Genomic DNA, 144,179 nt, shown 5'->3' on the forward strand with positions numbered 1-144,179 from the left:
CTTTTTTCTACCTCATTGCACTGTCCACCATTCTGTATATTGTTCTTCTTGAAAACAAATGGGTAAGTAACGATTTCTAACAACATATTTTTCCTGGTGGAATTACATTTCTATTGGAAAATCTGAAGGAAATTCATTGCAGTACTTCCCTCTAGCTGCTGCACAATTGTGTAGAACAGTTGCTGACTACATCTATGGATCCTGATGTACCATATTTGCTGCTGCATGTTGGCATTTGATAGCTGACTGTGATTGTTGTTTCTAGTTGCTTCTTCCTCTTACAGTCTAAGCAAGATTTGAACTATTGCGATTGTAAAATCTAATTTGAGTCTTCATAGTTTGTTTGTGGCAAGTGACCTATTTAGTGCTTGTGATTGTTGGACACATTGTTGAAGATGGAGACTTCCAAGGGCACTAAGTGAATCAAAACATGGTTCAAGATTCTATGTTACTAATAGATTTGATAACAGTCTATTATCAGTCCTAGTGATAGTAAGTCAGCTTTGTGTATTAAATGAGTGTAGGAGGAATCAAATGGCAGAATTCAGACTTGGCACTTCTACCATAGCCTTAGGCCACTGGAGCAGTAGTCTAAGCTGAGACTAAATTCAAGATTTCTTCACGTGTAATAAGCTGAGAATTTGCTGTTGGTGATATTAACAGAGGAACATTTTTATAATTAGTTGATTAATTTAGTTGAGGCCTAAAGTTATTCTTGTTATTTTAAATGGGTTAACAACCTTGCTAAAATTGCAGTGAAATCTCATACCAATGAATTAAGTGTTAACAGTATTATTAATTTTTAGACTCTAGTGCCCATTAGTGAAATTCTCTGGTGTATGTATTTAGAATACATAGGTTATGTATTCAGATACATCTCATACACTGCTGCGAAAATCGAATTTGGGGTAGGGGCTTTTTCATTTGACCGACCCCTTATTTAGGGATTTTTTTGCAAGATGACATCTAATCGCCTCTAGACGGAGGGGACTAATTTGCCACTATATAGGAGAAGCAAAATATTCCTCTTGTTTATAACATGTATTTTTAAATGTAAATAAATTAAGTTATAAAAACATAATTCACTGTTATAGTGGCATACCCAGGTCTTTATGCTTTTGGAGAAACGGAGTTAACGTTTCAGGTCCATGACCTTTCGAGAAGTCAGTTGACCTGAAGCGTTGACTCTGTTTCTCTCTCCACAGATGCTGTCAGACCTGCTGAGTATTTCCAGCATTTTCTGGTTATTTAGATTTCCAGCATTCGCAATGTTTTGTTTTTGTGTTATTGGGCTTTTGATGGAATTCCTAATGCATTGACTGGGAGGAGAGCCTATAATGATTAATTCAACATTGATTTCGAGAGCCACGGGTCATGGAGCGAATACACCACCTTCCTTGCTCTTCTATCAAGTCCCGCATGTATTTCAACCAGCTTCGCGCTAAATTGAATTTCTATTTGAAATATAAATTACGACTAATTCATTTTTCCCTGTGCTTTCGAAATCTAATTTTACCCCCAGAGCCATGTGAAGCTTATGTTTCAAACACTAATATGTTTGGGAAATTTAAATATTATTGGCTCGACAGAGGTAAGACGCGTTATTGGGGTTGTCCCCACCCCCCAAGGGCTCTTAAAACAGGATGGGTACAGAAGTATAGAACGATTCAGCAGTACATGTAGCGTAAGGTTTTATAGTAGTTTTTTGGTAGATAATTCTCAAATGATACCAATTACTTGGCCCATTCGCAAATGATAGAGGAGTGTCACTTTTACGCTGTAGTAGATACCAGCTGATTCGCTGCCTTCCGCACTCGAAGCTCAAACTGAGTGTTTACTGGTGGATATAAGCGAATAAACGAAGCAGGTATCCCCTCTCCAAAACTCATAAAAGGGTAGAAGCGAAAGCAGATTAAAACCATATGAACTGGGATAAATCCCTGCCGATCAACGGATGTAATCTCCTTTGATTCCACCAGATATATTTCCCAACACGAACATATCCCGGTTTATTTAATTCTCTTTGTCTGCTTATAGCAGCTATTCTGCTCAAGCCCATATCTCAGCGGGCAATCTCGTAAATCGATAGTTCCCAAAGTCTTTTGCCCTGCGAAATTAATCAGCGAACTGAATGTTGTATTTAGCCCCTCGATATAAGGTCTTTTTTTACTGTACAATGCCATGCTTTGATAATATTATTCCATGTTAATGGTTGATTGAGATGTTTGTTCTTGCTCTCATCTGTTTATAATCCGTTTTTGTTACTTTCAATTACTTTTTTTTGCCTGGATTAAAGGCTTAATTCTACATCTTTCTGAAATCATCTTTGGTAAAGCTGTATTTATACAGGCGAATGACCACTACTATTGTCAAGCAGAGAAGCATGGCAAAATGCGGATGTTGCTAAAATATGCATATTAAAATTTCTTTAACAGTACTTTCACAAACAATGAACACGTGTGATTTTCTCTGTATATTTCTATCTATATTATTAGTTAATTTCATTTGAACTAGTAAGTTTTTTAAAATAAATCACCAACGCAAAAACTTTTTTGAATTTTACCAAATGCAAGATGTAACTGAGGTTTAAAATTAATCACGGATCAATCCGTAAATTCTGGAACAGGGTATTCGCTTTCTTATTTTAATATCCAACACTTCGCACAGCACATTTCATTTCGATGCGCTGGATCTTAGGTATTACAATCGCACATCTGTGCCACCTTAAATAGGACTCATTGCGTTTGATGTTTTCACATGATACGTTGCAAAATCACCATCTTTCCTATTTCCATTCTTTAAACATCCCTGCGCTTGCATTTTACATAAAGCAAAGCGAAAGGAGCCGCTCTAATCGCTGTGCAGGTAGCACTGCTCTCAGTGCACCTCCAAACACTTCCAGGGAAGCGTGAGTGACAGGAGTACCTGTGAGGCGCGAGCTGTTCTGGGAGATGTCGTTTTAACATAAGGAGAACTCCAAGTACCGAGGTGCAGTGCGGTGGGGGGGGTGGGGATTGACTCATCTCTTCCCATTGATTGGTTAGTTCAGTTACTTATTTGCATTGTTTTTCAGCCAGTCAGGGAGAGGTGTCTGCTGCTGACGCTTGGGTCTGAGGGGGGAGGTGGAAAAGTGGATGGTACTTTAAATCCCGCCCAGCCTGTGCGGACATTCCGTACGTCACATCCGCTTCGCCTGGCTCGGTTGTCAAGGCAGCGAGTCGGGCGACCGGAAGCGCGGTGCGAGCTCAGCACCGTCCGTCACCCATGGAGACGGCAGCGCTGACCTCGGCGGAGCGGATTTTATTCCAACTCTCATTCACCGCAGAGGGACAAGATGAACTATTCCGAATTAGTTAACGTCTTTAAAGCGGGCGCATAGCGTCTGACCTGTGGGGTAAGTCAATCGCTTGCTGTGTTCATTTTCGGTCCCGAGTAATTTAAATCCTCCGCTTACTTTATTTTTGTTCCAGTCCGTATTTGCAACTAACATTTGCTTAACGTTGGAAAATTGACAGTCATTTTTTTAAAAAAAATGTCGAATTATTTATTGCATCGTATTTGTATTTTTTTTAAGCTGAATGTAGTGACATTTAAAGTTTTCTCCACTTGGGGTATGGGGTGTGTTAGTAAAAATGTTACAACAGACTCCCGTATAGATCCTTAACAAAAGGAGAGCCAACAATTATGTTCAGCCTTGGAAGCAAAGTATAGTTTTATTTGCGACACAGTTAACGCAGTCAATAGTGCAGAACGTGCTTGTAACCGAGCGCTCCGTAGCTGGGACGCCGCTGCTGCTGCTTCTTTTCTCACTCACTCTCTCTCTCACACACACACACACATGCTCAGGGGCCCAGTCGTCAGAGAAAACTTACTCCTTGATTTGAAATTCGTGACCTGAAATTGATTGCAATCGGCAGGTTTCCTTTGATGAAGCTGGCAGTCGTCAGCACCTTTTTTTGTTAACAACCAAATTTTCAGACGATGCCGTGTGAGGTTTAAAGACAGGGCAGCTTGGTTTTTGTACCTCTCGGAAAACAAAGCGAAGATCAGAAGAACCCTGGTTGGCCTTTAGATTAATTGACAGTATATCAGCATACTTTGTAAATAAAATAAGTTGCTTTCCCAAAACCTGTACATCACAAGTAATTCGTTGCAAATATCTACAATTCGATCAGTTAAATGTTGATTATGGTTGATTACGGTTACACTGGCAAAATATTTCCTGAAAGGATTTAATGAACAAGCATAATATTTTAAATCAAAATAATACTACTTAGATTGTTTTCGTTGCATTTGTTTTGTCAATGTAACAATTAAATACATAATCAAAAACAAATTAAAATTTGTACTTGCCATATTGATGAAACACATTTTATCTTTGAAAACGAACCTTTCAAACATGTGTGGTAACCTAATGCCATTTTCAGGATACAATCTTTTAATTATAAATATGAATTGTTATTTTGCCATTGATCCTGAAAATGGGTAGTAACATGTATATATTCACTTGTTAATTTATGGCAGTCCTGAAAACATGTTTGTTTTATCACCATCCTATACAGTGCCTAAATACTAAGGATTTTTGGTATAATGAATGCCTAATTTTAGCATGGCTATCACACAGGTCCCACCTAGTGAGGTTGGTTTTGCAAGATAGAAATAAAACAACAATTAAAATTGGGAGTAATCAATAATGTATCATAATTTATTGACCTATTTTATTCTATGGTGACCCAAGTTTGATTATTGGGCAAATGAATTTCCATATATAATATTTGGCTTAGTATGTATATATAGAATTACTGAACAAAATTAATGTTACTTCTATACATGTTCAAAGTCACAATCTGTGTGAAGCAATATGACTCATTAATTACTATAGAAGTGCAATCAATTCCTTAGGCTGGAAATGACATTGTTATGCAAATGAGCAATGAAATGCTGCACCCAGACAGTGTCTCTTGTCTTGAAATTTCACGAATTTTGAAAGCGTCTTTGACATTCAAATGGATTCAGGAGAAGAAATCACTATTAAAAGTAAGACTAAATGTACTAGACATTTGAGTCATTTTTGTATTGCTGTAACATTTATTTTAGAAAGTTGTATAATGAGAAGTTGTAAAACAAGCAAATATTATTGCAACACTTATCACATGGTTTTCTAATTAGAATTGTAAACTTTACTAGTGTCTATATTTCTTGTGTTTATGCTTGGCGTATGGCAGTGTGCTAGTTATTGTTAAAAACTTCAAATACAAGTCCTAGATTTATGGAAAAGTTTACTGATTATAACTTTCTCTCCCAATTATATTTAAACCTGCATTTGCTTGTGTAAATTGCATCGTTAAATTTATAACTAGAAATTCCGTAACAAAGAAAAACAGTGATCGGGCATCTCTGTGTTGGTAGAAGTAGCTATTAACCTATCACAGGTAGTAGAATGCTTGTCTCACAAAAGAATAGTTGTAGGTTCAAATGATAGTTATGCCTGTCAGTCGCATTTGCCTGCCACTGTTTGAGCTTCATCAGTTCTCAGCTGGGTACGGCAGTCCTGCATATAAAGATTAAATGCTCTATATCAATCTGTAAACTGGTTTCAGGCCTTGCACACCCTGCTCTAGTACCTGAAATGTAGAAGACAATGTCAAGAAACTTGAGGAGAAATAAGTTCAAAATAATTTAACCAAAACTATGTAAAAACATAAAAAATGACTAGCATTTTAAAAAATAAATACTCAGAAATTTGTTATGGACATACTTGTTTGAGTTTTTTTTTATCCTTTCAGCCAAACAAAAAATATTTCTAAGATGCGCTTACAAAAGTTGGTTTTATGTTAGAAGAAGAGGTAAGGCTGCCCCACTGAAACCAATTTTGGCAAGTTTACAGTATCAAAATCTAAGGATTGGCATATGAAATGTTTTACTTTTAAAGATTAGAAGTACCTATATGCAATTTTTTTGACTCCATATTAATCAGATATCCCTGAAATTTAATTTATTTTCTGTTTGTTAGTGCTTGGTTAGTTTATTCTATGTTTAAAAAAATACTCTACATTTGTTACATCACATTACATTTGTGCAGTTTTGAGATGGATCATATTCTTAGAACAGAATAGAAATATCAAAATAGTCTGAATATACCTTGAATCTATTTATTCTTGTACAGCCAAAGTTATGTTGAACTTTTGAACATTGCTACATTGCGCAATACTATAGAAACTTTGTATTTTATGGTATAAACGAAAGATTAAAAACTTGGTTTTAAGTATTAAGTTATAGCCTCGGAATGAATGCCACCACAAAGTTATAGGTGACTTTTGCAATTGTCATTATCAATGTATCTATTAAATATGAATAACAATGACTAAAAGACCTACTGTAATAAAAGTCAAATTACCACAGATTTTTACAATCTGTTCAAAGCACAAAGTACATTTTAAGTCTTTTTTATCCAGTTCTGCTAAATGATAATTCTGTTTTCAGGTTTCTCCATAATCTTGAAATGATAGTTTGTGTATATTATCCTATGCTGTAATGAAAGCATAAACAGCTTGCCAAATTTTGACATTCCCTTTTTGTAAGAAAATAGATCATTACATATAATTTACAGCATATCAAACAAAGCTGAATATCAGACTTGTGGTGTATTTCAGTATTGTACAAGGAAACGGAAGGTAGAAGTGCAATGAATTGTTTCCTACAATTTGTGATAAAATTTGACACAAAGATGTCTCTGCCTTGCTTTGGAACCCATAACTGATTGGTTCTTTAGCATACTCATCTTTTTTGCCTTTTGTAAGCATGTGATCCTTTAGAAAGCCTAATTTGTTATAGGTAAATTCCAGAATGTAGCTAATAAAAATGGTGGCCATCACCCTATAATTTGCGCACCAAGTTGAACAAGGTGAACAAAAATAATTGGGGAACTTGAAGAACAGCTTGGTCAGTTTTAAGAATATCAGAAAAGTTAGGATTGAGAAAAGGGCATTTGATTCATTAAGTCTCACCCCTTTCTATGTTAATCTGTTCATCATGCTTTTTATGATTATACTTTGAATAGCATGAATGTTTTTGCCTCTATTATCTTATTTGGCACATTATTTCAAATATTATCACTCGAGTGAAGAAGTGTTTATTGATACTCCAAATTTTCTCAATTTATTTTTTAATATGTCCTCTTGTCCCACTTTAAACTAACAATTTGGTTTTAATTCCATTTAATGTTGTACATGTTTTTTTGTGGTCTCCTCATTAAATTACATTGTTTTACAGCCTCATGTTTCCTGATAGGTCATTCCTTTTACTCTTGGAATCAATCTTGCTGTTCTTCCTGTACCTTCTCATCACCAGTATAACTTTGAGGGCAGAAATTTATGGTTCCATGCCAGCAGGTTTACAGGTGGATGGCCCATAAAATTCCCTGAGTGGCCACTCCTAACCTGTCCGCAATTTTACATGAGGTGGTTGAGGTCTAGGGCAGCCCACCCTCCCTCACCCCAATTGAGACCCTTAAGGCGCCAAATATTGGCCATCTAAGCCTCAATGTTGAGGCTGGTGGGAAGAGTTCAGCAGCTCACTCTGCTTGGTCCTTGGGGGAGGGGGTGGGGTGGGATGGTGCGGTGGTGGCACTGGCCCCCCATCAACCCTTTCCAATTTGGGTGCCCCATGGCCCCCCAAAATCTGCCCACAGATGCTCCCTCCCTTCTGACCTCTCCATCAAGACCAGCCCCCCACCCCCAGCAAACTCTCATGTCCTCTGCACTGTGACAGCTCCTGCACTTACCTGCTCCTGGCCTCCAGGACTTGGAAACTGGGGATTGCTTTTGTAGTTCAAGTCTTGGCCACTGCTGACACTTGTGCTGCTGGGACCTCAGAGCTGCTGATTGATTGGATTGATCACCCATTCTCTGAAGTTGGACTTCCATCTGAGTCTGGAGCTGAAGCCTTATCCCCAGCCAACTAACACTCCTCGCAGCATTAGCTTTAAATAGCTGTGGGGCTGTTGTCATTGATGGGGATGTGTTCCCCACTGACTGTTCAGGTGAAGACACCTGAACTCAGTACTCTAAATATGGTCAATCGGGAATTATAAAGGGCTCTGTAGATTTGTATTTTGCTGTTCCTGGTTATATTGCATTAACTTATCACCTAGTGCTAATTTAGTTTGATTCCTTGCACATTTGCGATTGTAGAGGACAAAGTGAGTGGGGAAAACTGTGAAAGTAGAGTTTAATGTGGCAAAGGGTGAAGTTTTTCACTTTGGATCTGAGGAAGGCCAAACAAAATATTTTCTTAATGGTGAGAGATTGGGAGCTGTGGAGGAACAAAGAGATTTGTGTGCCCATGTACCTAAATTACTAACACGTTAGTGTGCAGGTATAAAAAATGCTCAACAAGATTAAGGAAATGTTGGGCTTTATCTCAAGAGAATTGGAATACAAAAGTGAGAAGTGATGCTTCAATTGTACAAAGCCTTGGTCAGACCCCTGCTGGATAACTGTGCTTAGATTTGGACATTGAACCACAGGAAATATATATTGACTTTAGAAGGGGTACAGATTTACTGGAATAACACCAGGTCTTAAAGGGTGATCGTTATAAACTGTTGGAGTTCCAATCTTGTAGTACGTGATGTCATCTGAACTATATGGGATTACTGTTGTTTAACTATTGTGAACTGACCATTATTTTGAATTTAAGGAAATAATACAAAATTAACAAATGAGAAAAGTCTCAATGGTCCATTGCAACTCATTCCTAGCTCACCCAACACAGCAGAAATTCCAATTGGAATGTTCCACATTTTGATGCTATTACCTTCCCTGTATATTATTCCAAATATTTATCACCTTTTGTATGGGGGGAAAAAAACTAATATCTGTTGTATTCATTTTCCATTAAATTGTGTGCCTTTTCGCCCTATCTGCGTGAATTTTTTAAAGTAATTTTCAGGGTTCAGTTTATCGGTACCATTTAATGCTTTATATACATTGATTAGCTTCCCTTAACTACCCTCTTTGAGTTATTGGGGGATGGGATCTGCCAAACGTTTCTTCGAAATTTTTTTGTTTTAAAAATTTGTGCATATTAGCTCGAGTAGGATTTTCTTTCTTGCAAGGCTATTTTAGTAACAGGGCATGTCTGGAGTAACTCTATTAGAATTTTAGGAAAAGTATTGGAGTTGCAAAACAATTGGAGACTCTGCTTCAACTTGATGCATTTACTTTACCTGCCATTTTATTATATTGGTTTTAAAAAATTAACAATAAAAAAATTATTTATTGGTTTGAAAGCAGGATTACTGAATTAAATGCATAGTATAACATTGTTTGTTAACTATAATTGGACATTTGGAGCATCAGAGCCATGCTTCTTCAACATTGCAACCATTTACTTGTTGGGAGCAAGCAGATCTCATGAAAACTAATGTACTAAGCCAATTTATTTAGACATTGTATACTCTAGCAATTGGACTAATGCATATTATGTATTACTATATTTGTAATAAATCATTCAATGAAAAGTTGCATGAATATTTAGATTAATGGGTACTTGGGGCTATAAGTGCTTCATTTTAATTGACCATACAACACTTGGGGTGTGTTACTTAATTGTATTAATCAATATTAACAGTATGCGTTTTCTTGCCAGTCTTTTAAGATGTCATGAAACAACCATGTACCCAAAGTAAAAATATATTCACAAATAACAGCAACGTTGTATTATGATGATGCGGTGTGTATTTACATTTATTTAAGTGATTATGATTTATAATAATGTATGTGATCTTGGAATTCAATTCTACCAGGGGTTTATGATTATTGTTTTTAAGAACATGCATAGCTGTTTTTACTATGAATTATAAAGGTAGGAATATTACAAGCTTAATTTTTGCTGCAATATTTTGAAAACCTATTGTTGCAATAAAGTTTAAAAATGAATTACTTTGAAATTTGTAACAGTTATTCAATGTTCAAGTATCCGTCTATTAACTGATGAAGACTTATTTGGCATCTCGATACTTCGGAAAGTTTTTTTAAATTTGTGTTTCACAACATTTATACATGACGTCCTCTTATCAAACTTTTTTTCTTAAGAAAAATGGATATGACGGGAACTATCTGACCATCCATTAAAATGCTAATCTGTCAACTCAGTGATTCAAAAATGCTTTAGAATGCTTTCACTAGCTTTAATAGATTCAAATACTGCTGTGGCATAGTGTGCCATGCATTCCTATTTTAAAAGTAATTTTTAACTTTTTTCAATAGTTTTAAGGGTTTTTTTATTTGCAGTACAAATTATAATGCTAAAAGCCTTGCAACTGTTGAAAAGCTAATGTTCACAAATAAAGACTTTGCTATTTATAAAGTTTTGCGTATTGCTGTGTTTTGTCCCATTGTCGTATTTCTTTTTGATCTTGCACGTTTTTATTTTGTCAATGTTATTCACATTTAGAAATCCAGTGTGACAGTTTTAAATAATTACAATAGCATATGCTTCATGAAGTACGCCAGATTTTAAATATTGTATGCAATTGAGAAGTTTTGCATTGTCGCATTGTTTTCTTTCTCCTTACCACTTCTCCTGCTGTAAAATCCTTTCCAGATGTAACTTAGCCAAGAATTTAATATCATAGAATGCTTCAGTTGCTTGGAATAGTGAGTACCACTTCCACAAATACACTTTAAATTGCTAAATGAGAAAGAAAGAATTTGAATTTATTTAGCATCTTACTCTGGTTCAGGATTTCCCAAAATGCTTACTAGCTCTCAGTTACTTTGGAAGCATGGTCCCTGTTGTCTTGTAGGTAAATACAGCAGTGGGTTAGATGCTGGCATTTCACCTCTGGGCCTCCAGGACCTGGGTTTAAAAACAAAAAAACTGCGGATGCTGGAAATCCAAAACAAAAACAGAATTACCTGGAAAAACTCAGCAGGTCTGGCAGCATCGGCGGAGAAGAAAAGAGTTGACGTTTCGTGTCCTCATGACCCTTCGACAGAACTTGAGTTCGAGTCCAAGAAAGAGTTGAAATATAAGCTGGTTAAACCAGCTTATATTTCAACTCTTTCTTGGACTCGAACTCAAGTTCTGTCGAAGGGTCATGAGGACACGAAACGTCAACTCTTTTCTTCTCCGCCGATGCTGCCAGACCTGCTGAGTTTTTCCAGGTAATTCTGTTTTTGTCCTGGGTTTAAATACAGCTCAGACTGATAGGATGGACGTTTTGGGGTTGAGGAATGATGGGGCATATTGGAGAGAATTTCACTCTGCATCTGGCTGTGCTATTCTTGATCTGCAAGTATTCAATGCTGATAATGAATGCTTTATCATCAGCATTAACATCCCTCATCTTTGAGTTCAAAAGTAAATGAACAATATATATCGCCATAGATCTCTCCAGGTGCCGAATGGGTGCAATGTATCTGAAGTATATTGGATATGTCTAAGCTAAGTCACGCTTGAATTTAATGGCTAAGTCATATTCTCAGGCCTTGCAGTGAGAATTGGCATTTAGAGAAGCTTTTCAAAATAACAAAAATTCTATGATTTGGCATGGCGGGAAATATTTACATTGCTGAAGAGAAAACCATGTTAAACAATTTACAACAAAGTTGCAGGAAAACTTGTAATGTGCTGTTATTTTCAACAGTAATTGCTATTCATAAATTTAATTCACATGTTTTTATGTTTTCATTTAAATATTTAAAAGCTGCAAATATATATTGTGTTGTATGGATGGTAGAAATCAAACACGTTTGGCCAAAGATGCTACATATATCATTACCAGTAATGCAATACAAAAGATGGGACCTGAATTGCGAAAGTTGTGCCATCAATTATATTATGATACTCAGCCAGATAGCTTATTTTAATTTAAGCCAATTCCATGTACTTTAATGCACCTGGAAAGCTAAACTATCCAGGTAAGCATCAATATTGTCTTTGGCACTATTTCTGTCTGCTCCATTCCAATTAAGTTCAGTTATTAAATGTAATTCTCTTTTCAATAATGCTTTATAGATGCACTTTGTAACATATACCTTTTTAAGTGTATTACATCTAACATCTGTCACAGATTTGTTACGTTTCTGTGCAATAATCTCACCTGTGTATTGCTATTGACATTATTTTTGATGAAATTCAAAAGAAAATTATCCTGTTTCATCAGCCGAGTGGCCGTTATTGTAAAAGCAGAATTTATACATGGAATGTAAGATGCCAATTAATAATTGCTGCAGTATATAAAAAACATGAAATCCATGCCTCCAGAACATTTTACAGGCTGAACGCAAGTCTCCTAACGACTTTTTTTAATTAAGCAAAGTACTTTTCTGACTGGATTGACTCATGAGATTAGATTCAGGTTTTTATTAGTTTAAATGAAAGAAAAGTAGCTATTGGAAAAGTGCCATTATGATGTGTTAACTGCTGGAAAACATTTGGACTTTTGGTGAGTCACATGATCATTTACTTTATTGTAAAATTTATAAATGTATAGAATAGTGCAAAAATTTGCAGAATACAATGCTGCTGTTATAATACTATTTTCTGATTGCAGATCATTGCATATAATCCTCAAAGTGTAAGATGCATGTATCTGTTCAGTTTAACAATTTGAATTAGACTGACCAAATTATGATACCTAAGTTGCTTATTAAACGGTTAAACATTTATAGTGTATTTAGATCCCCAAACAGTTTATTTTAATTCCTTAATTAGAAAACTTTTCCAATTCAGGCTCACTGTATTGACACCAACTACTCAGATCAGTTGTAGCATAGACAACTGCAAAGTAAGGCACCCTCTAATCCTAATTATCTCTTCTGGAATAGAATATTTCCATTTTCCACACCAGCCATGTCTGTTTGGGATTGTGGATTTCAGAGACAATTTCTTGCCATGATTCCTTACCCACTGAAAATAAATCCAATATTAGAATCGGAAGAGACATGTTTATCCCGTGGATATGATCCTACATGCTATGGGGAAAAGGACAGCATGCTTATCCTATTCCACTAAACCACCAACATTTTCCCTTGTTTTGTTTTTCAACTATTAGTACAATGTTGTACACTGAATTTATACATGAGCATGGCCTGTTGACCATTAAAATAACCTATTTCAGTAGCCACAACATTGACACTAGCCTTTCAGTAGCTATTTCTGTTCAATGTCCATAAAGTTCCCTCCTTGAGATCTCCAGAATTGCTTTAACTGCTGCTTTCCTCCCACAGAACACCAAGACTGCTATTTCAGTCCCAGAGGCACCCCAGATTGCTCATTTCCTCCCTAATGTAAGCTCCAAGGTGCTACCTCACCAATTGAAATGACTTTCACAATAGCTACAACTGTAACAATAATGGAAGATATCCAAAGTAAAGTCCTGGATTTTATAATCGGTGAGGGGAGGAAGTGATGGTGTTTGCTGCTGGCATTAAAGAAAGTTATTTACAAAGATCTAGTTACCTATGTACTGTAGATTTCATCTTTTCCAACATTTATTTGAATCGGGTGCCAAGCCAAGAGGATCTCCAGGCATCCAGCAACAGTGACGTCATCAAGAAAGGTAAGTGGTCAATCAAGTTGAAATATTCTCGCAGGCAGCAAACCAGGAAGTAAAATGCACTGAGGTTTACACTTTAAATTAAAATTACACAAAGTGAAATAAATGATTGAAACATATGCATGGCATTAAATAAGCTGAAATATCATAAACTTTAAGAACAGTATTTTTTACTTTTTTATATCGTAACAGACAAATTTGCCATTCTACAATCATGAAAGTAATTTTTCAGAACTGTTGAGGTTGTTCAGAAGTAATTATGAAATTAGTGTGTTGTTAGGAGCCCAATCATATCTCACTCAACAAGATGCAGCATTTTCAAGGGTTTTTACAGCAAGATTATGAATGTTAAAGGGCAAGGTTCTTAACAGTTCAGTGATTTCTACGTAACTGCAGTCTGGGGAGACTTCAGCAGCATACTCTAATGGGAAGTGTAAAGCTACTGACAGCAACTTCTGGATTTCCATATTTAACTGCGCATGTGTGGACTTCAGAAGTTGGTGTTAGTTTCAGAGGAGTAATAACAGTGCACACTGACAGTTTCGGCATCATTACTACAGCAAAAACTGGGCCATTGTGGCCCTTTAGCAAATTAGTCAACTCTATTATTGTAAAATGGAATTTTATTTAGCTAGTTTGAAAGAAACTATGAACAAGTCAGATACAATTGACTTTTGTTTCTGTTTCTGAGATTGACTGAAACTCACTATGTTGCTGAGAATATATGGTCAGCATCCCTTGAGACAGTTACATTATTTCAGTTTGCAATGACTTAAATTCTCCCTCCTTTTCCCTCTTTCTCTTTCCGCACACACACATTGCCGGTATCTTCATTACAATTCTACAGTTGTGTACCTTATTACAGTTGTGATCTGAAGGATGTTTACAGTGTTTTTAAATTCTTTACAGGATAATGGTATTTTAACTTAATATTAAATAACTGACAGCATTGTTTATCTGATTAAATACTGGAATGTCACTAATTCTGAGTAATATTAGGGTGGAATAATTATGACTACCTATGAGTTCTTTGGTATTTGTTTTCATCCAGTCAAAACATTTTTACTTTAGATTTTCAGATAGTGTGGAAAACAGGAAGGGAGATTTGGAGGAAATAAAATCCCCAATAGAAAAAAACAACTCTGTTGTGAAACCCCTTAATCCATGTCAGAGCAGACTGTGCGCTATGCAGTATCTATCATAATATTCTGTACCATGCTGTTCACACAACCTTTAGTACTTTAGGTAGCTGGATAATAGTCACCAGTCCAATACATTTGCCCCAAGGCAAAAGACAGAGGCTTTTTCATCATTTTCCTCCTTTGGGTATTGAAACCTGTGACTCTCGGTGAAAGACAGTCATTTGTGTTCTATTCACAATGCACTGGATTATTATACGGTACATAGATACATGCAACCATGTATAGAGCGCTATTGTGAATTCATATATTCATTACTTATCAGATTAAATTGATGTGCCACGCATGCACTACAGATATTTTTTTTATTTTGTGAAGAATAGAATATGAAAATAGTTGTATTCATTGTACCTAGAAAACAGTTAAGTAGAATTCTTACTTTTATAAACCTATGCATATCAAAGGCTTTAAGTTCCTGCAGGAGTTAATTTACAGTGAAATTGCTCATGTGCTTCATGTGAGGCATACATAATTGATTAGCAGGGAAAAAAAACTGTTATGTAGTATTGACAGATAGTTGGCCTCACTTATACAACTGGCAAATGCAGAAACCATTTAAATTAAATGTTTGTTTATATAACATTGATGGTTTTTCTCTGACTCATGGTTTTCTCATTCAATGCTATGAACTGCAGTTGCAGTGACTGTTAAGTGTTTAAATGATGACACCATTATGTGAAGTGATTTTGAAATGAGAGATTTCACTGGAAGATTGCATCTGCTCTTTTCCCTCCCTATATCACACTCCCTGGCTGTGCAGATTATGATTGATTTGTTTGTGACAGATTGCAGGAAACAGTCATTGATTTTTCAATATTTTACCAAAAAATTATTTACAGTTGTAACCATGGGGAGGTATTTCCATGGGCTGTCAGCCCTTGAAAGACTGGGATAATATTCCCTGCTCCCTGACAAGACAAATTACCTGTAATGAGTGCAATAGCTGAAGGGTATACTTTTATTTTAAAATATGTCAATAACCCCAGTGACTAAACGAATATTGATTCAGCATAATGAAGCCTGAGTAATGCGAAAATGAGCTCTTCAAGGAGCCTACTAAAGGGCTCCATTCAGCTCATAGCAGGAGGTTTTCCATTCTTCACTGCTGGGTCACGAAATACTGCTGCTTATGAACAAATCATTAGAAAATTCAGTGCCCTACCTCAATGTGAAGACTGCAAATAGGCCTACTGTAAGTGATAGATAGCCTTGCTCTCCTATGTTTTTACTCCAGCATTTATATTATGTACACATAAAACAGCTTTAATATTAATGCAAAGACTATTTGTTCTCTGAGGTGTTGCCAAAGCCATTTTGCAATCAATGCACACCTTTTAATCATTTACATTTTTGAAATAAAATAATTTCTTATACTCCAGGTCATTTACAAAGATTACTTGTCAGAAGAGGTGAAATGCAAGAAAAGTGATACAATATACAATTTGAATATGTAATTCATCCTTACTTTGAGGAAAAGTACAAAAAGTACACACTTTTAAAATCATTGATACTATTGTTTATCTCATTTTTATGACAATTCAACAGCTTGGTAGTCATCTTTACTGATACTATACCAGCTTTTTATTTCAGATTATTCTTTTAAACTGAATTCAAATTCTGAATCTGCTGTGGTGGGATTTGATCTGATTCTACACATTATTAACCTAGTTCTCTGAATTACTAGTCTAGAAAAAAACCCAATACACTACCATAAATTATATAAAAGTTACATGGCCATTTCTACTGAAGCCCATTGGATAGGCAGAAGGAGCACATGTAAGTTAATGGAAGTTTCATGTGTGTTCTTTTGTGTATTACAACAGGAGTCACTATTTCTATGAAGGTTAAATAAAATTGACCAAATCAAATGAAATAGAACCGTAGTCTAAATATTATGTTCTAAATATTTTTTGGCTGGGCAGTTAACAGCGAGGTTGAGTGTCTTGGGCTACAGGAAGATATAGACAGGATGGTCAAATGGGCTGATAAGTGGCAAATGGAATTTAACCCTGAAAAGTGAGAGGTGATACACTTTGGAAGGAGTAATTTGACAAGGAAATATTCAATGAACGGCATGACACTAGGAAGTCCTGAGGAACAAAGGGACCTTGGTGTGTGCGTGTCCATAGATCTCTGAGGGCAGAGAGGCATGTTAGTCGGGTGGTGAAAAAGGCATATGGGACACTTGCCTTTATCATTTGAGGCATAGATTACAAAAGTAGGAAAGTCATGTTGGAGTTGTATAGAACCTTGGTGAGGCCACAGCTGGAGTACTGTGTGCAGTTCTGGTTGCCACATTATAGGAAGGATGTGATTGCACTGGAGGGGACGCAGAGGAGATCCACCAGGATGTTGCCTGGGATGAAACATTTAAGATATGAAGAGAGATTGGATAGACTTGGGTTGTTTTTGTTGGAGCAGAGAAGATTGAGGGGCAACCTGATCGAGGTGTACAAGATTGAGGGGCATGGACAGGGTGGATAGGGAGCAGCTGTTCCCCTTAGTTGAAGGGTCAGTCACGAGGGGACACAAGTTCAAGGTGAGGGGCAGGAGGTTTAGGGGAGAAAAGAGGAAAATCTTTTTTACCAAGAGAGTGGTGACGGTCTGGAATGCACTGCCTGGGAGGGTGGTGAAGGCGGGTTGCCTCACATCCTTTAAAAAGTACCTGGATGAGCACTTGGCATATCATAACATTCAAAGCTATGGGCCAATTGCTGGTAAATGGGATTAGGTAGATAGATCAGGCATTTCTCATGTGCAGACGTCACGTTCCTCTCTTGGTGCAGACTCGATGGGCCGAAGGGCCTCTTCTGCACAATGTGATTCTCTGTAAATAAGTGACTTGTAAATTAGAAATGTATACACATTTAATTTGCTCACTGTGATCTGAGCCCCAACTGAGCCCTCCTTTTCAGTACCATGTTTCAACAGTACAAACTATAAGGGAGGTAGTGCCCCACCAAATGTATTACTGTCTATTTGCCATGAAGTCCTGACAATAATTTTCATACTTATTGTTTCCTTCAAGTAATAGCCTCCAAATAGTCTGTGTAACAATGCATGGTGGTCAGCACAACCCTGTTACAAATCATTTTAAAACAGTTGATGTAAGCAATGCTTATCGGTCATTCCAATGAGCATTCTAGGTAAAAGGAAGGGGGCATTGTGAGCTGATGATAGAAGCAGCCGATGCTGATGCTAGTAGCAACTTTGATAAGTTTGAGAAAGAATGATATGTGACTTCAGGGAAATTAGATTATGGTTGAAACAGTTGTCAGAGAAAGAGAAACATTGCAAAATTTTACTCATTATTTACTGGCTAATCACCACGGTTGGAAAAGGGGCACGTTACTACGTATTCCTTAGTATATCGAGCAGAAATACAGAAATATTTTAAAAATAGACAAAGATTCTGAGGTACAATATTTTAATGTTGCACATTGGCATCATTTTTTAACACATTCTTTTCCATGTAATTTTAAAAGGACAGTTTTTTAACCGATTGTCAGAATTGTAAATCTTTAAATGCAAATAAATGTGTTCTGCCTGAGCCTGGTAGCCATATCTGGCCTGGCAATGTCAGCTTGTCTTTGAGTCAGAAGGTTATAGGTTTTAGTCCCACTACAACTAACCTAGGTTTATAGTTTGGCGTAACAGGGATGGAGTCCTGCATTGTCAGAATTGTCATATGTCAGTTTAGACATCAAAAGAAGTGCTCTGGGCTTGCTCAGGTAAAAAGTAGATGTAAAAGATCTCATACTGCTAATCAAATAAGAGTAGCAAATTCTCAGTGTCTTGGCCTACATTACACCCTCAATTGTGAACGTCAAAAACAGGCAATGTGGTGATTTATTCTTTTGCTGTTTTTAGTACCATTAGTACTACATGTCTATTCTTGCAGAGCTCTGCTTCCCTCACCAATTAGAAAGTGAACATTGAAGAATCGTCCAATTCAATATTGACAAATTTATCAGGCACTGTCCCTCCCTCCCTTCTCCTTTACCTGCTTTCTACCCTTCCTTCCTCTCTGCATGGCACCCTTCTTTCTTCCCTTCTACTCTTCATTTTTCCCTCCCTCTCATCTTCTTAAGTCCAAGCCGGGGACTTTAGGAGAGATTAAGATCTAATAGTCAAAACTTTCATAGACATGAAAGACAATTCCATTTGCCAAAAAAAACTATTGTGAAATGTGTAATTTTTGGATTTAATATTAGCCATTGGAAATTTCAGTTAAGCATGCAAACATAAAAAGTAAGCACAGATCCTGGTGACTGCGAGACATACGCAACAATAAAGGGTGGCAAAACAGTCAGCTACAAAATGAAAAGAAACTTGCAAGGGATATCAAATTCACACTTTTTTTACAATTTCAGATAAATAGGGGTGATCAGGACCAATTCGGGCATTTAAAACTGATGATATTGTGAAAGAAAATAAGAAAATGGGGGATATGTTGAATATTTACTTTGTGTCAGTGTTTACAGTTGAGAAAGAGGGTAGCATGCTGGAAATCACAAGGAAACTAATATTGAATCAGGGATGTGGGACTCGACAAAGTTAACATAAGCAACTAACAGTAATGAAGAAAATAATGGCACTAAAGAGTGCAAATTCTCAGGACCAGATGGTTTCCATCCCAGAGTTTTAAAGGAAGTAGGTGAGAACATTGCAGATACCCTAACTAAAATCTTCCAAAGTCCTTTCAATTTGTTCCTTTAGATTGGAAAATTGTGCATGTCACTGCTATCTAAAAAGATGAGAGGGGGAAATGAAGAGCATTATAGATCAGTTAGCTTAACATCAAAAAACAACTAGTCAATAATTAAGGGTAGAGTGACTGAGCAGCTTGGAAATCTTCAGCCAACGTGGATTCGTAAAGAGTGGGTCATGTCTAATGATTTTTTTTTTGGAGCTGACTGAAGTAGTGGCCAAGGGAATGTCTATGAATGTTATTTGTATGAATTTCCAGAAGGTATTTGATAAAGTCCCCCGTAAGAGACTGTTAACTAAAGTTGAAGCTCCAGGAATTGAAATGGAAATTATTGCCTTGGTTAGGAAAGAAGCTGAGCAGCAGGAGATAGAGAGCCCAGATAATGGATAAGTAGAGCAGAATTTAATGCTGGCTGAGAGAGTGGGGAAAGAGGTGGAGGGTGGGGGTGGGGGGGTGTTGGGTGGTTGTTGAATAGGGCGGTAAACAAAGTTTCAGATTCCTGATATTGGCAGCAGGTTGGCCTGGCAGCAGGGTGGAAGTGGGACAGCAATGTCAGTGGCACGTGGCAGGAAGCTAATTTAATGGATTTGTATGCAATAATTACTCATTAAACAGGATGTTGTGTTTAAATGCTACCACTGTCATTAAGTGCACGCTAAACATGGACCTTCATTTTTGCAACCGGTAAAGCTGGTGTAGAGCAGGTGATCCTGTCTTTGAGGTTGAAGCTGAGCGAATTGGAGCTGACTGTCATTAATGAAAGAGTTTCCTGGAAGAGAGGAGGGGAGGCTGAGAAGCATTATGGGGCCGGTTTGAGGGTGACTGAGGGAAGATTGGGGGTCACTGAGAGCAAGACGAGGTTGTGATCGAAGAAGACCATGCAGTGGTTGAAGAGACCAGGGTAAGTGCCATTCGTCCACAGGTGCACGGTTTCAGCTGAAGGCCAGGTCACCAGTGGAGTACACATGTTTCCCTGCCTTCTGCCCTCTGCCCTCTGCTCAATTTCTGGAGGCAAAGTGGGTCTCGTCCATCTAGTGTTCCTGGAGCCTCGGGTGAAGGAGGAATGGTGCAGAGGATGTATGGCTTTGGGTCCCGTACAGGCGGCCAGAAGGCCAACGAGGGATGGCACCAGATGCTGGAGCTGGTCAGGGTGGAGGCAGCCAGGCACCAGCAAAACAAGAAGCATTGGTGCATCCAAGAGTCTACTTCACCTGTCTCAACTACGTATAGATGACTGAGGGGCAATGTCAACAATGGCTGAGGATTTTTAGAGAGGCAGTCATTGACCTGTGCTCTCCAAGTTGACCTCGGCCCCTTGGATTGAGAGGGAAATCAGTGCTAGTAATTTTAAAAGTCACTAAGGCATTGAACTTCTACATCAACAGCTCCTTGGAGGGATCCACAGGTCCATGTGTGGCATCTCACAGACAGTCACGCATTACTGCATCAGAGAGATCACCAATGCACTATTTAAAAGGGCCGGCAGGTTTGTGCACTTTGGTATAGACCCAGAGAGCCAGGCCACAAGATAAATGGGGTTAATGCCTTCACAGGTTTCCCACAGGTGCAGAAGGTTACTGACTGCACGCGTGTGGCAATTGGCTCCCTCAGGCCAGCATGCAACCTCCACAAACAGAAAGGGATCCTATTCAATCAGTATGCAACTGGACTACAACCACAGGAGATGTATCCTCTAGGTGTGTATGCATGGTTCCCTGGGAGTGCTAATTATGCTTATGCTTTTCACAACTCCTAGGTGCCATTGCTGTTTGAGGCCCCTGCATGCTTGCAGGGCTGCATTCTGGGTGACGGGGGCTATCCACTCAACACCTGATTGATGACACCAGCCAGAAACCTTCAAACTCCAGCCATGGAGCACTACAATGAATCCCATGGTTCCACAAGGGCTATAATTAAAGAGACCATTGGTCTGTTGAAAATGAGGTTCCCCTGCCTGGGCTACTCGTGGAGCTCTCCAAAATGTGCCTCAGAAGGTCTCAAGGATTATAGTCTCCCGTTGTGCCCTGCGCAGTCTCGCGCAGCAGAGAGGAGAGGACTTGCCAGCCACAGACATAGAGGAGTCACATTCCTCATCAGGTGAGGATGATGGGGAGGATGGGTCAGAGCCGAAGACTTGCATATTGGGGTTTCGACACCAAATGCCAAGGGCCAGGGAGAGGCACACGAGGGAGGCCCATGAATCGCTCATTCTGAACAGGTTTCAGAAAGCATGATGCCTTTGAAAACCAATTGGCTCCAGGCTGTACACGTGCGTGACCCATGCATACCCACTGATATCAAATCACTGATGAATGCAGATAAGCCACTCAGTCCTTACCACCCCAATCACTGAAATGTCAATACTTCCTCTTCACCCGTACATGATTGCCACTTATCATGCAAGTGATTCCCTTGCTAACCAAGTCTCACTGTCAACCACCATATATGAATAAAATGAACAAGACTGGAATCAAACACTAATATATACTGCAATCTAATGTTGGGACACCTGTGCCACCTTTGTGTGACTATAAGCTCTTACGTTTACGCTTATGGTCACTATGACGTGGTGTGACCCCTGTTCTGCGCTGTAAAGATCCTGTGTGCCATCTACAGCTGTGGTAGAAGGAAGCTGCTGAGTACAATGTCCTGTTGCCGGATATGACCTTGGAGGTTATCCTCTGGTTGACCAAGGCCTTGAGGGTCCCAGCATGCTGAGGGGCTCCTGCACGGGTGCAAGGTCACTAGCAGAAGAACTAAGGAATGGCTGCTGACCTGCTGAGTGCTTTGAGAGGAGCCCCCAGAAGAGGCAGCCTAGCGCTCCATCTCTGTGCACAATGACACCATTTTGACTACCGGAGGGGGATTTCAAGTGCCTCACCCTCCTCTTGTCTTGCCATCATACATAGATCCCATGGCCAGAGTGATGGCATACAGGTTTGAGTGCATATCTAGCATCCACTGACGAGCCTGTTGAACCTGATTTTCCATGACAGTCGCCAGCCTCTCCATGGAGAAAGCCAAGTGTTTACCCACCTGAGACATGGCAGAGCTCATGACCTGGATGACTCCTCCATCATCCACACATGTCTGCATAATGTCTCTGGCACCTCCGTCTGATGTTCCCCTGCCTGTCACTGCATCTCCAGCAGATTCCACGTGGCCATCACCAGAGGCCCATCAGCCAGGAGCTCAGCATAGGCCTGTCCTCCAACAATCTTCCAATTTTCAGGTCCCTCGGCTGTCACGGCTACCGTAAACAGCTCAGGCATGTCTATCATGAACTCACTAGAGTGTAACCCCGATTCTAAACGTGATCACACCCCCAACAAAGTTACTGTATCTGTGCTGGTGGTGGGAGCATGTGAAAACTGTGATGGTGTGCCTATTGAATCTTCCATGCCCTCATCCCCAAAGGTGGACTGCAGGGTTACGGGATGATGGTGCAGGATGTCCCCCTGGAATGTGCAGACCTGAGTCGGAGAACACACAGAATTAGGTTCACACTATTCATGATCCCTCTACCCAGCTCTCTTTGTGCACCTCCTTTCTGCCCAGCGATCAATACCAAGCTTGAGGGCTCCTCACACTCTTCTCATTGCACTCCTTAGCCATCGTGATTGCCTGGCTGCTCTGCTCTCTGGCCAATTCTGCTGCCACCTCCTATGCAGGTGTGAGCATCCTTATGTTGGGCACTCCTCTCTCTGTCTTTACCTGCTCTTTGGATTTCTGTGCCATTTCCTGCTGCAAATGGAAGGGGAGAACAGTTGCAACTCAATGAACACCTAGCCTCCTTATCAGCATGTACCCCTCTGACAGATAATGTGGTCTTCCAGGTAACCTATCAACAATTGCACTCTCATGCCACTTGTACTATGATGCAAGTATGAGCCTGCAAATTCTGGCCCACATGCATGCAGGCCTCATGATACATCAGCTGCTGTGCATTACACTACATTCTACTACCTGCATGGAAGGTGGTGGCAAAATGGCAATGCCATTATGACTAGTAATCCCAAGGCCCAGGCTAATGCTCTAGGGACACTGGTTCAAATCCCACCACAACAGCTGGTGGAATTTAATTTCAATTAATAGATCTGGAATTAAAAGCTAGTCCAATGGTGACCATGAAACCATTGTTGTTTGCCCTAAAAAAAAAAACCCCATCTGGTTCAGTAATGCAATTTTAGGGAAAGAAATCTGCTGCCCTTACCTGGTCTGGCCTACATGTGACTGCAGGTGCACAGCAATGTGGTTGGCTCTTAAATGCCCTCTAAGATAGCCTAGCAAGCCACACCGTTGTATCACACTGTTACAAAGTTTAAAAGGAATAATGAAACCGGATGGACCACCCAGCATTGACCTGGGCACCAGAATCAACAACGGCACACCCAGCCTTGTTGACCCTGCAAGCTGGCCTGAGGGCCTGTGCCAAAATTGGGGAACAGGCCTTAACGGCCTGAGAGTTGTGCCACAGACTAGTCAAGCAACAGCTGAACATTGTCAAACACCACCATCAACATCCCTGGGTACACCCTGTCCCACTGACTGTTTGTTTGGGTTTGACCAGGACCATTTAGCTCCTGACTTCATTACTACCTTGGTCCAAACATGAACAAAAGAGCTGAACTCAAGGTGAGTTGCAAGTAACTGCTCTTGACATCAAGGCAGCATTTGACTGAGTGGGGCATCAAGGAGCTCTAGCAAAACTGGAGTCAATGGGAATCATAAGAACATATGAAATATGAACAGGAGTAGGCCATTCGGCCCATCAATCCTGCCCTGCCATTCAATAAGATCATGGCTAATCTGCCCCAGGCCTCAACTCCTCATAGCCCTCAACTCCCTGATATTTCAAAAATCTATCTACCTCCTCTTTAAATACTTTCAGTGATCTGGCTTCCACAACTCTCTGGGGTAGAGAATTCCAGGCATTCACCACCCTCTGAGAGAAGAAATTCCTTCGTATCTCAGTTACAGAGTAAGGGGGCATTATTTAAAACTATGTCCCATAGTTCGAGATTCCCACTAGTGGAAACATTTTCTCAACATCTACCCTGTCAAGCCCCCTCAGAATCTTGTACGTTTCAATAAGATCACCCCTCCTTCTTCTAAACTCTAATGAATAATACCCAGCCTGTTTAGCTGTTCTTGATAAGTCAACCCCTTCATCCCAGGAATCAGCTTAGTGAATCGTTTTGAACTGCCTCCAATGCCAGTATATCCTTTCTTAAGTACGGGGACCAAAACTGTACACAGTACACCAGGTGCGGCCTCACCAACATCCTGTACAATTGTAACAAAACTTCCATATTTTTAAACTCCAACCCCCTAGCAATACAGGTCAAAGATCCATTTTCCTTCTTAATTACTTGCTGCACCTGCATGCTAATTTTCTGTGATTCATGCACAAGAACACCCAGATCCCTCTGGGCTACACTTTGGAGTGTCTATCCATTTAAATAATAGCCTGCCTTTTGATTCTTCCTGCCAAAGTGCGTGGCCTCACACTTTCCTACATTAAACTCTATCTGCCGCGTTTTTGCCCACCCACTCAACCTGTCCATATTCCCTTGCAGATTCCTTATATCCTCATCGCAACATGCCCTCCAACCTATTTTTGTACCTTAAGCAAATTTGGATGCATTACCCTCTGCCCCCTCCTCCATGTCATTAATATAGATAGTAAATAATTGAGGCCTTAGGACTGATCCTTGTGGTACTCCACTAGTTATGTCTTTCCAACCTGAAGAAGACCCATAAATCCCGACTCCCTCTCTCCTGTGTGTTAACCAATCTTCAATCCATGCTAATACATTACTCCCAATACCGTGAGCCCCTATCTTGTGCAATAACCTTTTATGTGGCACCTTATCGAATGCCTTCTGGAAATCCAGATACTCTACATCTACCGGTTCTCATTTATCAACTCTTGCTTGTTATATCCTCAAAGAACTGTAGCAAATTTGTCAGACGTGATTTCCCTTTCACTGAACCATGTTGAGTCTGTTTGATTTGCATTAATCTTTTGTAAATGCCCTGCTATTTCTTCCTTTAATAATGGACTATACCATTTTCTCAACGACGGATGTTAGGCTGGCTGGCTGGCCTATAGTTTCCTGCTTTTTGTCTCCCTCCCTTCTTGCACAGGGGTGTCACATTAGCTGTTTTCCAATCCGCTGGGACCCTCCTGGAAGTCAGTGAGTTCTGGAATGTTTCGACCAGTGCCTCCACTATCTCTGTAGCCACATCCTTTAAAATCCTTGAATGCAGGCCATCAGGTCCTGGCAACTTGTCTGCCTTTAGTTTGACAAATACTTTGTCCCCCATGATAGAGACTGATAGAGCAAAATTCTCCATTGCTTAGAGTCATGCCAAGCACAAAACAAGATGGTTGTGGTTGTTGGAGGTCAATCACCTCAGTCTGCAAACCTTGCTGCAGGAGTTTCTCAGGATTGTGTCCTTGGCCCAACCACCTTCACCTGTTTCATTAATGATCTTCCCTCCTTAATAAAGTCAGAAATGGGGATGTTTGCAGATGATTGCACCATTTGCAATTCCTCTGATACTGAAGCTGTCTGTATCCACATGCAGAAATACCTGGACAATGTTCGGTCTTGAGCTGTTAACTGGCAAGTAACATTCCGCCCACACAAGTGCCAGGCAATGACCATCTCCAATAAGAGAATATCTAACTACCTCATTTTGATATTCAATGGCATTACAATCGTTAAATTCCCCACTATTAACATCCTGAGAGTTGCCATTGATCAGAAACTGACCTGGAACTGCCACATAAATACTGTGGCTACAAGAGCAGGTCAAGGCTGGAAATTCTGCAAGAATAACTCACCTCCTGGCTCCCCAAAGCCTGTCCACCATCTACAAGGCAGAAATCAGGAGTGTGATGGAATACTCTCCACTTGCCTGGGTGAGTGCAGCTCCAACAACTCTCAAGAAGCTTGACACCATCCAGGACAAAGCAGCCTGCTTGATTGGCACCGCATCCACAAACCCTCACTCCCTCCACCAACACACAATGGCAGCAGTGCATACCATCTACAGGACGTACTGCCCAGCAACTCACCAAGGCTCCTTCGACAGCACCTTTTAAATCCGCGACCTCTACCAGCTATAAGGACAAGGGCAGCAGATGCATGGGAAGACCACCACCTGCAAGTTCTCCGCCTGGTCACACCTCATCCTAACGTGGGAATATATCGTCATTGCTTCACTATCACCAGGTCAAAATCCTGGAACTCCCTTCCTAACAGCACTCTGGGCGTTTCTACAGCACATGCACTGCAGCAGTTCAAGAAGGCAGCACACCGCCGCCGTCTCAAGGGCAATTAGGGATGAGCAATAAATGCAGGTCAGCAGAGACTTTTCCCCCTGGTTCCCATTGACTCCAGTTTTGCTGGGGCTCCTTGATGCCACACTCTGTCAAATGCTGCCTTGATATCAAGGGCAGTCACTCTCACCTCACCTTGGGAATTCAGCCGTTTTGTCCATGTTTGAATCAAGGCTGTAATGAGGTCAGGAGCTGAGTGGCCCTGGCGGAACCCAAACTGGGCATCAGTGAGCAGGTTATTGCTAAGCAAGTGCTGCTTGATAGCACTATTTGATGACCCCTTCCATTACTTTACTGATGATTGAGAGTAGACTGATGGGGCGGTAATTGGCTCGGTTGGACTTGTCCTGCTTTTTGTGTACAGGACATACCTGGGCAGTTTTCCACATAGCCGGGTGGATGCTAGTGTTGTAGCTGTACTGGAACAGCTTGGCTAGGGGTGCGGCAATTCCTGCAGCACAAGTCTTCAGTACTATTGCCGGAATATTGTCAGGGCCCATAGCCTTGTTCCTTCAGCCGTTTCATGATATCACATGGGATGAATCGAATTGGCTGAAGACTGGCACCTGTGATGCTGGGGACCTCCAGAGGAGGCCGAGATGGATCATCCGCTTGGCACTTCTGGCTGAAGATTGTTACAAATGCTTCAGCCTTATCTTTTGCACTGCTGTGCTGGGCTTCCCCATCATTGATGATGGGGATATTTGTGGAGCCGCCTCCACCAGTGAGTTGTTTAATTGTCTACCACCATTCACAACTAGATGTGGCAGGACTGCAGAGCTTAGATCTAATCCGTTGATTGTGGGATCGCTTAGCTCTGTCTATCACTTGCTGCTTATGCTGTTTGGCATGCAGTCCTGTGTTATAGCTTCACCAGGTTGACGCCTCATTTTTAGGTATGCCTGATGCTGCTCCTGGCACGCCCTCCTACACTCTTCATTGAACCAGGGTTGATCTCCAGGCTTGATGGGAATGGTAGAGTGGGGGATATGCTGGGCCATGAAGTTACAGATTGTGTTTGAGTACAATTCTGCTGCTGCTGATGGCCCACAGCACCTCATGGATCCCCAGTCTTGAGTTGCTAGATCTGTTCAAAATCTATCCCATTTAGCACAACACAATGGAGGGTATCCTCAATGTGAAGGCAGGACTTTGTCTCGACAATGGCTGTGCAGTGTTCACTCCTACCAATACTGTCATGGACAGATGCATCTGAGGCAGGCAGGCAGGTGAGGATGAGGTCAAGTATGTTTTTCTCTCTTGTTGGTTCCCTCATCACTTGCCACAGACTCAGTCTAGCAGCTATGCCCTTTAGGACTTGGCCAGCTTGGTCAGTAGTGGTGCTACCGAGCCACTCTTGGTGAAGGACATTGAAGTTCCCTGCCCAGAGTACATTCTGCACCCTTGTCAGAGTGCTTCCTCCAAATGATGTTCAACATGGAGGAGCACTGATTCATTAGCTGAGGGAGGCCAGTACATGTTAATTAGCAGGCGGTTTCATTGCCCATGTTTGACCTGATGCCATGAGACTTCATGGGGTCCGGAGTCGATATTGAGGACTCCCAGGGCAACTCCCTCCCGACTGTGTACCACTCTGTGCCACCACCTCTTCTGGGTCTGTCCTGCCGGTGGGATAGGACATACCCAGAGATGGTGATGGTGGTATATGGGATGTTATCTGTAAGCTATGATTCCGTGAGGATGACTATATCAGGCTGTTGCTTGACTAGTCTGTGACAACTCTCCCAATTTTGGCACCAGCCCCAAATGTTAGTAAGGAGGACTTTGCAGGGTTGATGGGGCTGAAAGTGCCGTTGTGATTTCCGGTGCCTAGGTTGATGCCGGCTGGTCCGGCCGGTTTCATTCCTTTTTTGTGATTTTGTAGTGGTTTGTTGCCACTGAGTGGCTTGGTCGACCATTTCAGAGGGCATGTAAGAGTCAACCACATTTCCTGTGGGTCTGGAGTCACATGTAGGCCAGATCAGTTAAGGACGACCGATTTCCTTCCCTAAAGGACATTAGTGAACCAGATGGGATTTTACAACAATTGACAATGGTTTCGTGGTCATCATTAGACTTTTAATTCCAGATTTTTATTGAATTCAAGTTCCACCATTTGCCATGGTAGGATTCGTACCCAAGTCCCCAGAGCGTTATCCTGGGTATCTGGATTACTAGTCCAGCAACAATACCATTACGCCATCGCCTGCCCCAATTAGGCAGGATGGTGACTTACCAGAACACTGCCATCTTCCTGCCTCCCCCCATGGTCGACGTTCCCCCCCCTCCCCCTTGTTGCCCATTGAGGTCCTTAAGGGGCCAATTAATGATTGCTTAAGGGCCTCATCCTGCTGTTGTTGGTATTAACCCAGTGGTGGGTGGGCCTGTTGACATGTAGAGTGCACAATAGATAAAATTGTACAGCCAGCTTGTCACCTCCGGTGTGTGGGTGGGGGCCCTCGATCAAAGGCACTCAGTGCTTGATTAAGGTACTAGACATCAGGAAGAGGGTTGCCCGCCAGGAGCCGCCCCTTGCCCTTGCTGCCAACCTCTCTGCACCCCTGTCCCTGTGATTGCCACTCCACAAATCCCCCCCCCCCACCCCCCCACCCCACCTCCCACCTCCCACCATTACATACCTGTGGCCTGGGCTGCTCAGAGATCCTGCGACTCTGGTGCCTTCACTTCTGGCAACAGCCACAGCCTCCCTAGTGTTGCTGCTGAGCACAAAAGGTCCAAGTCTCTGGCTGGTAGCTCTCAGAAGGTGAGACTCCCCCTGCCTGCCCACAAGGTCTTGATTCCAGGAATCGACCTGTCACTGGCCTCGTCACTACCTGATTGACTTGTGGTTCAGCAGGCCTTCCCGAGAAAAGAGGCAACATGGGTCTCTTGCCGCTCTCCAGCCGGCAGGTGAGACCCCTGACATCACAACACGATTACGTCCATAGCTGCTATTTTAATGTGGGAGTCCAGCACTCTGTAATTGTGCAATCTCAGTATTAGGATACCACAAATTGTTCAAAAATAATTACTGAACACTTTTTTTCATTTTTTTTGTTATGTGTTGTCAGTTGTGGCTCAGTTGGTCTACTCTAGAACTTGAGCACAAAAATGAAGGCGTTTGACTTTGTTGGCCATGAAAGCAGTAATGACTTTCATTGTATAAGAAAACTTATCATTAAAAATATAGCAAATTATCAAAATACTCTTGGTAAGAGCCATAATTTTAGTGGGAGGCCAGCCCCATTCCCAGCATGGGAAGGTGTTACGAAGTGCTGTAACACATTATTGTTTCTACAGTGCTGGGGTACCTGGCTTGGAGGTCCAGAAGAATATGCACAATGTAAAGAAGCTCACAAAGGTAAGGCATGGATGATGATGATAATGTAGAGTGCAGGACATCTGGTTGAAGGAAAACAGTAGTTCTAAAAAATATATGCAAAATTGTTATATCAATGAAGCAAAGTATTAACCAAAATGTTGCAAGTTAAGACAAGTGAAAATAGCAGTGTTGGGTAAGTGATGTTCTCTATCCCGTTACAGGAGGAAGCAGGAAGAAACTTCAAGGTGCAATCCATCATGTCTCAATCACACTGGCCTTGGGTTTAGGTTCAGTTCACACATAAATGCATAACAACCAAAAGGTATTGGATGCTGGATCTGAAATAATTGATATTTGTATGAAGAAACAATGTAGGATTTTCTGATGAGGAAGAGTTTAAAATGCATCAGGATTGTGGAAACTAGAGGAAAAGGCAGTACTCATGATATATCTCAAATAGATATTCTGTGATTTGCTTGACATGATACATGGCCATGTATCTACGCACTAGTTGTGCACAAGCACACATTGCATGTAAAGATAAGTGGATAAAGATAAATAAAGATGAATAAGTGAATTGCATACGCAATCAGTTGTACATTATAAGCGCAACATGACTATATGCATCAACTATCATCACTGCTGCTTGAAGCTGGCACCAGCACAGTTGCAAATATTGTGGTGATTTAGGTGTTAATCAGGGGGTGAAAGTACTGAATACTGAAATTCCAGAAATTGCAGCAAATAGTAGAGGTTGATGAGGAGCCAGCTGATTAAAGGATAAGACTGTAGCTTTCTTTGTGACCCTACTCAGTTTTATTGTGCTGCTTTCAAAGATGTTCAGCACAAGATCCATATTGTGGAGCCGCTTGCTTCCTAGCACATAATAGATATCATGAAAGAATTCAGCACCCAGATATGTGCTTGCTTTTACCACATTAGTAACAAGAGAGAATTGGATAAATAGGTGAATGGAAAAAAAAATACAGGTTTATTGGGGAAGAGCATAGGTGGGAGTGGGATTAATTCGATACCTCTTTCAAAGAGCCAGAACAGGCACTGTGGTCAGAATATCCTCTTCCTGTGCTGTATAGTTCTATAATTCAATGAATATACAGAGCACGGTTGCCTGCAACGAACACATGACAACACAAGTGGCATTTGCAGTAAATTCCACATTTATGCAACTGCGGTATGGATATTTCCTTTGCTGCTACATTCTCACTGTTGCTATAGAGGTTTTGGGACTAATACTCCAATATGAAGTTACTGCTGGCTTCGGCTCATTTAGATATTTAGTAACAAACATGACACCGAGATTCTGCTACCTCAGTAATTCCTCCTGTTCTCTATTTGCACAGATTGGTGGTTAGCTTGAGGAGGTGTCCTTCAGCAATGGCATATGCAGAATAAGATAGGTGCTGCCAACTGGCATTTATGTTAGTCAACATTTTTTATCATCAGACAAGCCTTTACAAGCCTTGCTTTAGCACTGAGTCCACAACAACAGCACCATCAGATGCAAGAGATTAGTCATAAATCAGATAACAGGACTTATGAATCGCTGCAGCAGCGCACTAGATGTGCCTCCACAACCACATGTTGACAGCCAACATAAAGTACTGCAAACATATGAAGGGGCAAATGTGGGGACAAATACATTAGACTCACTCGCACACTGGACAATTTGACAAAATATTTCACCTTTTAATATATCTTGCAATGCTTCTATTGTGTAGAAATTAAAGTATGAATTATTCAAAAGCAAAACATTTACAGCATGCTGCAAAAAACTGAGCAAGGAGTGTAAATAGCAATTTATAATATATTGGAAAGAAAACAATTGAAGAGCTTAGCACCAAGACCCTGGCACAACACACTCCTGTATAAAGTGGCTGATCACTGCTGCATACTATTGCACTCTGCCCAATTTTCCATGGTTGTAGCTCTCTATCCAATTCCATGATAAAGTGTTTTGTCCATGGCAATAGTGTATTGTGTGCCACATGCTATCATTGTAAATATTATTTGGGACATATTGCAAGACATTATTTCTTGACTAATTCCAGTATTTATAATATTAACTTTGCACACTATAAATCTGTTCAATGATTTTCCCTTTTGTTTTGTTGTAGCTTTTCTCTGTTGGAGTATGGAGTACTGCAGTGCAAGCTTCCTATTCCCACTCCCATATCTTTTTATATGGCTTTAGCAGATTGAGTGTCTCATGAATGGAAGTTTTGCATCTTGGGCCAGCTCTAACAATTAACTACTAATCATTCTAAATTGCTCACTGGAGAGGATACTGGCTATGTTCTCCATATGTATTTTGAAGCTTAATAAAGAAACTCATTTTAACCTTAATTACTTCAACCTGTATAAAAGAAGACAGAAATTCAATTTTTTTTGTCAAATGTGGTTGTGCAGAGGTGCCATCCATGGTTCTTTTTCAGAGAGCTCTGTGACAGTTTGTTATCCATGCATTAAAAGCATTATATATTCCTGTGTCCTCCAAACTGTGTGCATTAAGTTACAATATTGTTTTGTGGCCAGTCACATGCAATTTGTATTGTGGCGAAATAGTCACTATCTATTTACTTCTGAAATAGCGTTTGTGATGGGTGCAAGGTGACTGAAAAGGGCAGTTATATTTTGAACTTTGGGGAAGTCAAGTGTTTGGGGGAAAAACAAATAATGAATGCTGCTATGAATTCCTACTGAGGTGTATTTTGTGAGGTGCATGGTGATGCTTCAGTTACCACCTCAATGGAATGGTACACAGTAAAATAGCTGATATTTGAGGTGTTTCCTATGGATGTCTGAAAAGTCCATGTGGCATAAAAGTTGAAGCCAGAAGTGACATTCAGTGTCTGTGCAATACAGTTGATAACTGTTTCATCATGGAATCAAGTCTTGTGCCTTTTAGCGAGCCATCAGTGATGAGCTTGAGCCTCCTCAAGTATTATTCCTCTGTCATGACCAAGTCTTTGGCTCTATGATGATAGATCTGCAAACTGGGGTTCACCTTGCTGTGACACCTGAGCCTTTGATGCACTGTTTTCTTTCAGAGTTCTTTTGCTTCCTCTTTTTGTAATATTGACTGCTCCCTGTTCTTCCTGCTAGGTTTCAACCTTGGTTCTGTGATAACATTCTCACTGCTAAGATAGAAGGTTCTGGGTTTGAGTTCAGTTACAGAGACTGAGCACATAGGGTGGCACTTCAATGCAGAACCAGTGGAGTGCTGCAGTGTCAGAGGTGCAAATTTCCAATGAAATGTTAAACAGGTCTTATCTGTTCCCTCATGTGGACATCCAAGATCCCATAGCACTATTCAAAGAAGCGCAGAGGAACTCAATAGATCTTGTGGCCAACATTTATCCCTCTATTAGCATTATTAAAACAAATTATTGGGTTATTTGCTGTTTGTGGGATGATGCTGTTACAAATTGGTTGCCTTGTTTGGGCACATTAAAATAATTACTGCACTTCAACATACTTCATGGGCCACAAAGCTCCTTCCTTCCAGCCAGGATGCCGTCCTTCCTGCTTTCCTTCCACAGGCCTAAACAAGTTAACTGCCCTTTTTTCCCCTTATCCTCTGACTTACATTTTTACCCATGACTTTTGAGGGCATTAATGCTCAGAATGGCTCTGAATACAAAAAATTCAGCTCTTGGCACTTTCCCAACATTCTGCTGCTTTTTGCTCACTTCCATTTTATTGCCAAGATTCACTTGTAGAAGGGCATCTAGGCCGATGATTTTTCATTGGGTTGACATCAAGTGGCCTAATAATTTTAGACTGAAAAATAAAGTTTTTTGGTTGATATTGTAAATCATAGGTTGGTGACCAACAGACATTCTGACTCCTCGATGATTACTATACTCCCTGTCGATAATGTGTTTCTGAGTCAGAGCTGCCTTGGGTTTAAAATATGGTTCAAGTAAAATTACTACTTTAGCTGTACATGATTCAGTAAATGGTGCTTGTACACTTCCTGCATTATATTACAGTGATATTATAATTCATGTTGCTCTGTTTTTTGGAGTATGATCATATATATTTCCACACAACAAATAATGAAGTACAAAATTATACCATACAGTTATTTGTACATCCCAGTTGACATTGCTGATTATGATGCACAGATCATTACTGTAAATTTGTATGATAACATTTATTTTTAAACAATTTGAATACCTTAAAAGTAAAGGAATATGATTATATTGGTGAATGCACATAATAATAGTTGGTTTTGAATTTTAAAATTGTTGAAGAAATTTCTGTTTGATAACTGCGAAAATATCTGTAACCAATTTGTTTTCAAAACCGTAGGGGGACTGTTTCGTTATTTAATGGAACTATTAAAACTATAAGCAGGTCTCTGTTTTATTTTGCGAGATTGATGGGGTAGGCTGTGGGTGGTTGACTACACAAAATATGCAGCTTCTAATTACAAGCAGTTAACATTTTTAGATCTAAAGCTCTGATGTGTGAATAATTGTGGTACAGCTTATTAAGACCGATGTTGGTGAAATTTTATTAACATAGGGTCCTATAAACACCAAATTTGATAAAATGTGGAATGGGAAATAGGTCATCAATGGATGCTTGGTCCATCTGTGCAGACCGAAATTTCCCTTTTTTTTTGTAATATGTTGGATAGGAGAACATGGTGCACTCAGAAGCAACAAAAAGGAGGATTGATGCATTATATGTTAATACAAAAACAAAATACGGCAGATGCTGGCAATCTGAAATAAAAACATAAAATGCTGGAAATACTTAGCAGGCCTGACAGCATCCCTGAGGAGAGAAACAGTTAATGCTTTAGATCGATGACCTTTCTGATGACCCAGCTTAATTCTGGAGGTGGTAGTGCTGACACCACAGATGTGCCAAGAAAATTTATGATGGAGAAATCTATGCTGCAAGGATCATGAATCAGCCTATGCTATTCTTCCAGTCTAAGAACCTTCCCTTTACCACAGCCATAGAGCCATAGAGGTCTACAGCACAGAAAAAGACCCTTCGGCCCATCGAGTCTGCGCTGGTCAAACAAGTACCTTACTATTCTATTCCATTTTTGAGCACTAGGCCCATAGCCTTGTATGCCATGGCATCACAAGTGCACTTCCAAATACTACTTAAATGTTGAGTGCTTCTGCCTCTACCACCCTTTTCAGACAGTGAGTTCCAGACTCAGACCACCCTCTGGGTGAAAAAATTCTTCCTCATGTCCCCTCTAAACCTCCTGCCCCTTATCTTAAATCTACGCCCCCTGGTTATTGATCCCTCCACCAAGGGGAAAAGTTCCTTCCTGTCTACCCTGTCTATGCCCCTCATAATTTTATACACCTCAGTCATGTCCCCCTTCAATCTCCTCTGCTCCAGGGAAAATAACCCCGTCTATCCAATCTCTCCTCATAACTAAAACTCTCCAGACCAGGCAATATCCTGGTAGATCTCCTCTGCACTCTAGTGCAATCACATCCTTCCTATAATGCAGATTCCAGAACTGCACGCAATACTCTAGCTGTGGCCTAATCAGTGTTTTATACAGTTCCAGCATAACCTCCCTGCTCTTATGTTCTATGCCTCGGCTAATAAAGGCAAGTATCCTATATGCCTTCTTAACCACTTTATCTACCTGTCCCACTACCTTAAGGGGCCGGTGGACATGTACACCAAGGTCCCTCTGATCCTCGGTACTTCGCAGGGTCCTGCCATTCATCGTGTATTCCCATACTTTGTCCTGCCCAAGTGCATCATCTCACACCTTATCTGGATTAAATTCTATTTGCCACTGATGAGCCCATCTGTCCAACCTATCTAGACCCTCCTGTAATCTAAGGCTATGCTCCTCACTACTTACCACCCCACCAATTTTCGTGTCATCCGTGAACTTACTGATCAGCCATCCTACATTCAAGTCTAAATTGTTTATATATACCACAAACAGCAAAGGACTCGACACCGATCCCTGTGGAACCCCACTGGACACAGGTATCCACTCACAAAACCACCCCTCGACTGTCACCCTCTGCTTCCTGCCACTCAGCCAATTCTGGATCCAGTTTGCCAAATTGCCTTGGATTCCATGGGCTCTTACCTTTGTTACTAGTCTCCCATGCAAGACCTTATCAAAAGCCTTGCTGAAGTTCAAGTAGACTACATCAAATGCATTGCCCTTATCTACACACCTGGTCACCTCTTCGAAAAATTCAGTCAAATTGGCAACTGCCACTGGAAACCAGGTCTGATGCCACAGGTATGTGTCAGCCACAGCGCAGTTGATAGCAGTTTCACCTGAGTCAGAAAGTTGTGGGTTGAAGTCCCACTCCTGGACTTGAGCACAAAGATCAAGGCTGACACTCCACTGCAGCACTGAAAGAGTATTGCACTGTCAGAGATGCTGTCTTTTGGATGAGATGTTAACCTCAGGTGGAGGTAAAAAAAAACCTATGGCACAACTTCGAATAAGAGCAGGGAACTTATTTCTGGTGTCCTGGCCAATATCAGGCTCTCAGTCAACATCACAAAAAAAATCTAGATTATCTGATTATTGCAGTGCTGTTCGTGAGAGTTTGTTGTGTGCAATTTGGCTGTCACAGTTCCTATATTACAATAGTAAATACAACTTCAAAAGTACTTAATTGGCTGAAAGGTACTTTGAGACATCTATGAAAGGTGCTATATAAATGCAAATATGTCTTTCTTTTTTGGACGTTAGACAAATCCACAGACAGTTTTCGAAGTTATTGAGTTGAGTTGCCATTTTACAAATTATAATTTTAAAGGGATTTGTTTGGGTTTCTCTAATGGCTCAGTGAGTAAGTGCGCCTTAGTTGTGGTCCAGTTCAATTTCGGGTCTGCATCCAGTTACCTTTCTCAGTTGGAATAAGGCACCCTTCTCACTATGTGCAGGGGAAGGAAGAAAAATTGGCCAGTTTTCTTACACCTGATTGCTATGCAGTGTTCTGTGTAGGAAAGTATGAATGTGTGGATGTCAGGGCAGAATTGAGTTTGGTTTTGCAGCGGTGGCTGATATTTTTTTAGCAATACAGATGAAGAATGTTTATTTGACTGAGGTATAGGAGAATTGCTGTTGCCGTAGCTGCATTCCAACATAAATTGCTATCTTCAATGAAAGGCAGGAGAAAAGGAGCTTATTTTTGATCAGAGGGGAGAGGTGTATCAGGCAGACTGCTGCACCATTTTTTTTTGAAGAAATGCTGTTCATGATGCATGACCAAAATGATGGAGCGCTCTTCAAAACATGCAAAACAGTTTTACATGAAGTGCCTCTTATAAAATATTATGGATAGTCTAGCTGACCTTAACTGTAAAAGAGAATAATACATACAATAGTGCCAAAGCTATATAACCTATGGATTGTGCTGGGTTATAATTGTTTATGTTGTACATTTTAATAAGAAGTGTAGGAGTAAATACTAAAAGCTACTGCAATTACTGAGTGTGCCTGATTCTTAGAATGTAGCAGCATTTTAGAAATCCTGAGAGGAGACATTATGATGCAACAACTACTCAACAGATTGCGCTGTGCATTTCATGTGGCAATCAGAGGTCTCATTGTGATGTCATTCTCATTTAGTGCTGTGCAGTCCAGTCATAGCAGGATGAAGTCACATGACCAAAATATAACCATTTTAATTGATGTCCCAATGATTAAAATAGCTGATGTACGGCAACAAATTAATCATGCAAATTAGCTTTTATTCTGGATGGTACCAAAGCAGAATCCATGTGCGTGCAATAATGCGAATTGTTTCATACATTGCTATTCAATGCGTTGCAAGATATGATTTTAATAGTCTTACTTAACATACCTCTAAGTTAAATATAATAATTTAAAATTATAATTGTGCAGATTTTGTGCAATTATTTGCATATTATATTGATGTGACTATACATAAGACCTGGGGAAAATGCATTTTCATGCACTATATTCAGAGTGCTTTTGAAAGCGGTAGAATTATGAGCACTGTCCATTACTTAGCTAAACAGCATAATCTAATGAAGAAACAAGAAAAATTGAATTAAACTGAATTGTTGCAATGCTGACATATTATTTATTGAGTTAGAGCATTATGTGATTTGGTTAAGTGAAACTTTTACAATTATGTATTCATACCATTAACTAAATGAAACTTAAAACCAGTATGTTGAGGTCATGCTACAGGAGGCAGTGAGACATTTTTACTTCCACAAATGAGGCAGACTCGATAACTTATGACCATAAACAGTTCAGATAAATTATGACCTGTCTCAAGAATGGAAATAAAAATCATAATTCACTGACCTTTGCTGCATATTCTATTTATAACACTCATAATTAAATGTTTTTTCATTAATTTAAGTTTGATTTAGTTTTAATGAGGAGTATTACAAGCACAATGGTGTTTCTGTTTTTACACTAGCCAGTAAGTTATGTGATCTACCCCTCTGCTCTTTCAAGACGTGATTGACCCCTTTATTTCACTAACCAGTTTTAAGATGAATTTTTAACCCCATAGTTCGTTTTGTGGCCAAAAACATATATGCCTTTCTTCAGATATTTTATTAATCACTTGAGGGAGGATTCAAATGCAAACAATGGTGAAAAAAGTGCAGTACCATAAACCACATGGTCATAAGCTGTATGGATATGGCAGGAAAGCAATTGCATAAACCTTCTGTAATTATACATGAGCTGTGGCTAAAAATAAAAGTTTTTAATGATATTGGTCATATAGAATTAGAATTTAAATTTGGTTTAAATATCATGTTCTTCTCCTCCATTTTTTCTTTTCTGCACTATTTCCCTAGCTGAGAAGAGTGACTTGCTTCATGCCTTCTGACCATGTAATTTATATTACATTTGTTAGAAGGTATGCTGGAGCGATGCAAGTTGATTCTCTCTTCCTTTTTTTTGGGATACTTTTTACTTTAAGAATGGCACCCTCGAAATCAGCAATTTCCATCTGATATATTTAAAAAAAAAACTACTAGACTAAAAAGGCACATTTTCAATTTAAACAGATTTTAAAAGATTTTTTAAAACTGTTCGTCCATGAATAGTTGAGTGGTATATATGTAAACGTATCAAGTGCAGCAGGTTGTAGCATTTCCAGCTCTAGAACTGGTCAGCTAAGGAAATATATCAATTGATGAGGGGAATACAATCTAAAACTTTGTGATTAGGAAATTTTCAATTAGAATATTGACATCGAGGGCACAAAGTTACACAGACTCCCCTGCATTCAGCAGACATGAAACGATCTGTTGACTGAGCCTAACTAATTTGATATGTGTAAATAGTACTTTTTTAGTTGTGACATTTTCTGTCTGAGATTGTTTCTTGGTCAAAAGACTCCATTTATAGTCTTCATAGGTTGGAGCAAGAGTTTATTAGTTTGTAAATGGGGCCTTTTTTTCTTTCATAAAGCTATGGCATGTTAATGCTGGGGAATGGGACATTTTTGATTTCAGGCACATAGTTTCAGCATCTTCAATTCAGGTTTACTACATTTGGATACAGAAGAAAGCTCTTCCCCAACAAAATACTTCATCCCAATCTTGTGCATTCCCTATTACACCAATTTGGTATTTTTCTATTTCTCTCACTATCTATTCCGTGGCCTGTTTGAGCAAAATTGCCAATTAGTGCTGAACTAAGGCAGTTTTGTGTTACAAGCCAATAGGAACTAGACTGAGATTTCCCAAAGTCATTTCACATAGAACCCCATAGGCAGCAAAAAGGAAGTTTTCATCCCATTACTTTACCAGCCTATGATTAAGGTTTTTATTTGTTCATGTGCAAGTATTCAAGTTCAGTTTCAAAGACAGTCAGAGACAAGCCTCCATGACGTTCCACTCTATTAAAATCAACACATGGGAAGCAGATGTCCAATAGTGCCCAAAATGGCGCTTCATCATCAAAAATGGTGTCAAGACCTTCCAATCAGCAAATGCAGTGACAGAGACAGAACGGTGAAAGAGACAAAGATAGGGCAGTTGCTCAAGTCAACAGTCTGCCACTACTTCTATTGACTGACAAACAGTGTTCTCACTGTGGGAGAGCCTGCAAGGCTAAGATAGGGCTCATCAGCCATCTGTGAACCCACAGTCAACACTGACATCTCAATTTCACCCACTCATCCTCAAGAAAGAATCACCCCCAATAGATAGATTGAAGTAACTTAAGTTAGACTTGCCTTCCGTCCCTTGAGGGAAAATCATTGAGACAACATGCCTCCAGAAGTTTTATTTTGTTTCAATCACTTAAGAGCCTAAATCTTCTTTAACTCATATATTGCAGGAGACTTCATTGCAACCCTTTACATCTGCTTGGTAGAAAATTGATTGATGTTAAAACTCATGAAAGGGCCCTAGAAGAATAGATAAATTGTTACATCTTAATCTTGTTATTCACAAATTTGTATGATAGAAAGACATGTATTTACATAGCACCCATGATCTCTGCGTGTCCCAAAGCACTTTGGAGCCAATGAAAATATTGCCAAGGACATCAGGGATAACTCCCTTTCTCTTCAAAATTGTGCAGTTTTACATCCACCTTAGAAAAAAGGTTTGGCTCAGTTTAATGTCTTGTCTGAAAGATGGTACTTCGATAGTGTAGCACTCCTTTAGTTCTGCACTTTTTGTGCCCAGGTCTCTGGAGAGGGACTTGAACACATAATTTTGTGCCTCAGAGGCAAGAGTGTGACAAACTGAGCTTTTAAGGCTGTATGATTCTGTATTAAATTTCTTAAATTTAAAATACTCCTAGCTTTCATTCCAGTCTGCTAAGATTTTCCTTTTCCATGCTTTATATTCCTTTTGGTCCATCAGACTGAGTTTTTAATGGATTATGCACAATGGGGTAAACTCTACCCATTCTTCATAATTTTATGAAAAAAACTAGAAAGTTTTTTTTTCTCAGTTCTTTAAATGTACAGCGTATAAAAAGCAAGAATTACTAGCTAATGTTATATATTACAGCATATATTCCAGTTGATTCCATTACTTTGCTTTATACTTGTGTTTAGAAGACTCAGCTTTGTTTTTCCCAAAATATTCATGCTGCCCTTTTATAATAATTTATATTGACCTTTCATTAATTGCTTTAATTGGGAGTCTGCTTGCACATTCCTAATTTTGTAGGAGAAATAGGATTAGCCCAGATTTTGTGGTCAGTGGCGCAGTGATGGCCCTTGCTGCTAACCTTTGAGAAAGCTGCCCACGAATATCTAGTGATCTCTGTGGCATGGTATCTCCTTTTCTGATGCCAATTTGAACCTGATGTCAAGTCTAGGATATCTCTAGCAACAATAATGGCATTAAACGGGATAAGCAGCCAATAAAAAAGATCTTTGTAGACAGCAAACTAGGAACTACATTGCACTGTATTTTGACTTTTAAATTATAATGTGAAAATAAATGATTGGACCATACACTTGGGATTAATGTGGAAGCTGAAATATAATAATCTTAAAAATCAGATTTTTTTATCATAATGAAAAAATATAAAATAGTTTTTCAGGGACAGTGAGGCTGTACAGTAGTGATTATGAATTTAATATGTTGTTAATACACAAGGCTGTACTTTTTTCAAGCATCCAGACCATGTAGCTCTGGGCCTTATTACAGTCCTGATTATCACATGAACACAAATTGTTTTCCAGAGGGAGGTTGGAGTGAATGCCCTTGACATTGTGGCAGCATTTGACCTACCAAGAAACTCCAGTGAAGTTGAAATCAATAGCAGTCAGGGGAAAACTGAGCCTTTGAGTTTGGGAGTTTCGCAGTGTTGATTCCTAAAAGCTCCAAGGCAAAGTGTGTGTTTGGTCCCGTTTTGTCAAATTGCTTATTGTTAGGCCAGTTGGGATTTTTCAATAGCTGTAGTTGTCTTGTACTGAAGAAATTAAATGTTCATTACTATCACAGTGGTTTTGTGTTCTCTTTGCAATGTCACCATTGTATGCAGGTTTGATGCAATGTTTCTCCAGTTGTGTTACCTACTCCCATGTTTGTTGGGTGATGTAAGGCAAAATAGGTGGAATGGAATAATTTTGTAATATGCTTTCTGTTTGATTCTTTTAACTAGCTTGATTCATTTAAGTAGACTTCTCTGAATCATGATCAGTTCCATTTGTAATTGCTTGCTGTTCACGTATCAAAACATCTGTGTTCCAAAAAGGTACTGTGCCTTAATGTATGTCATTAGAGGGAGGGTTAGGTAGGAACATCAAAGGGAAATTGATGTGGTTTTAGTGGGACTTGTCAACATAAATTTATAGGCATATTAAGGAAATCATCAAATGACTGTGAGAATCGTTTACTGGTGGATGGTGCCTAATTCAAATGCTCTCAGATAACAAGTAACCCCCCTCCCCCACTATCTTGACAAAAGTGGAATAATGAAGTATCCGTAGAAAATGTGTTAAACTCACCCATATTTACATAGGTAAGTACGGTTTTAACAAGCAATTCTGACAAACCAGTTGTGGAGCAATGTTGCGTGTAATTACTTTACCAAGGGTTTGCCTTTTAAAGCTTAGCATTAGGTGGCTTGACTTGTACTTCCTTGTCTTTCAGCACTACTGTAGGATTTTACAGACGTGAGAATTTAAGCAACTTCTTGATATTTTGGAAACAGCCAGTTAAGAAAACATGAGCAGCTTTACTCAAGGAAGGACTTGTCAGATTCCTGACTAGTTTTACATTTGAAGAGCCTTAAAAACTATCAGAAACAATGGCATTTTATGCAAACCTAGAAAACCAAGTTAAAATAACACTTTGCTTTGGAAAAAAGTTAAATTCTACTTTTGAAATATTGTTCAGCAATTATTTTTATATGTTTTTGTTTATTTTCTAAAGCATCAACAGATATCCAATGGGGTGGTGAACATAGTTGGGCAAATGTGTTAAATCAGCAGCGTAGAAATTCTAATTAAGGAGTTTATTTCTAAGTTAAAACAGCTATTATAACATTTTTTTTGTCTAGCAAACAGTTTGAAGTGTATGTTTCTCATCCGTCATAGCCTAGAATTCCTGCAGGACGGCATGTCTAAACCTTCTGATCTGTACTTGCAACAATTGTATGCTGTCAGCCAATCAGCCAGCTGTCATTTCCTCACCCAAGAAATTCTTGTTTGGGTAAATGTGTGGGTCCAGTAATTATTCTGTTGAGCAGATTTGCATTTGAAACCTTTCAAATGTTAATGAGAAAAGTAATGTGGAATCTACTAACAAGATCATTTAAAGCAAATGAAGGAACTGTTGTCATGAAGAAAGTCATCTAATTATTTATCCAATTACAGTACTTTTACTAGTTAAAGACAGGTCATTTTTATTTAAAATATTATGACACTTTTAGTTACATTAAGCCCCTCCTTACCAGATGACCTATCTTTCTAATTAGTAATTTTATGGTGAAAGAAAGCTACTTGCTGAAAATAGATCAGAATTGGGACAGCCTAGTAGGGTAATACTTGAATTTTTAGTTGAGAAAATCCTCAAAAACTAAAATCGTTATATCCAAATTTTTAAAAATGCCACTCTGTAGTGTAGGTTTTGCATCTGCTGTTTATTTTAGAGATGGTAATTTGACTAATTTCTATCAAGAAAAAATGGGCAGAATTCTTACAGTACATTATAGTATTGTGGACAGCCAACTACATAAAAACTTCAAAAATTGCACTGTTAATCTAAAGAAAGCCCTTAGTATGGGAAATGGGGATATGTTGCCTAGTACTAAATTACCTCGCCGATCACTCAGAAGTTGTACTTAAAAAGGAAAATTGGTTTTCGAGCAAAACCCTTCCTCAAAGTATCTTATTATTTGTCATTCGTAAGTGTTCTCACTTCCACATGATCTCCTTAAAGCAAGAACATTGCCTTACCTGGTTGCGGGGGAGAAAATGCCACTAATATAAAGCACCACACTAATTTTGAACAATTTTTTCTTAAAAACAAAACTTTTCTACTGGAAAGGAAATATTTCATTTTGTAGAAGATCAAGACAATCCCTTGGTGACTGCTGTGTTAATCCCCTTAACTGAATGGATGGATCCAATGGGTAGTCTCCACCTAGCCTCCCCCATTACAATGCAAGAGATCAACTTGTTTCCTTGGAGAAAACAACTAAAATATAAAATCACATTAAAATTCATAATCTTTGTAACATACTTTTTTTAAAAAAGAGGGCACTCGACTCTTGCACTGGTTAGAAAGTAAAGGCACAATGCAGCTGATATTGATGTAACCAGTGCAAAAGATCACAAAATTTTAAATGCAAATTTTACTTAGCACAACTCTCAAGTTTCCACTAGTTTTTAAAACATTGCGCTTGAAGTAGGCCTGGCCTACGTAACTGGCCACACCCCCAGGATGAGTTAATCACCGCAGGGAGCTTCTCTAATTGTGCTCATTTGCGGGCCTTTTTGGGCACAAGGGCACAACAGATTAATTTAAAACCTCTCAAAATGTAAATATTTTTAAAGTTACTAAGGAGCTGACTACTGTACCCTAATATAACTGAAAAACCATTTTCTATATTTTTAAAAGTCATGTTCAGCCATTTAAAATCAGGTTCCTCACAGGTGGTGGCTTGACACTGATTTAAAATGCTTATTTTTTTGATAAAAACCTATTTTAGCTGTATTGATCAAATTTTACCAAGTAACCTCTTTTTAAAAAATATTGCTTGGTATATTTAATTGTGTTAAAATGCTGCCTAACTGTGCCCGTTCATGACAAATTTTGCCTTTGGTAAGAAATAAGTTCAAGCAGAATCTCTGGGACAGGGGCGGTGGGGTAAAAGAACACTTCAAAATGAATACAGTTTGCACTGAAATCATTGATCATGGCCAAAATGGAAACCATACCCTGCTGTCTGGTGTGGTACAAAATGGTACAGGTAAGTAAGTAACCTTAGTCTGTTCTGAGTTAATTGATCTCAGTTGGTGTAATGGTAGGGCACAGTGATTGGCCTTGGTGTTCCTCGACTGTGGGGAGTAAAATCAGCTAGGATTTGTGTTTCTATCCAGTGAACTCTACTTGAAAGTACACATGTGGATATAACCTGCCGACACTCTGTGTAGACTCATGCTTAGTCCAGAGGGCTGTTGATATTTATAGAATCATGCTGCAGTGGGAGTCAGTGCACTTAGGAGAAGTAGAGGGAGGTTTTTTAAAGATGGCGAAACTGATTCTAATTGGGGAAGAAAAGACAAAATAATGTGTGGCTGACTCTCTGATTAACAGTGAAAAGCTAACAGTTTTAGATTTGCATGCTGTTCAATGTATGTTTTAATTTGCCATTCTGGTGGAGAACTCTCCTGTATTAAAGCATTCTATCTGGCACACTCTTCAAAATTGACAAAATACAATTTTAGTGTGGAAGCTGTTTTGAGTAATGACCAATGCAGAATTTAAGCTGTACACTTTTCACTTTTGCCACCCAATTACTTAATCATCAAGTCACGAATTAGATTGAACTCCATCCTGTTACCAAAGTTTAGCAAACACTTCAGATTACCAAAAAATATGGTGAAAATTTGCAGAGGTTTGGGTGCATATCAAACATAAATGAAATCACAGCCGAGATCTTTCGTTCTCCGGAGGATCCCACCCAGAGGCACCCCGGAAAATGCATTCAAAAGTCCACGTGCAAGGATTGGTTGGGAATTGCCTGAGAAGTTTCAATTTTTGATGGGCAATTATCCAGCACCTGGAACCACCTGAAGCTCCAATTTAAATCTGAGACTTTGGATGATTCCAACTCTCTCTCAGCAGAATAGTTACCCAGGAAAAGTTGGATGATTAAAACCACTTCTAAATCCTGGGTAACTATGGTACTGACCCCCTCAAGCCCCTCTGTCTTTTGGACACATCTTTTGATTACTTTTTCTTAACTGGGTTGCTAAGTAGAGTGCTTTGAAATAGCAGCCCATTCCTTCTCAAGAAATGGCAGCCGAGTTTATTGCTGCTCTTGGATTTTTACTTCCTGTCATGTGGTAAGGATGCAGCACCCTCACAGATCTGAATTTTACTGAGCAGGCGGAAGAACTAATTTTGGGGTGCTATATGGGTTGACAGCACCATGCTGGGCGGCGGAACTTCCTCCATGCATTTAACAGGAAGACCCAATTAAGAGCCTGCAGACAAGGGAGCAAGCCAATTAATGGTAGCAGGCAGGTCTGAGTGCCAGCAGCTTGCATGATGGCACCATTTTTAAAGGCATATGTGTAACAGTCAGGCAGGATGAAGACAAAGGCAAAAGGGATGGGTCTACAGCAACAAAGGCAGTGGAAGAATGACTTCAAAACAAGAAAGGGTTGTTCCATGATCCAGCAATGTCTCCCAGGAGACACTTCTGCAATCACAGAGAAAAGAGTGATTTCCTGTTTCCAACAGATGGACGAGGAGACCAGAAAGCCTGGTGAGAAAAGTGTGGCTGGAGATGGCAGACACTGTACGTAGCTGAATGCTTGTTGCATGAACCAGGATCCAGTGCAGGAATAGATTTCTGGTATGACCTGCTGTGGACTGTAAAAGTGAGTGTCATTTAGAGTTGCAAACTGGAAACAAGCATGCGTTAAAAGATGCTCATGAAATGTGAGACCACATGCATGGGGAAACACAAAGCACCAATGTCCTCATCGAGGCACCCAATTCATTAGCACCTGAACTCCATGGTCTGTGATGGATGAATGCTGCATTGAGGTGGCTGAATGGCCACCACCATGCCATCCCAGTGGCTTTTTTCTTTTACCAATTAATCAGTTTATTTAGTCACAACACGAAAGACAAATAAATTATACAGAGGCACAGGCCCTTACAGAGGAGGGTATAGGCTTGTTGTGGAACAATGATGGTGTCCCTGAATGAAGGTTTAGCATAACTTCCCTGCTTTTACATTCCAATCTTTATTTATGAAGCCCAAGATTCCATATGTTATGCGAACTACTCTCCCGATATATTCTGCCACCTTCAAAGATCTATGCAATTGAATTCCAAGGCCCCTCTGTCCCTGCACGCTCTTCAGAAGCATGCCATTAAGTCCATATTGTTTCTCCCTATCCCTTCTGCCAAAATGCATCACTTCACACTTCTCTGTATTAAATTCCACCTGCCACTTATTTATGACCTGTTGCAGTTGGTTGGTCTCATTCTCAATGGCTAAATTGGTACCCTTGCCTCTGAGTCACAAGGTTCTATGTTCAAGCCCCAATCCAGGTTTGAGCACAGAAATTAAGGCTACCACTCCAATGCAGTACGAAGGTGGTGCTATCTTTCAGGTGAAAATTAAATCGAGGTTCCATCTGCCTGATTGAGTTGATGTAAAAAATCCCATGACATTGTTTTGAAGAAGAGTAGGGGAGTTATACCTGTTGTCCTGGTCAATAGTTATCCCTCAATCAACATCACAAGAACAGATTATCCTCTGGCTGCTGGTCCATTTCCTACATTACAACACTACACTTCAAAATGTAAAGCACTCTGAGAAACCAGAAACGTGCTCTAAATGCAAGCCTTTTTTTTAATGTTTGCTACACCCCTAACTCCCTCGTCTCTCAAATTTGATATCATCAGCAAATGTTGAAACTGTACTTTGTATTCCAATATCCAAAACCAATTTGTATATCAAAAAAGCAGTGGTCCTAGCACTGACCTTTGGGGAACACCATTATCTACCATCTTCCAGTCTGAAAAACAACTATTTACTATGTGTTGCTGTTTTCTGTCCATAAGCCAATTTTTATTATCCAAGCTGACACTAACCCTCCTATTCCATGAGCTTCATTTTTATTATCAGCATTTTATGTGGAACTTTGTCAAAATGCTTTCTCAAAATGCATATGGCCAATATCCACTGCATTCCCTCATAAACCTTCTCTGTTATTTCTTCAAAAAAATAAATTAGATTGGTCAAGCACGACTGCATTTTACAAATCTATGCTATCTGTCCTTTAGGAACTCAAACTTCTCCAAGTGCCTGTTAATATTTTCTTGATCATTTTTTTCTAAAACCTCACCCAGCGCTGATGTTAAACTGACTGACCTGTAGTTGCAAGGAATGTCCTTACACCCCTTCTTGAGCAAGGGTATCACATTTGCCACTCTTCCATCAGCTGGCACCTTCTCCATATCTAGGGACGATTGAAGATATGGCAAGTCCATCTGCAATATCCATCCCCATTTCCTTTGGATGCAAGCCAACTGGGCCAGATGGCTTAATACACTAAGCATAGCCAGCTTTTCCAGTACCTCCGACCTATCAATTTTTACCCCATCCATTACCTCTACCATCTCCTCTTCTACTGATATTTTGTCAGCATCCTCTTTCTTCATAAACACCGATACAAAGTACTTATTAAGAATTCTAGCCTTACTCTGTGCCACTAAGCATACATCACCTTCTTTGCCACTTATAGGCTCCAGCCCCCTCTTACTACCCACTTACTAATTACATGCCGGTAGAAGATTTTTGGGTACCTTTTTATGTTGACTGCCATTCTATTCTCATATCCATTTCTCTACTCAATGTATTTGACCTGGTTCTCGCTTGAAGTATTCACCTGACATGCAGCATACACTTTTTTTTTTGTTCCATCGTATTTTCTAACTCCCTCGTTATCCATTCCTTACCTTTTTCCTCTTGTTTGAATGTACCTGAAACATCTTTTCCTTAAAGATCACTGTTTGCTCCATTACAATTTTTCCTGTCAAACTTTGGTTCTATTTTACCCTGAACTGATTGAAATTATTCCTCTTCCAACTTCGAAGTTCTACTTTAGATTGTCCTGTGACTTTTTCCCATTACTAATCTAAACCTCATGATATCATTATGAGCCTTTCCCGAGTGTTCTCCCAGTTGGTCCCCTTGGCCCAACTCATTCCAAGGTACTAGATCCAGCAATGCTTCCTTCCTAGTTGGGCAAAGAACACAGGCCAAGCAAGTTCTCATGAACACTTTTCAGAAATTCCTCTCCCTCCTTTCCCTTTACTCTACCACATATTGATTGAGGTAATGTTAATCAAAATGCTGTAGTTCTTGTACATCTTTGTGATTTCCCTGCAGATTTGCTTCTCTCTCTCATTATTTGAAGGTCTATAGAATACCCCCAATAGCATGATCATACACTTTTTTGCTTTTCAACTCTAACCAAGTGGAATCTGTTATTGCCCTTCTATGGTTTTCTCTCTATCCAACACTACAATGTCTTCCTTAATCAGTACTGCCGCCCCTTTTTCCTTCCCTATCCTATCTGAATACAGGGGCCCAGATCTTCTGCAGCGTGGCAATCATCATCGGATTGTCACTCTGCTCAAATATTTCCATGCCCCGACACTGCTCTGCATTTCTTGCCAGATCTTCCAACCCCAGCTTTACCAGAAATCTGCGGCGCAGCGCCCTTAAAAGAGCTCCATCGTCAGAGCATCGGAACACGAGACATGCCCCTTTTTTTAAGGCACTAGCTGCTGTATAGTAAGGTTAAAAGCCCAGTATGAATGTTAATAAATGGTGAGTAGATGAATGAGTGAATGGATAGGTGGGTGAGTGAGTAGGTGGGTCGGGGGGTAATCAGGTACAGTGTTCGGGGTGGTCAGTGTGAGTGATTGGGGAGATCAGTTTTGTAGTTACCCAGAAATTCAACTAGGTTTTAATTTGTTTAACATTTCCTGTGTAACTAGTCTGGTAAGTACCGTAGAAAGCTAGTTCAGTGCCAGGGACTTTTGTAAAGAGTCCAGGGGAACAAGGGAATTGCCCGTTGGAAGTTCAAACTTTCCAGGCAATTCCCATAGAGGTCCACTTGTTGGGACTTCCAATGTCCCAACGTCTTGGGTCATATGTCCAGTATCCAACAATCTGGAGACTGGGCCTTTGTATCCTTGAATATTAAGTAACCATTCTTTACATTTTTAAGCCGTGTTTCTATTATTGCCACTCCATCATATACCCAGATGGCTATTTGTGCTTGTAGCTCACCAACCTTATTCGCCACACTTTGTGTGTTTACATACTTGTATTCTAAACCCGACTTTATATTCCTTCTCGTCCTCTTTAGCCTAATATGGCTATCTTCTGGAGTACCATGCTCAAGCAACACATTGATTCTCCCTAACATCCTATTTCTACTCTTGCTACCATGCGGCGTTGGGAACAATTCACTACCTTCAAGGTCCTACTTTTTAAATTTCCTAGCTCCAGAAAATCTGACTGTAGGACCTATAAACCTACCCTCTCTGTTGTTGATATCGACATTGGCTCTTCTGGCTCTCTCTCCATGATGTAGATCACATTGCCCTTTTGGACAAAATATGACAGTGGGATATCCTTGAAAGGAGATAAAATGTTGATAATAAACCATTGAAAAACAACAGTGTACGTGGCAGAGACCACACTGCTGCTCATTTTTTGGTGTCATTTACACTGACTAAATTTAAGACACTAGCATTGCTTTTCACAACTTTGGTGGCACGGCTGGGCTGTTGTTAGGAGCGGTAGTTCTCCCTGTGCCCCATCCGTTTGGACATTTCTTGACATCATGTGCAGTAAATCAAATTGGCTGAAAACTGGCATCTATGTTGGTGGGGATCTCAGGAGGAGGCAAAGATGGATCATCCACTTGACATTTCTGGCTGAAGGTGGTTCAAAACACTTCAACGTTGTCTTTGGCACTGAAGTTCTGGGCCCCTCCATCGTTGAGGCTTGAGATGTTTTTGGAGCTTCCTCAACTACTCGTCGTGACTTTGAATAGAATGCTGGGAGTTGGACGAGTGAGGGAATCTTAATCTCTTTCTAAAAACCTAATTTTGTTTGTATTTAATATTTAGCATCTAATTGAAATTTGCTGTTTAAATTTAAATTTTATCCAGGCTTAAGCAGGGATATACAAGCTCACTATTGAAGAGCAGCTGAAGTTAGTTAATTAAGGAAACTAACTTGAGCTGTTTTTCCTGTATCTGGGGCTGAGTTAACTCTTTAGTTTCAGAGCATATAAATACAGGCCTCTCAGTGCGACTTGGCACTTGAGTGCGACTTTGAACAGAATGCTGGGAGTTGGGTGAAGAGGGGAAGGACGTGCTCCTTTTGCTTTCTCTAACTTTTTCATCCTGTGGGAATTGGCTCAAATTCTATAACAGGGGAAGAAGCTAGCTGTTTGGTTAGTATCTGGTAATTGGGTAAGATCTATTCTATTCCCAAGGCTTAAAATACTATATGACTGTGATAAGACTAATAAAATATATAAAAAAGGAAAATAGTTAATTGAATAAAATAACTAAGTAGTTAATTAAAACATATTAAGGATAGCAGGATAGGTGATGTGTCATGGCTGCAGCATGTGGCAGCTTCTGGTTACCAGTGTGATCCAGGGCCCAGATGTCTGTAGTAAGTGTTTGCTGCTTGAGGATCTTCGACTTGGAGTCATTGAGTTGGAGGCTGAGCTGCAGACCCTGAGATACTTTACGGAGGAGGAAAGTGAGCTGGACACTTTGTACCAGGAGGTGGTCACAACGTTTGAGTTAGGGTTTCTTGATTTGGTCAGTGGTCAGGGAGAGGATGATGTGACTGCAAGCGATGTAGTTAAGGGGACCCAGAAGGCAGCACTGCAGGACCCTCAGCCTTTGCAATTGCCTGACAGGTTTGAGGTTGTTTCAGCTTGTTTGGATGAGAGTGGGATCTGCAGGGTGGACGAGCTGCCTGGCCATTCAAATGGGAGGAGCAAAAAGGAATGTAGTAGGAGACAGTATGGTGAGGGGGATTGACAATGTTCTCTGCAGCAAAGAGCGAGAGTCCAGATCACCAGCCTGGTGCCAAAGTTCGGGACATCTGCTGAGGGCTGGAAAAGAACTTGGAGTGGGTGGAGGAGGAGGGGAGGATCCAGTTGTCGTGATCCATGTCATAGGAAGGACAAGGAAAGAGGTTGTGCATTGTCAGTACGGTGAACTGGGCACCAAATTAAGAAGCAGAACCCCAATGTTAATAATCTCTGGATTATTACCTGAGCCATGTGCAAATTGACATAGAGCAAATAAGTTAAGAGAAATGATTGCATGGCTCAAAGACTCATGTGGTAGAAGTAGGTTCCGGTGCGTGGGCCACCAGTACTGGGGAAGATTGACGCTGTACTGTTGGCTGTACATTGTTTTAGCAGGCCACATAACTAGGGAAGTAGAGAGGATTTAAAACTAAATAGTGGGGGCAAGGGATCAAATTTGGGAAGATGTGGTAAATCAAAGAGCAGAGACAAGGCAAAAGAGAAAGGAACTAATATGGGAAATGATAAATAGACTGTGACAGGAAGAGGTAAAGTAAATCAGCAAATAAGGCTAGAGCTCACAAAAATAATAAAAATACAAAACTAAAGGCTCTGTATCTGAATGCACGTAGCATTTGCAACAAAACAGACAACTAAGCATGAATAGAAATAAATAAGAACAATCTAATAGCTATTACAGAGATGGCTGCAGGATGACATAGACTAGGACTTGAATGTTGAAGGGTGCATGACATTTAGAAGGATAGGAAGCTAGGAAAAGATGGAGGGGTGGCTCTGTTAATTAATGATGGCATTAACACAATAGACAGGGATGACCTAAGTTCAGACAACCAAGATATATATAGAAGTGGTGTGGGTGGAGATGACAAGTGATAAAAGCAGAAGTCGCTTGTGAGAGTGGTGTACATGCCTCCTACTAGTACCTTCATGGTTGGACGGAGTATAAAGGAAGAAATAACGTGAGCTTGTCAGAAAGGTATGGTGATAATCATGGGTGATTTTAAGCTACGTGTGGACTGGAAAAATCAGATGGGCAAAGATAGCCTTGATGAGGCATTCATGGAAAGTTTTCAGGATAGTTTCTTAGAACAGCACATTCTGGAGCCAACCAGAGAGCAAGCTGTACTAGACCTGGTCTTGTGCAACAACATAGGATTAATTAATGACCTCACAGTGAAGGGCCCCTGGGTAGCAGTGATCATAATATTATTGAATTTTACTTTCAATTTGAGGGAGAGAAGAGTGGTCCAAGACTAGTATTTTAAATTTAAGGGCAATTATGAGGGCATGAAAGCAGAGCTAGCCAAAATGGACTGGCAAATTAGGAAAAGGGATGTTAATAGAGATGCAGTGGCAGACATTCAAAGGGGTATTTCAGAATGCGCAGAATAGATACACTCCAATGAGGAAGAAAAATTCCAATGGGAGGACTCACCATCTGTGGTTAATTTAAAAAGTTAAAGACAGTATCAAACTTAAATAAAAAGCATGTAATTGCACACGGATGGGTGAAAGGTCAGAAGATTGGACTGAGAATTTTAAAAATCAAAGAATGACTAAAAGATTAATAAGGAGGGGAAAATTATGGTACGAGAGAAATGTAGTATAATGTTGGAAAATGTGAAATTGTCTATTTTGACAGGAAAATTAAAAAAAAGAAGCATATTATCTAAATGGTGAGAGATTGCAGAGCTCGGAGATGCAGAGGGATTTGGGTGTCCCAAATAGAATGTTATCGTTCATTGCGAGGGAAATCGAATATAACGGTAGGGAGGTTATGCTTCAGTTATACAGTGCATTGGTGAGACCACACCTGGAGTACTATGTACAGTATTGGTCTTTAATGATGCAAATGCATGGAGGCAGTTCAGAGAAGGTTTACTAGGCTAATACCTGGAATGGTTGGAGTGTCTTATGAGGAAAGTTTGGACAGGCTAGACATGTATCTGCTGGAGTTTAGAAGAGTAAATGGTGACTTGATTGAAATATGAAGGTCCTAAGGAACGTTGACAGAGTGGATGTGGAAAGGAAGGTTCTTCTTGTGGGAAAACCTAGAACTAGGGGTCACTGTTTAAAAATAAGGGGTTGCCCATTTAAGACAGAGATTAGGAGAATTTTTTTTTCTCACAGGATCTTGAATCTTTAGAACTCTTTTCCTCAAAAGGCAGTGGAAGCAGAGTCTTTGAATATTTTTAAGGCAGAGATAGATAGATTCTTGACAAGCAAGGGGATGAAAGGTTATCGGGGGGTAGGCGGTAATGTGGAATTGAGGTTACAATTGGATTAGCCATGACCTTATTGAATGGCGGAGCAGGCTCGAGGGCTGGGGGGCCAAGGCGTGCTCCTAATTCGTATGTTCATATGTCCACTTAGTTGTTTAATTCTCCACAATCATTCGTGACTGGATAAGGCAGAACTACGGAAATTTGATCTGACCCATTGGTTGTGGGATTGCTTAGCTCTTATCTATAGCATGCTGCTTCAATATTTAGCATGCTTGTAGTCCTGTGTTGTAACTTCACCAGATTGGTACCTCATTTTTTGGTAAGCATGCTGCTGCTCCTGGCATGTTCTCCTACACTCCTCATCGAACCAGGGTTGGTCCCCTGGTTTGATGATAATGGTTGAGCGAGGGATATGCTGGGTCATGAGGTTAAAAATTGTATTTGAATATTCTGTTGCTGCTAATGGCCCTTAGTGCCATTAGCTCAGGTTTGAGCTTCTAGATCAGTTCTGACACCATGCCATTTAGTATAATGGTGGTGCCACACAAGTCCACAGTGTTAAGACAAGATTTTGTCTCCACAAGGATTGTATGGTTTGCATAGCACTTGTTTAGAGGGGCTTTGATTTAATTTAGAAGACTGATACACAAACACATGGTTTACAATAATTGTGATATCTCGTGCACGTATGAATCACCGCGGACTTCATTCAATGTACCATATGTTGCAGTGCTTCATAGCATATGAACTGACACTGCTTTGAAATGACCATTTGAGAAGTGGGTGTTATCAGAATTTAATAAGATTCGGGTTCAGACCTTTTTTTAAAATATCAATCAGAACTGTGTTGAAAGGCAGGATTTGTACACTGCACTGTAGGTTAGCCTTCATAGGTGTTTGCTGTGATTGAGTCAAGCACCTAATTTGCCAGTTACTGTTTTCAAATTTAGAGAAGTTGATTTGTATTCCAGTACTAAGACCGATGCAACTGGTTGCTTTACTTTTTCCTGATAATATAATACAAATGAAACTTTCCATTGTAATACTTCCACAATAACGTTTTTATTTGGACTGTATCTACCATTTCTTGTGGAAAGATTTTATTTTAACTTGCATTGCTTTGTGTGGTAATCAGTACAAGGAGAATTGCAGGTATGCAAATTAGTTTGTGGCTGTGCTTTTCTGAAACATCCTTTCTCTTGTTTTGAAAAGAAACAAAGATGCGATGTACTGAAATACAAGAAAATGCAATGTTGTAACGGTTGATTTGAAAATGTTTTATCCAGCATAAATTAGTCAAGGTCTTGAAGGCCAAAATGACGACAGGTTACTCGTACATTGTTTAATTAATTGAAAAATGGTCATATTACAGTAAGTTGTTATTAAAAACTAGAATCAGTGTTGCCAGTACTCAACCATAATTGGCACACTGGGGAATTAAATATTTAGCATTAGTAATGTAGCAGTACTAAGACACAAATTTCTATTTCAGTAATGAAAGGGATTTACTGTAAGTGCAAATGGCTGTAATGACAGCTGTGACAAGGGAAACGGTCTGAGCTATTTCAATAAAACATTTCATTGGATGGTAAGCTTTACCACATTATTTGTTGGTAAGAGAACTGAATGTTTAATTCCCAAATGTAAAGTATTACCAAAATACTGAGATTTCTAATTGCAAATAGGATGAACAGTTGGCCAAATGTCTTGCCTTAAGTGGCCGAAACATGAAGCTCTCCCAACTAACATGACATCAGTTCATGCCGTTGTCAGTAAAAACATAGACGTCAAAAAGATCTTGTTTGTTTTAAGTTTAATTACATTTTGAGCATAAGTGCTTCCACTGATACAACATGAAAAGTCGGATATTGGGCTTTAATGAGCTGTAGTGGTGGATGGCTGAACACCCTAAGGGATTCATTCACTAAATTAACTGTGGATCATTATTTGGTTTGGACACAATATGTCTTTTAGATGCAGTTAAAGCACAATTACAGAACTATCTCAGTTTTCTATTTTCCGTCTAACCAAGCCGAATTGAGTTGTTTTAGCTAAAGGTATCGCCATACTTAACTGCTTGATATGAACAAAAGAGCTTCTGAGGTATCAGTGACCATAAAGATTGAACTGAAACAGAAAAGTCCAATTGATATAAAATGAAGCATAATAAATAAAAGATATGTTCTCTTCAGGGTGGTAGCATTTGACCAGGTTTCTTCAAGTTCTTCAAACAATTTTAACTAATTTGTTTTAATTAACAAAAACAACCGTTAAAAAATCTGAACAGAATTCACACTTGGAAGTATTTATGCAGTAATGAGAATTCAACCATAAGGGAAAATTTATTGTTGAGGATTTTCATTCCTAGTAAGGTTTAATCAAACGTTTAGACCGCATTGACTCCCTAATCTACTTGCATATATTTTATTCCTGTGAAATATTAAAATATTTCAAATTAAATTGGCCAGAACAAGATATATTTTATAAATACTTTTAGCATTATTCTGATCATGGTTCTTATGAAATTAATCTTGATTACAAAGTTTGATGGTTCATTTTATTTTATGAAAATCTCACCCGTTTGGTCTACTGTGACAAATACTGGGACATAACCTGGATGGGAGCTAATTGGACCCCAGTGTGCATACATGTACTCTTAAAATAAACTGCACATTTATAATTTTGGCATGTTGTTTGATCTAAAGTGAGGTTCTTGTACAGATCTTGGGAGAAAAATACTAGGACTTTATTATTGATTTAAAAAAAACACTTGGTAGATAAGCTGATCTCCCAGGGTAATTTTAGAGACAGTTATAATTATATTATTGCGAGATGTATGAAAACTGCATAAATAGTGAATATTATTTTTAAAATTCGAATCTAAGGAATTGTCACTATGTGCTTTCCGTTGTCATAGTAGCATATGTTTTCTCAAATTACTAATGCTGTTTGTTTTGCCTTTATCAGTCATCAACCCATTCATAATGGTTTCTGGCAGCTCATCAGGGGAATTCTTCAGAACCATTGAATACAGTTCTATCAGTCTTCACACCTCATTGTGTGAAACTGTTTACCATGTCGGCTTTTTCTGTAAATTGTACACAGTTCAGTAAAAGGATAGATGCATGGAAATGAAACCGTATAACCTTGTAGTAGTCAGCTGAGATTGGAAGTTTGTGTTGACTGATAATTCACAGGCTCTTTTATTCAAGTTTGTCACAAAGCAGCATCAAGATATTTGGCTTTAAAGTCTTGTATATGTTAGTTAATTAGACAACATTTCATTTGACCTAACATTTGTCAGGTGTTTTGAAGGCGATTCCCTGTAATTGGGGCGTATGGTTCAGCTTTCTGACATCAGACTAATCTTTCATTCTCATTTATGCTAACGTCTTCTAAAGCATTGTCACATTTAGTACCTCAGGTTTTTACAATGTCTGCATTGAATTATAACACAGTTGCCCTTTGGTACTTTGCCAACAGTAAGTGAAATTGCTCATACAAATGTAAGGCCACATAATTTGGCAGCATTTAATTAAAAAAAAACTCATCATTTGAGATTAAAACCTCATTAGTTTGAGCCACTGGACTGTTGTACTATGGCCTTACAGAAAATGCATTTATTCATTTTCCTTTGCTTTTCTGTCCTTGCTAGTTTTCTCTTCTTCTGAAGATGCTAAATCATACTTACTCATGTGATCACTATTCACTTATGAGACTGGGTAGTATGTGTCAGTAAACTATTTGACTAAAGATTAAACACAGTCCAGCTCAGCTAAACCCAATCCTCCTTTATCTGATATACACACAGGTGAAGTATCCAACAAATGTCACTGGTTGATGATCAAAAGTGGAAACTTAGCCAATGTTCCCCTTTCCTAGCTCTGAGGCAATGAATCCAATTGCAGTGTGCTCAGCATTCACTCTGCTGAGACCAGTTAACTTAGTACAGATTTGGAACCTTCTGGTCAATATGACTGAGCACACAAGCAATGTCTTCCCCCACTTAGCCATTGGGAGAGTTCTTTGTTTTTAAAGACTGAAAATTAAAATATTGTTAAATGACGTTTAATATTTAGCCATGACCTCAAGTAAAATTAATTCACGAATCAGTCACTAAGATTTTTACTGATACCTGGATAACACCACAGGGACTGCAGTAGTTCAAGAATGCAGCTCACCACCATCTTCTCAAGGGCAATTAGGGATGGGCAATAAATGCTGGTCTGGCCAGTGATGCCCACATCCGTAAATAAATTAAAAAAAATATAAAGCACTTAGATAAAAATAACACATGATAGCTTGGTGGTTCCTTAGTATATTGGTACACTATGATACATTGTGGTAGGATGCAGATGATCTCCAGCGAGTCTTAGAGTAGTGAATTCATGATCCTCCCCATGTTTCCAAAAACTAAAAGATCGTTCCCTTAGAGAGAGGTTAGAAATGTCGAGGGCAGGTCAATCTTCCCTGCACTAGTGACCATTTAAAAAGTGGTATTGGCAATTGACTGGGATTATGTGCCATTCTACTGGGTTTCTGCAATGATGCATGTCACGGGAGAAAGGAAATGTAAGGAATTGTAGAAGCCAATTTTGAAATGTGGGGGAAAAAATTTATCCAAATGTTTTATGGCTGGTCAATGGCCATAGATTGTGAAAATGACTGTAGTGCACAAACCATGCTGATTGGTTTAATTATCTAATTCATTATACATGCAGCAAATTTAAAAAAACGACAAGCTGTTAAAAAAAACATTGAAATTCTCTCCAAAAAATTTCATTAACTTAAAAATGATTAGTGAACAGCCAGCAATCGTCATAAAAGCAGTTAGTCAAATCCCTTGGAAAAAATAGTGTACTTTCCATACCCATTTTAGTTTCTCACCCAGCCCCTCAACAAATACCTTTGAAATTAACATTGAATACAGAAAAGTCAACAAACGCGTGTTTGGGGAAATCACAGTACCTACCTATAAACTTACTCATTTAAATTTTCCAATGCACAAGCCTACCTTTCTTCTCAGTGGTCAGACTTTCCCTATCTAACAACCTTGCAGTCAAAAGACCTGAGGGCTGCATTTTAATTATGCTCCAAGAACCATTGATACCTCTCACATGTCACTGAATAGCATTGAATTTCATCTATCACTTGGTACACCAATTCTACCAGCATGTCTACATCTTCTTGAAGTTTATCACTTATCTTCTCACAGTTCACAATATAACCAAGTTTTGTGTCACCTGCACATTTTCAAATTATGCCCAAATCTAGGCCATTAATATACATCCTAACGTTGGCCCTTGAGGAACTTTCTTCCAGTCTGATAATAACCATTCACCACTATTCTCTGTTTCCTGCACTCAGCCAATTTTTTATCCATGCTGCCATCGTCTCCTTTATTCTATGGGTTCTAAATTTGCTGACAAGACTGTTATGTAGCACTTTATCAAATGCCTTTTGGAAGTCCAAGTATACCTCATCAACTCTGATGCCTCAACAAGAAATCAAGTAAGCTAGTTAAACACCATTTGCCCTTAACAAGTCATTGCTGGCTTCACTTAATTAATTCACGTTTGTCTAAGTGACTTATTATTGTCCCAAATTATCATTTCTAAAAGCTTTCCCACCACTAAGATTGCACTGACTGGCCTGTAGTTGGGCTTATCCTTACACCCTTTTTTGAACAAGGTTGTAACATTTGCAATTCTCCAGTTTTCTGGCACCAGCCCTGTATCTAAGGAGGATTGGAAGATTACGGCCAGTGCCTCCACAATCTCCACTCTTCCCTCAGTATCCTTGGCTGCACCTTATCTGATCCTGGCAACTTATTAACTTTAAGTAAGGGCAGCCTATCTAATACATCCTCTTTATACATTTTTAGCCCATCCAGTTTTGCACAACCTCCTATTTCACTGTGACATGGGCAACATTTTTTGGTAGAACAGCTGCAAAGTACTCAGTTGGTACTTCAACCCCACATAAATCCACTTTTTAGGTTCCATAATTGGCCTCACTCCTTTTACTATGTATATGCATGCAGAAGACTTTGGATTCCCTTTCATGTTAGCTGCCGTTTCTTCTCATACTCTTTCTTTGCTTCTCTTATTTGTTTTTACCCCTGAAGCTTCTATATCCAACCTGGTTTTCAGTTGCACTATTGACCTGACATCTGTCATAAACACTTTTTTTCTACTTCATCTAGTTCTCTATCTCTTCTGTCATCCAAGGAGCTCTGGATCTATTTGCCCCACCTTTCCCCTTTGTGGGAATGTAACTTGAATGTAATGGCACTCTTCTTGTCATGTTCATCCTTCGTGGCAAAGATAACAATTTTCATCACCTGGGGTGTTTGGTACGATTCCAGTGGGTATATAGAGATTGCTAAGGCCAATCTGCACCTGGAAGGTTCTGCTGCAAAGAGGACAGGATACCACAGACAAGTTTTGGATGAGTTGCTGTCTTAGGATTTCCTCTCCTTGTATTATCTGTCTGCTCTCTGCCTCTGAAATGCACTGTCTCTTCTTTAAAGGTGGTCCATTGCTTTGTTACAGTTTTGCTTGCCAATCTTTGATTCCAATTTAACTGACCAAATTTTTATCACCACATTGAAGTTGGCCCTCCCTCAACTAATCTTTCTTGCACTGGATTGCTCCTTGTCCTTTACCTAAACCTTACGAAACTATGATCACTGTCCCCAAAAATATCCCATGACTGACACGTGATTCACTTGACCCACTGCATTCCCAGACCAGATCTAGCAATGCCTGCTTTCTTTTTGCACTGGAAGTATATGGTACTAATGTAGAAAATTCCCCTGAACATACTCTAGAAATTTCCCCCTTCTCTGCCCGATATGTTGTACTATCCTAATCTATATTTGGATACTTAAAGCCCCCCATCATAACTATATAATTCTCGCACTTCATTGTAATTTCCTTGCAAATTTGTTCCCCTATGTTGTTCCCACTAGTTTGTAGCCTAGAGAATACACCCAGCAATGAAATGGTAGCACTATTGCCCCTTAGCTGTAACCAAATGGATTCTGTCCTTGACCCTTGAGGATGTCCTCTTTCTCCAGCACTGTAATGTTCTCCTTAATCAATACTGCTACCCCACCTGAACACCTTTTATCCAGGAATATTTAGTAAGCAGTCGTACCCTTTTTTGAACCAGGGTCTCTATTATTACCACAACATCATATTTCCACATGGCTATCAGTGCTTGCAGTTCACAAATATATTTTTTAAACCACACTCCATGCATTCACATGCATGCACAGCAAACCTAATTTCGACCTTATTACATTCCCTCTTACTCTGATCACTAAATGTTATAGCACTCATTTGTTCTCCTTGAGGGCTGGAGAGAAAGAAATAAGACTGGATTTGAGGGATAGATAATACAGTCTAGCGAAATAGGATAAGGTCATCTTTTTAGGTAATTTCATTTTCCATGAGGAAAATCCTAAATTCAGGTACTTTACCATAAAATCATTAGAAAATAAATCAGCATTACTTTCAGGGTTGACAAAATGCGACTAGAATTATTTTCCTGTGTCTTCCAACAAAATAGTTAAAACTGAATTATTACTTCAGCTATGTGGTGATTCTGATTTCATTGCCTATTTAAATGGTGATTCAAATACTTATTATTCAAATATCTTGCATCATATTTACATTTGCAAATATATCAAAACAATGCTGAATTAACCCTGTAGCCAATGTAAACCATAGATGACATGAAAACCAAGAAGCCTTAATAAAAACTTACATCTGAAAATCTGGACTATTTTCATTTCAGTATGGCTAAATTAATTAATACACATATATAAAATATCAAGGGAGGTAAAAAATGGTTTTAGTTAGGTTTTGTTTATGAGCCTTGGTGCCTGGTTCAGGCCTTTTGGGTTTGTTTCTATATATGCATTTTTAATGGGATCTTACAATCCCTGAAGTTAAAGAGATGGACTAAAAGGGTTAAAAGTTTGGTGATTTTGGAAACAAAGCACAAGATAGAAAGGCTTTGCTGTAGCCTACCACTGGTGATCCAGTGACACAGACGCAGAAAAAGACAGGAGTTGAGAGGGGGAGAGTTCAGTGTGTGTGTCAGAAAGAGCAGACAGGGATTTTTAAGCTCTCTGAGAAGAAAAACTATAAGGCTATTGGGACAGTAGTTAACGAAATAATTAGTTATAGGATCAGTTTATACAGGTGTTAGTGGAAGACTGAGCTTAGGGAGCTCATTTGTTTGGCCTGTAGTTGAAGAAACAGTGAGTTTAGATTGTGGCTTTTGTGTGTCTCAGGGAGAGATATGAGTTGTGTGAGAAGCATCAAGTGAATGCTCATGAATTCGCCGGAAGAAAGCCATTTGAATTGTGCCAGTCCCAAGCAAGAAGGCTTTGTGTCAAGCTAGTGGTAACTCTTCACTGGTTTATGTGTCTAAAGATATTGCTGGGAATTTGAATTGTCTTCTTGTGTTTGTATTGAGATCTTTCCAATCTTTTTGTCAGGTGTAATATAGTTTATTTTTCTTGTTTCAATAAATATTTTATTCTTTGGATTAAATGTTCACCAGCAGACTCCTGTAAATTTGTTCAGTAGCTTTCCTGCATGGCATCTAAAAAAAAAGTTAGGATCTATCAAGCCAGGTTTTACTCTGGGATCTGACTTGTCCAGTATTAACAGTAGCTGGGATCATAACAAAACCCCAAGAATGCCATCTCCCTCACCTCCCTCACCCACCGCCCCCCCCCCCCCCAACTTTCTGCCAAAGTGAACAACTTCACATTTTCCTACATTATACTCCATCTGCCATATTTTTTGCCCATTCACTCAACCTATCTATGTCCTCTGCACAACGTATTTTCCCATCTATCTTTGTGTCATCTGCAAATTTAGCTATTGTGCCTTCACTCTCCTCACCTAAGTCATTGATATAAATTGTAAAAAGTTGAGGCCCCTGACCTCTGTGCAACTTCACTTGTCACATTCTGCCAATCAGAAAAAGACCCATTTATGCATACATTGTTTTCTGCCAGCTAGTCAATCTTCTATCCATGCTCATAGGTTATCCCCCACACCATGAGCTTTTATTTTCCGCAATAACCTTTGATTAGGCACCTTATCAAATGCTTTCTGGAAATTCAAGTGCAGCACATCTACAAGCTCCCCTTTATCACTCCTTCAAAGAATTCCAGTAAATCAGTTAAACATAATTTCCCTTTCACAAAACCATACTGACTCTTCCCGATTACCTTGAGTTTCTCTGAGTGCCCAGCTATACTCTCATTAATGATCGATTCTAACACCTTCCCCACAACAGACATTAAGCTAACTGACCTATATTTTCCTGTTTTCTGCCCCCCTCCCTTCTTGAATATAGTGTTACAAAGTTCAGGCAATTCACTTTATTAACTGACCACTAAGCCTTTGCAATCATATTTGGTTCAAAGAAAGGTGTACCATCCCTAGTGGCAGCACGGATTCAGAGATGGTCGTTAATTTAGATGGCCCATCAATACAGTTTGTGGATCATGCTATTGCAAATGTTCTTTCAAGGTTTCCCACAAAGACTGATTAATTCTTACCATTGAGTTACTTGTAAATTACTTTACACCAACAAATGACAGTGTATGCCACAGAAACTAGTAAAGATGTAGTGCACAGTAAAGTGCTCAATTATGTCATGAATGGCTGGCCTAAAGAGTGTGAAGATGAGAAACTACAGGAGTATTTCACACGTAGAAAAGAACTAAGAGTAGATCAAGGTTGTGTCTTCTTTGCAGTGCAAGAGTCATTATTCCACCAAGGTTTAGGGGGAGATTAATAGAGGAACTATGTCAAGAGAATGCAGGGATAGCAAGTATGATAGAAGTAGCAAAAAGCTATTTTTGGTATCCAAAGGTAGGTAGAGATATTGAAGAATTGGTGAAAAGTTGTGAAGTGTGTCTCAAAAAGAGAAATGATCAATCCAAACATGTATATTGAGGACAGGTCTAAACTTTTTCAGTAGAACTGGATGGGCTATTAAAATATTATTTATTCATTCTTGGGTTGCAGGCATTGCTGGCTAGACCAGCATTTATTGCCCATCACTAAATCCCTTTTATGCATGTTTGGCTGAGAGCCCAGACTCGTAAAATGAGTTTCTCAGGGGTTTTTTTTTGATAGCTGAAGAGAACTGTTGTCTTAGCTTGACTGACATTTTTAAGTGGTGATAATAAACTGTTCTTTCTGTGATAAAAACAAAAAAACTGCGGATGCTGGAAATCCAAAACAAAAACAAAAACAGAATTACCTGGAAAAACTCAGCAGGTCTGGCAGCATCGGCGGAGAAGCAAAGAGTTGAAGTTTCGAGTCCTCGTGACCCTTCGACAGAACTGTTCTGTCGAAGGGTCACGAGGACTCGAAACGTCAACTTTTTTCTTCTCCGCCGATGCTGCCAGACCTGCTGAGTTTTTCCAGGTAATTCTGTTTTTGTTTTTGTTCTTTCTGTGATCTATTTTGTCAATGTTTCGTTGTTTAACTTGTGCAAGATTAAGAACTGTGAAGCATATGAAGCCTCTGTTATTGGTACTTCAATGGTCTGACACTTTTTTATAGGGCTGTAGGAACAGCTTTTTAAATAAAATTTGTGAATGCATTTTGTCTCAGCAGTTCAACATGTCATTTTTACTCTGTGGTTCATTGGCTCTGTATATTGTGTATACCGGGTGAAAGGGCATTGGCATAGAAGTATCGGGGCCCATGGGGGATGAGTGGGGGGCATGAGTTGGCATGGGGGCTATAAGGAGCCATGGGATTATGATAGTCATCATGAGTTGCTATGGAGGGTATGAAGGGTGGGTGGGGGGCAGGAGTTGGCATGGAGGGGCATGAGAGGCATGGAAAGAGCCTGGGAGGGCATGGGCAAGGCCTTTTGAAGTTATGTTTCAACGGCCATGAGCCACAAGTCATCCAGAAGGAGGCCCGATTCCACGAAAACTGTGGGGATTAGGGGATGCCTATCTCCATAATGGAGCCGGATAGGTCTGGAATGCAGGGCATGGGATCCCTACCAGCACCCTTATCCTGTGGCAGCAAAAATTTGGGCTGCTGTGAATGGGGAAAGGAATCCCAGAATCATGTCCTGGCCACCATTTTTAAATGGCTTCAGAGTCGTTCCGACTCTACAAAAATACAGGCCAATGCTTTCTTCGCATAAATCTGCTTCTCTGGAGCTAGGGGTTGAATAAAAATTTTGCACGGCCCTAAGTGTTGGAGATGAATTTTATATATTATCAATTTCACTCTCCTGTAAAATTACAATAACCAAAGTGCATGTTGCAAGACAGCCACAGATGAGGCAGAATTTTCTTCAATTGAATGTTGCAGGGGTTGTCTCGATTACAACTGGAGGGTTCCTACTCGGGAAGCAAGCAAACTGCAGGGCCAGGGAATAACAAAATCAGCTGCAATGTTGATGAGCAGAAGAATTGGGCTTAAGCAACATATCCTTCCTTAACAATGTACATCATCAGTACCTTTCTAAAAACCATCAGCATCAAACCCCTGTCAGCTAAGTTTATTGGTACTGGAAAGCTTGCAACGAAACATCACTTTCTGCTCCTTGATTCCTTTGTCACCTTTTTACTTTTTATGTGATTCTCTTTGTTCCTTGCCACCTTCACTTCTCTCTTCTTCACTTCCTACTCACTTGCTCTATTTCTTCAATCCTTGCTTTCTCTTAATCTTTCATTGCCTTCTCCCTATTTCACTTTCTGCTCTCTTTTTTGTGTTCTCTCTCTTTTGCCTCATTCTCTCCTTATCTCTAATTTTCATGTTTTACACCACGGCAGAAGGTGAAGCACTCAAATTAGTGGATAAGCAGGGTAGTAATCTGTCTGAGCACAAATGTATTTGGAGTGGACTAGCTAGAAAGCATTTGGGGCGGGCAGGAGAACGAGTGACAGACAATTTGAGAAACTGTCAGTACAAGTGTCCACCCTGGGTGGGAACTACTTGAGTAAGTAGGTTGGTTGGGCAGGTAGGTAACCAGATAAGTCATTTTAGTAGTGTTGGTGCAGGGCTAAATATTGACCAGGACAGTGGGAGAAGTGAAAAATGGCAATTCCGACAACATAGCAGTCCCTCAATGTTGCATGAAATGCAAGCCTAAATTAGTGCCCAAGTTTCTGGAGTGGAGCTTGAATCTACGACCTTTTGACTTGTGCGGTACGCTCCCCACCATGATTGACTCTTTGTGGGTCAGAATGGACTGTTGATGACCATGGCTGCAAAGGATCTTGGAAGGATTCAAGTAGTCTGAAAATGACAAGCCATTGCAGGAGACATGGCCAGGTTTCCAGAAATATATTGGACAATAGTTCGAGAGCAAATGAAGAGGAGACAACATGCTGCGGTTAACTTGGGCTGTTGCTATTTAAGAGGATTGGAGCCATTTGCAGGAAATGTTGTGCAACAGAGCCAAAGTTAATAATTGAAGCTAAGGGGAAGAATTTGAGATTGAACATTTGGCTCATGATACGCAAATAGAGCCTGTCAATTAAACATAGTCTAGGGATCTATATCACTATACAGGTGATTCCGTAAGTAGAACTAAACTTGCTATTCTGAATTGTTTAATTTTGTTATGAGATTCTTATAAACGTTACTTATACCAGTAAATGCCTTAGTCTCCAGAAAGGCTCAAAGTAGTAGCTTAAACCAAAATCTCAATTATTTCAGTTAATTGATTTGCTGGCTTCTGCTAAATGCCACTTTAGGATTGATAGCTTTAAAACAAAAATGATTTTATTACTCTGTTGATTGCAGCTCACTGGTTCCTCATTGATGCCTACTGATAAAACCATACTGCATTTAATTTATTTAATCAATTGATTATTTGGCGATTTAACAGATGTGTGCTTGTTTCTTCTAATTGCTTTTTTGCCCTGCAGAAGTTGGGTTCTGTAATGTGACATTTTCAAGCTTGAAACTTTTGAAAGGCATAACATGAAAGATGCATGCTTGGTGCAAGACATCTAATGTACACACCATGATGTTTGTCAGTTTGTTTCCTTAAGTCCAAGGGATGCAGACTTGAACAGATATGGCAGACAAAAGGTTTAGGCATTCATCGCTGTATTCGGCTGTACATCATAAAGCACTATGGGTTCCTACTGTCACCTGCCAAGACTGCCACGATTCCAGGATCAGCCGACAGTGCATGGGTATCCCCAGCTTGTTTTTCCTACTGTAAATCATTGGCTGGGATTTTTTGTGCCCACAGGCATTGAGTGTGTTCGGTGGCATGAATGGACAATATGGCGAGAAGGCCAAAAATTGGTTTCACAACGTCATTAAATCAGTTTGCGATCGTCCACTCAGCCTGTCGATGGCAGGCTGTGTGCCCCACCATCCGACATCGGGAACCTCATTGTAATACATCAGCATATCATTATAAGCCCATCCCACCGGACTCACCCCTGCTAGCGCCCCCCACCCCCCCCCCTCCCCAGGCTGGATTGGCAGCAAAACACGTTGATACAGAACACGTCTTGACAACTGTGACATGCAGAAGTCGGGACTTGCTCACACCACAGACATCTGAGGAGCAGAAGATGCTGGAGCCCAACAGCAACGGGATCCTGGAGGAATGTCCATGGCATGCTGGATGGATTCTCATGAACATGTCTCTGTTGTGAAGCAGCTCATGAAAGTTGGAAAATCACAGTTGATGCTCACTACGTGATGCTGGTCAAGGGGGTTAGAGAGGAAGGTTTAGAATGGACTGGGAGAGCAAGAGATGTTGGCATGATGAGGTTGGGAGGGTGGAGGGAGTAAGGGGGTAGGAGGAAGTAATGGGGAGAAGTGGGTAATGGGGAAGAAGATGTCAATTAGGCAGGTACATGTAAGGGAAGGAGTTTGAAGGGGGAAGGAGTATGGAGATGGGAGGGAGTCCAGTAGCAGGAAGTAGTGTGGGGAGTCAGAGGGAAGTGATTCTGGGAGGGAAGCAGGAGGGTGGAGAGGGGAGGGAGTAAGGGTGGTGGAAAGAGTAGGGAAGGGGTTAGAAGTGAGGGTGTCTGAGGGACTAAGCAGGGGTGCAGAGTTGGTTGGGGGTGGGGGGGGGGGGTGGTGGCGTGCGAGGACTAAGGTGGGGGGGCGGTGGAAGGGGCCCGGAATGGGGGGATGTCCAGGTGAACATGCAAGGGAGGGGTCTGATGGGTCCTTGACTGTCTGCTGGGCAGTGAACCGTGGGTGGGCATGGTGTGAGGGAATGGTGAGAATGACCGATGGCAGAGTGAGGCAGTAGGTTGGGAAGGTGAGGGTTTGGTGGTATCGGTAGAAGGGATGTTGAGGGTGGTTGGTAGCAATTCGGAGGCAGACATGGACCCTGGGGATTGGGAAGGAGGAGGTCGGGGAGGTGAATGGTTGTGGCTGGCAGGTCACAGAGGGGAGGTGAAATGTGATGCCAGGGGATGAACTGTGATGGGCGATAGGAAATGGGTGACTGGGGAAAGGAAAAGACGGCTTGAGAAACTGAATCCAGACCGTGCTGTCCAAATTGAAAGTGAAACGACTGTCGTAGTAGGCAAGATCAGGCACTGCATGGGCGGATATGCAGGTCAGCTCAGATGGTCAACTGAAAGCAAACCCCAGCAGGTAGCATTCAAAATGCTCAGGACATTGAGGTGAGTACAATACTTGAAAGATCTGCGTGCATGTGAGAGTGCTTGCATGAGACTCTGCAAGGCCCTGCCACACACACACACACTTCTCCTCCCTCCAGAAACACTCATTAGCCAGCTGCTCATTCTGTGTGACAGAGGACGAGGTTGAGGGGTGCACAAGTACAGGAGACTTGGAGGGAGAGGACAGCCTCTGAGATTCCTGAGTGGATGACTCAGGGGTGCCCAGCTGCCACTTCTCCTCTCTTCGGGTGCTCAGGGGCCCTGGCCTGGCTTCTTGGGGGGAAGGAGCACCTGGAGGATGTCGAGGTGTCTCATTTCCCTCTCGCATCGCCACTACAGGAACTCACCCATGGCTTCCGCGATGGAGTACTGGTCTGCACACATCTCTGCATTCTGCTCTACCAGGGTCTCCATGGCATTGCTATCCTCCCCATGGAGATCTCCATACACGCACATGTGGGCACCACTTAATCAGAGAGCAGGCGGACGCACTCCTTCGACACGTGCCACTCTGCTGAGGGCTCCCAACAGCTCTGCATAATGTTCTCACGCCTTCTGCTGACTCTTCAAGATGAGTTAGAAGGCCAAATCTAGATGTGGACCTCACAGATGCCCGATCCCCAGCTGTCCTCCGAGCGCCAGAGAGCTCACACGAACCTGCCTCCTGCTGCTGCAGACAAATGTCTGTGCGATGACCACCAGATTGTGAACCCAAGCCTACTCTGGATCTAGGTTTCACTGAGGTATGTGTCTCAGCACTGGTGCAGGGTCTGGGTAAGCGCTGTGATGGGTCTTCCAGGCTGCTTATTTCCAGCTGTTCAATGGAGGTGAGGACGTGGATGGAGCTGAGGGAATGGCTGGCTGAGGGTGTCGGTCACTGGGCAGAGCTCCCTGTGAACCAAAGTAGAGATAATTAGTGCACGTCAGCAGAGTCAAAAGCAGGAGAGAGAGCAATCACTTTTGCATTTAGAAAGGGATGATGTGGTGATTGGTCCTTACAAGGGTGTTTGCCATCGACCTCATTGTCACCATAGTGTACTCACCAGTCAGTGTAATAGCACACTCCTCAAAGTGAGTGAGGGGCCTAATATGGGCCACTTTACCCCTGATCTGGGACCTGCCCCTACTTATGTGAGCAGGCTTCTCCTGCATGAAAACAGATGGAGAGAATGTGAGAAGGACACATGGTACTGTGTGGAATGTTTGTGTGTTTGTGTAGTGAATGGAGCCATGGACAGGATGAGGACATGAGTTCGAGAGGGTATAAGCCTCATGGAGATGTGAGAGTGTGTATGAGAGTTAGTGGTGTTGTCCCTTAAGGTGTGAGATCCTTGTGGATGTGTGATGGGTTTGCGAGTGTGAGAGTTGAGAGTGATGAGAAGAGTAAATTGCCTTGATGGAACAGATGAGACCATTCATCCTGTAGCGGCACTGAGTGGATGTCTACTTTTGTAGGCATTGGCGCTGACCACTGCTGTCACCGCCTCCCAAGCCGGATTAGTGAGGTTCCTGCCCATCCTGCGGCTAGAGCGGAGTTAGAGGACATCACGGCGGGCCTCCACTGTGTCCAAAAGGCACTCAAGGGACGCATCATTGAACTTGAGAGCTGCAGTCTTTTTGCCTTTCAGGGCCATGCCTTCTTTGCAGCAGTCATGAGTTAGAAGCACCAAGAACGTGCGCGCGGATGGACTTTAAATAGCATGATGAAGTGGCGAGGGGATGGTGTGGTGGGCGACTGAGAGCCTACCCACCATGGAAATGGCATGTTTCCCAGGAATGCATAATTAATGTGACGGGTTTTGGAGGATATGGCATGAAAACGCACCATTGTGGCTCAATGCAAACCTTGGCTGATTCCGTCCGTCGTCTTCAACCTCTCTCTCCTGCTTACTCCATCAACAAGTGCAAGCAGCTCATGGACTTCTTTACCACTAAGATTGAGTTCATTTAATCAGCTGTCTCTGCCACTTCCCTTCCTTTCCTCCCCAACCTACCAGGCCAAACTCAGTTTGAGTTCCCCCCTGTGCTAACCCTGAATTTGCATCTTTCTGTAGTTTCTTTCCTATCTCCCCTCATTTCCTCTTTGAGTTCATCTTGCCCATAGATCCACTTGGTGCTTTCTTGACCCTATTCCTACTACTGCTGACCACTGAATTTCGCTTCCTTCGTCCTGTGTTAGCTGATATTGTTAACTCTCTTCGGGTACTGTCCCCTTCTATAAGACCATAAGACGTTGGAGCAGAAGAAGGCCATTGGCACATTGAGTCTGCTCCATCATCCAGTGAGATCGTGGCTGATCTGATAATCCTCAACTCCACTTTCCTGCTTTTTCCCCATAACCCTTGATTCCCTTACTAATTAAAAATCTGTCTATCTCTGCCTTGAATATACTTAACGACACAGCTTCTAAAGCCCTCTGTGATAAAGAATTCCACAGATTAACTACCGTCAGAGAAGAAATTCCCCCTCATCTCTGTTTTAAATGAGCGACTCCTTACTTTGAGATTATGCCCTTTGGTCCTAGACTCTCCTCTTTGTTAAATCTGCCGTCATTACTCTTTTCCTCAAAAAGAACCAACCCTTGACCTGCCTGTCCTTGCAAACTATCGCCCCATCTCCAACTTCAAGTCCTTGAACATGTTGCCTCTCAAATTTGCTCCCATCTTTCTCGAAGCTCCATTTTTGAATTCATTCAATTAAATTTATGCCCTAGTCTACATCATATTACGCTAGATAGGCAAAGTATCTCAAAAATTTGAACAACACATTAAGCAATCAGTTTCATATGGCTACTTTGCAGTGTCGACATGAGTGGCATTTTCCGTTAATAGAATTCTGCTGTCAATCCATAAAGACATTCTGCCTACAACACAATTGAGCAACATTGTGTATGAATTTCAGTGCTGGTGCAATGCTAGGTATGTAGGTTTTATGTCCCAACAACTGGCTGATTGAACCGAACAACATGTTCCTCCAGCTGTTTGTAATAGCCAGTGTAAAGACTGTATGCAACCAGTCTGCGCTTGCAAAACCCAAGACAAAGTGTATACTGTTAGATGTGATTCCATGATCAGCACTTGCTGAACAATCCTGAGTGTGCTAATAGCTACAATAACAGTCAATTTAAGATAATCAGTTGAGCTTGTAAGGTGGCTCATTCACGCTTGCTAGAAGTGACATACATTCATATGCTGGGGCCCGTTCTCTGCAAATGTAAGTTCAAGCCCTTGGACAGTTTTTTGAATTACCCAGAAGCAAAGGGAGCCTTTGGTTCCCTGTTGCATTCTCAATGATAATGCTTTGGTTTCAAGTCTACTCTGGCCCAATCAACACCCCTTATCTCCTGCAGCATAAATTGCTGTGATCGTTTGAAATTTGGCATTCTTGCATTTGTCCTAATGAGTGTAAGGCAAAAAGCTTCAGCAACATGTTTTTCTTTTCAGCAATATTTAGACTTAACTATTCGAACATGTTCCTGGCCAGTCTCCTAAAAATCTACCCTCTGTAAACTTGAGTTCACCTAAAATTCTGTACAAACTCATACCAAGCCCTGTTCAAACATCACCCTTATGCTCACTGACTTACATTAGCTCCTGGTTAAGCAATACCTTGATTTTAAAATTCTCATCCTTGTTTTCAAATTTCTTCATCATCTTGCCCCTCACTATATTTCTAATTTCCCCCAACCCCTCAACCTGCCGAGATATCTACACCATTCTAATTCTGGCATCTTGAGCTTCCCTGATTTTAGTTGCTTCACCATTAGTGGCATGCTTTCAGCAGCCAGGCCCTAAGCTTTGGAATTCTCTGTATAAAACCCTTTACCTTGCTACCTCTCTACCTCCCTTTCTTCCTTTAGCGTGCTGCTTAAAATGTACCTCTTTCACCAAGCTTTTGGCCACGTGTGCTAATGTACTTTGTGCAAATTTCTTTCATTTTTTTATTTGATCCATTTAAGCCACTATATTGCTTCAATAGATGACCGCATCATAAACAGTACCTGTTTGAAACACATCTGCACTATAAACTCACTTAAGCAGAAGTGGTTTGACAACACAATTAATGATGCCACTAAACATGTAACAAAACAAGTACTTTCAGAAAGACGAGTTTGTTCTTGCGCATGGTTTCAATTTTGGTGTGCCTTCATCCAAAATCAAACGAGAAGAGGTATTTGCTAGCTCAAACTCCTCTGCTCCCAACTATCCTGCCACTAGCCACTGAAGACGCTGAATCCTTGAAAGCACGCCTAGCTGCTCTAGCGCGCATGCATATTGCATAATTCCGAATGACTTGTTCTGACTTTCACATTCAACGCGAATGTCTTGCAGCTTTGCAAGGACTTAAGACCAACCCGGACATATACATCAGTAAACCTGACCAAGGGATGGGCATAGTCATCCTTAACAAGCGTGACTATATCAACAAAATACATGCGTTCTTAATGACACGTTCAAATTCGTATCCATTGGACCTGCTGCTCAACATGTCTGGACAGCCTTGCTCAAAAGTAAGCTAAAAAGCACTTGCTCGACCTGTGTAAGAGTGATGAGCTACCGCGTGATATATGTCAGGGTTCACCTTCACAGTTCGCCAGGGCCGTGTATGTGTGGGCTGTCCAAGACATACATAAGTGATGTCCCTCTATGCCCCATCTTATCTGTGACCGTTCTGCACAACGTGAATTGGTCAAATGGCTCAGCAAATTGTTACAACCAGTTTTGACCAAGTTCTCCACATACACGGTGAAGGAATCCTTCACATTTGCGAAGGTCATGCAGGACTTGCAAATCGATAGCAATGCTGTGTCCATGTGTTCATTTGACATTGCTAGCCTATTCACCAATGGTTTACTTAAAGAAGCCATGCATATTTGTGGCGCACCACTATAACATGGCAATCTAGACCCGCCATCATTGCGTGAATCAATATTCATTGAACTTATCAACTCGGCAACTCACGCAGTTGAGTTCAGTTTTAATGACACAGTGTATGCCAAAAAAGATGGTGTTGTCGTGGGATCCCCTCTCGGCCGAGCTCTCCCAAACATCTATGTTGGGTTCCATGAGAAACGTGTGTTCAATGAAATGACACCCAATTTCTTAGCCCTTGCATATTTCTGATATGTGGATGACACTTTTGCTATATTTAAATCTGCAGCTGCCTGTAACAATTTCCTTACATTTCTTAGTGGGCTCCATCCTGAGCTCAAATTCATCTATGAAATGGAGCAGTCAAATGAGCTCCACTTCCTTGATGTACTTGTTGAGAAATCTGCCAAGGTTTCTCTACTATGGTCCACTGCAAGCCTACCTTCACTGGTCTATGTGTTGTGATTCTTAAGTTCCACACGCAAAAAGATTGGTCTTATTGACAACCATGTAAATAGGGCCCGAGCCATTTGTTCACCATTTCCAACCTAATCCTCTGTGCTAAGAATTATGCTGACAACCAATTTAAGATTCTCAGTTGGGCTCAGTGTGGTGCATTTGCATGTACTGGAAGCTACATATATTAATACACAGGGCCCTGTTCTTTGCAGACAGAAAGAACATGTACATATATTGTCCCTGTTCCAAAATAAGTGACAGCCTTTCGCTGACTTATTCCTTAGGGCAATGCTTTGACCAATCAGGGTAAAGCTGCTGGTTTAAATTTCAAACAATGCTTGGCAGTTAACTGTCAGTCACCATCACTGTTGCATTCTCCATGGCAATGCCACTTGCTAACCAATCAGCACTGTCTTCACATACAGTATAAATTGATGTCTTCCCCTGTATTGGTATTCTTGCACGTGTCCTGATGAGTGCAAGACAAAAAGCTTAGACATGTCTCTTTTTTCAGCAATAATATGTATTTATGTGGCTCAGTCTCAAATTTTGTTTTATAATGCACCTTAAAATGTTTTATTATATTGAGGGTTTTATATAAATACAAATTGTTATTTACATATCAGCAGGCTGCAACTATATGTTTTCACCTATATGCAGCCTACCCTGTTTCGAACACTGCATATGATAGGCCATGTCACCTCTTGTTTAGTGGCAGTTACATTGTCAGTCGCTATTGCTAAATGAAAGGTAAGATGGAAAAAGGAATGATCAAGTTAATTAGGGGAGCAATTCCATAATAATTTAAATGTAAACAAAAATTAATTATAACCTGAAAAAATATGACTTCACAAATCTTCCATAACTTGGTGTGCTCCAGCAACCCTATATCAGGATGATGAATTCTGCATTTGAACTTCTCCATGGTTGGGATAGGTTCTTAGTCAATGAAATACTACAAGCAGAAGCAAGTGTGAGAGAGGCCCTACTGTGGCTATGCTTTGCTTATGTTTTGGATTGGTGCGGAATATTGGATTCTTAATGTAATCGTGGAACTGGCATTTCTTGTGCTGCTGTAATCATTACCCGATTAATGCAGCACTTAGACATATTTTTGTCAAAACAAAAACAGAATTACCTGGAAAAACTCAGCAGGTCTGGCAGCATCGGCGGAGAAGAAAAGAGTTGACGTTTCGAGTCCTCATGACCCTTCGACAGAACTTGAGTTCGAGTCCAGGAAAGAGCTGAAATATAAGCTGGTTTAAGGTGTGTGTGTGGGGGGCGGAGAGATAGAGAGACAGAGAGGTGGAGGGGGTTGGTGTGGTTGTAGCGACAAACAAGCAGTGATAGAAGCAGATCATCAAAAGATGTCAACAACAATAGTACAATAGAACACATAGGTGTTAAAGTTAAAGTTGGTGATATTATCTAAACGAATGTGCTAATTAAGAATGGATGGTAGGGCACTCAAGGTATAGCTCTAGTGGGTTTTTTTTTATATTTTATATAATGGAAATAGGTGGGAAAAGGAAAATCTTTATAATTTATTGGGAAAAAAAAAAAAGAAGGGGGTAACAGAAAGGGGGTGGGGATGGGGGAGGGGACTCACGACCTAAAGTTGTTGAATTCAATATTCAGTCCGGAAGGCTGTAAAGTCCCTAGTCGGAAGATGAGGTGTTGTTCCTCCAGTTTGCGTTGGGCTTCACTGGAACAATGCAGCAAGCCAAGGACAGACATGTGGGCAAGAGAGCAGGGTGGAGTGTTAAAATGGCAAGCGACAGGGAGGTTTGGGTCATTCTTGCGGACAGACCGCAGGTGTTCTGCAAAGCGGTCGCCCAGTTTACGTTTGGTCTCTCCAATGTAGAGGAGACCACATTGGGAGCAACGAATGCAGTAGACTAAGTTGGGGGAAATGCAAGTGAAATGCTGCTTCACTTGAAAGGAGTGTTTGGGTCCTTGGACGGTGAGGAGAGAGGAAGTGAAGGGGCAGGTGTTGCATCTTTTGCGTGGGCAAGGGGTTGTGCCATAGGAGGGGGTTGAGGAGTAGGGGGTGGTGGAGGAGTGGACCAGGGTGTCCCGGAGGGAGCGATCCCTACGGAATGCCGATAAGGGGGGTGAAGGGAAGATGTGTTTGGTAGTGGCATCATGCTGGAGTTGGCGGAAATGGCGGAGGATGATCCTTTGAATGCGGAGGCTGGTGGGGTGATAAGTGAGGACAAGGGGGACCCTATCATGTTTCTGGGAGGGAGGAGAAGGAGTGAGGGCGGATGCGCGGGAGATGGGCCGGACACGGTTGAGGGCCCTGTCAACGACCGTGGGTGGAAAACCTCGGTTAAGGAAGAAGGAGGACATGTCAGAGGAACTGTTTTTGAATGTAGCATCATCGGAACAGATGCGACGGAGGCGAAGGAACTGAGAGAATGGGATGGAGTCCTTACAGGAAGTGGGGTGTGAGGAGCTGTAGTCGAGATAGCTGTGGGTGTCGGTGGGTTTGTAATGGATATTGGTGGACAGTCTATCACCAGAGATTGAGACAGAGAGGTCAAGGAAGGGAAGGGAAGTGTCAGAGATGGACCACGTGAAAATGATGGAGGGGTGGAGATTGGAAGCAAAATTAATAAATTTTTCCAAGTCCTGACGAGAGCATGAAGCAGCACCGAAATAATCATCGATGTACCGGAGAAAGAGTTGTGGAAGGGGGCCGGAGTAGGACTGCAACAAGGAATGTTCCACATACCCCATAAAGAGACAGGCATAGCTGGGGCCCATGCGGGTACCCATAGCCACACCTTTTATTTGGAGGAAGTGAGAGGAGTTGAAGGAGAAATTGTTCAGCGTGAGAACAAGTTCAGCCAGACGGAGGAGAGTAGTGGTGGATGGGGATTGTTCGGGCCTCTGTTCGAGGAAGAAGCTAAGGGCCCTCAGACCATCCTGGTGGGGGATGGAGGTGTAGAGGGATTGGACGTCCATGGTGAAGAGGAAGCGGTAGGGGCCAGGGAACTGGAAATTGTTGATGTGACGTAAGGTGTCAGAGGAATCACGGATGTAGGTGGGAAGGGACTGGACAAGGGGAGAGAGAAGGGAGTCAAGATAACGAGAAATGAGTTCTGTGGGGCAGGAGCAAACTGAGACGATCGGTCTACCGGGGCAGTTCTGTTTGTGGATTTTGGGTAGGAGATAGAAGCGGGCCGTCCGAGGTTGGGCAACTATCAGGTTGGAAGCTGTGGGAGGGAGATCCCCAGAGGAGATGAGGTCAATGACAGTCCTGGAAACAATGGCTTGATGTTCAGTGGTGGGGTCATGGTCCAGGGAGAGGTAGGAGGAAGTGTCTGCGAGTTGACGCTCAGCCTCCGCGTGGTAGAGGTCAGTGCGCCAGACAACAACAGCACCACCCTTGTCAGCGGGTTTGATGACAATGTCAGGGTTGGACCTGAGAGAATGGAGTGCAGTAAGTTCAGAGAGAGACAGGTTAGAATGGGTGAGAGGAGCAGAGAAATTGAGACGACTAATGTCGCGCCGACAGTTCTCAATGAAAAGATCGAGAGAAGGTAAGAATCCAGAGGGAGGGGTCCAGGTGGAGGGAGAATATTGAAGATGGGTAAAAGGATCCGTTGAACTGGGAGAGGACTCCTGCCCAAAGAAGTGAGCCCGGAGACGAAGACGGCGGAAGAAGAGTTCAGTATCATGCCGAGCCCGAAATTCATTGAGGTGAGGGCGTAAGGGTATGAAACTAAGTCCTTTGCTGAGCACTGAACGTTCAGCATCGGAGAGGGGAAGGTCAGGGGGTATAGTGAATACACGGCTGGGGTTGGGATTGGAAGATGGGGTGGGGACGGAGGGACAGGCAGGGGTGGAGGGTCCTAGATGGGTGTTGGTGTCGATGAGTTGTTGGAGCTTGCGTTCCTTAGCACTTGAGAGAAAGAGAAAAAGTTTCTTGTTGAGGCGTCGGATGAGCCGAAGGATAAAATGAAACTGGGGGCACGCGCAGCTTTGAAAAAGGGTACGGCGGTGCTGCTGGAGGGAGAGGTCGAGTGTGTTCATATGGCGGCGCATGGCACTGAGAGTGGATTTCAGAATGTGACGGGAACAGCAGTCCGAGAAACGTTTTATGTCCCGGAGATACCTGTAATCCTGGGTGGGTTCGAAACATGAGGGGTGGAATTTCAGTTGAAAACCATGTGGGGTAAGTCGGAGACGGAGACAGTCACTGAGAAAGGAGATATGGCTGTGAAAGCGGGTTTTAGTAAACACCTTGTCAAACACTAGGAGAGAAATGGAAAGCAATGAAGGTGAACAAGGCAACAGAGAAATCCGGAAATCTTGTCGCAGAGAGGAACAGAACTTCTTCAAGGAGGTAGGCATTTCTTGAAGAGCAGTGGCAGTCAATTAAACACAGAGATAAAAACAAAAAAACTGCGGATGCTGGAAATCCAAAACAAAAACAGAATTACCTGGAAAAACTCAGCAGGTCTGGCAGCATCGGCGGAGAAGAAAAGAGTTGACGTTTCGAGTCCTCATGACCCTTCGACAGAACTTGAGTTCGAGTCCAGGAAAGAGCTGAAATATAAGCTGGTTTAAGGTGTGTGTGTGGGGGGCGGAGAGATAGAGAGACAGAGAGGTGGAGGGGGTTGGTGTGGTTGTAGCGACAAACAAGCAGTGATAGAAGCAGATCATCAAAAGATGTCAACAACAATAGTACAATAGAACACATAGGTGTTAAAGTTAAAGTTGGTGATATTATCTAAACGAATGTGCTAATTAAGAATGGATGGTAGGGCACTCAAGGTATAGCTCTAGTGGGTTTTTTTTTAATATATTTTATATAATGGAAATAGGTGGGAAAAGGAAAATCTTTATAATTTATTGGGAAAAAAAAAAGAAGGGGGTAACAGAAAGGGGGTGGGGATGGGGGAGGGGACTCACGACCTAAAGTTGTTGAATTCAATATTCAGTCCGGAAGGCTGTAAAGTCCCTAGTCGGAAGATGAGGTGTTGTTCCTCCAGTTTGCGTTGGGCTTCACTGGAACAATGCAGCAAGCCAAGGACAGACATGTGGGCAAGAGAGCAGGGTGGAGTGTTAAAATGGCAAGCGACAGGGAGGTTTGGGTCATTCTTGCGGACAGACCGCAGGTGTTCTGCAAAGCGGTCGCCCAGTTTACGTTTGGTCTCTCCAATGTAGAGGAGACCACATTGGGAGCAACGAATGCAGTAGACTAAGTTGGGGGAAATGCAAGTGAAATGCTGCTTCACTTGAAAGGAGTGTTTGGGTCCTTGGACGGTGAGGAGAGAGGAAGTGAAGGGGCAGGTGTTGCATCTTTTGCGTGGGCAAGGGGTTGTGCCATAGGAGGGGGTTGAGGAGTAGGGGGTGGTGGAGGAGTGGACCAGGGTGTCCCGGAGGGAGCGATCCCTACGGAATGCCGATAAGGGGGGTGAAGGGAAGATGTGTTTGGTAGTGGCATCATGCTGGAGTTAACCTACAACCACACCAACCCCCTCCACCTCTCTGTCTCTCTATCTCTCCGCCCCCCACACACACACCTTAAACCAGCTTATATTTCAGCTCTTTCCTGGACTCGAACTCAAGTTCTGTCGAAGGGTCATGAGGACTCGAAACGTCAACTCTTTTCTTCTCCGCCGATGCTGCCAGACCTGCTGAGTTTTTCCAGGTAATTCTGTTTTTGTTTTGGATTTCCAGCATCCGCAGTTTTTTTGTTTTTATCTCTGTGTTTAATTGACTGCCACTGCTCTTCAAGAAATGCCTACCTCCTTGAAGAAGTTCTGTTCCTCTCTGCGACAAGATTTCCGGATTTCTCTGTTGCCTTGTTCACCTTCATTGCTTTCCATTTCTCTCCTAGTGTTTGACTAGGTGTTTACTAAAACCCGCTTTCACAGCCATATCTCCTTTCTCAGTGACTGTCTCCGTCTCCGACTTACCCCACATGGTTTTCAAGTGAAATTCCACCCCTCATGTTTCGAACCCACCCAGGATTACAGGTATCTCCGGGACATAAAACGTTTCTCGGACTGCTGTTCCCGTCACATTCTGAAATCCACTCTCAGTGCCATGCGCCGCCATATGAACACACTCGACCTCTCCCTCCAGCAGCACCGCCGTACCCTTTTTCAAAGCTGCGCGTGCCCCCAGTTTCATTTTATCCTTCGGCTCATCCGACGCCTCAACAAGAAACTTTTTCTCTTTCTCTCAAGTGCTAAGGAACGCAAGCTCCAACAACTCATCGACACCAACACCCATCTAGGACCCTCCACCCCTGCCTGTCCCTCCGTCCCCACCCCATCTTCCAATCCCAACCCCAGCCGTGTATTCACTATACCCCCTGACCTTCCCCTCTCCGATGCTGAACGTTCAGTGCTCAGCAAAGGACTTAGTTTCATACCCTTACGCCCTCACCTCAATGAATTTCGGGCTCGGCATGATACTGAACTCTTCTTCCGCCGTCTTCGTCTCCGGGCTCACTTCTTTGGGCAGGAGTCCTCTCCCAGTTCAACGGATCCTTTTACCCATCTTCAATATTCTCCCTCCACCTGGACCCCTCCCTCTGGATTCTTACCTTCTCTCGATCTTTTCATTGAGAACTGTCGGCGCGACATTAGTCGTCTCAATTTCTCTGCTCCTCTCACCCATTCTAACCTGTCTCTCTCTGAACTTACTGCACTCCATTCTCTCAGGTCCAACCCTGACATTGTCATCAAACCCGCTGACAAGGGTGGTGCTGTTGTTGTCTGGCGCACTGACCTCTACCACGCGGAGGCTGAGCGTCAACTCGCAGACACTTCCTCCTACCTCTCCCTGGACCATGACCCCACCACTGAACATCAAGCCATTGTTTCCAGGACTGTCATTGACCTCATCTCCTCTGGGGATCTCCCTCCCACAGCTTCCAACCTGATAGTTGCCCAACCTCGGACGGCCCGCTTCTATCTCCTACCCAAAATCCACAAACAGAACTGCCCCGGTAGACCGATTGTCTCAGCTTGCTCCTGCCCCACAGAACTCATTTCTCGTTATCTTGACTCCCTTCTCTCTCCCCTTGTCCAGTCCCTTCCCACCTACATCCGTGATTCCTCTGACACCTTACGTCACATCAACAATTTCCAGTTCCCTGGTCCCTACCGCTTCCTCTTCACCATGGACGTCCAATCCCTCTACACCTCCATCCCCCACCAGGATGGTCTGAGGGCCCTTAGCTTCTTCCTCGAACAGAGGCCCGAACAATCCCCATCCACCACTACTCTCCTCCGTCTGGCTGAACTTGTTCTCACGCTGAACAATTTCTCCTTCAACTCCTCTCACTTCCTCCAAATAAAAGGTGTGGCTATGGGTACCCGCATGGGCCCCAGCTATGCCTGTCTCTTTATGGGGTATGTGGAACATTCCTTGTTGCAGTCCTACTCCGGCCCCCTTCCACAACTCTTTCTCCGGTACATCGATGATTATTTCGGTGCTGCTTCATGCTCTCGTCAGGACTTGGAAAAATTTATTAATTTTGCTTCCAATCTCCACCCCTCCATCATTTTCACGTGGTCCATCTCTGACACTTCCCTTCCCTTCCTTGACCTCTCTGTCTCAATCTCTGGTGATAGACTGTCCACCAATATCCATTACAAACCCACCGACACCCACAGCTATCTCGACTACAGCTCCTCACACCCCACTTCCTGTAAGGACTCCATCCCATTCTCTCAGTTCCTTCGCCTCCGTCGCATCTGTTCCGATGATGCTACATTCAAAAACAGTTCCTCTGACATGTCCTCCTTCTTCCTTAACCGAGGTTTTCCACCCACGGTCGTTGACAGGGCCCTCAACCGTGTCCGGCCCATCTCCCGCGCATCCGCCCTCACTCCTTCTCCTCCCTCCCAGAAACATGATAGGGTCCCCCTTGTCCTCACTTATCACCCCACCAGCCTCCGCATTCAAAGGATCATCCTCCGCCATTTCCGCCAACTCCAGCATGATGCCACTACCAAACACATCTTCCCTTCACCCCCCTTATCGGCATTCCGTAGGGATCGCTCCCTCCGGGACACCCTGGTCCACTCCTCCACCACCCCCTACTCCTCAACCCCCTCCTATGGCACAACCCCTTGCCCACGCAAAAGATGCAACACCTGCCCCTTCACTTCCTCTCTCCTCACCGTCCAAGGACCCAAACACTCCTTTCAAGTGAAGCAGCATTTCACTTGCATTTCCCCCAACTTAGTCTACTGCATTCGTTGCTCCCAATGTGGTCTCCTCTACATTGGAGAGACCAAACGTAAACTGGGCGACCGCTTTGCAGAACACCTGCGGTCTGTCCGCAAGAATGACCCAAACCTCCCTGTCGCTTGCCATTTTAACACTCCACCCTGCTCTCTTGCCCACATGTCTGTCCTTGGCTTGCTGCATTGTTCCAGTGAAGCCCAACGCAAACTGGAGGAACAACACCTCATCTTCCGACTAGGGACTTTACAGCCTTCCGGACTGAATATTGAATTCAACAACTTTAGGTCGTGAGTCCCCTCCCCCATCCCCACCCCCTTTCTGTTACCCCCTTCTTTTTTTTTTCCCAATAAATTATAAAGATTTTCCTTTTCCCACCTATTTCCATTATATAAAATATAAAAAAAAAACCCACTAGAGCTATACCTTGAGTGCCCTACCATCCATTCTTAATTAGCACATTCGTTTAGATAATATCACCAACTTTAACTTTAACACCTATGTGTTCTATTGTACTATTGTTGTTGACATCTTTTGATGATCTGCTTCTATCACTGCTTGTTTGTCGCTACAACCACACCAACCCCCTCCACCTCTCTGTCTCTCTATCTCTCCGCCCCCCACACACACACCTTAAACCAGCTTATATTTCAGCTCTTTCCTGGACTCGAACTCAAGTTCTGTCGAAGGGTCATGAGGACTCGAAACGTCAACTCTTTTCTTCTCCGCCGATGCTGCCAGACCTGCTGAGTTTTTCCAGGTAATTCTGTTTTTGTTTTGGATTTCCAGCATCCGCAGTTTTTTTGTTTTTATCTCTATATTTTTGTCAAAATTGTGCAGTTATACAAAGACACTATTTTATGCCACATCACAACCCTAACAAACCATAATCAGTATTGTATGTAAATTCTCAATAAATCTCTACACAAATAACTCAAATTTAAGCCACAGTAAAAAAAAAAGGAAGGATAATCTCAGAATAAATCAATTGTCTAGTCATCAAAGAGGAGCATATCAGCTGATTGGAATATTCATTCATCCACCAAACCTGCTTAGTTAGGCACAAAGCTCACATTCAAAATACATATCTCCTCCAATATAAGGAGGAGATAAGTTTCATCAGAAGTTAGAATGATGTAAAAAGGAAGGCCGAAGGAAAAGATTGCCTGACTTAAAGAACTAAAAACGGAATATACAACATCAGAAACTCTGGTGAAGGCTTGGCAATCCAAGTTGTTGAACCAACTTCTCTCTTTATAGATGTTGACAGATCTCTTGTATTTTTACAGCATTTACTGCTTTCTGCATTTCCAGAATTTGAATTTTTAAAATTTCTGCCAAATTAGTGAGTAACCACCCCTTGGCAACTATTAATTAGAATAAGAAGGCCCCAGAGGTCATCAGACAGGAGTATTTTATTAACCCTTCTTAAAATAATTTAGAATTAGACAGTTCACCATGTACAATTTGAGACAAAGAGCTTGGAAATAGAATCCAGTGCAGCTGGCAGCCAATTTAAAGGCAAGTATATAGTTGTGATGTCAAGGAAACAAAATTATTTTATTAAAGTATGCAGATCACGCAGCAGTGTGGTCAAGTAGCCAATTCCATAAAACATAAATAAGAGTAATCTGTGTATCTGCTGAACTTTTGCAAATATTAAAGGATTTGCCCTTTAGGAATATCATCTGTGATTGTCTCCTCTATTTTGTATTGAAGGAGTAAAGGTGTAATTGAGCCTCTACACAGATCTCATCTGTCCTCTATGACTATTGCCTTAGCAATGAAGAGCATTACTTGTGCAATCCTGTGCAATACAGCTAACTAGGAGACATCTGTTTTTCTTTATTTCTAAAATGAGAGTTCCCTTTGGGCTGGTTTCTCCTGTCTTATAAAGAAAAGGATTTGACAGTCTGAAAAATGTAACTGTTTTGAAAAAATGTTCTGAAGAAAGGTCTAGTTCCATTGTTGAAGCATTGCACCACACTTATGTACAATTTTTGTTGCCATCTGGAAACATTTCAATAGGAGTTGAAAGAAGAATATATTGATTTTTATTCCGTCTGTGTAGTTTGATGAGAATAAGTGCAAGAGGAAGCTAAAATTACTGTTATCTTAAATAGCAGCGCATGTTTAACTGCTTGTTAGTTACCAATGTGGTCATATTAATTTTACAGGTTAAAGGAATTCACCTGTAACAAGAAAAGGAAGATATTACAACAGTAGAGCCTATATTTTTCAATGGGACTAAACTCCACTGAAAACATAGTGGGATGGGACTTCTTCCAGCCTAACCACATGAGCACTGACCTCAATGACTGAGCATCCAACATCGTAAAAGCCTCTTACTGTGTTGTGGGCTTGCCCCTTTGGGGGCAAAAATAATGTTATAACAGGATATAAATGTGTAAGCGCAGCTTAAAAGAGCCAAGTACACTGAAAACTGACTTGGGAACAGAGACTGAAGATTTGAAGCAGGAAAGTATTTTCATTGTGAAGGAGAACCCCAGGGTTCTCAAAGGCATCAGTGAAAGTGCTGTTGGACCAATTGATTAGCAGAAGGAATCCTTGCCTGGGACAAAGTAGAATATTCCCAAATAGTTCTACTCAGATCCAGTGGAATATAAAGGTCAGGGATTGACTGCAAACACCACCATCCTTTAAGTGGTAACTCTGCGCATGATAATCCTACCACAAAATATTTTAAAACTTTACCATGTTAGACATGGTAAAAGTATTAATCAAAGCTTTAAGAATGCACTGTAATATGCATTTACAGCTGCAAAAAAATGTAAACGAGACAACATGTAACCATTAGCCCAGGATTTTATCATAGTCTTCTATACAGATGCTAGGAGCAATAAGGATAAATTGACAGCTACAGTTATATGCTGCTACTGAAAACCCTGAACTGATGCTCCTCACAATAACAAAAACAAAAACAGAATTACCTGGAAAAACTCAGCAGGTCTGGCAGCATCGGCGGAGAAGAAAAGAGTTGACGTTTCGAGTCCTCATGACCCTTCGACAGAACTTGAGTTCGAGTCCAAGAAAGAGTTGAAATATAAGCTGGTTTAAGGTGTGTGTGTGGGGGGCGGAGAGAGAGAGAGAGAAGTGGAGTGGGGGTGTGGTTGTAGGGACAAACAAGCAGTGATAGAAGCAGATCATCAAAAGATGTCAACAACAATGGTACAAAAGAACACATAGGAGTTAAAGTTGGTGATATTATCTAAACGAATGTGCTAATTAAGAATGGATGGTAGGGCACTCGTTTAGATAATATCACCAACTTTAACTTTAACACCTATGTGTTCTTTTGTACTATTGTTGTTGACATCTTTTGATGATCTGCTTCTATCACTGCTTGTTTGTCCCTACAACCACACCCCCACTCCACTTCTCTCTCTCTCTCTCTCCGCTCCCCTCACACACACCTTAAACCAGCTTATATTTCAACTCTTTCTTGGACTCGAACTCAAGTTCTGTCGAAGGGTCATGAGGACTCGAAACGTCAACTCTTTTCTTCTCCTCCGATGCTGCCAGACCTGCTGAGTTTTTCCAGGTAATTCTGTTTTTGTTTTTGTTTTGGATTTCCAGCACCCGTAGTTTTTTTGTTTTTATCTCCCCACAATAATGTCGCTTGGTTTTGAGGTTGGATCTGATTTAATATTCCTCCATGTATATTGCTTAGAAACGATAAGATAGGTAGAAGAGTGCGGTTGGCACCTTTGCTAGGATGTATATAAAAGAGGTAATACTACAAGTGGAGAAAATAATGGGAGTGAATCAGTAAAAACAAGGGCTCTCTTGGTCTGCTAAAGACCACCAAACAGAGAAATAAAATGATTTTCAGCTGTGTAATCAAATCAGTAACATAGCCAATGAAAAGAAGGTGGTACTGATGGCAATTTCAATTATCAACTTGTAAGGTGGACAGATGAGTGGCAGGCACAAGAAATGGAAGCCCCACCCATGCCCCCACGGGACTTTTATTGATGCAGTCATTGATTGCTCCTTAATTCAGCATATGAGGACTAGCATAAGAAAGGATAATATTGTGGATTTAGCATAATCATGAACTACAGCTGATGTGTGCCCTAGAGGTAAGGGAAGCACACTGCTAATTTGGACCATTTCATTTAAGATTCAAAATATGGGGCTGCATAAAGTTTAGGGATTATATTAAGCTGGTGGCACTTATTTTTTAAAAAAAGGCTCACTACCGAAGTGAAAAAGACATAGTAAATGGGAGAGGGAACTGGTTAGAAATTTGGAACACAAAGTATTATTTTGTTTAAATGGGTATTTCAAGAAGCTATGAAATGTTGTATATCCCTATGAAGTTAAAAAGATTATGGGTCGAATCTTTTGTGGAGTGGCAATCACCGTCGGATTGCTACTCCACTCCTATTTTCACACCTTGGACTGGAGGTCCACGTTTCTCGCCTGGGCTTCTGACCTGGACATGCTGAGAAATGTGGAGTGTAGCTGCTCCTGGATTCCTTCAGCATAGTGAAGGAGTGTCAGGAGAAATGAAGCCATGATCCCTTTTTATGACACAACTAATAGTCAGGGGTGGGGGGCATCAGCTGTTGGGTGGGTGGTTGAGGTTTCAGGTGTTTGGGTGCGTTGGGTGTTTATGAGGGTAAGCGAGAGGTCGGTTATAGTCCGAGGAATGGGGGTAGAGTCAGGTGATCAGTGGGGGTGGTCAGGTGGTTGGGGTGGGGTCGGATAGTTGGGAGGGTGATCGGGAGAATAGTCAGGGTTGGTGGGGGCTTTTTGATGGTGAGGGGTTGTCGGGGGTTTTGGGGGGTAGTTGAGGGATGGTCGGGGATGGAGGTGTAGACCCGTGATCAGTGGGGATGGTTGGGAGGTGGTGGGGGGTCAGTAGTAAAGTTACCCAGGAGTTAATGCTTCTAACTTTTCCTGGGTAACTATTCCTCTGTGAGTCGGAACCTTCAGGAGTCTCCGACTTTATAAATCGGAATTTTGAATGGCTCCAGTGCAGGGCAATTGCCCAGTGGAAGTTGAAACTTCCCGGGCAATTCCAAGGATCCCCCAGCGCATCTTCCAGGGTACCTCTGGGATACAACCCTTCAGGAAACGGAAGGTCTGGTTCATTATAATGAGGAAGATCCATAATGATATTATGGAGAGTTAGTTTGACAACTCAAACTCAAACAGGCATTTCAACACTTATAAAATTTGTCATTGAGTGGGATTTTCCGGGCCCACCCGCCACTGGATTGTCCAGTCCCACCCAAAGTTAATGGACTTTGGCTGGGCCACCACAACCCCTGCAGTAGGCCCTGCTGTGGCAGGGCTGGAAACTCTTAGCCATAATCTTTCAAAGGAATAAAAAGTTGGAATAAAAAAAAGTGAGCTGAAATTAATCTGAAGAAGAAAGTAGTCAATAGGAAAGCATTATTTTCTTTTTGGGGTTCAGAGATTGGTTAGAGAACAAAAAGCATTGCAGGATGACTGGCAGAATTAGAAATGATAATTGCAAGGCAGATGAGCTAAACAGACACTTAGCATCTGTTTTGAACTGAGAAGTCTAACTAGCAGATAAAAATTGAACTGAAACTGGTTGGTTGCTTGTATGTTTCAAGAAACAGTGCAAGCTAAATGGTAAGGACTTAAGGCGGAAAAAACACCATTATTAATTAATTTATTCTCAAGCATTGAAGGAATTGGCAGAGATCGTGAGTGAATCTCTAATAAATATTTTTCACAGCTTACTGATGGGAAATGTTTGATGATTGGAGGGAGGCTATTGTAGTGTTCTTATTTAAACACAATTGAAGTTACAAGCTGAGAACGATACACTTGTATATTGAAGCTCTGTGGTGATGAAGCTGATAATAGTCATTTAGAAAGCTCAGGCCTGATTAGGGCATCCAACATGGTCTTAAAAAACAGGATGCGTTTAACAAAACAGATCCAGTTTGGCAGTGAATCCATGCGATCTACTGGATGACATCTGTTTAGGTTTCCAAAATCGATTGATAGGATTCCTTATGAGAGGTTAGAACCATAGAAAAGTTACAGCACAGAAGGAGGCCATTCAGCCCATCTTGTCCGTGCCAGCCCGAGGACACCCAGGTGCCCTTTCTAATCCCACCTTCCTGCACCCAGCCCATAGCCCTGCAGCTTACAGTACTTAAAGTGCAGATCCAGGTACTTTTTACAAGAGTTTAGAGTTTCTGCCTCTATCACAAATTTGGGCAGCGAATTTCAGACACCCACTACCCTCTGTGTAAAAAAAAAAAGTTCTTCCTCATGTCCCCCCTACACCTTCTGCCACTTATCTTGAATCTATGTCCCCTGGTTCTAGAATTCTCCACCAAGGGAAACAATTTTATCCTGTCCACTCTATCTATTCCCCTCATAATTTTGTACACCTCAATCAAGTCACCTCTCAGCCTTCTTTGTTCTAAGGAAAATAACCCCAACCTATCCAATCTCTCCTCGTAGCTACACTTTTCTAACCCTGGCAACATTCTTGTAAACCTCCTCTGCACTCTCTCTAGAGCTATTATGTCCTTCCTGTAATGTGGTGACCAGAACTGCACACAATACTCCAGTTTTGGCCTCACCAGTGTTTTATACAATTCCAACATTATATCCTTACTTTTATATTCTATACTTCTGCCAATGAAGAAGAGCATTCCATTTGCCTTCTTTACAACCTTGTCTGCTTGAACTGCTGCCTTCAGGGACCTGTGTACTTGTATGCCAAGATCTCTCACTTCATCTACCCCTCTTAGTATATTCCCATTTATTGTGTAATCCCTGTAACTGTTTGACCTCCCTAAACGTATGACCTCACACTTCTCTATGTTAAAATCCATCTGCCACTTTACCACCCACTCCACCAACCCATCTATATCGTTTTGGAGATTATGGCTATCCTCTACACTATCCACTACTTGGCCAATCTTTGTGTCATCTGCAAATTTCCCAATCGTGCCCCCCACGTTCACGTCCAAATCGTTAGTATATAAGACAAACAGCAAGGGTCCTGTGGAACACCACTTGAGACAACTTTCCATTCACAAGGACATCCACCATTACCCTTTGTTTCCTGTTACAAAGCCAGCCTTTTATCCAGTTTACCACATTACCCTGAATCCCATGGGTTTTTACTTTCCTGACCAATCTGCCATGTGGGACCTTGTCAGATGCCTTGCTAAAATCCATTTACACAACATCCACTGCACTACCTTCATCAACCCTTCTTGTCACTTTTTCAAAGAATTCAATCAAATTTGTGAGGCAAGACCTTCCTTTAACAAATCCATGCTGACCATCCCAGACTAGTCCATGCCTTTCCACATGACAGTTAATCCTATCTCTCAGGATTGATTCTACTAATTTGCTCACCACCGATGTAAGATTAACTGGCCTATAATTGTTTGGCATTTCCTTTGATCCCTTTTTAAATAATTTCTGCAGTCCTTTGGTACCTCCGCTGTTTCTTGTGAAGATTGGAAAATCATCCTCAGAGCACCTGCTATCTCCTCCCTGACTTCCTTCAGCAGCCTCAGAAGCAATACATCTGGCCCTGGTGACTTATCAACTTTCAAAGATTTCAAACCTTCGAGTACTTCCTCTCTCTTTGACTATCCCGTCCAATATCTCAGTGTTCCTCCTGGACTAATATATCTACATCCCCCCCTTTCCTTTGTAAACACAGAAACAAAATATTCATTCAAAACCCTTCCCACAGCTTCTGTACCTACACACAAGTTTCCATCTTCATGTCTGATAGGTCTCACTTTTTTCTTAACTAACCTTTTAGCATTAATGTATTGGTAAAACATCGTTGGGTTATCTTTAACTTTACTTGCTAATCTTTTTTCATGTCCTCTCTTTGATTTCCTTTTTTACTTCGTCCCTGCACTTCCTGTATTCGTCTAGGCTATCTGCAATGCTTAGTTCTTCGTGCCTATCGTACGCTTTTTTTTCCTGTTTGATCTTCCCCCGTATTCCTGTAGACAACCGGGGTGTCTAAATTTGGCAGTACCACTCTTATTTTTGTATTCGGTTGTATGAGTATTAAATGACATGATATGAAAGTGAATTGGCAAAGATGATTGCAAACTTGCGAAAGGACATAAGCAAAGGATGGTTTTAAATGTGGCATCTTTCCATTGGGGATCAGTCACTTGTTGGGTGCAAAGGACTCAATTTTAGATTCCCTTGTGATCATTATGTTTATTAGTTAAATGGACCAAAGAATAGAAAGTATTGTTTTTAACTTCATAGGTTACGCTAATCTGTGTAGCAGAGTTAGGTTGTTAGAAAAAGATTACAACTGGATTTGGATAGATTCTGGAAGAAGCTCCGAAGATTAGCAATTTCAATATGATTAAGTTTGCAGTTATGGACACAGATGAACAGAATTAGGGTTAAAGGTGACAGCAAGGGAGAGAGCCTTGGCAATGATCATTGTCAGCTTCTTAAAGGTTTAAGTGCAGTTGTCAGGGCAAAGTGAAAAGAGTCCTGAGTTTTGTTGCTTTTTCTATTAACTACAAACTATGGGTGCAATGATCGGGTTATATAAGGCTATAGACCTTAACTGGAATTTTGTATCAGATTTGGTCTCTTTCTTCTATTTTTATGTATCAAGTGGCTATGATCTGAAATGCACTGCTTGAGTGTGTGGTGGAGGCAGATTCAGTCATGGCTTTCAAAAAAGAATTGGATCATTATAAGAGAAAAAATTTCAGGGCTATACGATAAAGGCGGAAGAGTGGCACTAGTTGTATTGCTCTTGCAGAGAGCTGGCACAGACATAACAGGCCAAATAGCTTTCTTCTGTCTGTTACTATTTTATGATTCTATGTTTCCACCCCCTTGCACACACATGCATGCACACGAAGAAGGACATTGTGGCTTTAGAGAAAGGCTGTGAATGTCTAAGTTTATTGAGCTATGAAGGTAGGTTTCATCCTTTGGGTCTGGAATCACAGGAGAGATAGAAACTTTGGAGGGGATTGGTTTAGGTGTTTAAAATCGTCAAGGGCATCAATCATGTACAAGTGAATATTTTTAAGGTGTTTGGATTACATAGAACTCAGGGGCCGCCAATTTAAGATGAGAAAGCAGGGAATGAAGGTAGATGTTGAAAAGTTTTATTTTTTCTCAGAGGCTTGTCAAGCTGTGAACTCTGGAGATGGTTGTGAGGACTGACTTCTTGCAGTCCTTCTTCAAGGTATTAGACATGTTTTTGGCAGAGGGAAGGTAAAAAGATTTTCCTAACAATTAATGTAAGCATAAGTAAAAAAAACTCCAGCAATTGTGTTACAAGACAGGACCATTATTGTTATAAAACATCACATTATTCTGTTTATCTGTGAGAAATACCACAAGACATCTATGATCAGAAGTACAATTTTCAGCTTGTCAGTTTTCAAAATTAGCAAGTGGTGAGAGAAAGCTACTTTTGAAGTTTAGTATAAAGTTTTAACTTGTTTAATTGTTGAGGCAATTAGTTACTGATTGACCATGATATAAATTTGCTTTTCTTACTGAGGACATGAGAGATTAAAAGTTATCAATGCTATATTTAAAATAATAGCAATTGTGCGCTTTTTTTCCTTCTATGCAAATAATTAACTTTTTGACTAGTAAGTTGAAAATGATAGTAGAACAAATGATTAAGTAAAATCCACTATACATTATTAGATTTTAATTCTGAACAGTGAGATTTTTCCCTTAAGACAATTCTTAATTCTAAGCAACAAAATTTCTATCGAACATTGTACAGTTGTCCTTGAAATAAAGTTTTTGGCGTTTTCACTCACTATGGGGAGAATTTTCCGGTCAGCGAGCGAGGGCGGGGCTTGTTTGCTGATGCGTAAATTGACACTTGATGACATTGGGCAGGCGTCCCGACATCACTGCGCGTCATTTAGATTTTCAGTTCGGCGCGCACAGCCAATTCGGCTGTGAGCCCGCCGAACTGTCAAAGGCCTTTTAAGGCCTGTCTACAACTAAATAAATCAATTCAATGAGCTGCTCGTCCAACCTTAAGGTTGGTGGACAGGCGAAGAGCCCAGGTGGCTTTCACATTTTTCATGGAACCCTCATCCACAGGCGGGATGAGGTTTCATGAAATGTTTATAAATTAAATAAATTTTTAAATTAAAGTTCCTTGACATGTCCTAGCTCATGTAACACTGTCACATGAGGGGACATGTCGTAAAATATTTCCAATTTTTTATTTAAATGTTTGAACCTTAAACAAATCTCCCTGAGGCACCCGCATAACCCCCCGATGGGGGGGAAATTCAACCCTTTGAATTCATTTAGGTGGACTGAAACAGACAGAATATCAATTAATTATAAAAAAATCGAGGTAAAGCCAAATGCAGTACATTAGTAACATGTAGGACAGTAACCTTGCATAGATCTGAGAAGTTTAAAGCCTGATAAATGAACACCAATTTGGTTTTTTCTACATTACAAATGACAACAAACATTACTAAAGACTTGTTGCAAGAGTCCAGAACTGGAAAACATTATAGGTTCTTGTTTGAGAAGTGACTGTTTGTACTGTGCTTTTTATGTTTTTGTTTTCTCTTTTCAAACAGGGAACAAAGTATGTCATCCTTAAACCTGCTTGGGATGGTGCATTTGGAGCCAAGGAAAATTCATTGTCAGCTTTTGTAAATGATTCAAAAGGATCTTTTGATGCCAACTTCCCTGACAAAAATCCAGCAAACGTACTGGAGTGGTGGTTTTTGGACCCATCAGCTCAAGTAGTAACAGAGGGAGCACTGCTTGAAGATGAAAAGATGACAGAAGTAGCTTCACACTAGCCAGTGTGATCACACAAGCAGATGAGGTATGTGATAGACAATATCTTATGTAAAATTCACTGTTATCTGGTTATTTGTATGCAAGGCACTAGTCAAAGTACTGCGCAGTTGTTGCTTCTCTCACTTCGGTTTTATGTGCCTTTTTTTAAATTTAACAATGGCACATTTATAAAACATATGCCTTTCTGTGTTATCTTTTTTATTTGTATCTTGTGATTAAGACAGTTAAAAATACAAGCAAATTTGCTATGCTCGTCCCAAATTTTCTTGTGGGTTCTTCCAGAAAGTGACCCAGTTCCCAATTTCAGCATTTCCTCCTTTACCTGCTAAGGAGCCTGCCATTTGCATGGCCAATTCCCTACACTTAACTTAAAAAGATTGAATTTGCCTCCCTGGGGGACAGGCTTGGTGGATGGTGGGATATAAGAGCAGGCTGGACAAGTCCCACTTGGAATGGCAAGCAGGCACTAGATTTTCTGAATGTATAGGGTAGCTATGTAGTGTTTTAAGGATCAACTGTCCCAGTGTTAAAGAGGTGTCCTCCTGTGCCCATAAATTATTGAGATAGTGCTGGAGATCATAATGCCAGCATAACCACTGGATTGCAGCCTGCAATTTTTTTTAGCTAAAATACTTTTCTTTCTATTCTTCAATCATCTTGGTATATTTGGTATTCACACTGAAGAGTGAGAAGTAACAACTATGCAGTACATTGACTAGTGCCTTGCATACAAATATTCAGGTAACAGCACTGTAGCAAAAAACACAGGTAATTCTTCTCATGTAATGCTTAATTTAATACGGATGCATGCATGTCTTTGTGCTCTGTGCCAGGATAGTATAAAGAGTGGCTATAAAGTATTGAGATTCAAATAATGAATATGATAATTTTTACATTCTTCTGAAGACTGGCCTAGATTTTATTCTCAGCGTTGAAGGAACTGTTTTTGCCCTTTACCTTGCGTATAGTTGCCCAGAGACTTTTAGTAGATCTGTCAACAGGGATTTCCATTAGCCCAGCATCTGTTTCAGTGTAGTGCCTTTTACTGGGTGATCTCTGGTATCTGTGAACACTGCAAGCAATAAGAAGGCCCTTGGACCAATCAAATTGAAATATCCTCACTGAGTCATGCATTGCAAACCAGGAAGTAAAAAATAGGCAGGAAATAAAAATTACATTTGAATTATATTTTACTTCTTGGACCTGATTTAAGAAATGCAAATGGTATTAGGTAGAGATATAAAAAACATATACAGAAAAATTGAAAATGTATCTATTTTTAAAATCTGCAACATTATTTTTTCTCAGGGAATGAGAAAATGAATTCTTCAGGTCCTGGAAGGTTATTCAGCAATAGTTATCACCTATTCCATTAAAAATTCTCTTACTCCTAAATACTACATCAGCCCTAGCTTTTTCAGCTGCCTTCAGTGTAGAACTAGTGGGTAAGTACCCTAAGTTTATGCCATTACCATGATTTCAGTGCTGAGTCTATTGATAGGACTGCATCAATGCACCCTGTGGAGAAGCAGGGTATCTCAGAGAGCAACATCTGGTTTTCCACACTTAATTGGGCATGTGTGGCTGCCAGAAGTTGTTGTCAGATTTACCCTGTAATAACAGTGAGCGTTGACACCCTCACTGTTATCATTACAGCAAAAACCGGACTATTCATTTTGTTTTGACTAATTTCCAGTAGGCTGCAGATGTTTTTCCCCAATAAGCATTTCATATAACTGCTTTCACTTTCTAAAGCATGTTGATTGCAGTCTGAACCAGAAGAAACAAAGGCCTCAAGCACAAGTCCATGCAATCTCAATAACTTTCAGCAGTGGTATTTCTGCAGGAAACCTGATGCAACTGGCTATATTATCTGTCTGTCTCTAACTAAAGGTTTTGTAATATAGGAGAATGCCATGATTGTAGTGCGTACCATTAATGCTTAGCAATTATTCTCTTCCTTGTTTTTTCCCCTTTTCTTAATTCTAATTGTTGCTCAGGAAATATATATGTCAAAAATCTTTGTCATTTTTTTCTGACTGTACATGTTGCCAATACTGAACTATCAATGTTTTTCATTTGTACCTTAATCATACTGCAGATTTTTAAAAATCTCCCTGATTGCATTGCAATAAAAATATTTCTCAAAAATACAGTTATAACCACAGTCCTTCATCCAACTCATTATGTAACTCTAAAAATAAACTTTAATACATATTTTATGCATAAAGAACTTGCAATTTTTTAAAAAAGCAGCTTTTACATCCTCAGGACCCAGCGTTTAAATTATTTTTTTTAAGTATGGACACTGTTGTGTAGGTGAATGGGGCAGCTAATTTACACTCAAGCCCCGCTAACAACTATTATGACACGGCCGATGGTAAAGGCTGAGTTGTTCAAATCCCAGAGGGAAACTTGAAGCAACTGTCATAACCCACTTTTTTGCAATTTGTATGTTTGGAGATGGAGGCTTTGAATTCGGTAGTGACAAGACCACTGAGTCTCTAGAGGTTTTTTTTTATAAAACTAAATTAAACATTTATTAATACAAGGAAGATTGAAAACACATACATACACCTACAAAATTACTACTATAATAACTACAAATTCCCCTAATTAATCTCAGTTACACCCCTGTTAAAGCAACAGGTAAATCTCATAAATTTAAAGAGGCACCTGGCAGAGCACACCCTGGGCAGTTGCTTTCAGCTCTGGGTCCTTGCAGACAGCAGCTTGAGGCTTCTCACACTTATTGGATCTTAAAAATGCCTCTGCCTTATGCACAATCTCCTTTGTCCTTTATACATATCTTTCTCTTTGAATGTAAATTTTTCATTGTATCACTAGGCTTTTAGTTTTACCTCTTCTACAATAACATCCTTTGATTCCACCAATTTTATTAGTAAGCTGAAAAAAATAAACACATTGCTTGGTGTCTTCTAGCTAGATGCAAGATTTCACCCATTCTTTTGAATGGTTTATTTAAAAATGCAAATTGCCCCTTGACACCTAGGTTTCTAAAGTTTCCCATGTTTATCTAATTACCATTTTAAACCTAGTTCTTTCTATACATCAAAGCCTCTAGACCAGCTGGCTTTAATCCAGTTAAGACACACACACACACATAGATACAGACACCACTAAACTTTATTTTCTTAAAATAATTTCCAATGACATTATAGGCATTAATCTCTTCATGACAGCAACAATGAGACAAATTACCAGTTAATCTATTTTTGGTGGCATTGTTTGAGGGACTATGTTGGCTGGCAAACTGAGAGAATTGTTTTTCTTTGATAGGTTTTTGGGATCAGGTTTTTGGGATCTTTTATAGTCACTTCAACAGGCAACTAAAGCTTTGGTTTAACGTCTCATCCAAAAGATAACATCTCCAATAATACAACACTCCTTTGTTACTGTACGGCCTAGGTTGTGTCTTTATGCCCACCAGCCCCTTGATTATGAATTCCTATCCTCATCTGTGATAGGTGAATTACTTCCTGGCTCTCCAAAGTCATTTCACTATCTACAGGGACATGACAGAATACTCTTCACTTTCCTGGATGAATGCAGCTTCAACAACACTAAAGAAGCTGAATACCATCCAGGACAAAACAACCCACTTAATTGGCACACCATCCTCCATCTTAAACGTTCACTCCCTCCATTATCAGTACACCATGGCTGCAGTCTATAAGGTGCACTACAACAATTCACAAAACCTTCAGCAGCATTTCCCAAACCTGTGGCCTATTCCATCTAGAAGTACAAGGGCAGCAGGTGCATGGGAACCCTATACCTCAGGTTTCCCTCCAAGTTACACACTATCCTGACTTGGAACAACACCTTTTCTTCATTGTCACAAAATCAAAATCCTGGAGCTCGCTATTTAACATCACTGTTGAAAGCATATTCACCACATGGACAACAGTGATTCAAAAAGAAGGTGCACTGCCACCTTCTCCAGGACAATTATAGATTATCAGTAAGTGCTGGTCTTTCCAACAATGCCCATGTCCTGTGAATGGATCTTAAAAAAAGAAAGGCTGCCTATGAGGGTGGTGGAAGCAGAGATAATGATTTCAAAAGGAAATAGATGAGCAGTTGAAAGAAATAAACTTGCCGGACTAAAGTGACAGAGTGGGGGCATGGAACCGACTGGATTGTTCTGTGGAGAGTTAGCGTAGACGTGTCTCTGACTGTGTGAATCCACAATCTTCTGACCCAGAGGTGGGAGTGCTATCATGCTGATGCATTAAAAAAACAATTAATTCACAAAAGAAATCACAAAATCTCCCATCTTCTTTCCAATGTTTCCAACTTTTTCCTCCTAAGAGCAAAGTCAGAGCCTTGACTCCAGACTTTTTTCTATAGCAGATAGCACCACATTCACCTATACCTCAGGGCTTTATCATGCCCAGTACAGGCATGCAGAGATTACAAGTTTTAAAGCTGTATTTTTTTTTGAAATGGACACAGCAGTTTTTAAGATGACTGACTGCACATGTGACTTTGGCAATACTGGCTCCAGACAAGACCTGAAACTCAGGCAAATATCTCAATAAAAAATGAACAATCCAAGCCACTTGTGAAACTCACAAGTCCTTTTGTTAAGGCTGAACTGTAAACAACAAACTAGCTAATTCACCTTTCTGCCTCAGCATGGACAACAGAGATGTTGAAACTCAATGGATGTTTAATGAATATGAAATGAATCTCATTTGACTTTTCATTGTACTGTGATGGACCTTTATCTCAAATCACTGAAAAGTGTGAAAGGCCACAACATAGGATGTGTATATTGATCCATACCGCTACGTTACCGGGGAAAGGTCTTTGGACTTGCATAGGTTGCATAGTTAAGGCAGCTATGTTTGTACCTGCTTTTAACAAGTTACAGCAGAGGCTGTTCAGCCTCTGACGGATACCATGAGAGATATCATCTGAAACATCATCCAAAAAGCTATCGAATGAAGCCAACTGTACCGCCAAGGTATACCTTGAAAGTGGGAGAATGATTCTCCTCTAGCCAGTTCCATCTTCAAGTTCAACTGAGAGCTGACCTCTTGGCAATTCAGCTACAAGAAACTTTGCAGCTCACTGAGAACCCTCCCCTTCTACCTATCTACAGCATCAATTCAGCTAAGAAACTACAGGCCTGCTACGAAACAGACTGAAATCATTTCAACTTGTAATTGTATATTTTTTCATCATCTGTATCAATACTTTGTATGTGATATTATCTGTGAAACATTACGTTAAAACCTCCGGGGTAAGAGTATGATAATAAACCATTTTTAACTCTCAAAAGTTTGCTGCTGGAAGTTATTTAAATTGGGACAAACCACTCAGAGTAAGAACACACACTAACCTCACACATTTAAAAACAAACTTTGATCACCGACAACAATAACACACACAAACCCTGTCTGGATCAGCTTACTCCAATTTAGGACTAATAAAGTGAATGAAGCACATCGGACCAAATAAATCCTCTGCCTACATCTTTCTAGTTTCATTCACCATGTGGTGCTGACTCTAGCTGCTCTCTACACTCCTACTCATTCCCTCCTCTTGCTTTTCATATACCAAGCCTGTGGTCCTATGGCTCTGATACCTTTGCTAGGAATCACCGGGTAAAATGCAGCTGTTGCAAATAACTGAAGAAGACAGATGCAGCCAGCAGAAAGAGAAAGAAAGGCTCGCATTTATATAGCACCCTTCATGACCTCAGGACACCCCAAAAATTTTCAAGTGAAGTACTTTTGACATTTAGTTACTGTTGTAATACAGCAAGATCACTATAATAGAAAAGGACTAGACCAACTGAGAATGTAAGCAAGATAACAGGGAGAAATTAGATAGTAACACAAATAAAGTGATAAAAAGCAAAGTAAAACAAGCAAAAGAAAGATACGAAGAAAAACATGAGTATCAGAGACATGGTAAGAGATGAACAAAAACATAATGAGGTGTCAGAGCAGTGAAGATATAGTGTATGGCAGAGCAACTTTTCCAGAGCACTGCAAGCCTTTTGATGCAACAGCAAAGTCGAGCGATGTTACAAAATAACCAGTTTTATTGATAGCGATGATATGTGGTTGGAAGCTCATCGCAGGGGCAAATATAACATTAAGGTTGTGAACAGATTGTTTTAGATGCAACTGTTACCAGGGAGAGAATTGAGTTGGTAGCTGGGGAATAGAGTTTAGAGCAGGGACTGAAAACAATGGCATGCAAGTCTAAGGTGGATACGTAAGCAGCGGTGTCAGTTAGGTTTTTCTCAAACCTGAAAGTGCTAATGTACTAGAAAAGACAAATTGCTTCATAGGCAGCTTCATTGGAGGCAGTTTGATTTTGGTCTTGTGGCCCTAGTGCCTATCTCTGTGTGGTCGCAGTTTCTACATCTGTCACAATGGATAAATGATGCCCTTGATTGACAAACTTAAAATGTCAGCGAGAAACAGTGCACCAAGAGCTCTGTGTTGGTAACGCATACCACGGCCCAAATCCAAAACTAACAGCTAGAAATGCCATGGGGGACCTTGCATTGACTTGATATGCAACAGTGTGTTCAAAATCATTAGGAAAACAATTTCAGATATAATAGATCCCCATTTATATTTTTAGATTTCTGTCCTACTGTTCAGTTATACTGGCTATTGGAGAGGAGATGGTTGCCTGGAGGCAGATTTAATTATTAATATCAGCTTTTCTTTTACTAATTGAAATACTGAACAATAATTATAAGCTGAATCTTTTAACTGTAATTTATATTCCTGTCTTATATTTCTTATTGATAACAGCTAATTTATGGTTTTGTCAATTTTTATAAAATATTCTGCTTAAGCAAATGATGCATTGTGTAATTCTTAGGTTTCTTTGCTGAAATAACTTTAAAATGGTGTCCACAAAATTGATAGATCTGAAACTAGTATTGTGTTACAGATTTCTTAAGGAGAAACATGCTTAATTTTACAAAGATGTGTTGTGCTTCAGTATGATTGTTATCTACTTCAGCAATTTATTGGGCCTTGCTTTTGTTTTTAGTTAGTATAACACAACATGCAAGCAATTGGTTATTATCATAATAATAATGAAATCAATGCCTGAAATAGTTCTTTCTCTGACTGTTGAGCTGTTTTAACAGTATCTAGGCTGTAACCTCACAGTAATTGTTGAAACATTAATGTGGTATTTTTCACATTCTTGCATGGTAGCTTACCATGGATGATGAATTAAGTCTTTCCATCAAGGTAACGTAAAAATGTAAATTAAATAACTGGAGAATTGAAAATTAACTACCTGACCTCTATTAACAAAGGGTGACTTGGGTTTTGCTGAGAAAATGACATATAAAACCACTCTACTATGAAAACATATTTTAGATAGTGGATCCTCTTTTTTTAACATAACAATTTGTGAAAGATGAAGTCATGCAGGTATAATTTCTGCAGAAGTTGTAAATCTCTTTCATAATTTTGGCAGAAAATAGGCTGAAATCCTGGAGAAGTGGTGACAATGGCCATTTATGCACATTTCTGGGCTTCCTGCTGATCTTCTGCTGAAGTTGTGATAAGAGGTCAAAAGAACCTGCATGACAATGACTGGAGCCAGACTCTGAGATACCAACACTATTGAAATACCAAAATGGCCCTCACCTTTGACAGGACCTTCCAAACACATCTTCTACCGCTGAGAAGGATAAGGGCAGAAGATGCATGGGAACATCTCCAAGTCATACACCATCCTGACTTGGAACTATATCGCTGTTTCTTTACTGTTGCGGGATCAAAATCCTGGAACTCCCTTCCTACACACTGTGGGTGTACATTTAAGTGCCAGTGTGATGATAGGTATGTAGGCTGTACATCCCAAAGACTGGCAGATTGTACGTCCCAGCCACTTTTTGCAATGGTACAGACCATACCTGTGGTACAGTGAGCTACCCTGTCCCCTAAAGAGAATGCAAGTGTACTGATCATGTGACAGCACTGACGAATCACTGTACCACGCGGGCAACTATAAGTCTAGCTCTGGAAGTTCCTGAGTGAGCACATATGATCTGGTGCCCTGCTCTATGTCTCAATAAACCATCACTGTTTATTCTAACATTATGGATTGTAAGCAGCAATTTTTTTTTATTCATTGGGCTGGTTAGGCTCAGAGGGCATTTAAGAGTCAACTACATTACTGTGGCTCTGGAGGTAAGGACAGCAGATTTCCTTCCCTAAAGGACATTAGAACAGTCAACAATGGTTTCATGGTCATCATTAGACTTTCAATTCCAGATTTTTATTGAATTCAAATTCCACCATCTGCCGTGGCAGGATTCAAACCAGGCCCCCGGTCTTTGGATTACTAGTCCAGCAACAATACCACTTTGCCATCGCCTACCCTGATGATGAGAACATAGGAGGGTGTGCATTTAGAGTTTGGTTGGCCATGAACTCATTTACCCGAGACATAAAGGTGGTGATGACGATAAAGAACACAAGAAAATAAATTTCAAGACAGGTGAGCAAAGCATTGAAAGAGCACCTGTGCTTAGCTTGTAAAATAGGCAGTAGCCGGCAATTGGAGCAGAAACCATGCTGCAGTTTAAATTTTTTTAAAAACCCTGCAGAATTGCGATCATGGGGATTCCACCAAAACCCAGAGCGTGAAACCCAGCAGAGAAAAGCCAACAGATGCAGAGACAGAGTTAAAAACAAAAAGTGACTGCTCTTAAAGCGGCATTACATTTGAAAGATTGAATACATGAAAAGTGGCTATGGACAGAAAATTATGAAAGACCCCAGAGAGACGGGGTTCTGTGGTGAGCCAACATCTAAATTTGACATTGCCTGGAAAGCCTATCGGAAGTGCAGTCCCCTTGCAGTTGTTCACGATGCCGCAGTTCGGGTGTGTCAATCTATTCAACCCCATTGTAGATGACTAGTCTCAGTATGTTGAACGTCTAGCATTTTTTTTTATCGCTAACGACATCGCGGAGGAGGAGAAGAAGAGGGCGATTCTTTTGTCCTCATGCAGGGGAGAAACATACGGGCTGATCAGCAGCCTTATGTCACCTAGCGCCCCAGACTCAAAAACCTTCGACTAGTCAATAAAAATGGTACCGAGACCAAAGCCCTCAGTTACTATGCAGCGCTTCAAGTTCAATTCAAGAAATAGGCTTCCGGAGGAGACAATGACTAACTGTGGCTGTTTTAAAGGCATTAACTGAGCATTGCGAATTCAAAACGTCCATTAGATGTGTTGAGAGACCAGCTGATATGTGGGATTCTAAATAGGCGTTTGCTAGCTGAACCTAGTCTAGACTTCAGTAAGGCATTAGAATTAGCTACTGTGATAGAGAATGCTGTTAGAAATTCCGAAGTTATAAAAGATACACAAATGGTGCTGTCCATCTGGTCAAGCGGGACAATCCGGCAACAAAAAGCGCGAAAACTTTGGACTCCACAGAAAGGCGGGAAATGCGTTCTCGCTCCAGACCATTGAAAAACAATGATGCTGCAGTGAAAACCTACAAAATGAATGAGAGAAATACATCCAGGCCTCCAGTGAGCGATCAACAAACAAGTCGAGTGCTTTTTGTGACACCTATGGCAGAGAAAGGCTGAAACAACACTACAAAGGCAGAAAGAAATATCATGAGATATGCCTCATGGAAGAGCCAGAAGAAATAGAATCATACATCCATTCATTATATAACCTCAAAAGTGTGTAGAACCGAGCCAATCCAAGTAGTCATTACAGTTAATGGACAACCCATTAAGATGGAAGTTGATATGGGAGCGTTGATGTCTGTCACTGGAGAGCATGCGTTTAGACATCTGAGTAAAGGAACCCATCCTTTTGAAGTTAGAAGTTTCAGACACAAGGCTGAGGACATTCAATCTTATTTCTTCACCTGTGTGAGAGTTATGTCAAGTCTCAGCAATGTATGGAGACCAATCTGAAAGGTTGCCTTTGTTAGTGGTAGCTGGAGAGGGCCCCAGCTTAGTAGACCACAACTGGCTCAAAGATTAAATTGAAATGGGGTGAAATTTTTCAAATGACAATGAAAAGCTTACAGGAATTGTTGCAAAAGTTTGATTCCGTAGGAAGGATTTGAGGGCTACAGGCCAAGATCCATGTTGACCCATACGCATCCCCCAGGTTTATAAGAGGCAGACAAGTCCCTAATGCTCTATGGGACAAAGTTGAAACTGAACTGGAAAAGTTGGGCATCCTACAACCAGTGCAATTTTCTGAGTGGGCGGCACCCGTTGTACTGAAGCCAGACCAAAGCATACATTTATGTAGTGACTATAAGCTAACTGTCAATAAGGTCACCAAACTTGATATAGAATTCCTCAATCTTGGGTATTGTCTTCGAAGTTGGCAGGTGCCCCACATGTTTGAAATTAGACACGAGCCATGCCTACCAGCAGGTGGCGTTGGAAAAGGGAATTCGTCACTATTAATACACACCAAGGATTGTATCAATGCACATGTCTACCCTTTGGGGTTTCCTGAGTATGTGTTATTTTCCGAAGAACAGTGGAAAACTTGCTCCAAGGATTTCCCCATGTTATCGTTTACTTGGATGATGTATTGGTCACGGGACTGCTTGATGATGAACACTTAGCAAATCTAGAAGAGGTGCTCAAACGCTTCGCACAAACAGGTGTATGTTTAAAACGAGAGAAGTGTCTGTTCCAAGTTAAGGAGGTAGTTTACTTGGGCCGCAAGGTTGATGCACAGGGCCTGCATCCTGTGGAAGAAAAAGTCCAGGCCATTTGCGAGGCACTTCCCCCGAGAAATACCACAGAGCTTAAGGCCTTCTTAGGCATGGTAAACTACTATGACAAATTCCTCCCAAACCTCTCGACTGTGCTGGCCCCATTGTACGGCCTGCTTAAGAAGACCCAGAAATGGAGTGGGCAATCCCCGCACCAGGATGCCTTCCTGAAATTGAAGTGATTGTTAAGATCGTCAACCTTGTTGGTCTACTTTGACACCAAGAAGGGATTAGTTTTAACATGTGACATGCCTTCTTATGGAATAGGGGCTGCCCTTTCACAGCGGATGACTCTGAATGACCCATTGGTCATACATCACGAAGACTCAATGTCGCTTAGCGACAATATTCCCAGATTGAAAAGGAGGCCTTATTTATTGTAGTATAAAAGCAAAATGCTGGAAATCTGAAACAAAAGTAGAAAATGCTGGCCTAGCAGCATCGGTGGAGAGAAAGAGACAGAGTTAACGTTTTGTATCCATATGACCCTGCTTCAGAGCAGAGCAGAGCTTGCCAACTCTCATCTGTTGTGTTTGGCGTCTGGAAGTTTCATCAATATCTCACTGTCGCCATTTCCATATTATAACTAACCACAAGCTCCTAGGATTACTTGGAGAAGATAATGCGATACCACCTATCGCATCGGCTTGCATCCAGAGATGGGCACTAATATTAGCCACCTACGAATACACTTTTTTGTTCACCATTCTAGAACTCAAATTGCACATGCTGATACACTAAGCCGCCTTCCCCTGCCAGCTAATAACGGGAAGGCTCCGATTCCCCAGGAACTGGTCTTAATGCTAAATTTTCTATTCCTCCCTTGTTCAGACCAATCAAATCCATGAGTGGACAAGCTAGGATCCACTTGTCTAACATCTGGGAGCAGGTCTTGAATGGTTGGTCAGGGGGTTGAATCCGAGGAGATGAAGCCCTATTCTGATTGCAGTTATGAACTCTCCTGCCAGGGCGGCATATTACTCTGGGGAACAATTGTTATCGTGTCCCCGAGGGCCGTTATTAGCTGAGCTACGTAGTGCTCATCGGGCATGAGCAGAATGAAGGTGCTCACAGGCAGCTATTTATGGCGGCCAGGCATGGACTTGGATATCGAAACCCTGGTCAAAAGCTGTCCTCAATGCCAACAGGTGCAAAAGCTCCACCCCCCACCAACTTAGCTTCATTGCAGCCATGGGAATGGCTTGGGCAGCTATGCGTACCCTTCCATGTTGATTTACATCAAATCCTTCTTGGGCACAATGTTCCTTTTACTGATTGACTCCCACTGCAAATGGATGGACATCTATGAAGTTCGGTCGCCCACATGGGCTGCCACCATAGACCGTTTGCGGCAGTGCATGGGTTGCCAGAGGTCCTCGTGTCTGACAATGGGACCACTTTTACCAGTAGGGAGTTCCACAGATTCACGACCCTTAATGGCATTACCCATATCACAACCTCACCCTACCATCCAGCATCGAATGGCATGACAGAGCAGGGAGTCCAAACCTTTAAATCTAGGATGAAAATGATGGAAGGGCATTCCATCAGCTCGGTTATTGGTCACATACCAGAGCGCGCCACACACGATGACTGGCATTGCCCCTGCAGAACTACTAATGAAGAGACATCTTCGCATCCGTCTAACCCTTATCTGGCTGAATTTAGAGGGGAGGTTAGAGAGAAGCTGAGAGGTGCAGAAGACCAGGCATGATGGTCATGATCGGGAAAGAACTTTCATGCTGGGAGATGCAGTCCTCACGAAGAACTTTGGTGATGGGCCCAATTGGCTGTTAGGTGAGTTGAGTGCAGTAACTGGCCCCCTCTCCTGTGATGTATCGGTAAACGGCTGAATAATTAGATGACACGTGGATCATCTCCGCAAAAGGATACCAGTCCCACAAGAAGAAATGCAGTCTTCATCTGTGCTTGAGTTTGTGCCGCATGTAGAGGACAGATCACATGGCTAGGAAGCACTGGTGGGGTCTGTGGGACCTGAGGGGGTCGGGGAGATAAACCTGCCAATTCCCACTGAGGAACCTAGTGGACAACTGTCCCCTGCAAAGGAGGTCTCAGAAATACCAGCTGAGGTTGTTGAACTGAGACGCTCAACACATCTGTGAGAGCCTCCTGAGAGACTTGACCTGTAAATAATTATTGTGTAAATAGTTAATGTGATTTAAGCTTGTTAGCTGCACTTTTAAGTAAAGCAGGAGGATATGGTAAATTTAGGTACCCTGTCCCTTTTAAGAGAATGCAAGTATACTGATCATGTGACAGAACTGTACAACGTGTTCAATTAGGAACTGTAAGTCTAGTTCTGGAGATTTCTTAGTGAGCACGTATGATCTGATGCTCTGCCCTATGTCTCGATAAACCATCACTGTTTATTCTTACATCAGCCTCTCCTTGTTATTGATTGCAAGCAGCAATTGATGAGAACATAGGCAGACATGCAGTTAGAGTTCGGTTGGCCAACAAACTCATTCACCTAAGACATAAAAGTACCCAACCAGCCCCTGTGTGCAAAACTCAAAACAGTGTCCAACATTAGATGTGATTCCGAGATTGGATAACATTTGCTAAATAATCCTCAGTGTGCTAAGAATTACACTGGCAACCAATTTAAGATTGTCAGTCGGGCTCGCTAAATGGCACATTTGCTTGTACTGGAAACTACATATATTAATACATAGGGCCCTGTTCTTTGCATACAAAATGAACATGTACACACATTGCGCCTGTTTCAGCTAAACAAAATTAGTGACACCTATTCATTGGTCAAGGCATATCCCCGAGGAAGGGGTCAATCAGGGTCAAGTTTCCTGGTTTAAATTTCAAACCATGCTTGGCAGTTAACTGCCAGTCACCATTATTGGTGTATTCTCTATGACAATGCCTCTACTAATCAGAGTTCACTTTCCAGCCAATCAGTACTCTCTTCACATACAGTTTAAATAGTTATTTTCACCTTATACTGGTATTCTTGCGAAGTGCCTGATGAGTGCAAGACGAAAAGCTTTGACATGTCTCTTTTTTAAGCAATAGTCAAGTTCTGTATTACCAAATGACTATTTTATAACTTAGCAAAGCTTTACCAAAAAATTGATATACAAAGGGAAAAGAAAGTATGAGAGTAAACTAGAAAAAGGCAGAAACAGATTGTAAAAATTTCAACTGGTAAGTGAAGAGAAAGCGATTAGGGAAATTAAGTATTTGCATCTTACAGGCATAGACAGGAGAAATTATAGTGGAGAATAAAGTAATGGCAGAGATATTAAACAAAAACATTGTTTCTGCCTTAGTATAAGGCATAATAAAAAACATTCCTGAAATAATGGTGAGTTAAGGGTCTGGTGAAATGAATTTAGGGAAATTATTATTCATAAAGAAAAAGTACTGGAGTAATTAATGGGACTTAAGTTGACTAATTCCCTGGACCTGCTGGTCTGCATCCTGTCATGAAACTAACATTTTTTTCATTATATTACTGTGGTTTATTGTAAAGTAGGTTTGTTGGTGTGAGCGTGGATGGTTGTCTGTGTAGCTGATTTAATTCAGTTAGAGTCAGATAGACTACAAACTTGAAATTATCAAAAGAAGTTAGGGGAAACAGGTATTTGAAATGCTAATGAGTAAACATAGATGAGATCTTAGCATGCAAGGTGTGAAGGAAATTTGCATTTTTAGCTATGCGAAGAGGTTGTTTGGGTTTCAAAGGGATGATAGGACGTTTACAAATAACGAGATAAGCCAGGCCAAGCAGCGTGTTTATTTTTCCTAAAGGCACTGATCATATTGGCAACATGAAAGATTTTTATATTACGGGAAAAGTAAATTTCCAGAGACACGTAGAACAATGGAATTTACAGTTTAAAGAGAGAGAAACATATATAAAGAGACTAGAAGGCTTTGTTGTGGGGTCATGTAAGATCTGTAAGGAGTATGTAAAACAGCCTTGGGGAAGCCTCCAACCACTTTAGCAGAAGTCTGTTGTGTCCAGTAATTAAATGTGGAGAAAATTATTTGGAATTCCACTGTCAAGTGGGTGCTGTGGTAAACTTGCTGGCTTGGCTTGTCAATTTAAAATTAACATCTATTTTGGACGGTTGCCTTGGCCTGTATTCACTGAAGTTTAGAAGAATGAGAGGAGATCGCATTGAAACATATAAAATTCTGACAGAGATGCACAGATTGGTTGCAGGGATGACATTTCTTCTGGCTAGGGGGTCTAGAACAAGGGGTCACAGTCTCAGGGTACAGGATAGACCTTCTGGGACTGAAGAGGAGAGACTTCTTCACTCAGTAGTGAATCTATGGAGTTCTCTATCACAGAGGGCTGTGGAGGCCAAGTCATTGAATATATTTAAGAAGGAAATAGACTTCTAGACTCTAAAGGCGTCAGGAGGTATGGGGAGAGCACAGGAGTAAAGTGTTGAGATAGAAGACCAGCCATGATCATATTGAATGGCGGAGCAGGCTTAAAGGGCCAGTTGACTTACTCCTGTTTCTATTTTCTATGTTTCTATGTCTAGGGGAGCCTGGGAGCTTCCGTCTCTGAACCTGGCAGCTGCAAGGTTCTGTGGTGGGGTTTCCAAGAAGCTTCTCCTGTTTGTCCAGGTGCCCACTTGTAACTCTTTCGAGTACAAACCCGTTTCCATCTGTTTCAGATGAAGTTACATTGTTTCATAGTTTGCCATTGTGAGATTTGAACTCTTAATCTTGGGGTTACAAGCCCAGTACCATAACCACTTGGCTATTTAGGCCAAGCCGAGGTGTCCACTTGTATTTGGAGTCATAACTACACTGGGAAATTACCACCATTGGCACAATGGGTTATTGCAGGGAGATCGATGATTGAAACGTAATTAATCTCGCCTGAATGTGCTATTACATTGAAGGCTCCTGATTACCTCTGTAGTTATTGAGATTCTCCTAACATGTTTCAGCTGTGCATTCCTCCTCATTTGGTAATAACAGATTCCAGATGTGTGCACCTTTAATCGGCCCCCAGTGTTGTGATTCATTCCTTGCAAAGGTCCTAACAGCAACCCCCAGAAGTGTTTTTTCTTAGTTTCACTTTCTGCTGCACCATTGCTTGAGGTTCCAAGATGGTAGTCCTCTGGTTTCATTACCAGTCCAGCTTTGATCCTCCCTGTGTGACCATGGAAATCCCTCCCATCGTCCTGGAGGAGCACAATGTTCAGGTTTCTCTCCCTCCTATTACTCTCAGTCCTCCTTCTGCAATCCTTGATTCCATTGTAATTGTGGTTGATATCCTTGTGTTACCCCTGAGTCATTTGAAGTGGATGTGCATATGCCCCATGTAAACCTTACCCCTCCCTGTCTTGAGGCCTTCTGTACCATCACATATAGGGACCTCCCCACCCATACCAATGAGACCATATTACCTGTTCCCAATCTACAGGCTGCAGATGTACAAAGGTACAGGCCAGCTTACCTTGATAATGAGCATTCATGATATTGTAATGTATTCAAGTTGTGTTCCCGACATGGCAGGAAAAGTACGGTACCATTGAGGGCAGGAGTGGATGATTGCAACCTGTTTTTACGCCGATGGGAAGCTGACTCTTTCACTCCTGTGATGTTTTGCACTTCTGCCCACCATTTTGCCCACCATGGCCGGGACCAGAAATTCCTGGCCTATGTGATGAAACCCGAGAGGAGAAAAAGCTTACCTTAGTTTTAAATTGGTGGTTGGAGCTTAGGGCCTTCTGCGCATGCACACGCTGGAAAGAGGCCACACATGTGCAGTTGGGGTTTTTTTTAATATATAGTTCAGGCCTTTCACGCATGCACCAGCCAGGAAAGGGCTGCACAGGCACAGTTAGTCTTTTTTATGTTCTTTAGGCTGGGAACTGGCCCTGTGTGCCTGCACAGAAGAAAAGAAGTAAAACTGTGTGAAACTGCAGGTCAGGTGACCTGAACCGGACCACTATTCCAGAGGAGATATCCCAGGGAGCATGGCTCAGACAGAAGGAAAGAGAGAAGCTGCCAAATCAAGAAGAAAGTCCCAAACCAGGGAGCGGGGCAGAAACAGGCCCCAGAAGACTGTCCCCAGGCAGGGACGAAGACAGGGATCAGTGATGGACCCATTGAGTCAAGATAAATGACAGCAGCAGAGACAAAGGCTCCAAGTTAAAGAAACAGCTGTGGGGAGCAGACATGAAGCAAAGTGGGCTTGAGAGAAGCCATGAAGATCCAAGGAGACTGCTGAAGTTTGGTGACTCCTTACTACGGGCCTTTTGGAACAGTGGTGTCCTGCTTGGCATGGCCAAAGATCTGAAATCATGTTTGGAAGGTGAAATTTGAGTGTGCGCGGAGATCCAGAGGAAAGAAATCTCAAGGTGAGATTGAACCCCTGGAGATGGGTCCTTGTTGAAGCGATCTAGTGGGGCCGACTTTTGGAAACAATTCCAAGACAAGTTCTTCAAATGTGGAGATTGGAAATCCTCATGAGAAAGACAGACTGTTTCAGTGAGACTGATTGGCTCACAGTGTGATAAGCACCTGGGTGGATTGTTGAGAACTCCATAGAATCTGCTTTGGTTGAATTTGTCATTTACTTTGGAGTGTCATGTGCCTTACCACAGTTCACCAGTTGGTTCACATGTACTGCACACTTAGTCTGAATATTAGAGTCTTTCCGCATTTATATGTGTCTGTAAAGATATAGCTGGGGTGAAGGAATAGTGAATATTTTAATCATTTTCTTATGTTTGCATTGAGACCTTTCAAACTTCTTTGTCTCGTGTTATATAGTTAATTTTCTTTGTTTGATAAATATTTTATTCTTTGTGTTAAAAATTCATTAACTGTCTCCTGTGAATTTGTTCAGTAACTTTCCTCCACAGTTTCAAAAAGAAGTTAGGATCTATCAAGCCAGGTTTCACTCTGGGATCTAACCTGTCCAGTGTTCAAATCAGTTGGGTGCGTAACAACTAACACAAGTTGGGCCAAATGGCCTGTTTCTGTGCTGTAAATTCTACGAAACATAAATAATTCTTAAGGGACTTCATAGGGTAAATGTTGGGAGAACATTTTCCCTGACTCTGGAGCCTTGAACTTCGATTCATAGTCTCAGGATAACAGGCCGGGCATTTACAACTTGATGAGAATTCTTTTCATTCAGAAGGTTGTAAATCTTTGGAATTCTCTAACCCAGAGAGCTGTGGATGCTCAGTCATTGAGTATTTTCAATATATTTTAATAAATGGCGGATTCCATAACATTTAGGCAATTGCTCCGGTGGATTACCATCTCTGCAGTGAAAATGTACCCTACTTTATTTCAAAATCACTTAAGATTAGTTTAGTTTTTAGAAATTCCATATATTTTAATGGTGTGTTAGATCAAAGATATTCTACTGTAAATGTACATTACTGTTGGATTGTTTGTGGTTTCATTGATCATTTAATTGGGTTCATATTTTAAGCTTTGAGGGAGAGTTGATATTTCAATTGTTTTTGAAGACTGAAGTGAGATTTTATGGAAGCAGAAGATAGTTCAACAGCAATAAACACAGCTACCAAAAGAGTTTGCTATTTGTTTGGCCAGGTATATTACTGAGAACTTGGCTGGATCTTCAGACAACAATAAATACACTTGAAGGGATGGAAAGTTAAAACTCACCCCTGAAAGCAACCCAAGCTATGAGAGAGAAAATAATCTATAATACAAAGATTGGAAAAAGACCTAAAAGATTAACGGTGACATTGTCATCACAGAAAATAAAGAGGGTCAGTTTCCTTGGCATCAGGCATCTAATACCTGAGAAACACGATGCAATCAGGAAAAGAGAAAGCTAGGAGGATAATAACTTTTTTGCAGCTTCTGCTACAGAACCACCTCACCATTGAATGGAATCATTCTTTGGTATACCAAGAATATGCTGTGATCTGGTTTGCAAAGTATTCGGTGCATTATTTTTGTATGGCTTCACAGTGAACCTGTTTTGTGTGAGAGGAGGAAAATTATCTGCAAAGGAAAGCATGAATGACTGTAGATTTCTGATGATAAAGACAATCTTGTTGAACCAAAGGTAAATAAATAATAGTATTGCACGAGTTCAGTCTATTGTGGGCAGGAATGGCCTCCTTTATAGGGCACTTCTGTAAAGGATCCTAACTGGATCAAGACTTACCCTTTTGACTCACTAGTTGCAAGGTTGTGGATGTTGTACTTAAGCCCCAAGAGAATTCTTGATGTTTTGAAAATAGTTTACAGCAACTGTGTAATGAGGTTATATCCTTGATTCTCATTATGGAAGTTGGCAGGACACAGTTAATTGAATATATTGGCAGTGTCATCATTCTGCTGATGAGATTGATCTGCAACATGTCATTTTCCTTTGCGCCGTGTCCCCTGAGTCACCTGTGAGATTTTTGGGAAATCATCAAGTGCCAGTGAAACTGATGTTCAGTTGCATTTGGATTTGGTCGGCTTTTACAATTTTTCCTAAATCAAATACAAGAACTGCGAATAGATACAGTCCTGCAAGTTTTCTCCTGGAACCTCAAAGGTAATTCGGTGAATTTTCAGAATATTAATCAAACTTTCCGACCCACAATATTCAAGCTTTGACCTCTTATGTTTCACTTTTGACACAATTCTGTTCCAACCAGTACAGGAACCATAGTTCTCAAGCGAGCTAGTATGCCCAATTTTAATTCTGTGTAAGTGGCATTTTGAATGAGTTTGAATCTTCCCCAGTCTCCAAAATGGAAGTATGGTAGCCTGGTCTTGGGGGCATGGCAAGAAAGCTAAACTTTAGAAGCAGCCTCTGGTTGTAAACACTTCCATGCTACAGTTCTTTCCATATGCCATCAGTGATTGACTTCTGTCTTCACATTGAGGATACCACTATGCTAAATGGAATAGAGTTTGAACTGGGCACCCATGAGGCGCTGTGCGCTATCAACAGCAGCAGAATTGTATTCAACTACAATCTGTAACCTCATGGCCTGGCAGATCTCCCACTCTACCATTACCACCAAGCTGAGAGATCAACCCTGGTTCAACAAAGAGTGCAGGAGGACATGCCAGGAGTAGCACCAGGCATATCTAAAAATGAGGTGTCAACCTGATGAAGCTGCAGCACAGGTCTACTTGCATGCCAAACAGTGGAAGCAGCATGCAATAGAGAGAGCTAAGTGATTCTACAACCAACAGATCAGATCTAAGCTCTGCAGTCCTGCCGCATCCAGTCATGAATAGTGGTGGACAATTAAACAATTATTTGAAGGAGGAGGTTCCACAAGTATCCCCACTTTCAATGGTGAGGGAACCCAGCACATCAGTGCAAAAGACAAGGCTGAGGTGTTTGCAATCATCTTCAGCCAGAAATGCTGAGTGGATGATCCATCTTGGCTTTCTGCTGAGGGCCCCAGCATCATAGATGCCAGTCTTCAGCCAATTCAATTCACTCCAGGTGATACCAAGGAACAGCTGAAGGCACTGGATATGGCAAAAACTATGGGTACTGACAACATTCCAGTAATAGTACTAAAGACTTATGCTCCAGAACTAGCTACACCCCTAACCAAGCTGTTCTAGTGCAGCTACAACACTGGCATCTACCTGAAAATGTGGAAAATTGCCTAGGTATGTTCTGCATATAAAAAGCAGGCCAAATCCAACCCAACAAATTACTGTCCCATCAGACTACTCGAGATCATCAGTAAAATGATGGAAGGGGACATCAAAAGTGCCATCATGCGGCACTTACTGAGCAATAACCTGCTCACTGATGCTCAGTTTGTATTCCACCAGGGCCACTCGGCTTCTGACCTCATTGCAGGCTTAGCCCAAGCATGGACAAAAGAGCTGAACTCCAAGAGGTGAGGAAAGAGTGACTGCTTTTGACATCAACGCAGCATTTGATCAAGGAGACCTAGCAAAACTGTAGTCAATTGGAATCAGGGGTAAAACTCTCCATTGGTTGGACTCGTACCTAGTATAAAAGAAGATGGTTGTGGTTGTTGGAGGCCAATCATCTCAGTCCCAGGATATCGCTGCAGGAGCTCCTCGGGGTAGTGTCCTAGGCCCAACAATCCTCCCTCCATCATAACCCAGAAGGAAAAATCAGTAAAAACTGGGAAATAAGAATACAGTCTAACTTGGTCTTGTATATCTTGAAATGAAACACCAGTAAAACTGGTACTGATTAGAGTACTGATCCAAACTGTTCTTTCCTTCTGGGAAGGTCAGAAGTGGGGATGTTGGCTAATGATTGCACAATGTTCAGCAACATTCGCGACTCCTCAGATACTGAAGCAGTTCATCCCATGTGCAGCAAGACCTGGACAACATTTAGGCTTGGCCACCTCCAACAAGAGAGAATCTAACCTTCTCTCCTGATGTTCAATGGCATCACCAATTCTTAACACCCCACTATCAACATCCTGAGGGTTACCATCGACCAGAAACTAAACTGGACAAAAAACAGGTGACTACAGGCCAGTTAGCTTAGCATCCATCATTAGGAAAATGTTACTGTCCATTATAAAGGCATAATAGCAGAGCATTTAGAAATGGATAATACAATCAGAGTCAACATGGCTTCATGAAGGGGAAATCATGTCTGACAAATTTATTAGAATTCTTTTGAGGGGGTAACAAGCAGGATAGATAAAGGGGAACCAGTAGGTGTAATATATTTGGATTTCCAAAAGACATTCGATAAGGTATGCACATAAGGCTACTTAACAAGGTAAGAGCCCATGGTGTTGGGGGTAGTATATTAGTATGGATAGAAGATTGACTAGTTAATAGAAGACAGAGAATTGGGATAAAGTGGGCATTTTCAGGATGACAGCATGTAACTAGTGGAGTGGTGCAGGAATCAGTGCTGGGGCCACAATTATTTACAATATATATTAATGACTTGGATGAGGGAAGTGAATGTACTGTCGCCGAGTTTGCGGATGACACAAAAATAGGTGGGAAGGCAAGTGGTGAGGATGACAGGGTCTACAGAGGGATATAGACAGGTTAAGTCAGTGGGCAAAAAGTTGGCAGATGGAGTATAATGTGGGAAAAAGTGAGGTTATGCATTTTGGCAAGAATAATAGAGGCGCTTAATATTACTTAAATGGAGAAAGACTGCAGAAAGCTGCAGCACAGAGGGATTTGGGGGTCTCGTGCATGATTCACAAAAAGCTAGCATACAGGTTCAGCATGTAATAAGGAAGGCAAATGGAATGTTCACCTTTTATTTCAAAGTGATTGGAGTATAAAAACTCCTGCTAAAACTATACAATGCACTAGTTAGACCACACCTAAAATATTATGAAGAGTTTTGGTCCCCTAATCTAAGGAAAGGTATACTGGCATTGAAGGCAGTCCAGAGAAGGTTTAGCAGGTTGATCCCGAGTATGGAGGGATTTTCTTATGAGGAGAGGTTGAGTAGATTAGGCCTGTATTCATTGGAGTTTTGAAGAACGAGAGGCAGCCTTATTGAAACATATAAGATTCTTAGGGGGTTTGACAGGTTAGACACTGAGAGGTTGTTTCCCCTTGTGGGAGAGTCCAGTACCAGAGGGCATAATCTCAGAGTAAGGGGTCACCCATTTAAGGCACAGATGAAGGGAGGAATTTCTTCTCTGAGGGTAGTAAATCTGTGGAATTCTTTACTGCAGAGGACTATGGATGCTGAGTCGTTGAGTAGATTCAAGGCTGAGATGGACAGATTTTTAATCAGTAAGGGATTCAAGGGTTATGGCGACAAGGCAGGAAAGTGGAGTTGAGGGTTATCGGATCAGCCATGATCTAATTGAATGGCAGAGGAGACTCGATGGGACTTCTGCTGCTACGTCATATGGACCAGCCCTATAAATGCTTTGGCTACACGAGCAGGTCAGAAACTGGGATTTTTTGCAGTGAGTAACTCCAAAACGGACTTCCCAAAGCCTGTCCACCATCTACAAGGTATTAGCCAGGAGTGTGATGTAATACACTCTACTTGTCTGAATAAGTGCAGCCCCAACAAGATTCAAGAAGCTCAACACCATCCATGATAAAGCAGCCCAACCACCACCTTAAACTTTCACCCCCTCTACCACTGATGCACAATAGCAGCAGTGTGTACTATCCACTAGATCACTGCCGCAACTCAGCAAGGCTGCTTTGACAGCACCTTCCAAATTTGTGACCTCTACCTAGAACAGGCTTGCACAAGCTTATCACGTGGAGGGGCCACATTTCAAAATTTTTCTCACTCAAGGGGCCGATGAGCAAATTTCAAAAAGACAGTTTGGCACAAATTAAACGTGAATTTCAAAAAAAACCTGAGGTATGAAAAGAAACATCTTGCTGAGCAAAACTTATAACATCGAAGCAATGAATTGATTAAAAAAAAAGTAATAAATAAAGTTGAGTGTGATAGTGTGTGTGAATGAGTGTGTATGTGTGTCCGGCTCACTCCCAGCCTCAGGGTGCTCAGTCACTCACCCTCACCAACTAAGAGTGGGTGAAAGAACATGTTGGGTTGCGGGGGTGAGGGTGAATGAGAACCCTGAGACTGGAGGTGAGCCAGACTTATGCACACACACTTAGGCACCCAGCCCCCTCACTTTCCCTGCTCCTCCTTACTTGCCCTTTCTGCCCCTCAGACACACACTCTTCCCCTCATGCACACACACTCTCTCTCCCCCCCAATACACACACTCCCCCTCACAGACACTCACTCTCTCTCCCCCTCACACACCCTCACTCACTCTCACTCAGGCTCCATAGACAGCACCTTCCAAACCCATGACCACGACCATCTAGACGGACAAGGGCAGCAGATAGATGGGAACACCACCATCTGAAACTCCCCTCCAAGTCACTCACCGTCCTGACTTAGAAATATATCACCGTTCCTTCACTGTCGCAGAGTCAAAATCCTGAAACTCCCTTCCTAACAGCACTGTGGATGTACCTACACCACATGGACTGCAGCGGTTCAAGGAGGCAGCTCACCACCAGCTTCTCAAGGGCAGCTAGGGATGGGCAATAAATGCTAGCCCAACCAGCGAAGCCCACATCCTGCGACTGAATAAAAAAAATACATTCTCTCTCTTCCCCTCACTCACACTCTCTCTCTTTCTCCCCCTCACACAAACTCAATCCCCCAATACACAATCTCTCTCCCCCTTGCAACTCTCTCCCTTTCTCTCATCCTAACACACTCTCTCTCACGCACACTCTCTTCCCCTCACGCACACTGTCTCCCCCTCCCTTTCTCTCTTTCTCCCCCCCACATACTCTCACTGTATCTCTTCCCCCTCACAGACTTACTGTCTAACCCTCACACAACCTCACTCACTCTCTCCCTCAGACACACTCTCACCCTAATACACTCTCTCTCTACCCCTAACTCTCTTCCCTCTTTCCCTCTCACACTCTCTCCCCCTCACACGCTCTCTCTGTCTCCCAGACACTCTCTCTCTCTTTCCCCCTTCATGCTCTTCCTCCCTCTCTCCTCCATGCTCTCTCCCCCACATACATACACACTCACACTCTCTTTCTCCCACATACACACTCTCTCTCTTCTCTTCTCTTGCCCTCACTCCCTCCCCCTCACGTGCTCTCTCTTCTCTCTTCCTCCTCCCTCATGCTCACTCTTCCCGTCTCCTGTCAGACATGCGCTCTCTCTCTCCCCTGTCAGACGCCCTCTCCCTGCCAGGCATGCTCCCTCCCTCCCTCTCCCTGCCAGGCGTGCTCCCTCCCTCCCTCTCCCTGCCAGGTGTGCTCCCTCCCTCTCTCTCCCTGCCAGTCGTGCTCCCTCCCTCCCTCTCCCTGCCAGGCGTGCTCTCTCCCTCCCTCTCCCTGCCAGGCGTGCTCTCTCCCTCCCTCTCCCTGCCAGGCGTGCTCCCTCCCTCTCTCTCCCTGCCAGGCGTGCTCCCTCCCTCTCTCTCCCTGCCAGGCGTGCTCCCTCCCTCCCTCTCCCTGCCAGGCGTGCTCCCTCCCTCCCTCTCCCTGCCAGGCGTGCTCCCTCCCTCTCTCTCCCTGCCAGGCGTGCTCCCTCCCTCCCTCTCCCTGCCAGGCGTGCTCCCTCCCTCCCTCTCCCTGCCAGGCGTGCTCCCTCCCTCTCTCTCCCTGCCAGGCGTGCTCCCTCCCTCCCTCTCCCTGCCAGGCGTGCTCCCTCCCTCTCTCTCCCTGCCAGGCGTGCTCCCTCCCTCTCTCTCCCTGCCAGGCGTGCTCCCTCCCTCTCTCTCCCTGCCAGGCGTGCTCCCTCCCTCTCTCTCCCTGCCAGGCGTGCTCCCTCCCTCCCTCTCCCTGCCAGGCGTGCTCCCTCCCTCTCTCTCCCCCCTCATGCTTTCTCTCTCACCGCCTCACGCTCCCTCTCTCAGCTCTGGCTCCCTCGTGCCCTACTTCGCTCGCCTGGGCCCCGGTGAGTATTCATGTTTTCACATTGTAATTTCTCCAGAATTCAATCCATTCCTAGCGAGAAGTTGTATATACTGATTTTAAAAAAAATAATTCTTTCCAGTCAACTTTCTCTAAACCAAAACCAAAAACTAAATTGGATAAATACCTACCACTAGGATTCTTTTCTTTCACAAAAGTTTTCCACAGTAGTCAGTACCATCAGCAAGCCTGAGATTAAAAGATCAGTTTTTAAAAAAAACTTATTCTTTCATGGCATGTGGTTGTCCCTGGCTAGGCCAGTGTTTATTGCCCATCTCTAATTGTCCTTGAGGAGATGATGGTGAGCTGCCTTCTTGAACCACTGCAGCCCATGTGATTGTAAGTACACACACAGTGCTGTTAGGGAGAGGTTCCAGCATTTTGACCCAGCGATAGTGAAGGAACGGCGATATATTTCCAGGTTAGGATGGTGAGTGGCTTGGAGGGGAACTCCCATGTATCTGCTGCCCTTATCTTTCTAGATAGTAGTGATTGTGGGTTTGGAAGATGCTGTCTCAGGAGGTTTGGTGAGTTCCTACAGTGCATCTTGTAGATGGTACAAACTGCTGCCAATGTGCATTGGTTGTGGAAGGAGTAGATGTTTGTGGAAGAGATGCCAGTCAAGTTGGCTTAGTTTGAAAATATTTAGCACATTCACATAGAGCCTTTAATATTTTTTTTTAACTAATATTTACTTGGACCTCATTCTCTAATTACTGTTAAACTCTCTGCCCTCACTTGTCCCACTCTGCTTGCCTTTACCTAAATCGCTTTGCCGTTCTATTGTCTCTACTTTTCTGTTTAGGTTTCTAAATCTCCTTCCATCTTTTATATTTTAAAACCCTAACCACAGCCCTAGTTATATGATTCCATAAGACCATAAAATGTAGGTGCAGAAGTAGGCCATTCGGCCCAAGAAGTTTGCTCCGCCATTCAGTGAGATCATTGCTGATCTGATAATCAACTCCACTTTCCTGCCTTGTCCCTATAACCCTTGATTCCCTTACTGATTAAAAATCTGTCTTATCTCAGCCTTGAATATACTTAGCCCACTACAGCCCTCTGTGGTAAAGAATTCCACTGATTCACCACCCTCTGAGAGAAGAAATTCCTCATCATCTGTGTCTTAAATGGGTGATCCCTTACTCTGAGATTGTGCCCTCTGGTCCTAGGCTCTCCTATAAGCTCCCTAAGAATTTTATATGTTTCCATAAGATCACCTTCTAAATCATCATTCTTCTAAACTCCAATGAGTACAGGCCCACCTACTCAACCTCTTCTTGTAAGAAAATCCCCCATATCCAGGATCAACCTAGTGAACCTTCTCTGGACTGCCTCCAAGGCCAACATTCCATTTGCCTTCCCTACTACATGCTGAACTTGTATGCTAGCTTTTTGTGATTCATGCACGAGGACCCCCAAATCCCTCTGTGCTGCGGCGTTCAGCAGTGTTTCTCCATTTAAATAATATTCAGTTCCTCTATTCTTCCTGCAAAGTGCATAACCTCACATTTTCCCATGTTATATTCCATCTGCCAACTTTTTGCCCACTCACTTAACCTGTCTATATCCCTCTGTAGACTCTTTGTGCCATCCTCACTGCTTGCCCTCCCCCCTATTTGTGTGTCATCTGCAATCTTGGCGATTGTACATTCACTTCCCTCATCCAAGTCTAATATATATTGTAAATAATTGTGGCCCCAGCACTGATCCCTGAGGCACTCCACTAGTTATAGGTTGCCATCCTGAAAATGCCACCTTATCCCAAGTCTCTGTCTTCTATTAGTTAGCCAATCCTCTATCCATGCTAATATATGACCTCCAACACCATGGGCGCTTACCTTGTTAAGTAGCCTTATGTGCGATACCTTAGTCCAAATATATTACATCTTCTGGTTCCCTTTATCTATCCTTCTTGTTACCACCTCAAAAAATTCCAATAAATTTGGCAACCATGATTTCCCCTTCATGAAGCCAAGCTGACTCTGCTTGATTGTATTATCCATTTCTAAATGCTATTACATCCTTTATAATGGACTCTAACATTTTCCCAATGATGGATGTTAAACTAACTGGCCTATAGTACCTGTTGTTTCTCCCTCCCTTTTTGAATAAGGACATTACATTGGCAGTTTTCCAATCCTCTGGGACTTTCCAGAATCTAAGGATTCTTGGAAGATTACTACCAGTACATCCACTATCTCTGTAGCTACTTCTTTTAATAACCTTGGATGCAACCCATCAGGTCCAGGGGACTTATCGGCCTATAGCCCTTTTAGTTTCCCTAGTACTTTTTCTCTAGTGATAGTTATTGTGTTTATTTCCTCCTCCCCTTTTGCCCCTTGATTATTTTGTATTTTTGGTATGCCATTAGTGTCTTCTACCGTGAAGATTAATGCAAAGTATTTATTCAACTCCTCTGCCATTTCCTGGTTCCCCATTATTATTTCCTGAGCCTCATTCTCTATGGGACCTATGTCCAGTCTGGCCTCCTTCCTTTTTATATATTTACTGTCCATTTTTATACTACTTGCGAGTTTAGCCTCAAAGTTTATTTTCTCCCTCTTCATTTTTTTTGGTCATCTTTTGTTGGGGCAGAATTTTGTCCTTGGCAGGCAGGCTCAGCGGGGGTGGTTGGGGGTAGTCGAGAAGCTGACTGCTGCCGGCGATTGGCACCGCACCACGATTTCACGCTGGTGGCCCAATTAAGGCCCACCTGGCGCGAAACGCCAGCGGAAGCGCTCAGCGCTGCCTGGAGGGGAGCGGGTGGTGAGGAGGGCATGTGGGCCGAGTGTAAACTTTGCACATGCACACAGATCTGCCTCAGGGAGATGAAGAGATATTTTTAAAAAGACAATAAAAATGTAATAAAACATGTCCTTTTATGTGACTCTGTCACATGAGCACGGACATGTTATTAATTCAATTGTAAAACTTTTATACATAGAAACATGCATAGAAAATAGGAGCAAGAGGAGGCCTTTCGGCCCTTAGAGCCTGCTCCACCATTCATTATGATCATGGCTGATCATCCAACTCAACAGCCTGCTCCTGCTTTCTCCCCATATCCTTTGATCCCTTTCGCTCCAAGAGCTAAATGTTTTGGCCTCAACTACTTTCTGTGATAGCGAATTCCACAGGCTCACCACTCTCTGGGTGAAGAAATTTCTCCTCATTTCAGTACTAAATGGTCTACCCCGTATCCTCAGACTGTGACTCCTGGTTCTGGACTCCCCTACCATCAGGAACATCCTCCCTGCCTCTACCCTGTCTAGTCCTGTTAGAATTTTATAGGTTTCTATGAGACCCCCTTCATTCTTCTGAACTCCAGCGAATATAATCCTAATCGACTCAATCTCTCCTTATATGTCAGTCCCACCATCCCAGGAATCAGTCTGGTAAACCTTTGCTGCACTCCCTCTATAGCAAGAACATCCTTCTTCAGATAAGAAGAAAAAAATTGCACACAATATTCCAACTGTGGTCTTACCAAGGCCCTGTATAATTGCAGCAAGACATCCCTGCTTCTGTACTTGAATCGTCTCCCTATGAAGGCCAACATACCATTTGCCTTCTTTACCACCTGTTGCACCTGCATGCTTACCTTCAGCGACTAGCATATGAGGACACCCAGGTCTCATTGCACATTCCCCTCTCTCAATTTATAGCCATTCAGATAATCTGCCTTCCTGTTTTGCTACCAAAGTGGATAACCTCACATTTATCCACATTATAATGCATCTGCCATGCATTTGCCCACTCACTCAGCTTGCCTGAATCACACTGAAGCATCTCTGCATCCTCCTCACAGCTCACCCTCCCACCCAGCTTTGTGTCATCTGCAAATTTGGAGATATTACACTTAGTTCCCTCATCTAAATCATTAATATATATTGTGAATAGTTGGTGTTGCAGCACCAATCCCTGCGGTACCCCACTAGTCCCTAACTTCCTTGGCAGGACACTGATCCCAGCCTTGTTTACAGAATCACTGAATCGTTACAATGCAGAAGGAGGCCATTCGACCCATTGTGTCTGCATTGACTTTCTGCATGAGCGTTATGGCTTAGTGCCATTCTCCTGCCTTTGCCCCATACCTCTGCACATTGTTTCTATTCAAATAATCATTTTGAATGCCTTGTTTGAACCTGTCTCCGCCATACTTCAAGGCAGTGCATTACAGACTCAAACCAGTCATTGTGTGAATAAGTTTTTTCTCACATCACATCATTTGCTTCTTTTGCAAATCATTTTAAACTATGTCCTCTTGTTCCTGATCCTTTTACGACCAAGAACAGTTTCTCCCTATCTGTTCTATCCAGCCCCCTCATGATTTTGAACACCTCTATCAAATCTCCTCTTAGCTTTCTTCTCTCCAAGGAGAACATTCCCAACCTCTCCAATCTACCTTCATAACTGAAGTTTATCATCCCTGGAACCATTCTTGTACACCTCTTCTGCACTCTCTCCACTGCGTTAACATCCTTCCTTAACGTGGCACCCAGTACTGTACATAACATTCCAGCTGAGGTCTAACTGGTGTCTTATATAAGCTCAGCATAACCTCCCTGCACTTATATTCCATGCCCCTATTAATAAAGCACAGGAAACTGTATGCTTTATTAACTGCTGTCTCCACCTGGCCTGCCACCTTCAATGATCTTTGCACATATATACTCAGGTCCCCCTGCTCCTGCACCCCATAAGTATTGTACCCTTATTTTATATTGTCTCTCCATGCTCTTCCAGCAAATGCATCACCTCACAATTCTCCACTTTGAACTTCATCTGCCACCTATCTGCCCACTCCACCAACTTGTCTATGTTCTTTTGAAGTTCTAAACTGTCCTCACAGTTTACAATGCTCCCAAGTTTCGTATCATCCGCAAACTTTGAATTTGCCCCCTGCATACCAAGATCTAGATGATTAATATATTTAGGTGGAGTCTATCTCAAATGGAACAAATTCCTTTTTCTCCAGAATTGGTGCCAGTGCCCCATGAATTGAAACCCTTTCTTCCCACGCCACTCTGAGCCACATGCTTAATTCTCTAACCTTCTTGACCCTGTGTCACTTGACATGTGGCTCATGTAATAATGCAGGGATTATTACCTTTGAGATTCTACATTTTTATTTGGACCCTTTGAACATGGAGATTTGATAAAGGCATTTAAAATTAAGAAGCGTTTTGATAGAGTAAATAAAGGTAAGCTGTTTCAAATGACTGAAAGGTTGATCACCAGAGAGCACAGATATAAGATGATTGGCAAAAAAAGCAGAGGTGAGATGAGAAAAAAGGCTTTTGCCTAATAAGTAGTTAGGATGTGAAATGCAGTGCCTTGATAGGATGGTGGGTACAAATGTAATAATAAACTTCAAAAGGGAATTGAATAAATGCTTGAAGGAGAAGATATGGGGAAAGAACAGGAGAATGGGACGAAGAGGATTGCTCTTCAGAAGAGCCGGCATAGACTCGATGGACAAAATGGCCTCCTGTACTGTGCTTTTCTGACTCTTTGGTGTATTCAAAGTAGTCATTAACACAATTGTTAGCAAGTTGATTATTACCTTAGAGAAAATTCACAGAAGTATTGCTGATACTTTTTCAAGGTAGAGTATAGAAAATAACATTTTGGAATTTTCTACTTTGAAAAATTCCCTTTACTATAAGGAGTTCTTTGAAATGGATCTTAGAAACAAAACATTTCAAGCTTTACAAACATAAGCACTAAGTGCAAAAGACAAAATAAATGGCGGAAAATGAAAAACTAGTGTATTAAATTACACTATGTTTAAGTGAGTGTCCATCATTAGCTAAGTTCATTTTGTAGAACTCGCCTGAGTCCAGTGCTATTCCAAATCTCATTAATAGTGCTGTCCTTCAGATGAGACATTAAAACAAGTTTCCTCTTCCTGTGGCTCAGTTGGAAGGTGTAGGTACCTAGAAACTACTCAAAGAGGAGAATGAGTTGTCTTAGAATCCTAGCCAACATTCTTCTCTCACCTTCGCTACCAAAGAAGGTTTAGGTAGTTATTTGCCCTATGGGTATTTGTTGAATTTTGTTGCATGTCCAATTACTGCCACATTCACCAACATGAAAACAATATTTTAAAGTAATTCATTGTATGTGTAGCACTTTGCAATATTTCTAAGAAACAAAATAAATGCAAATTCATCTTGCTTCTTACATGATGTGTGCACTGGAAGTCATTTTGGCATTTTGCAAATTAAATCCTATAGTACATAAAACAAATACTAATGTTCAGTTTTGAATTTGGATTGATGATTATCAGTCCACATGGAATGCTTCACCTTTGTATCCATATTAATTTTTTATCAAACATTCTAAACATGTGAATCAGAAGGTTTAACAGGATATGCAAATTTGTGGTAAACTGTATAATAGACCTTTTTGATCTGCAGCAGATGAACTGGGAATAAGATGCATTTGCTCATGCTTCTTGCTGTGTCTGTTCCTGTTAGAACTTACTGTTGTGTTTCCGTTATAATTTATTTCAGAACCCACTGTCCAAACTATCCTGGAGGAAATCTCTTGTATAAACTGAACAAAGAAGAGACTTCTTGTCTCACAATGCAATTAAATAACTTGCATTTAAAATATTTGTCTGAACTAACTAAAGTAGTCAATATGTCAAGTAGGAACTGGCAAGCAACATGCAAGATAATTGTCTAAGGAGAGGATTTGGAATAGACTGATTTGCTTTGAAGTTTGTTAGAGGAAGTAAATGGATATATCCACTTAAACTATTTGTGTAAGCTAATACAATAACTTTCATAGTGTAATCACTTCTTTATTCCCTGCAGGTCGTCTGGCCATTTTAGTGTAGTGGAAAGGGCTTTGCATCCTCCTCAGACACTTGTGTTTCATTCATGTTGGAAATGTGAAACTATGAAAATAAGACAAATAAATCATATGTTTGAACAGCTGCTATACTGTAATTTGACTTAGATGACAGTGAATATGATGAGAACATGTGCCACATAATACAGGATGCGTATACTATAAGAGCATCATATTAAACAAGATATAAACATACATCTATTTTGACAACTTCAACTATCTGTTAAAATGACTTTATTTGTCTGTGGGAAACCATGGCTTGTTTTGTGATTTGAAAATAATAGAAATATATCTTATTATATTTTATTCTTTTGTTCATTTATAACTTGTTACAAATGATGTCCGACAAAAGAATTTCTGTACTTTTATTGGACTGTAAACAAACACATTCTCTCATTTTTACTAAGCAACTACAGAATTGGAATTTAATTATGTAGTACATTATATGGATAATAGGTTATAATTCAGAACTTACTTCCATTTTTCTTTCAGTTTCAGTGACAATGACAACATAACTTATGTTATGAACATAATTATATTAGATGGCATATGCAGCCCTTCCATTCTTAACTCAACTCACTTGGGCCATTCTTTGTGGGTGAATTCAGGCTGTGAATTGTCATCATCATTGGCTGTTCCTCAATTCAAGGAGGATGTCTCCACAGGGTCATGAGTTTCTGACATGGATCTTCATGTGACTGAACAGGCTGATTCCCAACCCACAGATCTTTGGACACATGGGGCAGAACATCCCATGTGGCAGTGGGATCTGGAGTGCAGGATTTGCTTCCTTTTATTTTTCTCCTCTGCCACCACTCTACCTCATTAAGGCATTTGGACTTGAAGCAAATGGATGGACAAGTTGTCGCCATTTTGAACAATTGGTAGCAAGCTCCTCCCATTCATTAATGTCAATGCTACCATGCTTCAAGGTGAGATTCAGAGTATTTTTGATGCGTTCACTTTGTACTCCACTGGAACATTGGCAATTTGAGAGTTGAAAAAAAAAACAGGACCTGGTGGGTGAACAGTAGCAGACTATTCACATAATCATGCAGAAACCCTAGCTGAACCTTCCCTCACCTAGCCTAAGGGCATTGACTGTGCAGTGTCCTTTACTATGTCATTTTGAACTCATTCTAGCATTTGATGTTTCTCGTAAGCCAAGTAAAAACTGGAATGCAGCTATAAACAGAAGTTACATCCACACACATAAGCTAATTCTGATTGAAGAATGATTAGCTCATAACTAAAATAAGTCTAAGAACAGGTTTTAAATTAAAGTAATTAAATACCTTGACCAAGGAAAATATTGACCAGATTTTGCTGTAGGGTATCATCGCCGCAAGTTAGACTTGTCCTGGTACCCTTCAGTTGAAACAAAAAAATTGCCTGCCAATTTTCTGAAAGTTGGTACCCAAATTCAATTTGGACCATTAAAATTATAATTTAACAGAATGGAAGGTAGAAAACATTTCTAACCAATGCTTATAGGTTGCCTGCTTTGGAAAGTTTTTTTTTGCAAAATTCTTACAGCTCATCCTTCAGAATGAGGGGAATAAGGCATCTGGGACTAGAGTGAACAGGACACCCTGCAGGATATTTCCTCAACCAATGAGATTTAAGGATTGTGAATTAAACACAGGAAGGACTGCGAATGGAGTGTAAACTAGAGTGGTTGAATTCAATGGTAAATCAGGTACAGAAAGAAATAAGGAGAGATGACATTCTTAAAATCTTGAAAAATTCAAAGCCTGAAAGAATGAGATTTTATATTTGTAACAATTAATTTTCTGTGCTAGAGAGTTTGGTTGGCATTAATTAAAAAATTATTACATTGGTAGAAGTGTGCTTACACTATTACTAATCCTAACTATCTGCATCAGTTTAGTTCATATCTAATAAGCAAATACAATAATTTCATAACATTCAACACATGCCAATAGTGAGGCAGGCAACAAAATGCCATTTTTGTGAAACTAATGGCAGAGGGATGCAACTTGGGCAGCAACTTTTGGATTGTAACATTTAACCACATTATTTGTTTCTCACCTGAAGTTGCTGTACCATGTATGCATAAATAACAGCAAGTACCATTAGCCTTACTGTTATGTTAACAGCAAAACCTCAGCCCTTAAAATTGTATTTACCTTAAATGTTTAAATACTTTTTAAAATTCAAAGTGACATAATAAGATTTGCTGTGCTGTTAATATTTTTGTTTTTATAATCTGTTCTACTTTGGTAAGTGCATACATTTATTTATCAGCAAAAATGATGCATTTTCCAGTACACAGCATTATACTTTGCTGCCAGTTATGATTTAAAACACATCACATGTTGCACCATTCAATATTACTCTACCATTAGAAATGGGGAATTTGGTCCATGTTAATGAGCTGCTGGTGGTAAATGCTACAAAATAGAGATCAAAAAAAGTTGCAAAGCAACCACAATTTTTGTAAACTGAAGTAATTGGTTAAACAAATTATAGTCGTTTGGTGGTACAAAACTTGAGTATTGCTGAAAAAAGACATTTTGTCAGAGCTTTTCATCTTGCACACATCAGGACAATCACAAGAATACCAATATCAGGGGAAGCAACAATTTTATACTGTATAAGAAGAGTGCTGATTGGTTGGCAAATGGACTCTGGTAGAGGAATTGCCATGGAGAATGCACCAGTTAATGATTGCTGACAATTAACTGCCAAGCATTATTTGAAATTTAAACCAGGCAACTTGACTCTGATTTGTCAAGGACTTGCCCTGGGGAATGAACCAGCAAATGGCTATCACATTTTATTTAGCTGAAACAGGTACAATGTGTGTACATGTTCTTTCTGTCTGCAAAGAATAGGGCCCTCTGTAGCTTCTAGTACACATAAATGCAGCACACTGTGAGCCCAACTGATGATCTGAAATTGGTTGTCAGTGTAAGTTTTAGTGCACAGTTTCCATCATTAGATGTGATTCCACGGTTGAACAACATTTGCTAAATAATCCTCAGTGTGCTACAACAAAAATTCAGCAATAAACAAAATATATATTTTTGCTGCTCACTGCAGGCGTTCATGAAAAGGTTTTGACTGTGACAAGATATCAAGTCAACAGAATTACTGCATGACGGTTGCAATAAACTTTAAGGCCCTTAAAGAGTGCCAAAGCGGAGAAGTTGAGTACAATAGTGAACATTACATCAAAGAAGTCACACTGCAGTAAGATGATGTACTTGATTACATAAGATTCCTAATCATTTTAACCTCCTTAGGACAGTCAGATAAGTTTGCTGTTCAGTTTATTTTTTTTCTAAAACAAATTATCTCATGATAAGTAGCTTGCAAACCTTGTTTATAACATTTTTCTTTCTTGCTTGCTAATACTAGTTTGTGAACTTATGAAAGCACATGGAAAATTGCTATGCTCGTGTCCCTAAACTCCATTAAAACTACATAAATCATTCTGTACTTCTCTGACATATCCAGTATTTTCAAAGTATGCGTAATCCACAATTAGAACAATGCCATCAACTCTACTAATGAATTACCTCTATCCAGATGTATTCAGTGGAATTTTGAAGCAGTTATAATTTTGAGAGAGCACATTCATGAAGCAAAAGAAAACATAAAATAGAAAAGAAAGGGAATGCAGAAGCAGTAACCAGCAAAGTTATGTCACCCAGATATCAGTTTCCATGTTGTTGCTAAGTGGTGAACAGGTTTTTCAACTGTTGATAGATTCTCCACTGTAAAAGATACAGAATCTAATAAAATATCAAAGGATACATCATCCACACTGACATTCATCAACAACTCACATTACCAGTCTAGTGCCTACCATGAAGATCAGTAACAATGGTTAGTGTTTGTAATACCCATATTCATTCCAACATGGCAATCTAGCACACTCTGCAATTTGGATCACTAGTCCACTGGTCCAGACCAACCACCTCCAAGGCCACCACCTTTAGTTCTCTTCCGGAATGTTGCTATTCGTTACTTATTTGAATCATCTCGCAGGCTTTCAATAGGCATTGTAGAGTCAGTATTAAAGTCTTGACGACTGAAGTGGCTGCTAATCCAATGTATGCTGTGGAGGATTTGTTTACTAATGGGTCGTTCTAAAACTGAGCAAACATTTTATAAGTCCATGGAGAGCAAAGTGACGTTTTTGGAACACTGGTCCAGGTGAAATCTCATGCTTTACTTTTAATTATTTATTTAAAATTGTAACACGTATTGTTCCAACAGTGGCTGGAACTATTGGAACATTTAATTCGATACACATGATAATGTGTAACTATTCTGTATTTTTCACTGTTGCATTAGATTGTAGTGAAGCTATCTCTATCTAATAAATATAAAATGATCTATACGTAACATTTCTTGTTGTCTATTCTGTCATATTACATCAAATTTCACCAACATACTTTAAAAACAAATTGTATAACGAAGGCAGTAATTTAACATGTACACATTTCACCAGAGTTTCAATTTTAAAATTCTCATCCTCATGCTCAAAACCTTCTATGGCCTCATCCATGTTAAGAAGTGGGATTTTCCGTTCCCAATTGCGGCGAGCAGGAGCAGAAAATATCGGGAGATCGCAAAAATCAGTTTCATGCCATCGTAAAACTAGTTTTTGATTGTCCACTCCACCCGTCAATGGCAGGCCGCATTTCCCGCCAGTGTACGTTGGGAAGTTAATTTCAATACATTAGAATGTTATAATAAGCCCTGCTCACCAGAATAATCCCCCCATACTGGATCATGAGCACATATCGGCGTGATTGCATGCCGATGTGTTTCACAACTCTACATAAACAATGTGCACCTGGTGAGCTGCACTTCACTCAGAATTTTGAGCTTCGAGGTTTGTTTGTCTACGTTGCTTTGGGCAGCACTCGTGATCATCAGTGCCAGGCTTTGCAGTCAGCACCACATTGCTTTTATGGGGGCTTACCAAGTCTCTACCTACCAGACTAGTGGTAAGGCGGGGTTGACTTTTCAATAGTTGCAGAGATAGGGCTTGCTTGGAGAAGGTGGGGTATCCCAGGGTATGTTGGGGGCACATGTTGATCTGTGCAAGTGGCCTCAAGATGTCGAGGGCTGAGGAGGCAGTCTCCAGAGGAGGTGAGGCCAGATGGAGATGTGGGGGTGTGTTTGAGGGTAGTGTTGATGTCCCTTGAGCTGGCAGTGAGTGAGATACCACTGAATATGTGAAGGCTTTGAGTTTTTTTCATTCATTCATGTGATGAAGGCATTGCTGGCCAGGCCAGCATTTATTTCCCATCCCTAACTGCCCTTGAGAAGATGGTGGTGTAAAGGAAAGATCATTTTTTCCTATTACCATGGGATACTTTAAAGCAGCCTTATGGGTGTGTGTGTGTGTGCTTTAATTAAACTGCAGACAGTCAGACCGCAAGATTTGATTAATCAAAAGGGTTCAGGTGTAAAACAGGCATTTGAAATGGAGATGGGTAAGCTAGGATGAAGTCTCAGCAGATACGGGGTAATTTTTAGATAAGCTGAGGTTGTTTGATTTCAAAGGGACATGATAAGAAAATGTTTACAACTGGCAAGATAAATAAGGCAACGTTATTAAGTTTATTTTTCCTGAAAGTGCTGGTCATAATGACAACATGAAAGCGTTTATTATTTTTGGAAAATTAATTTCCAAAGTAAGGGTGAAACAATGGGATTTACAGATCATCAATGTGGTTGACTCTTAAATGCCCTCTGAACAAGGGCAATTAGGGAAGGGCAAAAAATGCTGGCCTAGCCAGCGATACCTATGTCCCATGAATGAATTGAAAAAATCAAAAGAGAGAAATATATTGAGAGAAAAATGGAAAGCTGTATGGTGTGGCTGTGTAAGATCTTGAAAGGTGCACTGTATGAAGCAGACATGTGGAAAAAGCCTCTAGCCACCATGGAGAAGTTTGCTGTTCCAATAACCAAGGCTTTGTTAAAAGCCTTTGGAGTTCCATTGTTGAGGGAGAAAGAAGTTGTGACATCCCTCCCTTATAGCAACTTTGGATGCTTGTGGTAACGTTGCTGGATGTTTTATCGGTTAAGGATCTATTTGGAGTGTTGTCTGGAATGGGTGTGTAGTTGGAAGTCTAGTTAATTGGAAATCTTGTGAGAGCTGTTATAAAATTAAATCTAACTGTGCAACTGTAGCCTTGTGTGTTTAAGTTTTCTTTTCTTAATAAATGTTTTAATTTAATCTTTAAAATCTCAAAAGGTGGTAGTGGACTCATTACTTCTGACTTCAGTGCACAAACCTCATAATAAATACAAATTGCAAAATTGTTGTGGCAGCAAGGCCAAGGTTCCCTTTAGGATTTGGTCAGCCTGGCAAATATCATGACAGAGGTGTGCTGCCGTCTTAACCGCTGTAGCCCATGTGGTGTAGGTACACCCACAATGCTGTTAGGGAGGGAGTTCCAGGAGTTTGACCCAGCTACAGCGAAGGAATGGGGATATATTTCCAAGTCAGGATGGTGAGTGGCTTGGAAGGGACCTTGCAAGTAATGGTGCTCCCAAGTATCTGCTGCCCTTGTCTTTCTAGATGGTAGTGGTCATGGGTTTGGAAGGTGCTGTCTAAGGAGGCTTGGTGACTTCCTGCAGTGCATCTTGTAGCTGGTACAAAATGTTGCCACTGTGCGTTGGTGGTGGAAGGAGTGAATGTTTGTAGATGGGGCACCAATCAAGTGAGCTGCTTTGTCCTGGATTGTGTCAAGGTTCTTGAATGTTGTTGGAGCTGCACACTTCCAGGCAAGTGGAGAGTACTCCATCATACTCCTGACTTGTGCCTTGTAGATGGTGGACAGGCTTTGGGGAATCAGGAGGTAAGTTACTCGCCACAGGATTCCTAGCCTCTGATCTGCTCTTGTAGCCACAGTATTTATATGGTTAGTCCAGTTCAGTTTCTGGTCAATGGTAACTCCCAGCATGTTGTTAGAGGTGGATTCAGTGATTGTAATGCCATTGAAAGTCAAAGGGCCATGATTAGAGTCTCCCCTATTGGAGATGGTCATTGCCTGGCACTTGTGTAGTGTGAATGACACTTGTCAGCCAAAGCCTGGATATTGTCCTAGTCTTGCTGCATTTCAACAAGGACTGCTTCATTATCTGAGGAGTCACAAATGGTGCTGAACATTGTGCTATTATCAGCAAGCATCCCCACTTCTGACCTTATGTTGGAAGGAAGGTCATTGATGAAGTAGCTGAAGATGGTTGGGCCTAGGACACTACCCTGAGGAACTCTTGCAGTGATGTCATGAGATTGAGATGATTGACCTCCAACAACCATAACCATCTTCTTATGTGCTAGGTATGACTCCAACCAGCGCAGAGTTTTCCCTTTGATTCCCCAGTTTTGCTAGTGCTCCTTGATGCCACACTTGGTCAAGTGCTGCCTTAATGTCAAGACCAGTCACTCTCACCTTACCTCTGGAGTTTAGCTCTTTTATCTGTGTTTAAACCAAGACTGTAAATGATGTCAGGAGCTGAGTGGCTCTGGTAGAACCCAAACTGAGCGTTAATGAGCAGGCTATTGCTAAGTAAGTGCGACTTGATAGCACTGTTGATGACCTCTTCCATCTCTTTACTGAGTGTGTGAGTTTAGAGTGGTGAGATGGTTGCCTTACCCCAGCGACACAATGAGATGATTCATCCTCTTTCTGCACTGGATGGCCAACCTCTTCTGTGCAGCTTTGGCACTGACCACCACTGCCTCCCAAGCCAGAGCGGTAAGATTGCTGGACCTCATGTGGCTAGAACAGGGGTAAAGAACATCATGGGGATGTGGTGGCATAGAGGTGTTGTCACTGGACTGGTATTCCAGAGACCAGGTCAATGTTCTGGGGACCTGGTTCAAATCTCACCACGGCAGATGGTGAAATTTGAGTTCAATTAAAAATCTGATGATGACCATGAAACCATTGCCGATTGTTATAAAAATCCATCTGGTTCACTAATGCCCTTTAGGGAAGGAAACCTGCCTGGTCTGGCTTACATGTGACTCCAGACCCACAGCAATGTGGTTGACTCTTAAATGCTCTCTGAACAAAGGCAATAAATGCTGGCCTAGCTAGTGCTAGCAGTTCTGCTGAAGGGTCATGAGGACTCGAAATGTCAACTCTTTTCTTCTCTGCCGATGCTGCCAGACCTGCTGAGTTTTTCCAGGTAATTCTGTTTTTGTTGTGTAACCTTAGATTCTTGTTAGGCAAGGGAATCTATCTACCTCTGCCTTAAAGATATTCAAAAACCCCACCTCCACTGCCTTCTGAGGCAGAGATTTTCAAAGTTGCACAATCCTCAGGGAAAAAATTCTCCTCAACTCTGTCCTAAAAGAGCACCCCCTAATTTTAAAAAAGTGCTCCCTAGTTACAGACTCACCCACAAGAGGAAACATCATTTCCTCATCCACCTCATCAAGACTGTTCAGGATCTTATATACTTCAATCAAATCACTGCTCACTCTTCTAAACTCCAGTGGAAATAAGCCCATCCTGTCCAACATATCCTCATAAGACAACCCACTGATTCAAGGTATCGATCTAGTAAACCTCCTCTGAACCACTTCTAACCCACTTACATCCTTCCTTAAATAAGGAGACCAAAACTGCACGTAATATTTGAGATGTGATCCCACCAATACCTTGTATAACTGAAGCATAACATCCTTATTTTTATGTTCAATTCCTCTCGTATTAAAGGATAGCATTTCATTAGCCTTCTCGATTACTTGTTGAACCTGCAAACTAACTTTTTGTGACTCATGCACCAGAACACCTAGATCCCTCTGCACCTCGGAATGCTGCTGTCATTCTCCGTTTAAGTAATACTCTGCTTTTTTATTCTTCTTGCCAACCTGAGCAACTTTACATTTTCTCACATTATCTCCATCTGTCAGATTTTTGACTACTCACTCAAACTATCTATATCTGCCTGGAACCTCCTCATGTCCTCTTCACAACATACTTTCTTACCTACCTTTGTGCCTTCACTCCCCTCACCTAAGTCACTGATATAAATTGTAAAAGGTTGAGGCCCCAGCACAGAACCCTGCGGGACTCCACTTGTTACATTCTGCCAATCAGAAAATTACCCATTTCTGCATACTCTGTTTTCTACCAGCCAGCCAATTTTCTGTCCTTGCTGATATGTTACTCTCTACACCTTGAGCTTTTATTTTCCACAGTTATCTTTGATATGGCACCTTATCAAATGCCTTCTGGAAATCCAAGTGCAGTACATTACAGGCTCCCCTTTATCCACGGTGCAAGTTACTCTTTCAAAGAGCTCCAATAAATTGGTTAGACATTTTCTCTTTCGCAAGACCATGATAACTTTTCCCAATTACTTTTAAGTTTTCTAAGCGCTCAGCTATAACCTCATTAATGATCAATTGTAGCACCTTCCCCATGACAGGTGTCAAGCTAACTGGCCTATAGTTTCCTGTTTTCTGCCTCCCTCTCTTCTTGAATAGAGGAGTATTTTCCAATTTCCAGTCTGATGGAATGTTTCCTGAATCTAGGGAATTTTGGAAAATTGACACCAACGCATCTTCTACCTCATTCGCCACCTCTTAAGACCCTAGGATGAAGTCCATCAAGGCCTGGAGACTTGTTAGCCCGCAGCTTCAACAGTTTGCTCAGTAAGTCTTCCCTAGTGATTGTAATTTCACCAAGTTCCCCTCTCCCTTCCACCCCTTGATTTACGGCTATTACTGGAATGTTTTTTTTGTATCCTCTATAGTGAAGACAGAAGCCAAATATTTGTTCATTTCACCTGTCATTCCCTTATTATCTATCAGCTCCCTATCCTCATTCTGTAGAGGACTAACACTCACTTTACTTACTCTTTTCCTTTTTAAATATCCGAAGAAGCTCTTGCTATCCTTTTTTATATTTCTAGCCAGCTTCCTCTCATACTCTAATCTCTTTCTCCTGATTGACCTTTTAGTTATTCTCTGCCGTTTTTAATATTCTGACCAGTCATCTGACCTGTCACTCATCTTTGCACAGTTATATGCTTTTCCTTTAAGTTTGAAGCTTTCCTTAACTTCATTAGTAAACCACAGATGGTGGATCCTCCCTTTAGAATATTTCTTTATAGTAGGAATATACATATTCTGAATATTTTGAAATACCTCCCATTGCTCCTCCATTGATCTATCCTCTAGCCTTGTACCCCACTTCACTTCAGCTAGCTCAGTTCTCATGCCCACATAGTTGCCCTTATTTAAGTTTAAAATACTAGTCTTAGACCCACTCTTCTTTGTTTCAAACTGGATGGAAAATTCAATCCTATTGTCCCTCCAACTGCCTCCCCGACCCTCTGACTATCCCCAACCACTCTACCACCCTACAACCCTACCCAGCTACCACTCTACACATCCTGCTACCCACCATGCGTTCTACCCTACCCACCCTGCCACGCTACCCACTTAGCCCACTCACAGTCATTCACTAACACACTCAAAAACTATTTAAATGCCCCAAAGCATTTCAATGTGTTAATAAATGAAGACTATATGAATATATAAGAATATATGGCAGCTAGTGCTGTAAAAAGGAGGTGTGGCTATGCTTCCCCTGACGATCCTAGCACTACGAGCTAGGACTCTGGGAACAGGTTCATTCCACATTTCTAAAGAGACTCGGTTCGGAAGTCCATGCAAAAAAAAGGAGCGGAATGGCAGTTTGACGGTGATTGCTACTCCTTGGAAGATTCGGCATATATATATATGAAAACTGGTGTTTTTAAAGTATTTTGTGAAAATGTCATTATATGTAATCATGTAGCTTTCAGCCAAGCTCTCCAGATTCCCCAGTGACAGAAGACACTGTGAAGTCCTTCTTCGCTCACACACAGTTACGAAACCCCACCACACACACAGTGGTCAGCCCCTTGCCACCACTCCAAACACAGAATAATCAGCCCCACTCCAATCGTCACAGCACTTGCTCACACCACCCACCCTGCCCCCCCACCTTTCCACCCCTACATTGCTGCCAACCCTTCTCTACCTTTTTGGTCTAATGGCCAGTGCCTATAAAGCAGAGTCACCAACTCAGCTTAAGGAGCCTGTACAACAGGAGCAGAAAGGTTTGCAGCTGCCACTTACCTTGCTAGCTTGGCTGCATGACTTCTCAGTTTTTCCCTCACACAGTGACTGAATTACACTTGCCAGCCTCTGCATACGTCAAGTCAGTGCATAGACGTCTGGGCTCACATGGCACTCGCTGGTAGAAGTGTTTCCTAAGATTAAAGGGCACTTTGGGCTCAACATCTGCCCTTGTGCTGTTTGGCGGGATCGATCCAATGGGTCCAGGGCTGTCCGCCTAGAGTTTCCTCTCCACAGTCACCATTGCTGCCTTGGCAACCACAACTCTGTTTCTGCAACCGTATCTGGGGTTGCACTCCTGAATTTGGGAACTGCTGCCTTAGCACATCGTTACTTTCTAGCTCTTATAGAATCCTTCACTTTTTCATGCCTACCTCTTGAAAGTGCTATGAACTAGAGTTCCTGATTCTGTCATTAGTTCGGCCACCCTTTTAAAGCTACTTTATTAGCAGTGTTGGGAGGGTCATCTAAGGGTATAGGAGAGGAATGGTGGGAATGTTGCAGTGTATTTGTACAGGAAGGACCTTTGGTTGTCAGAGTTGTCGGAGGAAAGTTGCAGATGTGCAAGAATGGGAAATAATGTTCAAGAGTCGTATTTGTGTGAGAATTATATTAGATGTATATGATGCTTGCTAGATGTGAGAGCTTTCAGGAAGGTGTTACAGTACATGTTGGAGGTAGGTTGGGAGTACAGAGAAGTGGATCCCAGTAGGTGGAAAAAGATGGCTGTGACTTAAGAACTGGCTTAAGCTATTTTTTATCCTCATTGTAAAAGTGCTCATAATCTAATGAAAGCTGTATTATGGAGTCACAGTGAGGATGGATCAACATTGAAGGACAACAGGAAAGTAGAATTGATGTTCTACAAGCCTTATCCATTTTTCCATACTGCTTTCCCTTCGGCCCTCTCTAACACCCCCCCAACAACCCGCCGCCCACCACCCACCACCCACCACCACCACCACCACCGTCCCCCCTACTGAAGTTTCATGTGGACCTTCCCAGGACTGACCTTTGTTTCTGTTAAAGTGCAAATTAAACTTATACTGTAACTGATATATAGATAAAGCATATACTGGAATTATAATCAATATAAATATATATTACAGCTAACACGAATGTCATATTAATCATTTCTGAATATCAGCTGATAGCCAACTTGGGAAAATAATTCATGAACATTTTTTAAAAATACAATTGATAAATTTATCAGCTTACTATAGTTGACACATTTAATGAGAGCTATTTACCTAAATGACACAAGAATATGGTTAATTAAATTCATATATATTAGATGTAATTAACATATCAAATATTATCAAAATTATTTTTCATTAATTAAATGTTAAATTGATTTTAAATATTTAAAGTTTGTGGGAATATCATTAATGCCCTCTGGAGGTGGGGTGGAGTGCAGTGGCTGGGGGCATGTATGGGTGGAAATAAGTTAATGTGCTGCTGACAGCCAAACCAGTAAAAGAGCTATTTGTGAATATGTTAATTTGCCCAACAGGTATGACAGATTACAGAGAAAGGGTAGAAGGTTGAGCGGGTGGAAGGATGGGTGGCCTATAAAGTTGGTGGGTGGGGGAGGGGTTTGGAGAAAGAGAGTCAGGGTGACACATTGCTGGTTAGGTATGCAAATGAAGATGGTCAAATTGATGGATTGCTGAGGTAGTTTGTTAGCATTTCTTACAATGCAGAAACTGGGCCATGAAGAAAAGTTGGCTGAATTATGAGGGTGATAGGAAAAGAGGACATAGAAAAGGGAGCTCCATGCAAAGCGGTTCCACTTCTCATCTGTTGTCTTCCTTCTGACAGTATCCACCGAGCTGTCTCATGTCTCAATTGTCAAGTTTGCCTTTGTACAGGTGCAGATAGGTTAGTCTTTGTCAGGGACCTCACGGGCTCTATAACCCAGAGGACATCAACCTAGAGCATCTCAGCATTCACAGCAGAGATCTGAGCAGCCTGCCTTTATCTCTGTTGGAGCCACAGAAATTATGCCATGTGGGAAGGGTTAGTAAAGGAAGAATAAAGCTTTGTAGTAGCATAAGGGTATGCACATGTGTATGTGAGAAAATTGACTTTTAAGTCTGTATTGTTTAGTTAAAGCATATAAATATTTTTATTTTGCACCAGTTGCCTGCCTTGCCCATTCTTGCCCACTCTTAGTTGCTGAGTGGCAAGTTGTGCCTCAGTATGTTTGATGATGAATGGGGAGATATGATTTGATGAGGACCAATGAGGGAATGTTTCAAGGCATGGCATAGGTTATAGGACTGTTTGATTTCAGTGACATTGGGCAGAGGTGGTGCCAAAGGTGAGTAGAGTGACTGTTGCATATGCTTCTGACATTTGACATTGATCCACTGGTGCATCGTAAGTGAACCTTTCATTACTATCCAGAAGTCAGGGGTGCCTTTATTAATGTGGACAGCATTCCCTTCATCATCCACCTCCTCCTCCTTGGCTTGCTCTTCCTCAGAATTGTCCAAAGAAAATCTACATTGTTCCTCTTGCAGGCCCAAACTTCACTGCCATACAAATTTGTGCAGAACGTAGCACATCACAATCATTTGGAGGATCCTGGCTTTTGTATGCTGCAGGGTGCCCCTAGATTTGTTTAGGCATCTGAAACACATCTTCATTATACCATTGCTCATTCGATCACACATGTTATGGACAGGGGAGAGATATGGGATAATTTCCCTCTTTTCCCACCTCTCAACTGACCACAAGACGTGTTTCGAAGAAATGCTTTAACCCCTTGAGTGCTGCAACTTCCAAGAACAGGCACAAGATAGGCTTTCTCATAGATTTAAATTAAAAGAAAGAATAAACATTATTTCTCAACACCTAAAATATACGCACAACACGCACTCCTTATTCACGCAAGACACGGGCGCACGCATGCACACAAAGAAAAGGTGATTACAAAAAATGGTAGCATGCACTGATATCTTAAGCAAAGTCTGAGAAATTATTTTAGTTCTTCAAGATGATAGTTGAAAGTGTGGCAGGCCTAAGAATTCTCTTTTGGTTCATTGAAGAAAAAAATGGAGGTTTGAGGTTTCTGGTGCTGAACTCTCAATGGTTTTCTCAGTGCAACAGCAAGTTCCTGGCTTTTCCAGTTGAAGTTGTGGTCCAGCCCCTGTAGTGAAAAATATAATCTTGCAGTTGAAACAAATTAGCCCCACTTCTCTGCCTGTGGTGGATTTTGTAGGCAGCGTTCTTCCTTTTGCTTGGCAAGATAGCTTCCCTCTGTAACCTTTGTATCCTAGACTGACTGCTCTGGGTTGTCCTTACGAGTTAATAAGGTATTTCCTATCACAAGCCAGCTTCTGTCATGTGACCACAGTATCGATGTTCCCATTGTACAAACAATGGGGAATATTTGCTATCTCCATCAACATTCCAGTTATGAATGCCTTCTGAATATCTTTACTTGCATTTCCATGAGATCGGCAAGGCTAGCAGGTACTGTTACTCTAAGTCACCTTAACTGAAATGGAGAGTGGCAATCAGCAGCACCTGAGAAAGGTTATTTGCATCTTAATGACTTCCCAGAGACATGCCCAGAAGCAATCCCTGTCTGTACAGAATACACAAAAGAAAGTCACCCGACCTCCCAAAGTCCATCTTTTCATGGTAATTTGTCCATATTCTATAGTGCTTTTTAAAAGCAAAATGTCTGTTTTCTTCATAAGGTCATGGGCCTATGACACAGGTGTAACACACATCTGTGGTCATATGGCATTTGCTGTTGGATGTCATTGGTCAACTTTCTGACAGGTGTCATCTTCCAAGTTTGAAGTTTGTATCCCTCGTCTCAAAGCAGCGACGGGAGGAGGGGGGCGGAAGGGTGATACCATGTGTGCTCACAGGTTCAAAGATGACACGGAGCTTAGAGTGAAACAGGATGAAAACATCATGGTAGATCCCTGCAAATCTTGTACACACCTACAGGAAGAGCTTTTTGAGGTTGCAAGTTGGAGTGGGAGCCTTTGCAATTCATACACACTCCTGGTTGCTCTAGGGTGTTTGGATTGCCGTGTCTATGTATTCAATGATACTCTGCACCCTTGGGAAGCCAGGTATTGACACAAACCTGAGCACCTGCTCATTTTGATTGCATTGTCATAGGCGAAGCTCACATAATTGCCAGTTTTGGAAAACAATCCAACAGTCACCTGTTTTGTAGGTCAACGGTGGTATCTGGAAGGATCTGAAGGCAAAAGCATTGAGGGCGGTCGTGACTTTGACAACCACAGGTGATGTGTGACCACCAGGTCCAGCAGGGAGCAGGTTTTCTAGGAGGCTGCAGAAGTTCGCCACCAGCTGACCTGACAACCTGAGTTTTTAAAACACTGATGTACCGAAATGTCAAAGAAGCATACCCGTTTCTTGATACCGTGTGGAGTGAATCAAATTGACTGAAGATTGTCTTCTGTGATGGGGGTGGGGGTAACCTCAGGAGGAGGTCCAGATGGATCATCCAATCTGCTTTTCTGGGTGAAGATGGTTGGAAATGCTTCAACTTTGTCTTTTGCACTCACATGCTGTGCTCCACCATAATTGAGGATGAAGACGAGCATGGAGTCTCCTCCTCCTATTAGTTTAATTGTCCGCCTGCATCGATGCCTGGATGTGGCAAGACTGCAGATCTTTGAAGTGATTTTTTGATTGTGTGATTGATCAGTTTTGCTTCCACAAGGGTTATACAGTGGTCATTCCTTCCAATACTATAATGAACTGATGCATCTCTGACATTGATTAGGAAGAGGTTTAGATTTTTTCTCTCTTGTTGGTTCTTTCACCACCTGCCACAGGCCGAGCCTGGTGCTTATGCCCTGAAGGACATGGCCAGCCCAGACAGCGGTGTTGCCACCGATCCACTCTTGTTGATGGACGTTGAAATCCACCACCCAGAGTACATTCAGTGTCCTTGCTACCTTTAATTCAGCTTCTTCCAGTGGTGCTCAACATGGGAGGAGTACTGATTAGGTGATAATCAGCAGGAAGTTGCCTTGCTCACCTTTGATCTGATGCCATGAGGCATCATGGGGTCCAGAGTCAATGCTAAAGATCCCACAGTCTGTGTATACCACAGTCATCACCCCTGGTCCCTTTACCATTGTCTGGCTCATTAATATCCTTTAGGGAAGGAGATATGCATCCTTTCCTCGTCTGGCTTATATCCAAAGGCTCAGAATCCAAAGCAACATGGTTGACTTTTAACTGCCCTCTAAAATGTTCTAGTAAGCCCTCAGTTGTATTAAGTTGCTATGCAAGACTATAATGTGAATAAAACCAGACAGACCACTCTGCATTGATCTTAGCACATGACAAAGCCTCCCGACCCCTGCCCAGTCCATCCTGTAAAGCCTTCCTTACTAACACCTGGGAACGAGTGCCAAGAGCAAGTGTGCTGTCCAACAGACTGGCTATGTCCCAGACTCCTTCATCACCATTCTTGGATATGTCCTATCCCACCTGCAGGATAAACCCACCAGAGGTGATATCACAGTGATACATAGTCAGGAGGGAGTGGCCCAGGAATCTTCAACTCTAGAGGGTTTCAAACAGGCAACTAGAACATGCGTGTAGTTGTAAGACCTATGCATTCCAGAACTTTAGAAAGAAAGGGAATCTTGGTGGTTGTAGAGAATGAAGAAGTTAAAACTAGGCTTTTTTTTTAGAAGGGAAGGGTATGATGAGAACAGAGTTGAAAGACAGAGGAATCAAGCTGGAGCATTGAAACAAGTTGTTTATATTGGTTATCATTAGACTCAGAAGATGAAGATGGATGGTCAAGTGCTTGAAGACAAGTGGGTTCAAAAAAGTAGATGCTGGTTTTCATACGCACGACAAGTTTAGTGGCAGTGAATATAAACTGACGACAGTTAGATTTAAAATGTGATACGGGTTATGCACAGGACTTTAGATACAATAGGTAAAATTTATTGAAGATAGATATTAAAGGGAAAATTCAGTGATCCAAATTCCCAGTGGGGAGTCATGCTGCAAAGAAGAACGGTTTGATAATCAGTGCTACAATATTGTAATGCTTTCTCTGGCTATGCTTCCTTTGAATGCAGTTTCTTACTGGTCGCTCAATTTGCTCTTGAATGTAATAAAATCAAGGAACCATTCACCGTAACCTTTCTCGAAAAAATAGAAAATTATTTAAAATACACACACACATCTTTAACCAGCTAGAGGACCATGCTGATAAAAGATCAAACTATTTCAATAGTCGCAGCATTACTAAACATTAAAAAATTGCTATGTTTACAAGTACATTCTTAGAAATTCCAAGGGCTTTTGTTTTCTCGCGTGTGTTGGCTGAAGTTCTGTTTTAATGCAGTGCTTTATTTATCTGCTTTAGTAATACATGCTGGCAACCATAGTGCACTATAAATATAATTTCTATCATAAGCAAACCTACTTTATCCAATTTACAGTTTAGGCAACCTAAATACAATGGGACACTTTATACTGAAATCTTGTTAGGCATGACATAATGTCAGTTTGTCAGGACTTCCACTGTATCAAAAGTCACTCTGTTAAGTGGTACTGGCTGAGAGTTTGATGAAATGAACTCAGCAACATCAGGTTCAGTTACAGTAAACAATCACATCAACTTGAAGTTGCCAGAATCTCCACATGCATTCAAAGCAGGATTGAAAGACTAATCCTGAAACTGTATTACATTCTGTGCTTTTTTCTCATAATGAACCTCGCTTAAAATTGGCCACATCAAAATTGTGAATGGAATATAGATTTTCTGCTGGAATTTTCTGGCCCCGTTGGCATCTGGCATAATGGTGGGTTGGGGGGAGGGGGAACAATATGGTGAGAAGACCAAAAATCGGTTTCACGCTGTGTTGAAACTAGTTTGCAATCATCCGCTCCACCCGTTGATGGTGGGCTGCATTTCCTGCTGCCACATGTTGGGAACCTAATTTCAATACTTTAGCATCTCATTATAGCCCTGTTCACTGGAATCATCCCCCAACGCTGGATCATCTGGGCCACACCTATGTGTTTCACAACTGACATAAGCGAGGTGCACTTGGCGAGCTGCAGTTCGCTCGGTGCTTCAAGGTTTGTTTGCCTACCTTGCTTGAGGTAGCACTTGCAACCATCAGTGCCAGGCTTCACAGGTAGCACATCACTTTACGGGGATTCATGGGCAGCTTTCTACCTACCAGACCAGCCATAAGGCGGGTGTTGCTTTTCAACAAACAGGCAGGGCTTGCTTGGGGAAGGGGTAGGTGACTCGGGGAAGGGGTAGGTGACTCAGGCAAGGGAAGAGGCTGCAGGATGAGAGCTGTATTGGGGAAGTGGGGTACCCCAGGGTGTGTGTGGGAGCGCATGTTGATCTGTGCAAGTGGTCTCAAGATGGTGAGGGCTGAGGAGGCAGTTTCCAGAGGAGATGAAGCCAGATGGAAATTTGAGGGTGTGTGTGAGAGAGTGAATGGTGATGTCCCTTGAGCTGGCAGTGAGTGAAATGCTAGTGAATGTATGATTGCCTTGTGACTGTGCGAGTTTAGAGTGATTAGATGGTTACCTTACCCTGGCAGCACGGATGAGATCATTCATCCGTTTTATGCACTAGATGGTCGACCTCTTGTGTGGAGCATTACCACTGACCACCTCTGCTACCCCCTCCCAAACCAGAGCGCTGAGACTGATGGACCTCCTGCTGCCAGAGCAGTGGGAGGGGATATCGTGATGGGCCTCCACGGCAT

At 41.3% G+C, this 144,179-nt stretch overlaps 1 long non-coding RNA gene across 1 annotated transcript; it reads left to right on the forward strand.

Annotated features, from left to right (window-relative positions):
- The first annotated feature begins 3,260 nt into the window (after positions 1 to 3,260).
- On the forward strand, positions 3,261 to 95,762 carry LOC121279778. The gene is made up of 3 exons (XR_005943494.1): positions 3,261 to 3,394; positions 92,992 to 93,245; positions 95,221 to 95,762. It is a non-coding gene; the product is annotated as an uncharacterized LOC121279778 (long non-coding RNA).
- Positions 95,763 to 144,179: the final 48,417 nt, after the last annotated feature.

The sequence above is a fragment of the Carcharodon carcharias genome, chromosome 7, assembly GCF_017639515.1.
Source record: "Carcharodon carcharias isolate sCarCar2 chromosome 7, sCarCar2.pri, whole genome shotgun sequence".
NCBI classification, from domain to species: Eukaryota; Metazoa; Chordata; class Chondrichthyes; order Lamniformes; family Lamnidae; genus Carcharodon; species Carcharodon carcharias.